The sequence below is a fragment of the Onychomys torridus genome, chromosome 6, assembly GCF_903995425.1.
Source record: "Onychomys torridus chromosome 6, mOncTor1.1, whole genome shotgun sequence".
NCBI lineage: Eukaryota > Metazoa > Chordata > Mammalia > Rodentia > Cricetidae > Onychomys > Onychomys torridus.
The window spans coordinates 110277436-110421614 of record NC_050448.1 but is presented as its reverse complement, the minus strand read 5'-3'; the positions used below and the strand labels follow the sequence as shown (position 1 = coordinate 110421614).

At 41.8% G+C, this 144179-nt stretch overlaps 2 protein-coding genes and 1 pseudogene across 3 annotated transcripts in view; all 3 read right to left on the bottom strand.

Annotated features, from left to right (window-relative positions):
- The window catches only part of Bdh2 (3-hydroxybutyrate dehydrogenase 2), a 27152-nt gene extending 6329 nt beyond the window's left edge, over positions 1-20823 (bottom strand). Inside the window, exons 1-7 of one of the 2 annotated variants that reach the window (XM_036191430.1) lie at positions 20679-20823; positions 16458-16537; positions 13470-13548; positions 12178-12274; positions 9775-9883; positions 2981-3041; positions 2205-2318 (exon numbers count right to left, since the gene is read on the bottom strand). In XM_036191430.1, the coding sequence (XP_036047323.1) occupies positions 2205-2318; positions 2981-3041; positions 9775-9883; positions 12178-12274; positions 13470-13548; positions 16458-16529 (532 nt within the window). In that variant the 5' untranslated portion in view covers positions 16530-16537; positions 20679-20823. Of the gene's footprint in view, positions 1-2204; positions 2319-2980; positions 3042-9774; positions 9884-12177; positions 12275-13469; positions 13549-16457; positions 16544-20678 lie in introns of both variants that reach the window. The other variant, XM_036191431.1, reaches the window with a different exon arrangement.
- A 13161-nt stretch (positions 20824-33984) lies between these two features.
- On the bottom strand, positions 33985-96907 carry Cenpe (centromere protein E). The gene is made up of 47 exons (XM_036191383.1): positions 96897-96907; positions 94844-94935; positions 93281-93370; positions 93033-93151; positions 92104-92223; positions 91334-91415; positions 91099-91166; positions 90951-91016; positions 88404-88455; positions 85795-85882; positions 84752-84881; positions 82890-83009; positions 81753-81911; positions 80190-80361; positions 79332-79420; positions 77542-77709; positions 76326-76400; positions 76002-76118; positions 75252-75374; positions 75014-75170; positions 74568-74722; positions 72260-72574; positions 71867-72139; positions 71598-71753; positions 70137-70340; positions 68928-69086; positions 66985-67260; positions 66716-66859; positions 65462-65734; positions 62974-63132; positions 62520-62804; positions 60067-60354; positions 59473-59631; positions 58992-59273; positions 57936-58094; positions 56451-56711; positions 53397-53483; positions 52010-52228; positions 50254-50451; positions 49513-49716; positions 47892-48119; positions 46506-46691; positions 43250-43362; positions 42075-42172; positions 36954-37134; positions 34928-35214; positions 33985-34278 (listed from the first exon to the last, which is right to left on the bottom strand). The coding sequence occupies exons 1-47, from the start codon at positions 96905-96907 to the stop codon at positions 34184-34186; spliced, it is 7542 nt and encodes a 2513-aa protein (XP_036047276.1). The 3' UTR covers positions 33985-34183.
- Positions 96908-99496: 2589 nt separating this feature from the next.
- Positions 99497-104168, bottom strand: LOC118586259 (annotated as a pseudogene).
- Between the last annotated feature and the right edge of the window lie 40011 nt (positions 104169-144179).

The following is a 144179-nucleotide window of genomic DNA, read 5'->3' as shown; positions in this document are numbered from 1 at the left end:
GACGTTCCACTTAACCAGTTTATAAAATCTCCCTCATTTTACTTGTCAATAGCCAACTTAAAAGACCAAATGTTTACCAGCCTATGTTCACCTTAAGCTATCCCTTACAGTCCTCAAAATCCTATAGCTGTAAGTGCTGGGTGGGTGTCATATTTTACACGTGACCATCACTGATAAATAGGAAAACTAGTACAAGCCCACGTCCTCAGATTAATCCACTTCACTAGTGTCTGCTGTGCCATGTCTACACCTGTGGCTGGAATGTGGTGACTCACAACCATCGGCACTATCCAAGGCACGTTTACTCCTCCTTTGCTTCTGGGATGACCTCCATGAATCACAGCTAGTTCCTTGTTCCAGAGTTTAATAACAGATTTTCCAAGTCCTATGAAAATTCTAGCTATGGAAACAATCATATTTTGAGATCTTTGTTATTTTTTCCTGATGGCCAGTGCCACCAAGATCAGGTGTAGTCTAGTATGAATGGCCAGAGTGCCCCATTTCTGTTATTTGTGGCTGTATTTCTACCCCACTCCCCACCCCTCAAGTGACACAGACCATCTAAATCTCTGCAGCTCAGACATGAAGGATATTTAATAGTTTCTCCTGTGTACAACTGTGGTTCCCAACCTGACAGTCGAATAGAATCTTCTCTGGGACTTCCCAAATGACACACAGATCTCCTATCAATACATCCCCTCAATTCCGGCATGCCCATCAGGTGGGGCACTGCAGCTCTGGCTGTGGACTACTGGACTATTGAAAACCTTAGTGTTGGACATTCAACGCTTCTTTTCAGAGTTTGCATTCCTTGGTTTCAAGACTTCTCTTATGGCAGTGACGGGAGGAGGCAGTTCTATGGAAAAGACCATTGCTGCATTTGATTTTTGAATAACCTCCTCTTCTTGCCCATCTGTGTTAGACACCAGGTGCTCTTCCAGCCTGCCTTCAGCAACTTGGCACCAGCAGCCGAATCATCACCAGTCACCAAATTCACACTTGTACCCTTGAAAAGGTCCCCGCCATCACAGACCACTCTCTTGCTCTGTCTCTGCCTCTCTTGTCCCCACATCAATACATCTCTTTCGTGAGATCTGTTGCATGGTGTGATCGCTGCAGCATCCCTTGGCTCTGATTCACCAAGGTCATACGAAGCAGCGATTTCTGCTTTGACAGATCGTCTGTTATCTAGTGCTTTTTAGTGCATGGTGCATGGTATATTGGTGCATGGTGCATCAAAACTGCTCCGCCCCCAATAGCTATGAGTCTGAGAAACCTGTTTATTTCAAGCTTTCAGAAGCCACTCTGTGAATGGTGGCCTGAGATGTCTTGGTTTCGGCTGGCACTGTTAGGTACCCTCTATTCATTTTGGGTTGGTGGAACCAGAAAGAAGTGTACCCACAGTTACCCAGAAACTGTGTCTCACCCACAGTTATTAAGACAAGTGGTTTTGCTGGGCATAATGATGTACAGCTCCAACCCCAGTAGTGAGGGGGCAGAAGCAGGCTGATACCTATGAGATACAGACCAGCCTGGCTCACATAGTAATTCCCAGGCAGCCAGAAATAAAACAAACAAATAAAAAGCAAAGCTGTTTCCTTGCTTCTTCATAGGAGGGCGGTCACATTATTTTCATAATGGTAGCAAATAGTTTTGCTTTGAGAGCCATGTGATCTGTTGCAACATCTCAACTCTACCTTGTAGCAAGAATGCATAAACCATCCAGGTGGGAATGTCTCCAGTAAGCTGTTCTTACAAAACAGGCCACAGCATCTTTTTGATTTAGAGGCCTTTCTGGTGTTGTTTGGGACTCTGGCAGATCCCTGTGTTCCACGAGGCTCCCTGACTTTCTCTCTGCTGTCCCACTGGCATGTACTACTGTTTGACTCTCCACTAATAACGTCACCATGGTCTGCTTTTAAAACAGCAGGTTCTGGCAAGTTTTGTGTCTCAGCCACTGGAGTCTCAACTGTCCCACACAAGCTGGATTTTAAATCCTTCACATCGAGGCTTCTTCCAAGTGACTTGGAGCCTCTGTCCATCCAAAGCTGTACTGTCCTCCTAACTAGGCCAAACCTTTAGTTTAAATGACTCTCAATGATGAGAAATTGAACACTTGATAAACAAGCTGATAAGAATGTTGCTTATGGTACCAAAGGGAACGTAAGAAAGGCCAAGTTCACAGGCCCCCCTACCCGACTCACCTGGGCACACACAGTTGCATCTGATGCCCTGCTGAATGAAGTCTGCAGCCACAGACTTTGTGAGGCCTATCACAGCTGCTTTGGTTGCACTGTACACACATCTGTTTTCCACTCCTGGGTGTGAAGAAATTAGAGACATAGTTTCCTTCAGACAGGAGCACAGTGAATTTTCCCCACTCAGCCATTTTCATATTCTATTCATTATTTATTTATTTATAATAAAAAATGAAATCAGCTTTCCCGTCTTCTCCTGTAGTGGGGATAGAGACAGTTTCTGAATGCAGAAAATGCGCCCGGTGTAGGCAGAACCTAACTTAGACTTTGGTGTTGAGTAGTTGTCACCTGCTGCTCACTGTCAGTACAGCTGTAGGAAACCCTCATCCCTCTCTAGATCTTCATAAGTGAAGAAACAAAAGCCTATCTCCCTTATATCCTGCTCACGTACATTTCATATATTTATGAGGGAAAGAATGCCATCTCTGCAGTGATTTCATTTTAAACTCCCAAATTCATCAATGCCAGGCTGGGACATTCTCTCCATTTAGTCCTAGCCCTTCACCTTGACTTCCCTTTCAGGGCCTGATGACATAAGCTACTTAGGATCATTTAAAAAAAAAAAAAAAAAAAAACTGTTCTGAATGTTCCTAGGTTTTATGAATTTGTCTATGCTTAGTTCTAAAATCTACAGCTCATGAAAGCACGTGTGTGCGTGTGTGTGTGTGTGTGTGTGTGTGTGTGTGTGTGTGTGAACTCAACCCCAAGGAAGACACTAGTACCTTTGATGCTCGAGGCCACAGAAGACATGTTGATAATGTTGCCACATTTCTGAGCAAGCATCTGCCAAGACAAAGCAAAAATGTCTGTCCTCTGGAGGTTGAAGCAGTAGTTCATTGACACATTTGCATTGACTCCTAGCCAACTAGGCCCTTTTCTTTATTTCTTTTTCATCTTCCTTTTGGAGACAGGCTCTTACACTATATCCTAGACTGGCCTTGAATTCAAGATCCTCATACTTCAGCCTCACAAGTGCTGGGGGACAGGAGTATACTACCAGGCTAGGCTCAATTATCTTATTAGCTATTAACTTTAAGCTCTACGAAACAGTCTTACATATGAACCCACAAACTTTGTCCATGCATTGGAGGGAGCTAGTGGCATATCTAAACATTCATTGGTATTCTAAGGGCACACTACCACCTCCTAAGGGTACAACGACATTATCATCAAGACCAAGAATGAACCCTTTTTTTTTTCTTTTTATGGACCTGTGTTGGCATGCCAAAATGTTGTTGGTTGTTTTTGCTCTTTTGCGGGGCCCACCACCCAGCTCCCAAATAAATCACACAGGGACGCTTATTTTTAATTATAAATGCCTGGCCTTAGCTTGGCTTGTTTCTTGCCAGCTTTTCTTAAATTATCCCATCTACCTTTTGCCTCTGGGCTTTTTTCCCTTTCTTACTTCTGTATATCTTAATTTCACTCTTACTCCATGGCTGGCTGTTTGGCTAGGTGGCTGGGTGGCTGGCCCCTGGTGTCTCCCTCTCCCTGTTCTCTTGCCTTTTCTTTCTTGCCTCCTGATCCTTCTTTTTCTCCTTCCATTTATTCTCTCTGCCTGCTAGCCTCACCTATCCTTTCTCCTGCCTTGCTATTGGTTGTTCAGCTTTTTATTAGGTGTTTTAGACAGGTACAGTAACATAGTTTCACAGAGTTAAACAAATACAACATATCTGCATCATTAAAGCAAATGTTCCACAGCATAAACAAATGTAACACATCTTAAAATATTCCCCAACAGAACCCTGAGCTAAAAGGACATGAACAAACACCAGTGTGTTCCTGATGTGGGCAGACATATTTTATTCAACATGAATGCATTGAAGAGCTTCTAAACTCAGGTTCTGTGTGACGCCCAGGAAACTGAAAGACCAAGGACACAGTCCCTGCCTACAGCAGACAACTAGAAAACAGCAATAGTGGAGACCTGCAGAGAGCCGAGGAGAGGATGAGATAGGAAGGGCCTCTCTGGGGAGGGGGGGGGGGGGGGCATTCCAGGGAGCTACCGAGAAGGAAAACAGCTAAAACTGTATTGTCAGTCACAGAACTAGAAGACAAAAAACCGAGGTGCTTCAGAGAGGTACTATAAGTATAAGGTCTCCACGAGGGGCCTGGGAGGAAGGGCTGGGTCTGGCTGGAACGGGGGCTTGGGAGCAGCAAGGCTGCAGAGTGGAACCTAGGCTGCCGTGGAGAGCTGGGTTTGACCCTGAAGGCACTCAGTACGATGAAGGATGTAAGGCAGAAAAGAAGAGGGACCTTCAATTTGGGGATTACAGAGATTACTCTGGTGCCAGGTGCAGATCAGGAGAAGCAGAGCAGTGGTTTGGGAGAGTGTGGGAAAAGCAGAGCTGCAGAAAGATCCAGGTGGAGAGTGGAGAGTGCATTCGTGCTCAGCACCCTGGAGTGTCACCACACCAAAGGGGAGGATTAGCAGCATGCTGACAGGGAGCACCAACACAGTAGGACAGCCATCCCCCATAAGATGTGGCACCATCACTAAAAGGGTCAGGTACCTAGAAAGGACACTCCAGTGATTTACTTGGTACAACTTTCAAGTGCAGATGGCAGGGCCCTGTCCCAGATCTGAAGTCATGTACAATGCTACTATGAATTTTAATTTAGATGTTATTGACCATTACTTAGATACATGTTTCCAGATAACAGACAAAGGTGTGGGCACCCACGGATGTCTCGGGAGAAGAAACTAGGAGTTGAGAGAACTTCCGGCATTGGGTACCAGTTTCTCGGTGAGGTCACTTGTCAGATGGAGGGCAAAGGCAATGGAGTGGGGAAGAGTGGCAGAGTTCAGACAGCTGCTGAGGACAGAGCACAAGCCAGAGAACAGGATGTCTGGCATGTCTGTGACATAATGAAGATCAATTAAACATGGTTCTTTCCGGCAACTGATCTGGACAGGCAGCGTAAAGGACTTAGAGAGAGAAAAATCTCTCCTCCTGGGGAAGTTTCTTTACCAGGGTTTAGAAGAAATGTAGGAAAGGAGTTTGTGACGGATGGATCAGAGCCAGGGTGGCCAAGATGATCTACTTCCTTGTGGTATTTTTCTTAGTTTCCATATTAATACTTGGGGCTAATTATACCCAAGATCAGAGTAGAGGACAAATTGCAAGGCATTGGGCTGCAGGGGCCAACAGCACACAAGTGAGGCTGAGGTGTGTCAAGGCACACAGCAGAGACGCAACCATTTTACTTAAATGTCTCTCTCTCTCTCTCTCTCTCTCTCTCTCTCTCTCTCTCTCTCTCTTTTTGAGACATGGTTTCTCTGCATAGCCCTGGCTGTCACTTTGTAGACAAGGTTGGCCTCAAACTCAGGAGATCCTCTGCCTTTTAGTGCTAGGACTAAAGATGTGTGCCACCATGCCAGGGTGCAGTAAGTCTTTGTACATGATAAAGGGGCTCATAAAGCCAGGTATAATGTCTCCTGACCTGCCCCCTTTTAATCCTAGCACTCAGAAGGCAGAGGAAAGTAGATCTTTGTGAGTTCAAGCCCAGCCTGGTCTACATGGCCAGTTCTAAGCCAGCCAAAGATATATAGTAAGACTCCATCTCAGAAAGAAAATAAGGGGCAAGGGGATAATAATCACATAGGGTGAGCAATGGTCATGACATATAATGATGCTAAAAGACAAAACAACAACAACAACAAAAATATCCCACAAATCCAAGCTTTCAAGTCGTTTTTTTTTTTCTTATCTGGTTTATGATTTTTTTTCTTATCTGACATAACCTACTTTTAATACTTAGATAATATACACAGCTCAGTTTAGTATGTAGACTGGTTATGATATAGGCTGTCTCCAGTCTTCTTAAATCCAGTAGTTTCCAGGACAAAAACTCAGGCCTCAGTCACCCCAGAGATGCAAGTCATATGCCTACTACTCACACCGCCCATTCAGCTCTGTCCGTTCCTTCCACCGCTCTGTGTTCCTTGTCTGTTTCCAGGCTGTCTCCCAGTGACGGCTCTGTGCCTGCTGTCACAGTGTGCTGTTCCTCCCGGCTCCATGTGCGACAGCACTTTTCTGGCGGGGCTGAGTGTAAAGTGATGGGTCTAGAACAACTCATCTCCAGGAAACTCAAGTGGAGGATCGCTCTAGTTGAACCTAGTTAGTCTACCTCAGACACAGCCCTTCTGTCCCCATTGCTAGAACTCAGCTTCTCATTTCGTGGTATTCTAAGTCAGCAGGTTCAGTGATTGGCCTCTCCCTGCCTGGACTGAAAGGTTTGATTTATTTAGTCAGTGTTTGCTAAATCCTTCTATGTGACCAACCCCGATAGGACACAGGAAGGGGGAAAGTAAACAAAATGTAGATCCAAAGACCAAAGACATCCCCAAAGTTTTGCCATGACGGATCTCTTCTTCTAGGGGACCTGGCATTCTGCAATTACTCTTCCTACACTGTTTTCAACCTGACCTCTGGCTCTTGACTGGCTTTGCAATCCAGGAATGGTTTGCTGCATATTTATCTGTGAACAAAAGTCTTCTCCAAGTATTCCTATGTTTTGACCAAATGACCTTTCAGATCTATGTGGGCTTTACATCCTGGAAATTTTTAACCTGGCAATTGTGTGTCATAGTTAATGAGACAGAAAATCCCTAGACAATGAGGGCTGGAAGTGATGTGAAATGTGTCATCCTCATTCTTAGATGGGAGAGACAATGAGAGGGGGCAAGTGCCATCTCCTAGGACATGCAGCCTAGCAGCTCAGAGTGTGTTTAGGGACAAGTGCCAATGTCCGAGGCCAGGAGTCAAGATGGTCAGTGTCATCTTTCCACAAAGACTAGGCTTTGCTGTGAAGTCCCACCTGGGCTTAAAGCTCCCAAGTGTTGAGATTACAGGTATGTGTCCCTGCTCACACCTGTGTAAAATCCACATCCCAGTCCCTGATGCTTTTTTCTAAAAACAAAACTGCATTTTAACATCATTAGGATCATGAACTTATGATCGTAGATGTCTTAAAAAGCTAACATCCCGGGTTGGGGATTTAGCTCAGTGGTAGAGCACTTGCCTAGCAAGGGCAAGGCCTTGGGCTCGGTCCTCAGCTGGGGGGGGGGGGCTAATATCTCCTTACAAACTTCTACCTGTGCTGTACCTCACACCCACTCCTCTCTCAGCCTCTGCCTCAGACCTGCAGCAGGCTGAGGTTACTAATCAGTGGGATAAGTGTAGTTGGCATTTTCTCTGTGCCGCCAACCATTCCAACCAGTTTGGAGACTTATTAATTATGAATGCTTGACCTTAGCTTAGGCTTGCCCCAGTACTTAATCTTTTAACTTAATTTAACTTGTTTCTGTTCATCTACATTTTGCCTCGGGGCTTTTCACCTTTCTTTCATTCTATGTGTCCTACTTTCCTGCTTCCTCCATGTCTGTCTGTCTGGCCCCTGGTGTCTTCCTGGCATCTCTTTTTCTTTCTTCCTTGAGCTGAAAATCCTCCTCCTATTTACTCTCCCTGCTCAGAAGTCCTGCCTATACCTCCTTCCTCACCATTGTCCATTCAGCTTTTTTTAAAAAATAATTTATTTTTATTTCGTGTTCATTGGTGTTTCACTTGCATGTAAGTCTGTGTGAGGTTGTCAGAAGGCCTGGAACTGGAGTTACAGACAGTTGTGAGTGGCCATGTGGATGCTGGGAATTGAACCCGGGTCCTCTGGAAGAGCAGTCAGTGCTCTTAACCACTGAGCCATCTCTCCAGCTCCCTCAGCTTTTTGTTAGACTACTCAGGGGCCTTAGGCAAGCAAGGTAAAACAGCAACACATCTTTATATAATTAAACAAATGTAACACATCTTTACATTGTTAAACACATGCAGCACATCTTTGTATAGTTAAACAAATATTCTACAGCAGATATGTGTGCTGCCTCTGAGACCTAGCTTTCTCCTTCATTTCCTCCCCCGATCCTATACTATTGGTCTTCAACAAATACATTTAGGTCCCAAACAACATTTGTAGACTTTAAAAAGGGAACAATTTTACTTACATGTATTTTTCTCATTTTAAAGGTTTACTTCATTTTTATTTAAGTGTACATGCACCTACATGTATATGTGTGTACATGTGTATGTGTACCTACATGTGCGTAGGTGCTCCAGAGGCCAGAAGAGGGTGCTGAATGCTGTGGGCTGCAGTTATTACAGGTAATTGTTCAGGGAACTGAACTCAGGTCCTCTGGAAAAGCACCAAGTTCTCTTAATCTCTGAGTCATTCTCCTGTCTGGAAACATACTTTTGAGGGACTAATGAGTCTAATATTATGTGGGCTGACCAAAGATCCTTTTAAGGCATTAATCAAGTATTCAAGCACACCTTCAAGCTGGGCGTAGTGGTGAATGCCATTAATCTCAGCATTTGGGAGGCAGAGGCACATGGATCTCGGTGAGTTCAAGGCCAGCCTGGGCTACATAGTGAGTTCCAGGACAGTTAGAGTTACAGAGTGAGACAGTATCTTAGGGGAAAAAAAGTATGCCTTCATTGTAGCTGAGCTGGCTCTGTCTTCTGTTAGCCCCATTCACTGCTACCACTGGTTTAAAAGCCCATGCCAGGTCAGGGTTACATACCTCCTACATTTACACCCTTGCAGAACACCCAGAAGAGTTCTTCGCTCTAAAAGGCATGTAATGATTTATTTGAAAAGTAAAATGTAGGTTGGGCATGGTGTCGCACACCTTTGATCCCAGCACCGGGGAGACAGAGACAAGCATATCTCTGTGAGTTTGAGGCCAGCCTGGTCTATATCCACCAGCCAGGGCTCCATAGTGAGACTGTATCTCACACAAAAGAAAGGGGCTGGAGAGATGGCTCAGTGGTTAGGAGCACTGGCTGCTCTGGTCTCCTGTATTTCCAGTCTCAGAGGATCTGATGTCATCCTCTGGCCTCTGGGAGTATACAAGTATACACATGTAGGTAAAACATCCCCCACACATAAAATATTAAAATAAAATAATTATAGAAACACACAACTCTTTGTGGTGGAAAAAGCCCTGGGGCGTAAGTACCTTGACAGGGTGTTCTCAGACCCGGAGGGGTGAGCTGCTGGGCTTCATAAACTGACTCTCCTCACTTCTAGATGCAGGGCCCAGGCTCCTTCCCTCCTGTTTCCCGTTTGCCCCACGTAGTCAGCTGATGGGATGAAACCTCACTCACCTCACAGGACTGCTCTGCTCCTGCAGCAAGAAGCCAGGCCATCTCTCTGGACACTCCCTCCCTTCATTTCGTTCTCTCTGAGAATCCCAACTTGCCAGTGAGGTCTAAGAGGGCCTCACTGTTACCCTAGCTCCTTTGTTTTCATGGTACTCATAACCACCCCAATTTATATTATAGGTCAATTGAGTTCCCACAGTGGGAACTCTCTTCAAGAAAGAACTCCATAAACTGCCTTGATGTCAACGTTCACGTGCATTAGTCAACGTGCTAGCTATGGTCACACTCAAGTACACATACATATCCTCTGTGCACCCAGTATGAAAGATGACGCCCTGCTTATACTGCCGGCCTCTTACTTTGGGAAGGAATGCCTTGATCATCAGGTACATGCTGCGGACGTTGAGATTCATTGAAAAGTCCCAGTCTTTTTCCTCACAATCCAGGATGGTCCCATGGTGGACAAAACTGAAAGAGTAATTTAACAGAGAAGAAAAAAACAGCGTGTTCAGGACTCACCAGGAAAGCACTTGTTAGCATGCCCTGTGCACAACCCCTAGGATTATAAGAACAAAACAACACACACACTCCTGCAATTAAAACCTTTCTTTAAACTGAGTGGTGGTGGCACACGCCTTTAGTCCCAGCACTCGGGAGGCAGAGGCAGGTGGATCTCTAAGTTTGAGGCCAGCCTGGTGTACAGAACAAGTTCCAGGACAGCCAGAGCTACCCAGAGAAACCCTGCCTTCAAACAAACAAACAAACAAAACCAACAAAACCCTCAACTTTTTCTAATCTATTTAATGGTTACTTTCATTGTCACTTGCAAGTTAGACCATTGTCCCTTTCCTTTTCAAGGCTTTAAACAATTCAAACATAGTATAATTTAACATATTATGTTAGTAAGAAAGAACACTTTTATATGGAAACATTGTTTTTCAAGGGCTGGTGAGATGGTCCAGTGGATAAAGATGCCAGTCATTAAACCTGACGACTTGAGCACCAGCTCTGATACCCACAAAGTAAAAGTAAACAACCAACTCCGGCTGGTTGTCTGACTTCCACATATGCAGACACACTCACAAAATACATACGTGTAATAAAAGAAAAAGAATTTGAACTGGGCATGGTGACACATACCTCTTCATCTCAGCACTCTGGAGGCAGAGGCAGGCAGATTTTGTGAATATGAGGCCAATTTGGTCCACAGAGTGAGTTCTAGGTCAGCCAGAGCTACATGGTGAGACTGTCTGAAAAAGGAGACAGGCCGGGGACAGCCTAATGACTTAAGTTCAATTCCCAGAACCTGCACAGTAGAAGAGAACTGACACCCGCAAGGTGTCTTCTGGTCTCCACATTCACGCCATAGAGCGCGCGCACACACACACACACACACACACACGCACACACACGCACACACACGCACACACACGCACACACACGCACACACACGCACACACACACACACACACGTTGAAAGAAAGAAGAAAAAATAAACCATCCTCTTGAAAGAGCAAAGCAGGAGCTGCTACACATAAGAATCTCAATACCCAGGGCTTTGGAAACGCCAGTGCTTTAAAAACAGAGACTGAACAAGGACAGCTGGTCCATTTGACTCCTGTTTCCAGGGCGACAGCGCCCTCAGGTGGCACAGGCTAAAATTGTATAGGGAAATCAAAACTACAAGGAAAATCAGTGTCTCGTGTATCAGCGGAAAGGAGTAATACTGTGGCTGTTTGCGACTAGCAGTGCACAAACCCCCACACATCAGTATGTGGGGATGTTTGCATCTGGCGCAGCACACAAAGGAGGAAGAGCAGACAAACTCCCAAACACCTTGCCCCCTTGCAAACCACTCTTCCTCAAGGAAACGTCCTGAACATGGCATCCCTACAGACTTGGTCCCCTGAATTGAGGCTACATCGTCAAATATAAGATGTAGTTTGGAATGGCTCCCATGTACTGTAGGGCTTCTGGTCAGTCACTTGGTTGGCTTCCTTAGCAAGAACCACACACTGTCTCCTGCATCTTCTGCAAAGCTGAAGACTGAACTGATGCTCCAAAGCCAATGGCTGTGTCTCCAGATGCAGCCTTGTAAAAGGACAAGCAGATTATTTTTCGTTTTGTTTTGTTTTTCAAAACAGGGTTTCTCTCTGTAGCTTTGCGCCTTTCCTGGAGCTTGCTTTGTAGCCCAGGCTGGCCTTGAACTCATAGAGATCCGCCTGGCTCTGCCTCCTGAGTGCTGGGATTAAAGGCGTGCGCCACCACCGCCCGGCTAGCTGATCATTTATAAGAGAAACGTCAGAAACAGCTGCTTTGCTTCATTTCCACATTGTAGATGAGTACCCACTCCCTTCCTTAGCTTTAACTACCTATGGGCCCCAAGTTCACATCAGATGACTTATCTGTCTCACCTCCTAAATTGTACAGTGAGTGATGTGTGACATCTAGCCTGACTTCCCAAGGAATATGCTATGTTTTGTCAATTAATCATTCTCTTATACTATCAATAGCCATTTAATAAAATCACAGAAAACTTTTTTAAGAGTGAAATAAAAAGTTTAAAATTGCCAGGCGGTGGTGGCACACACCTTTAATTCCAGGATTTGGGGGGCAGAGGCAGACAGATCTCTGTGAGTTCGAGGCCAGCCTGGGCTACAGAGTGAGTTCCAGGCCAGGCTCCAAAGCTACACAGAGAAACCCTGTCTCAAAACAAGAAAAAAAAAGAAACAAACAAACAAAAAACCAAAATTTTTAATTACCCAGCAACATTAAAGAGGACATCAATTCTCTCAACTTCTGAGGCAAACTGATCAATTTGCTTTTTCTTTGTGACATCAAGGACTCGAGTTTGAATACCTGAAGAATAAAGTAAAAGATAGTATTAAATAGAACGCATAAAGTAAGTCACCTTGAAGATTTGGCTGTTTTGTCGTGTGAAGTGTGAAGAATGCAGCATTTCCTTCCAGGCTGCAGATGACTCACAGCCATCACTGGTGTTTTAGCCATCTCAAGAGTGTCATTAAAATGCAAAAATCTTAGGCTGGAGACATGGCCCATTGGCTAAAAACACTTACTGCTCTATCAGCTGACTGGGGCTCACATACCAGCTGTCACATCAGGTGATTCAGGTCTGAGGGATCTGACATCTCCTTCTGGCCTCTGTGGGCACTCATACATACATATGCTCACACATATATAAATAAATAAGTAATAAAGTAGATCTTTAAAAAAAACTCTTCTAAAGATGTACAAATCTTAGAGTGTCATCTTGCACCCCCCAGTAAGATCTCTGTTAGTGTCTACACAGATAGTTCAGCAGTTAAGAGCACTGTCTGCTTTTCCAGACCATCTGGATTTGATTCTTGGTACCCCTGTGGTGGTTAACAACTGTCTGTAACTCCAGTTCCAGAGGCTCCATCATCCTCTTCTGGCCTCCATGGGTATTGCACTCACTTGGTGCAGGTAAACTAACCATACACATAAAATAAAAATTAAAAAATAGTAATAATAATCATCATCATCATTACCATCATCATCTGTTAAACAGCGGGTTCCATTTTTTCATGAAATATCTCCATTTCCCTCCAGTAAAATAAAAGTAATGATAAAATGCAGCAAACAAACAAACAAAAGACCAATAAACTTCCACCTGCCTTATAGCTTTTAATGGGGCTACAAACATTTTTGCAAGAACCCAAGAGGATCATATTGTGTGACTTAGGACAAGGCTGCTCCAGAGGAGTCATGGGCAGCAGTGAAGCCATCATTAATAGTTAACCTGACAGCTGTTAATTCTCACAGAACTTTGTAATTGGGAGCAAAATTCCTCAACATGTTGCACAATAGAAAACCTTAAGTATGTCCCTTCAGATTTCCCTCTCACACTTCTGCCTGTACAGAGTACTTTCTGTAGACCATGGAATACAGATTTTCTATGAAGGAGCTCGACTCTAAGAGACAGGTATCCACAGCAGTCAGTGCTTCCTTTCAACGCTCAGTGTCTTGTTTTCTAACACTGGGCTGATTCTGAACCTGTAGTCAAGGTGCTCACCTGGGTAATTTTCCAGTTCCTGGAGTTTGGACTCATTGATGTCTGTGGCTATGACTTTGGCTCCTTCTTTTGCAAAAGCCTGCCAGAAACAAAATACAGTCAGTCCTTTGCTTACTTGAACAAATAGCTCTCAAAAATGGAAACCATTTTTTCCTTTCATAATATTTTTATTGTTTTTCCTATAAAATATGTGGAATTTCCATCTCTCGTCTCATTCCCCCTTACCCCACCATAATTATTTTTATCAGTCATTAGAGTGGCATAGCATACATTGTATTTTCCATCTGACTTTGTCTTTTTATTATCAAACAATATAGTACTTTAAAAAATTCTAACTCAAGACTGGAGCGACGGCTCAGCAGTTAAAAGCTGGCTACACTTCCAGAGAACCTGGTTTGGTTCCCAGCACCCATATGGCAGCTCATAATTGTCTGTATCTCTAGGTCCAGGAGATCTAATACCTTCTCCTGGTCTCTGCAGGCACCAGGTATGAACTTGACATACATATATACACATAGGCAAAGCATTCATATACATAAAAATAAGTATAAATAAATAAATATTAGAAAAACCAAAAACTCTAACTCAGAGCTGTGTGTTGGCACATGTCTTTAATCCCAGCACTTGAGAAGCAGAGGCACGTGGATCTCTGTGAGTTTATAGAGAGTTCTAGGTCAGCTGGGACTACATAGTGAGACCCTGTTTCAACACACAATCCCCTATACCTGTTTCTAAAATAATGTTGCTATTCCATGATGAAACCCTATCTATGTTTTACTTCTTTATTTTTTACATTTATTTATTGCGTTTGTGTTTGTATGTGAGGGCATGTGCCATGGTAAGCATGTGGAGGTAAGAGGACACTTTGTGGAGTCATTTTCTCCTTCCTCTTTCCAGGGGTCAAACTTAGGTCTCAGGGCTTAGATGACAGTGCCTTTCTTTACCTTCTGAGCCAGCTCTGTGGCCTCCCTGTGCCATTTGTGAGCAGTGAGTAAAAAAATAAGAGGAAAACAGCAAGTTTCCCTCCAAGGACTACAGCAGCAATTTCAGAAATGCCAGATCACACTCTGCATGATGTTCCTAGTGCATTATTAGTCCGGTGGGGTGCAATGAGGCAGAAATGGAGCGAAAACTGAGCTGAGATCTCTACAACTCTGGGGTCTTCATCCTGAACTGACTAAGGTGCAGAGAGCTGCACCCTCTAGCACCTACAGTCCAGTCAGTTCCCTACGGTGCAGATACACGGGGGAGTGGGGGGTGGGTGCCAGAGAAGTACGATTCACAGAGTCCAAAGTTCTGTGCTGCCCCGTAAGTACATGGGATTCCGTCCTCCTCTGTCAGGAACTGTTCTTTTGAACTTAAGATACATGGGCTGGCCAGATGGCTCAGTGGATAAGGGCACTGGAAGAAATTCCCGCACAGTGGGGGTGCCCTCAAAGACCTGGATTAGGCACAAACCACACCCAAACACCTGTTTTCAATGAGAGATCCTTTGTTTTGTTTGTTTGTTTGTTTTTGTTTTTTTGAGACAGGGTTTCTCTGTGTAGCTTTGTGCCTTTCCTGGATCTCACTCTGTAGACCAGGCTGGCCTTGACAAACTCACGGAGGTCTGCCTGGCTCTGCCTCCTGAGTGCTGGGATTCAGGGTGTGCATCACCAATGTCCGGGGCTGGTGTCATTTTTCAAGAGGAGGAAAAGGGGAGGTCTGTGTTAGAATGGGCTTGGATGTGGTAGTATGTTTTGATTGGGCATGTTAGTTAGGTGAACCAAAGGGGGCCTTTCATTGCTGGACTTGGTGGTCAGCCTCAGGAGGAGGAAGTGGCCAAATAAGGAAATAGAGGGAGGTGATGGCTACCTTTAGGGAGGTAAGCTATGGTTTACAATGGGGAGGGAAGGGAAGAAGGGTAAAGCCTGACAGCTCCTGTTTGCCAAGCCCAGGCCTATTAGAGCCCTGAGTTCAATCCCTGGAATCCACATCAATGGGGAAGGAGAGAACCACCCAGAGCTGTCTTTGTTATGCCCAGATCATGGGGGCCCTGAAAGACCACCTCGGTCAAGAGCCTTTATTTCAAGCTCCGAGCTTGGTCTCTCTGTCTGTCCCACACAGTGGTGAGAGCAGAGAGCCCTGAGCCCAGGCAGGGCGGGGGTCTGTATCATAGCAGAGGTTGGGGTGAGGGGATTTCCAGGGTCCAGGACTGGTTGGCTGATGATTGTCTAGGAGTATCTGTAAAACAGAAATGGGTGTGTGCTAGACTCACTCTAATGGTTGGAATGTTTGGGGTGTCATGTACTTCCTCACCCCTGGGTAGATCCCTGGGGGGTATCAACTTAAGGCTTTTCCTGGATCTGAGTGCTGCCCACCAGTAAGCCTGTCACAGAAGCTGTGTCCAGGCCCCTAAGGCTGTCATGGCTGCTGTGTGGACAAGCTGTTTTGGGACTCCTTTTGTTTTTTCACATTTGCCTTGTGGAGCATGTGCTACACTGCTACACACACACCATACACATACACATTACACACACCATACACATACTCATCACACACACACAAACCATACACATCACACACACACACACACCATACACATACTCATCACACACCACATACATACACACATACACACACCACACACACACACCATACACACACTCATCACACACACCATACATACACACACACCATACACATACTCATCACACACCACATACATACACACATACACACACACACACACACACACACACACACACTAATAAACTGAAAAAGACAGAATTATGAAAGGTGAAAAACCGAAGTGAAAGGGTGAGAATATAGCTCAGTGGTTAGGAGTGTATGCTTAGCAAGCTTGAGGCCCTGGGTTTAATTCCAAGCTGCGAAAAGAAGGAAAAAAGGGAAAGAGGAATAGGAAATAGTAAATGAGAACGAATAACCTTGGTACCCATCTGCCCATCTCCAGACTGTGCAGGTCAAGCACAGCAGGTGTGAACTTACTAATGCAGAAGCCCGGCCGATCCCTTGAGCCGCAGCTGTCAGCACAATGACCTTCCCTTCCAGTCGGCCCATGGTGGAACCTGCGGCTCAACCCAAAAACACATGCCTTTAATGCCTCACGTTGTAGCAAGTCAACTGTGTGCCGCCCTGCCGATGGAGGGGAGTGCTGGAGGAAAGTGGTTACCTTTCTAGAGCTTTATTGGGAGAGAGAGGGGGAGAGAAAGGACCAGAGAAACAGAGAGACCAAGCGGAGGGAAGAGAACGGAAAGAGACGTAATTAAGGACAGAATCCTTACAGTGGGCAACATCTGGAATGAACACATCAGCTTGCTCTTTTAAGAACGTGGAGAAAGGGCCTCTGGACGACTATCCCACCACTGAGTGCTCGGGAGCGCTTCCTCTAGATGCCCGAGCACATAGATCCAAAGGGCACGGCACAGCCCACTCAAGTGATGACGGGTGGGGGACACCGGGTTGGAGTCCAGCTTTGCTTCCTTCTCATCCTCTAATGCTGAGACCAGAGAGGAGAGTCCTTCTCTGCCCCCACTGCCTGGCCCATGTTTTACGGCGGCGTCATTCCTGCCTGCCCTTGCTGTTTGGGGCTGTTTTTCAGGGTCTCTTCTGAAAACTGTTAACCACAGCCACGCCATTTTGAAAAGCTCCAGCAGTTTCCTGCAGCCTCAGCAACCAGTCATTTGTCTTCCTAGATCTTGCCACCCCTGCTTACCTTCCTATGCCCCCACAGACCCTCTGATGACCGCTGGCCATAGGATATGCTTAGCCACACATCACCCAACCCATCTCAGGCACAAACGAAAACACTTCAACCTCCTGCTCTTCCATTTATGATCCGAAATTGCCTCACAGAGGGTGGGCTCTGAAAATAAAAGCCTTCACTGTCTTAAGTCACCTGTTTCTTCGCCTGTAAACTTTTGCTGAGTCACGGAGGCAGACCCTTATGGTTTCTCCTTGTCCCCTGATAAGATTTCATAGTGGGCCTTAAGATTCACTAACCAGAAGGGCCGGAAAGTCAAACCAGAAAAAAGTCTTTTTGCAGAAGAGCATGAGAATCCCATCTGATTCCATTTTGAAGGCAGGCACTATTATGCTGTATTGTTCAAAACAAGTTTCTGTCCGGAACCTGACCTGGCCCAACCCACAATCTTGACTTGTTGTTTGGAAATACCCGAACCCTCCCGATTCACATGGTGACCACATGGTGACGGCCGCTGGGTTTTTGAGGTCATTCTGTACTTAATGCTCCATTGTCTTCTGTAAAGCTACTTTGCAGCTCTTTAACCAGATGTTGGAGGCAGTCACTGGCCAGCTCTCAGTGCACCCCCATCAAAACCACCCCACTCACTCTTCTAACACCGGCAGGAAGCCCCCAGCAAGGCCCACTTCCTTTACACTGACTGAGCACGGTGGCCAGGCCACAGAGAAGGGAAGAGTGATTTGAAAAGTCTGTGTGCTGCAACCACCACACAGCGGGGAGCAGTGTGGAGTCAGTCCCTCTGCTCATCCATCCTCCAAAAAGTGCCTGGGGGCCAGCCTTGAGGGCTCCTACTTTGTCCTTTATTATTTTTTTAATGTTTTAAACCGGCTTGTTTATTTCTATTCTGCAGGCATTGGTGTTCTGCCTGCATGCATATCTGCGTGAGGGTGTCAGATCCCCTGGAGCTGGGGCTACAGACAGTTGTGAGCTGCCATGTGGTTCCTGGGAGTTACACCCAGGTGCTTTGGAAGAGCAGCCAGTGCTCTTAACCACTTAGCCATCTCTCCAGGTCCCACTTTGTCCTTTCTTTTGACCTTACCTGTCCTCTTTGGCTAGGTAAAGATGCTAGGTGTTTTTGTTTCTGCTTTTGCCCCTCCTGTAGGGGTGTCCCCTGCCCCCACACACCCCACGTGCCCGGCTTCTCTCCTGTCCTCCACACTTGCTCCTAACTCCACAGGTAGAATCTGAGCTATTTACACTTGCCCACAACTGGCAAGGAGGCAAAAGCATCGGGGACTCTCAGATTTATATTTTAGGGTCTGTCCCTGACAGAACAGAGCTGGGCAGTGACTGTGAGGCTGCAGCATTAGGAAATGGCTGCAGTGTCTAGAAGTGCTAAAGTCAGACTGTTTTGACCAGTGTTCCAGAGCTACAGTCTCACTGCAATGACTTCCAAACACAGGTTCAAGAGAATGCTGCATAGTTTTCCCACTCAAGCAGGACGTAGGTGCCCATTGCCAAAAACCTTTCAGCCTCCAGTAACTGACCCCGGGACACCTTTGTTCTCCAATCCTATACTAGGGCAGTCCATGATGACCTTCTCCATAGTGTGAAGGCAATATGAAGGCCTAGACTTGACTTTACAGACTCCATCTTAGGGAAGGGCCACCATCTTAGACCACCGGTGACCAGGGGCTGTACTCAGTTCCAGGAAGAACCTCAGGAATGTGCCTAAACCTGTCAGCAAGTTGTGATTCCCTGCCAAAAGTCTAACCCAATAGTTTCAAATGTGGTTTCATGCCGAAAGTCTAGGCGAATAGTTTCAAAAAATCACCTTGCCCCATATCCCTTTTACCCAATCCCAAGACTCCATGGCATGTGATTCCCGGCTTGTGGTTTTTCCCTTTAAAAACTCCTACCCCTGAGCCTGCTGCTGCTGCTGCTGCTGCCGCCGCCGCCACATTTCCCTGCACTTGCCGGGCGTCGAACCTGACAATAATAAGACCCTTATGTGCTTGCATCGGAAACCGGCTTCTTGGTGGTCTCTGGGGGTTTCTGGACCCGGGTACAACAACAGCTCCCTTAGGCACCCCCCACCCCTCCCACCTTGCTGAAGTCACCCCCATGGTGCGGCACTCAGGGGCTTCCGCCCAGCTACACTTCCCCTTCTTCCTCTCTTGCTCTAGGCTCTGAAGCCTCTCCCATCCTCCCCTGGCTCCTTTAATTTTTCTCTCACAACAGTTTTCCCCTAATAAAATCCATGCCTGTGGGACCTATTAAAGCCTTCCTCTCAGAGATCCGGCCAGACACAGCCATAGTATAAGAGGGAGCTTCAGGGACCAACCAACAGCCCACCCATCAGGCGGTGTTCCAAACTCCTTCCCAGGTAGGCAACAACAGAGAAGCGGGTTTCACTGTGCCGCTCCTATTCTGATGCAGTATGCTTTCACTGACACGCAGAGAGAATCAATCCACTTTGAAAGTCCAGAGAAAGTCAACGTGTGCCTTTTGAAAGGGCTCCAGCAGTCCCTGTCTCTCCCTGGTCCTGAGTACAGCATACCTTTAATCCCAGCACTCGGGAGGCAGAGGCAGGCGGATCTTTGTGAGTTCCAGGCCAGCCTGGTCTACAAAGCGAGATCCAGGAAAGGGGCAAAGCTACATAGAGAAACCCTGTCTTGAAAAAAAAGAAAGAAAGGAAGGAAGGAAGGAAGGAAGGAAGGAAGGAAGGAAGGAAGGAAGGAAGGAAGAAAAAGAAACTCATTATCCTGTGCCTTCATGGTGATGCAGGGCCTTCACCTTCTGAAGCCGTGGGTCTCAACCTTCCTAATGCTGCGACCCGTTAATACAATTCCTCATGTTCTGGTGACCCCCAACCATAAAATTATCTCCTTGCTACTTCATAACTGTAAATTTGCGACTCTGATGAACCATAATGTGAATGTCTGATAGGCGACCCTTGTTGATAGGTGTCTCGACCCACTGATTGAGAACCAGTGACATGCTACAGGCTTCCTTTAGCATCTCTATGCGCCCAGCGGCGACCAGGGTACAAAGCTTCCTTTCCCTCCCTCCAGATGGCCTTTGACTGTTCCAGATGATTTAGGGATCAAAGCCCAAGTTAGGTAAGCATCACTCTCAAAGCAGCATGGATTTTAGAGGGACAATGAGTGGAAATGTGCAGAAATTGTCAAGAGAGCCCACTCCTAACCATGGCTGCTTTCCTACGCTAAGGACTGTAGTAAAAGCCTGGGGTTCTTTTTACTACGGAGAGGCTCAGAGCACTTTCAGGAATTCCAAATATTTTCATGAGGCAAAGTTTACTTAGGACACATACTGGAAAAGTTCTCTTTCTTTGGCTGTTCTCGAACTCTAATAAATATAGGAGAATTTTCAACTCCCTTAAGGAATTATTACATTCTAAAAGGCTATCTGGAGAACAGGGCAGTAAAAGTTACACCTCTCATTCCCCCCAAGTTTTATTATAAACTAGTAGAAAAAAATCTTACTTTAGAACCAGGGAGTCCACACAGTCTTCCAGATTTCTTCAGAAGACAGGCTTCAGATCTTTGTGCAGGAGAAGTCACATGCTGATTAAATGCATGCTGGGAGGTGGAGTTCAGGTTCCCTCTGAGGCCTTTGCTAATTCCGGTTTTGTGAGTTTTTAAAGGGCTTGCACCAGCCCTGCACTTTAGATGTGTCCATGTTGCCATCTAGTGGACAGAACGCAGAACTGCTAAAGCCAAGCAGGAAGCCCCTGTCTTTTGTTTGCACGTATTACTCAGCCAGTGAGATGGAAGGCCCAGGAAACTGCAGGTGCAGACTGCAGGACAGCATGCAAGGAGCCCAAGGCACTGAACCTTCCGGTCGTCCTAGCCCTGAACCCAGATGGGTTTGAGGGGGAAAGAAAACTTCCCTGTGGCTAAGGTCTAGTTCTGGCATTCATCTGCCACGTGTAGTCAGGTGTAACACAAATACACTTTCAGCTGCAGCACACTAGCATCTAGGCTACACTGGGCCTGGGTGTGGTGAGGTGCACCCAGCTTGAATGGAAGTCTTAAAAGGAGCAGAGTTAAACAACAGGAAATCCAGTTGGTTGAAATAAACACCTATGAAGCCACAAGGGAAGGACTAGATTTGGTGTGCTCTCTTGGTCGGCCAGAGACTTGTGGGTTAATCTGATTGGTGTGATTAGGCAGAGTGACTATGTAGGTCAAGTGTGAATGTCCTCCATAAATCAGGGTACTCAATACAGGTTTGGCACACTTTGCCATGGCCTCTTGCACTGTGAAGGCTACCAAACAAAACTATCCAATTCCCGGCCTCCTTTGTTGCCAGGGCTGGCCTGTCACACAGATCTATCTGGCCATGGAGATGCAGGCTGCACTTTCTGAGGGCTTCTTTCTTGAAGGTAAGGTGATGCCGCTCAGAAGGTTCTGGCTTCTGCTCCCCTTTCTGAGCAGCAGCTGTGGTGTGGGTTTGAGAGTCGGATGCACACAGGCAGAGCAGAGCATGACCAGGAGCTGCTCCTTCCAGACTGTTTTGTGGTGACTCCTCTGCGTTCTGTGGGGGCAGAAACTTCAGATCATTGCTGTCAGTGTTTCGTGCTTGTTTGCCTCTGGTATTACCTGGTTAAGAATAATAAAAACAAACACAACAACAGGGCTGGGTATGTTGCTTAGTGCTTATTTCACATGCCAACAAGCCCTGGCTCCAGTCTCTAGCACCTCATAAAGCCCCACATGGTGGCACATTGCCTGTGATCCAAGCACAAGCAAGAGCTGTAGGAGGATCACAAAGGTTGCCTAGTAACGTCAAGGCCAACCTGAACTACAGAAGATCATTATTCAGAACAGGAACCAACCTCCCTCAAAGGAAAAAAAAAAAAAAAAGCTCAATTTAAAAATAAAAAGACTGGCAAGTCCTATGTCTCCCTCAGTAGTTCAGGAAATAAAACCTGTAAACAGGCAAACTCTCCAGTGTTCTTATATGGAAAAGGAGAATAAAACAGGAGCTATACCAAGGATGTCTCGAGGAGCGGGGTGTGTGTTGGTTTTAAATGTGTTACTGTGCGAGAAAGGTCACTAGGCATGACAGAACCCAGTGTCAGAGCTTTATTAGGAGAGGGCAGGGACAGAGGAGAGTGGCCAGGCCTGTGAAGGACACATGCAGGTGCAGGGAGAGAGGGATGCAGGAGAAGGAGAGCAGAAGGGAGAGGAGGAGTCTGTGACCAGCTTTTTAAGGATTTCCCTGCACATATGCACATGGGCTTATGAAGCTACGCCACGCACGCGCAGATTGCGTGACCACACTGCACACTGATGACAGAAGATTAAGGCCCCTCACTTGGCTACTGAACTGCACATGTGTGGTCATGCAGCTGGAGAAGCGGCAGAATCCTAACAGTGTGGTGTGCAAGCGCAGTAACCCACCTGCAGCTTCAGCCTCTGTATGGATGCCACAGGCCACACACCTCAGGCCCAATCTGTGGCTGCACAGTCCGCAGCTGCCAGAGTCCTCCACCGCCTCCTTTCAGTCCTCCTGAGCTCCTTCCCCTTGCCCATCCATCACCTGGCCACACTCACTCCCATGTCAGCCCTGCCCACTCTGCAATGCCCAGTGGGGCCGGGCCTGGCAGGGAGGAGTCAATGCTTGCCCAGAGCACACCAACTTCTCCTACCCTCCCTAAACATCCGGTCACTCCCATGCCCACAGGAACTGCAGCTTCCTTAGGCTCATGCCCGGGCCACACGTTTTTCCCTAAGGTCTCTACAACACCTCTCCTCCTGGAAGTTCTGCAGGCTGTGTGGGTGTGTGGGGTACTATAACCCCACTGCTGTCTCTCTAAAATGCCGCCTCCTTAACTCCCAGCCCATGGGCAGCAGCCCACCTGCCAAGGTCACACTTGCTTCCAAGTAAGAGTCCTGTAACAGTCCTCTGCTGTTACATTGTTACAACAGCCTCCTCCCCGCTTCCGGGGAAGCCCAATTCTCCATTGTTGATAACCAAGTAAGCTACCCTTCACTCAGCCTCTTTCTCTAACCCTTTCCTGTCCTGCCAAACACTGCCTACAACTTAGTCATACAAAAGAAACAGTGATATTCTGAATATATGACACAAAAGTCTACTTCACTTATGGTTTACAGAAATAAGCTTTATTTAGCCCCCTGTATGTGTTTTCAAGGTTAAGCTTAAAATCAGGTATCCTTAATAGATACTTGGTTCTCAACCTCCTGATGTTAGGGTCGGCGTCCAAAACAGAGAGCTTCACTCTGATATCGGGTCACAAAAGAAGCTTTATTTAGCACGAGCTCGTGGGCCACCAGCGCGAGAAGTAACTGGTGACCCCGAGTCTAAGGCTCGAAGGCCTTTTATGAGGCGGTTCTATCAGGGCAGGGGAGTGGGGTCATCCAGAGTGCAGACATCTGGAGGCCAGATGTCTCCGCGGTCTTTCTCAGAGTCTGGGTGGGTAAACGAATTCCAAGCTTATCTAGCAAGGGGTTATTTGCAAGCATTCTTCTCAAGCAATTTATCTTGCAAGCACAACCGCAGGCAGTTATCCTGCAAGCATCCTGTTAGCACAGCATGATGGGCTAACTTTCTGGTACGGGGCGTGGGGGCAGAGTGCAGTATCTTCCACTGAATCTACAATTAGCAGAGCTAGTGGGGGGGGCCTTGTTTCCTTTACAATGGCCTTTCACTGAGAGAGCTGCTAAAAATATGTCATTTAAAATGTTCATTTAAAACTCTTCACAACAAACAGAGGCTCCCTCCTAACCAAAAAAAAAAAAAAAAAAAAAAACCAACCAACCTAACAAACAAACAAACAAAAACCAAAACCAAACCACCAAAACCCCAAAAAACCAATGACAACAAACCAACCAACCAACCAAACAAACAAACAAAACACCTCTCTCCAAAGAAAACAGAACATTGGGCTGTTGATTCCACCTGGACTGTGCTAACACTAACCACTGGCAAACTGCTCCATGCCTCACCTGCCACCAGGAACCTGCACAAACTGTGGACACTTTTGGATTGATTGATATACGTGCCTTGTCTTTCTGTACGCTGTGAATATATGTTGTTCCCTGTAGACGTAACCATCTTGTTAAATAAGAAACACAGCCAATTGCAGAGTTAAAAGCCACAAGGTCAGAGCAATAGCTGAGAGCTGAAAACCTTACCCTTCACTGCTGCTCTGTCTTTCCTCTCTGCAAGAGATATTTCTGTGTGTTTTTTCTTTTTTATAGACTTTCTGTTCTGCTTTCTCATTGGTTGTAAACCCAGCCACATGACCTCCTCGTCACTGCCTGTCTGTACAGACCTCCAGGTCTTCTATGGTTGGTATTGAGATTAAAGGCGTGTGTCTCCATGCTGGCTGTATCCTTGAACACACAGAGATCCACCTAGCTCTGCCTTCCAAGTGCTGGGATTAAAGGCATGCACCACCACTGCCCAGCTTCTGCTACGGCTTGCTCTGACCCCAAGGCAACTTTATTAACATACAAATAAAATCACATTTCAATACAAATAAAATATCACTATATTTCCACTTTTCTATTTTTATAAAAAGGAAAAAAAGTTATAACTAATATAAGAAAAACTATATACAAAAGTACAATAACTATATATACCTAAATACAAACAATAAATACCTAAACAATGTCTAGTCCATTTGCATTTGACAAATTCAGAGAAAATAATTCCATTATCTATCCTATTTTGGTAAGTCCAAAATGTACCTGATTCACTTTCTATCTTAACTTATATTACTAATGGAACTGTCTTATAATGTCTTTCAAATTTATACACTTACACCTCTAGTGAGTTTCTTTTCTGAAATTCTTAACAAGGAAAACTATAACTATAACTAACTGATCTTCAACTCCCTCAGAGACCCAAGAAGGAAATAATACTACCTAATAAAAAATAAAAACAGGAAGTGCATGCAAGCAGTTTCCAAAAAAAAAAGTGAGTTGACAGAAACAGCCAGCTGCCTGGACAGTCACCTGAGGTTTCTCTGCAGTGTTGGGGCATCATCTTCAGCCTATAGGCTTAGCGTATCTGACAGACTCATTTGTGAACTAGGATGTACACAAGGTCAACAATTCGACCTCACATTTGGTGAGAGCAGTCCATGTGCCAGAAACACCTGAATTCCATTAGTATCATGTCATGATTCAGGATTTTAAATTCTGGAAATTGTTGATGTTTTTTTAATTCAGCTGTCCATTCTTCTTGGCTCTCTGTGTGTGTGTGTGTGTGTGTGTGTGTGTGTGTGTGTTCATCTTGGCATCCCAGTTCCCATTGGTTAATAAATAAGCTGCTTTGGCCTATGGCAAGGCAGCTTAGAGGCAGGCGGGAAACCCAAGGAGAGAGACAGGAAGAAGAAAGGCAGAGGTAGGGGATACGCCAACCTGCTGCCCAAGGAACAACATGTCAGCAGACTGGTAAGCCATGGAACACATGGCAAAACATAGATTAATAGAAATGGATTAATTTAAGATATAAGAGCTAGTTTGCAAGAGGCCTGTCATAGGCCATACAGTTTGTAAATAATATTAAGCCTCTGAGTGATTATTTTATAAGGGGCTGTGGGTGAGAGGGGGCCCGGGCGGGACCTGAGAAACTTCTGACCAATCAATTTTCCCAAGTACTTCCTCTACAAGAAGAATTCCCAGACCTGGTCTGACCAGGTGAAGGCCTGCTACTCTGTGGGACAATGGAAGATTAAATGCTGCTCTTTCCTGACAGCTAAAGGCAGGCTGCTTCTTTGATGAACCACATAAGCCTGTCTAAGTAAGTCTCTGTCATTTTAGTTGCTACAGAAAACATTTAAGTTATACTTCCTACTCAAATGTATCCATCACAGATCTCTGAGGACACTGATGGTTAACTGTAGCTTTAACAACAGCAATCATAGCTTCCAGGTGAGTCTGTTTCATATGCACAGTTTACTTTGCTGACAGACTTCACACTAACCAAGATCTGCGTTTCTGAAGGTTACGAGAAACAGACAAATAAGTTATGTAGGTTAAGGAGAAATGAATGATACAAGGTATACAGGTCTAAGATAGGTCTAAAGTTATGAAAATTCGTGTTAAGGTCTAAAGGCATAAAAATTTAGGTAAGTCATGAAGGTTTGAGAAAGTGATTTATGGGTCTGAGAAAGTGATTTAAGGTCTATGAAAAGTTGTTTCAGATTTCTTTTCTCTTCTCTATGCTATCCCTTTTCCTTCACACGGTCAGAATACACAGCCAGTCCTCCAGACCCCTGCAGACCCCTCCAGACCCCTCCAGACCCTCCAGACCCCTGCAGACCCTCCAGACCCCTCCATACCTTCCAGACGCCTCCAGACCCCTCCTTTACTTGTTCTTTCAAACTTTTTTCTCCTCATTCTCTCATGTCCTTCTCCACCCTACAATACTCCCATCTGAAAAGTAAAAAAAAAAAACCAACAAACCAACAAAACCTTCCATCTAGTCCAGGACCTCCCCTCCATTAACTGTGGGCCCTTTATACCCTTAGGTCTCTAATCCTCAGGCTGCCCTCTCCGTTATCCTTGACAACACCCTTGCTTTTCAATCCGAAATCTTTTCTCACGACAAGGTTTCTCTGTGTAGCCCTGGCTGCCCTGAAATTCCCTGTAGACCAGGCTGGCCTCGAACTCACAGAGATCCACCTGCCTCTGCCTCCTGGATGCTGGAATTAAAGGCTTGGCCATTGCTGCCTTGCTCAGTCCTAAATTTTAAAGGCACTTTCTTCTCAATACTCCTAGCTGTCCACTCCCAAGACCTTTTTGCCTTTACATAGATGGATCCTGACACTTAATGATCCTGACAACTGACCTGGACTGTCCTTTCCCAGAGATTCAGAGACAGTCCCCACCATTTTGGCCAGGCACTCACTACAGACTTGCCCTGCCTTCTCTGCAATTGCTCCTGCCTACTTCAGCATGCAGATGACCTCCTTCCTCATAGTCTTTCTCTCCCTGGCAGCCAGTCTGACACCGCTCACTCTTCAATGTCCTCAGTTCTGAAAGTCACCTGCTCTCACCTTCCAAAGCTCAACTCTCCTCTCCCAAGTCAACTATCTTAAATTCTCTCTCATGCCAACCCATAGACACCTCACTTTAGACCACCTTTCCCATCTCCACTCCTTATCCCTGTCCTCCTGGTCCATCTCCTCCATTCCTGGGTCCCTGGGTACTCACTCCTGATACATTCCCTACACCAAGCTGCTCCTAGACATCCTCCTTCCTCTCATCCACAAACAACTCCTTAAACTTCAAACATTCTCCTTTATACTCTAGCCTTCCATCTCCCAGATCTATGCAAACCTTTCCATCCTTACTCTTCCCAAACACTTCCTAAGACTGACCTTTGCCCTGTCACTTACCTCTCCAAAATTCTAGATAACAACCTCCACAGTGACCTCCCTGGCTATGTGCTCTTGGGACAGCCTCTGCTCATCTCTAAATCGAATAAATTAACTCAGGGATTCCCCCTGACAACATATTGTTCCTTTCACAATCTATTCCCACCAGCATCTCCCTCAACTCCTAAGTCTCTTCCACTGTCTAGGATTCCATTCCTCCAAAGTTGTCTTATTGAAAACTCATCACTCAATTCCTTACCTGTCCTCCCTTAAATCCCTCCACATTTATCTCTTTCCCTGAACATTCCCCAGATCCTCTCTACTTCTGTTCCAGACTTTCAAGGACCTCCTCCCCCATCCCTTTCACACACAAGAGGGTCCTCTAGCTACTTCTGCTTACACTTTTTTCTTTTCTTTTTTTAAAAAATATATATTTATTAAATTTTTTTTCATTTTACATATCAACCCCAGTTCCCGCTCCCTCCCCTCCTCCCACCTCCTCACCTCCCTCCCACTTTACCCCCATCCACTCCTCAGAGTGGGTAAGGCCTTCCATGGTAGTCAATGAAGTCTGGCATACCAAGTTGAAGGAGAGCCTAGCCCCTCCCCATTGTATCAAGGCTGAGCAAGGTATCCCACCACAGGGCATGGGCTCCAAAAAGCCAGTTCATGCACCTGGGATAAGTCCTGGTCCTGCTGCCAGGGACCCCACAAACAGATCAAGCCACACAACTGTCACCCACATTCAGCGGGTCTAGTTCAGTCCCATGCAGGTTTCCAAGCTGTCAGTCCAGAGTCAGTGAGCTCCAACTAGTAATGTTCAGCTGTCTCTGTGGGTTTCCCCATCATGATCTTGACCCCTTCTTCTTCTTCTTCCTCTTCTTCTTCCTCTTCTTCTTCTTCTTCTTCTTCTTCCTCCTCCTCCTCTTCCTCTTCCTCTTCCTCTTCCTCTTCCTCTTCCTCTTCCTCTTCCTCTTCTTCTTCTTCTTCTTCTTCTTCTTCTTCTTCTTCTTCTTCTTTTTGAATGCCGAATGCCGTTTATTGAAGGAGGGAGGGAGGAGGTCTTAAATAAAGGCTTCCGCACAATGGGAGAACCCTGGAGACTTCTGCTTACACTTTTACACACTTGGTAGCTCCCTCCTGTCAGACAGCCATATCAGACTGACCCTTCCATTGTCAATATTCATCCTCAACCTCCTCCTGTATCCTCATGATCACTCATTCCACCCAAATCTCATCTCTCTTCTCACACTCCTACTTTTCCTCTACCCAAATGATCACCAAAAATCCACAGCCAACTGACTCCCTTAAATTCATTAACTGTCCAGACAGCCTCAGACATCAAACAATCTGGACAAATCCTATACTCCCAATTACGAGACATAACTAAACCCAAGCCATCTTCTTTGTGACACACACACACACTCTCATGGCCAAACCCTCACTTGGGCCAAGGTCATCCAACAAACTCTCTCCTAAACTTCACTGATATTTCCTTCAATGCGTCCCACTGCTTTCTTTGTGCCTTCTTCAAAGCCCTCCATTAATTGCAGTCTCTTTGCCGCTGATACCCCAGTTGCCAATGCCCCACCTCCACTACTGACTACTTGTTCCCTTGACCACCCAATTCCCCCTTTGGAAACTAGTGCCAAGTTTTCTCAACCTTTCCACACCAATCCCCAAATGTTAGGGACCAAGATGTTAGGAACCAAACATGAACCATGGAAAGTACTAGCTAGACCAAAGAACAAGTCATAAGCCCCTTCCCAGAGCAGTAACCAGAGGCCTCCCAAGACAAGGGAACATCCCACAGTCAGGTGCCATGACAACTGAACGTAAACAGCATTCCAGGGTCAGGCAGCCTAGCAACAGAATATACTGCCCCTGACCAGTGACCTTAGCCGACGTCTCGCAGTTGCACGATCTGCCTCACACGTCTTGCACCCCTTCCATGTTCTACATGCCCCTTTTCCCTTTCCCTCCTTCCTGCCCCTTCCCCCCTTATGCTATATGAGCCATGTGGAGAACAATAAAGATTGGCGGCTTGATCAGAATTCTGTCTTGCTGTCCGTCTCTTTGTGTCGCCCTGTCCTTCCATTCTCTCCCACAGGTGGGTGGCCCCGTTGACACCCCGCTGGCCGGGGCCCCCAAAACCTGTTACAGACTATTCCTCTCACCATTTGCCAAGAGCCTCTTCAATCATCCAAGTTCCTAAAACACTTCAATTTAAGAACCCACCTGCATACCCCCCAAAAGACTATTCTGATGTAACATAAGCCTCTTATATTCTATTCTCCTCAACACACATATATTCCCCCAATTAATCTTATATAGCCAGTCTAAATTATCCTGGCTCCTCTCAAAAACTCAGACTCCAGATAAGTACTGCCAACCAACAGCCTAATTTAAGTTCTCCTGCCTTTTGCCTATTCCTAAGGGTGGGATCTCTCCCCGCTTCCCTGAGATTTTCCCCCATTTCCCTGGCTCTCCCCATTCTCCCTGGTCTTAGGACTCATCTTCCCAACTTCAGGACCATGAACCTAAAAGTTTCAAATGTACATCAAGGAATATTTTTGTCTAAACTCCTTAACTTCACCTTTGTCCCTAGTCTATCTGTTCCAACACATTTCAAATCAACTACAGATTATTCCAGTAACTCCAGAGCCAGCCATAGTTGGTTCCTTGGAATGTACAGCCCCACAGACCACACTTCCCTAGCCTCAGATGGTCCCACAGAATCTGGACTATTGGGGAATATTTGTTTATGCTGTGTGTCTAGCTAAGTTGTGTTTCTGGCTAAGGCGTCTTCTGATTGGTTCAATAAGGAGCTAAGTGGCCAATTGCTAGGCAGGAGAGAATAGGCGGGACTTCCGGGGAAAGAGAGGAATGGAGAGGGAAAAAGAATCTAGTGCCAGAAGATGTCAGGGAGACTCTAAAGAGGTCAGAAATAGGGTACAGAGTAGGGGTAACTGAGCCATGTGATAGAACATAGATTAATACAAGCAGGTGAATTTAAGTTATAAGATCTAGTGGGACAAGCCCAAACTAGTGCCCAAGCTTTCATAATTAATAAGAAATCTCTGTATCGTTATTTGTGAGCTGGCGGCCCAAAGAAAAACCTGATGACATTGGACATTGATCGACACAGCCTGCCCTTCCTGGCCCTGACTGAAACCCAGCTTCCTTGGGTTCCCAAACAACAAGACTGCAATGTCAGCACCCACTTACTCAGCAGCACCTAGTGACCCAATAACAAAACAGAAAGGTGGGAATGAAGGGACTCTAGCCAGCCAGGGCCTGGCAAACATGTCTCCGGCAGGCCTTGCCTCTCTCTCGTGTTCCTTCTGCCTTGCTAAAAACCATTACCTTATAAACTACCATTTTCCTATGTGCCATGTCTGTCTCCTCTCTATCCAGAGGCTGTTCTTTGTCTCTACAGGACAAACACCCTGCCCCCCTTCTCTTGCTCCCTTCCCCTTCTCTCTTGTCCTCTGTCTCCTATCTTTTCTCTTATTCCCTGTTCTCTGTTCCTCTGGGACAATATAAAGGTACAAGGGGAAACCCTGTGTTAGGATGGGGTGTTTAATTTTAATTGAGCATGTTAATTAGGTGAGCCAATGGGGGCTTTTGTTTGCTGGACTTCAATACTTCGATAGCTGGACCTTGGTAGCGAGCCTCAGGAGGAGGAATTGGCCAAATAAGGGAATAGACCTTAGTGGCTAGCTTCAGGAATGTAATCTAATGGTTTTTAGCAAGGCAGAAGGAACATGAGAAAAGGCCAAGGCATTGGCTTTTCTTTTCTTTTCTTTTTTATTTTTGTTAGCTGTTGTATGATATCTCATTTGTATCCTGACAAATAAAGCTTGCCTGGAGATCAGAGAACAGAGCTAATCACTAACCGTAGAGGACAGGCAGTGGTGGCACACACCTTTAATCCAGCATTTGAGCTGAGGAAGCAGGAAGTTAAGGAGTTCAAGGCCACCCTGGGCTACAGTAGAGACTGAACCAGTCTAAAAGAGAAACAGAGCAAGGCGGTGGCAACACCTTTAATCCCAGCACTAGCGAGGTGGAGACAGGATCTCAGCCCCATTCTGTCTGAGGATTCATAGAGACAGGATCTCACCCATTCGGTCTGAGATTTCATAGAGGTAAGAAGTTTCTGGTGGCTGGCTGCTCTGCTTCTGATCTTTCATCTTTGATATCTGACTCCAGGTTTTTATTGATTAAGACTAATTAGGTTCGTGCTTCAGCCAGTTGTGTTTGGTTCTAGCCTAGGTCTCTGGGCTATCCATCCTCTGTGTCCTGGTGCTCCAGGTAGTATGAGGGGTGGGCTCAATCTTGTGGCATGGGTCTCAGGCTGGACCAGCCATTGGTTGGCCATTCCCACAATTTCTACACCACCCTTACTCCAGCACTGTGAAGGTCTAGACTTGACTTTACAGGCTCCATCTTAGGGAAAAGCCGCCATCTCAGTCCACCTGCTATACTCAGTTCCAGGAAGGACCTCAGGAATATGCCATGAGAATTCAAAAGGATACAGAGTAGTATCCTCCTGCAGACAATCGTCTTTGGTTTATGGCCCTTGAAGATAACTAGATAACCCTGCTGAGCAGTCCAGATAATCCTGTTCGTGTTGTGGTTCCCCACCAAAAGTCTAACCCAATGGTTTCAAATATGGTTTTGCACCCAAAGTCTAGACCCATAGTTTCAAAGTCACCTTGCCCCAAATCTCTTCTACCCAACCCCAAGTTGCCAATTCCCAGCCTGTGGTTTTTTTCTTACAAAAACTCTCTACACTTGGGCTCGTGGCCGCTGCTGCATTTCCCTCCTCCTGCGGTGGCCCAGGTTGAACCCAAATAAAAGGACCCTTATGTACTTGTATGGGAAATTGGCTGAGACTTACTGGAAGTCTCATCTGGTTATAGGAGATGGCCAGTTCAGGCTCTGTATCCCCCGTTCTTAGTGGTCTTAGCTAGGGTCACCCTTGTACATTCCTGGGAGTTTCCATTGCACTTAAGTTTCTAGCTCAGTCATCTCTTCCAGTACTCTCCTCCTCCACCCCACCTCTTGATCCTCCTGTATTGAGATCCCACAGAGCCATTGCATCCATGTGAATTCCTGAGTGCTAGCACCTAGGCTTTGACCTACCTTTTGTTTAAAGTCAGTGCTCTTTAGAAGGAATTCTAGAGCCTTTGCATAACTTAGTCTTGAGAGAACCTGGTAAACCAGGAGGTCTCAAGACTGAGAACCACTTAGGTAAATGGTTCCTTCAAACAACTCTGGATAAGAGGTTTTGGTATTCAGAGTCTGACTTGTTAGAGGTGTAATTTGTGTAACAATAAGAGGCTTCGACAAAGCCTCAGAGCAGTCAGGTCACCTGATGCTGGCGCCACTGCTGCTGTTGTTAAGCCTGAGTTACACTTTGGAGTGACCCTCTTTCTTTTGACTGACCCCGTAACACAGAGCACCGATACTTCCTGTTTCTATCCCCACCCTTGACATCTATTCTACTTCCTTTTCCCAGGGAGAGCCAAGCATCCCCTCTGAGCCCTCCTTGTTAACTGGTCTGTCTGGGTCTGTAAAGTCAAGTCATCCAAATTACAGCTAATATCTACTTATGAGTGAGTGAGTACATACCATGTTTGTCTTTCTGAGTTTTGCATTTCATGTCACTGTTTTGTAACAGCTGAGCAATACTTCATTGTGTAGATGTACCACATTTCTTTATCCATTCTTTAGTTGAGGGACATCTAGGTTGTTTCCAGTTTCTGGCTATCCATCAGGAAAATGCCAATCAAAGACTCAGATTCCATCTTACACCTCTTAAGATTGGCTAAGATCAAAACCACAAATGGCATCTCATGCTGGTGAGGATATGAAGCAAGGGCCCTCTAGGCCTCACAAACCATAACAGCTATTGCTATTGCTGTTGTATATGAAAACTAGACGGTAAGACCCTATTCCTGGAGACACTGCATGTGCATGCTATGACTGCAAGACAGGGAGAATCTCAGCTGGGACTGAACTGGAGACAGCTTTCACAGTGCCAGAGGGGGCCATGTAGGTTGCTGGTGAACTGTCATCAACATCCCTATGGACCGTGTGTGCTGAAATACCAACGTGCCAGGCACAGTGTATTTGCTTGTGCAGTAGTGGCTTGGCTGTCATGGGGAAGACCACCAGCCTCTGGTTAAGGCCTGCTCCACGAGATGGAGTTCATGGAGCACTGCGAGCCAGAAAGCAAACTTGTGGCCGGGGAGGGCACAGGTGTTTGTCATGGGCTCTCTCTATGGGGTGAACAGACTTGTGTGTTGCATCTTCCCAGGAAAAGTTCATCATACAATGAAGCTTCACATTAATTTATGTGCTATGGAAAGCCTGAAGATTTAAGAACTTTATTCTTTCAATATATAAAAATAAATAACACAGTCCAGTTTTGGGGAGTATCACAAATACAAGAAGAAGGTACTGCTATCATTACTCTAAATAACTGGAGTAAATTAGTTTCTTGTTCCTCCATCTTCTAATTATACCAGAAAGGGGAAATCCGGCTGATATTAGGTGGGACTGCAGCATCACTGTCACAAGAAGTAGACACATGAAGAAAGCCAAAGGACGCTGTGGGTGGGGCATCTACTGCATTTTGCACTCAGGCCCATCTCTTCCTGAGGAGGGCCGACAAAGGTCTGCCTTAGGATCCACATTCTCTACTTCTGCAGCTGGCTCCTCTGACAAAGAGAATAAAGACAGATTAACCATATTCAAATAACACAGAGGCAAGCAAAGCAGGAAGCAGAAAGAACACGGAAGCAGGCGCTTAAGGAAGGAAGGGTGATTGGCACATGTGTTTGGTGGAGAAGCTTGTATACAAGGAACTCTTATTTTACTTAATAGTCCGTGAAGAACACTATCGATGTTGGCAGTTTGAACATGCTAACGGGAAATGGGGAAAATTTCCTATAATCTGTATGCATACAAAAAACAACAAACCAACCAACCCCAGCAGTACATAGGATTATGCTGTCCAGGATTTCCACGTCCCCTGGAGGTCCTGGGATGGATCTCTCACAGACAAAGGTGAACTACAAGAATGTGCATTTCACAGCACACTAGCCGTCTCTGACTGAGCTGGGGACAGATTGAGTGGGTGAAGTCAGATGCGGTGCTTCTGTAACTGTGACAATGCCAGCAAGCAGCAAGGGAACAGAGTGAACCCAAGTCTGGAAAACACCATATAACCGTGGAACCAAGACAACAGCACCTGAGTTCTGACTTGCAGGCTCTGCAGATGAAGCCAGTACACCGGCCTGCTGAGCCAGACACACGAGTTCCATCTGCTATCCCCAGTGATACTCAGCAACCTGTGCATTTACCTACCTGGGCAAAGTCCTAAACTGGAGTTATCAAAATAGCGAATCGGATGGGGTGCTGGTAAAGACTTTGACCGGTTATCAAAAAACCAGGATTTTGGCGAATCTTTTGGCACAGGATCCTGGAACTTCCGTTCCCTGCACCGAGAAGGTGTGTGTTGTCTCCTTTTAGAATCTGTCCCAGTCACTTTGGGAGACTTTGGAGAATTCTCACGAGCTGCTTCTCTGTGAGTGTCTTTTTTAAGGCTTCCTTCCTTCCAGGCTTTAAACTCCTTGGAGAGCTGAGGGTTTTCACTTGAATGGAAGCAGAAAGAGCAGACAACTCAATTCTCAAATGTGGGTATGGAGAAAACTTAAAAAGAACCCCACCCCACTAAAACCTTGAACATGAAACTTACCATTTTATTACATTTGCATTTTAATTTCACCATAATGCTTTCTGTCTGGACTACTTCCATGGTTCAGAAGTGAAAAGGAACTATATAAATTGAAGAATTAAAGTACAATTTTGTTTGTTTGTTTTTTTGAGGCAGGGTTTCTCTGACTGTAGACCAGGCTGGCCTAGAACTCATAGAGATCTGTCTGTCTCTGCCTCCTGAGTGCTGGAATTAAAGGCATGTGCCACCAATGTCCAACACAAAGTAAAACCATTTTGATAGAAGTATATTTTCATCTATTCTAATTTCTCTTCACTTTTTAGTAGCTACTTCTTCACCTTCCTGAATCTATCTGTATATGATCAGATTCTTCCTTCAAAATGTAATTTAAGTTACCCAGACCCTGCTTATGGTTTTTGCTGGGACAGGGTCTCAGTAAGTTCTTAGGGCCTTGACCTCATGAGTTTCCTGTCTTTGCCTCCTGAGTTCTGGAATTACAGCCATACAATGTTTGGCCCTTTGTTTTTGCTTAATGTTACTCAATGTAAAAGATGTAGCTGTTAACTTCTTTGGCCAGGGATGTTTTATTCAGTGACTCATTTCTGCAGTGCTGGGGAATGGACGCTAGGGCTTGTGCATGCTAGGCAAGCATTCTGCCCTGAGTTCGACGACTAGCCCTTTCTATTTCCTTAATGTGCAGGTTTCTTCTATTGTACCATTAGTGTTTGGCACAAAAATTCTACTCTTCTATGGTAGGAGGAGCTGCAATGTTTTAAGTTTGTCTGTAAATAGAGCCTGTAAATAATGAACTCGGGGTTCTCTGTGGGGTACAGCTTCATTGACTGTGGAAGCTGTCTTCTCAATGATCTTCATTTCCTGGATCTTGACCTACTTAAAAATAGTTCAGAATAGCTGGGAAGATGGCTTAGCAGGTCAAGTACTTAAGCTTAATTCCTAGAATCCGAGTTAAAAGAAAAGCTGGGTGCACAGTATACGGCTGTATCCAGTGCTGGGGAGGTGGAGGCAGGAAGCTCTTTGGGGTTTGCTGGTCAGCCAGGATAGCTGAATCAGTGAGAGAGCTGGTCTCAAAACATGTCGGAGAAGTACCTGAGGAAGACACTCATACTGACCTCTGGCCCCCCATGTACAAGTGTGCACAGTTAATAAATAGCAAATGTGAAATGGAGCCAGTATATTCCCATTTGATTCTTTCTTTCTTGACAGGGTTTCTTTTAGTAGCCCTGGCTGTCTTGGAACTTGCTCTGCAGACCAGGCTGACTCAAATTCAGAGATCCGCCTGCCCCTGCCTCCTGAGTGCTGGGATTAAAGACATGGGGCATCACTGCCTGGTCATTCCCATTTCTTTTAAAATAAACATTTATTACACAATCTCTAAAAATTGCTTTCCCTCAAATTAGTGAAAGGTTGACAATTGCAGAAAATATATGCAAATAGGTCCAACACATGTAGCCATAAACAGGATATGTCATGCAAACAAAACTTGCCTTTTGTGTGTGTGTGTGTGTGTTTGAGACAGGTTCTCTCTATTTATTATGTAGCCCTGGCTGGCTTTGAACTCACGAAGATCTGCCTGCCTCTGCCTCCAGAGTGCTGGGATTAAAGGTATGTACCATCACACCTGGGCTTAGAACTTACCTGATTAGTTGATTCTTTTGCTTTATTAGCTGTTCATTTTGCTGCTTTAACTTAGAAATTTCATTTTCCATCCTTATATATTCACTTTTCAAAATAAGAGCTTTGGTGCTTTGTACAATACCACTACCACCTCCACAGGTTAAAGGTTTACGCAAAGGCTGAGAGTCACGTTCTGATATCACTGAAAGAGGCAAACATACACACTGGTTAATACTCTTCTGTTTCTGTGCTGCCCAGGCTGGCTTTGGACTGGTACTGATCTTCCTTCATTAGTCTCCTGAGTGCTGGAACTATAGACAATGTGCCACCATGTCCAGACAGGCAGATACTCTTAATTAGCTCTGATGCTCAAAAAAGAAGTATTAAAAACTGCAACTGGCCACCATGGAAACTATTTCCTGGAAGTCATCTCTGCTTTTCTGTTTCTCCTCAGTCTACTTGACCATCATTCTTCATTTCCCTACAATCTGCCTCCACTACTCACATTACCACATCTTCCATCCCATTATAGCAACAGCAGCCTTTTATAATCAGAGCTATCCTGAGTTGATCCATGCTCTAATCACCTGTGGGGCTTGTCACCTGCTACCTTCCTGCAGGCCGTGCAGAGACTGCCCCAAAGTCACCCAGTACATTGCAAGTGCTCAACATACACTCAACTAGACACACCTCCAGATGAGAATAAAACTGTCAGTATTGTGGACAAAACTGTATAAGAGTGGAGGTGTTACTTATCTAACAACCCATGTGGTCATCAGCAGTTTATTAAAGAGACAGAGAGGATATGTGAGGAGATTAGTGATGGACATTTTTATCATTCAGGTACAATACAGGCAGACATCTCTGAAAATCAGAACTGCTCCAGTGTCTCAGTGGATTAGAGATGAGCAACTCATTAGATGCAGAAAAGGCCCTTGACAAAATCCAACCTTCTTTCATGATGAAGTTCTGGAGAGACTAGGATAGGCGGACATATCTCAAAATAACAGAGCATCTACAGCACCCCACAGCCATATTCTTGATCGTTACCGAAATCAGGTACAAGACAAGGACTCCCATTCTCCCCTCCTGTTCAATACAGTGTTCCAGGTCTTTGTGAGAGGAACAGACAACTGAAGGAGATTAAGGGGATATAAATAGGAAAGGGAAAAGTCCAAGTATCCTTATTTGCAGATATGATTTTATATATAAGAGACCCTAAAGATTCCACTAGGAAACTTTTACAGCTAACAAACACTTTCAGCAAAGTAGCAGGATATAAAAATCAACATATAAAAATCAGTAAACTTCCTAAAAAAATCTTGGAATAATTCTAATCAAACAAGAAAAGACTTGTACAATAAAAACTTTAAGACATTAAAGAAAGAAATTGAAGATGACATCAGAAAATGGAAACATCTCTCATGCTCATGGATCAGTAAGATTAATGTTGTGAAAAAAGTCCATCCTACCAAAAGTGACCTATAGATCAGTGCAATCTCCATGAAAATTCCAACACAATTCTTCATAGAAATGGAAAAAAATAATTTAAATGTCATATGGAAACATAAAAAACCCAAGATAGCTAAACAATTCTGAATAATGAAAGAACTGCTGGAGTTATCACCATCCCAGATTTCAAATGATAACACAGAACTATCTATGTAGTAATAAAAACAGCATGGTATTGGTATAAAATCAGACATGATGACCAATGGATTAGAATTGAAGACCCAAATATAAGTCCACAAGCCTATGGACACATGAGTTTTGACAAAACCAAAACAACACACTGGAGTAGACAGTATCTTCAACAAACGTAGCTGGTCAAACTGGAGGGCTGCAGGCAGAAAGGGGAAATAGTTCCCCATCTGTCACCCTGCACAATCCTCAACCCAAATGGGTCAAGGACCTTAACACAAGGCCAGACACCCTGAACGTGACAGTAGAGAAAGCAGGGGCCAGGCCTGTACTGGAAACAGGACCCTGATAGCAGAAGCATTAAGACCAGCCATTAATAAATGAGTCCTTATGAAGCTAAAAGTCTGTGTACAGCAAAGGACAGCATCGCACTAGTAGAATGGCAGCTTGCAACCGGAAAAAAACTTTACCAATTGTCCATGTGACAGAAAGTTAGTTTCTAGAATATAAACAGAACTAAAAAAAACCCTGAACATTACGAGAATAAATAACCCAATAGGGATATATTTATCAAAGATGAAACACAAAAGACCAAGAAACAGAGCAGTGGTTCTCAACCTTCCTAACGCTGTGACCCTTTAATGCAGTTCCTCATGCTGTGATGACGCCAACCATAAAATTATTTCATTGCCACTTCATAACTGTAATTATGCTACTGTTAATGAATTGCAATTTAAGTATTTGATACGCAGGATATCTAATATGTGACCCCTGTGTGGGTCAGGACCCACAGGTGGGAAACTGCTGACTTAAAGAAATACTCAATTTCTTAGCTATCAGGGAAATACAAAGTAAAACTACTTTGAGATTCCATCTTATACCAGTCAGAATGGCCAAGATTAGTAAAACAAGTGACAGCACATGCTGGTGAGGATGTGCAGGAAAGGGGAACACTTACTCATTGCTGGTGGGAATGCAAACTGGTACAGCCACTATGGGATCCAGTGTGGAGATTGCTCAAAAGATTAAAATAGACCTACCACAAGACGCCGCTATAAGGCGCTTGGACATATACCCAAAGCATGCTACATCTTACTACAGAGGTACTTGCTCATCCATGTTCATTGCTGCTCTGTTCATAATAGAAACTGAAAACAACTTAGATATTATCAACTGATGAATGGATCATGGAAACATGGTACATTACACAATGGAGTGTTATTATTCAGGTGTTAAGAACAATGAAGTCATGACATTTGCAGGTAAGTAGATGGAGCTGGAAACAGTCATCTGAGTGAGGTGATCCTGAAAGACAGACACTGCGTGTTTTCTCTGATGTGTGGACGTAGGTTTAGGCTTAGATGTGTGCTTCATGCAGCACATGCGGAGTTTCGTCAGCTAGTAGGAAGCAGAGGGAAAGGGGAATCTTCAAGGAGGGGAAATAGAATATAGCTATAACGGGGCACTGGGAAATCAGAACAGGAGGGTTAAGTAGTGAGGGAACTGGAAGGCAAGGTAGAGAAGGGAATATGGGACTAACAATAAATGAATGGTCTTCTGAAAGAGCCACACTGAAGAAGCTTCCTAAACAAACACATATATCAAAGAAATTGGAATGGGAGTTACCAAATAATGGGGGAGACAATGCCCTAATAGATAGCATATGCTATCAAGTAATATTTCCTGTGCGGGTATTGGTTACTCTCTGCTTGGCCTAGCATGGGCTTTAGAAAAAGCTCACCCCCAGTGACACACTTCCTCTAACAAGGCCAAACCTTACTCCTTTTAATAGAGAATTTCCACTCCCTGGTGACTAAGCGTTCAAATACATGAGCCTATGGGGGCCATTATCATTCAAACCACCACAATATAATAGTAGTACAAATATTATGGGACTAACCAACCAATTCTTGATTGGATTTAAGGCCTGTTCCATGAGATAGAACCCATATTACCTAATATTATCAATGACATCAAGAATCTGAGACTAGATAGGTCATGGGACCAGAAGAAACTTAATACTATTATTCTGCTAAATGACTGTAGCAATACAGTGAATCCTAATAACATACTTCTATACCCTTTGAATCAGTGCACTGCTAAACCCACATCAGAAAAGCTGCTTCTTGCAATAGATGGTTAAATGAAGAGACCTACAGTTGGACAGTATCAGACAATGTGAGACTTGTGAGCAGTCAGCTCCAGTGGGATGTCTGTTGTAGAGACACAACGGGGCTGACGCATGGATGAACTCAGATACACATAAGACCTGCACAAGCTTAAGCCAGATGAAACCCCAGCATGGAGAAGAGAGTGGGCACAAGGTCCCACTCCTAACCAAGAGGCCATCTGCAATTGACAGCTGCTGGGAGAGGGAAAAATCAGTTTTCTTCAACAGAGTGACACTGTGTCCATCAACCAACCACACTTGTTGGCAGGCTCCATGCTCAGGAACAGCTGACCAACACAAAACAGGTGTTTGCTTTGTGGTTTTTAAGAGAAAGAAAAAACAAAGTTGGGTGTGTGTTGGGGGAGGATCTAGGAGTTGTGGGAGGGTAAAGGATATGATTAAAAAAGAGAGAACATATGTACTTATTATCTCGGCCCTTCTGTAACAAAGAAGCCTCACTTCTATCTTATCCTTTGAAGCTTTCCAGTCAGGAACCAAGATCACTGTTCAGCCACATTAGACACCAGACAACGTATTTAACATATTATTGTCATTTTCTATTACATTTAAAAAACTAATATAATTACATCACTTCCCTTCCACACCCCTACGATTCCCTCTCAAATCGATGGTTTCTTTCTTTGATATAAACATAAACATTCAACCTACTACGTCTGTTTAGTGTGGCTGCATACACGATTCCAGGGCTGACTATTTTGTATTCAGTGACAAGTTATCATTCCTCAGAGAGGTTAATTCCCCCCTTTGCATTTTCTTTTGAGAATAAGCATGACATATATATGCTATATTTTGTTGGGCATTTAGATTTCTCAAAGTGCTTTCCCACATCTGCTGGTTTGATGCTCGTGTGTATGAAGGTCAGCTTGTTTTCATGGTCACCGAGGGCACTCAGTCCAAAGACTTTCTTTCCCCAGTGTTTAGCTAACGCTTGTTCTAGTACATGAAGTTGCTCCAATCCCCAGTCAGCACTCTTCCTCTAACAAAGCACATGACAGAAAAGGAAAGAAAGAAAAGAAAAAAGCCGCTGCAAGGAATATACAGAAAGAAATTCGACCCTTCAATCCCCAAACTATGTCTGTGGCAAATTTCAGTTTTCATGTAATTATCAACGTAATAACAATTTATGAGCAGATTGGTTAATACTCATTCACTGTTCTTATGTAGCCATTGGCTCATTTCTGAAGGGAAATGGAGGAGGAGTGGATCTGGGGGAGAGGGAGGTGGGGGGAAACTCGGGGAAGTGGAGGGAGGGGAGACTGCAGTCTGGATGTACTGTATGAGAGGAAACAAATCTGTCTTCTTCAACTTACTTGAGGTATCCTGGGCTTGTTGATTTCTTCTAAGATTTTCTCTCAGCTGCCTTATCACTTCTTTTTGATGCTCAACAGTGGCTTTTACAGAACGAATTCTAACAAGAGTAAGATAATCAAAATCTGTAAATGTCCAAGTGATTTGAAGTGGAAGGTAAACAGAACAGTCGCAGAGGATTTTCTAAGTTGATGTGCCCCACTGATGTAACACCCCTATGCTGTATAGCACATCAGTCCCTGGAATATAGATAGCCCAGCTCTTTTGGATACACCCAAATGCAACTATTCTGTTTAGTTGTCCGAACAGTCCAGCTTTATTACTGAGAAGCTAATTCATTTAAAACTTCTAGAAATGTAATAGGCATTAGCTAACTACTGAACAAAATTATTTTTGGAGACACTATGAACTATTATTATCATGGGTGATATAAACAGAAAATCACCAGAGAATGAAAAGGAACAGAACAACCAAACCAAATCAAACCACTAATTTCCATACTATCAGGAAAGCAAATCCTCACTGAAGCTCTGATTGGGGCAAAGGACTCAAAAGTGAACTCACAAAGTGAGTTCTGGGACAGCCAGGGATACAGAAAATCCCTGTCTCAAAACACTAAAAACTATGACAATACATGCTGACTGTCTTTTATAGGTATTCTATTATGAGTAAGTTGGTAAAAAGAGGATATATTGCGGGGTCCCAAGTACCACCAATCTTTACACAAAAACACACTAGGGAGAAAAACAGGGAATTGATAGAACCAAGCCAAAATCTCAGTCAGTCAAGCACCTGTGCACACACGAAAAGCAAAGGCTCTCACTTAAGTCACCTTAAGTTTGGATTCAGATATTACTGAGGCAGAACCATTCAAAGACACCCTGCTAACTGATGAGAATCACGCTTATGTTTTTCAGCACTGGGGATCGAAAGCAGGGCTTTGGGCATGTTAGGCGAGCACCTGACCGCTAGCTGTACTGCAGCCAGAACTGTGCTCAATTTTTAAATGATTTCTAATGAACTTAAAACTTATGGGTGCTGACAAATTTTTTAAATGTGAAGAAATAGTTTTACAAGTTACTTTCTAAAACGCGAAAAAATACAAAGATATCTGTGGAGTTTATAATGCAATGCTATTGACTAAATCCATGTTCAACAAAGCCAAAGACAGACTTACTCTACTTCAAATTCCCTGGCATTTTCCTTCTTTTCTAGGTTAATCTTCACCAGCTGCATTTTGAGATCCTCAATTTCTTCTTTATAGGGCAGAGCTTCTAAGGCAACTTTGTTCTGTCATAGAAAAAAAAGTAAAGAAAAACAATGATTAGTTTTGATTTTGCTAGCTGTGAAGTGTTTGGTTGCCTTTGCTATAGCAGAAATGTCTGAAAACTGCTTACAACTCCTTACACAAGAAGATAGTAAAGGCATATTCCAAAATTTGATATGAAGTGTATTTGAAACTATATGCAAGCAAATACTGTTTCTTTAAGAAAATACTCTTTCCCAATGGAAAATGATACAATTTACCAGACGAACAGAACAGTGGAAATGATGAAATGTGGGCTGGCGCCAGGGCTCAGTGGTTAGGAGCACTGGCTGCTCCCGCAGACGACCTGGGACAGCTCACAACTCCAGCACCAGACACCCATGCAGGAAAAACACTCACACACGAGAGAGAGAGAAGAAACAAGTGAACAATGGAAAGGAGCGGCAGTGTGGGCACAGAGCAGACAGGCGCTCGGGCACAGAACCTCCTGGCTGTTCTGTAGCAGGACAGCTCTGTGAAACAAAGACGGCTATTTTGACTTAGGGAGTCCATAAAACCTTACATGTCTGCAAAGATATGTATCTTAAAAACGTCATGACTATATTTGAATATTCTCTACATTTACTTTTCTCGCAAAGTTAGCTCTCTCCCTTCACCGTGTGGGTTCTGGGGCACAGACTCAGGCCTGGTGGCAAGCATCCTTATCCACTGAGCCATTGCACAGGCTCTTGACGATTTGTGGAGTTTTATTTAGGATTACAGAAAAACAGAGTGCGGAAAACTCTCACACATGCCTTGACCCCTTTCTTTCTCCTAAAACTATGCGTCAGTGCAGTACATTTTCTACAAGTGAGCCAACATCAGCATCTTGTTTAGTTTTTGAGATAGTCTCACTGTGTAGGCCTGGCTGTCCCGGAACTTACTATTTAGACCAGTATGGCTTCACTGCAGAGATCCGCTTGACTCTGAGAACGGGCTTTAAAGGCATGCAACGCCACACCACACCTGTCCTAGGACTAATACTTTTACAGGAGGGATCTAGATTCCCTACAGTGTACTAACTCCTCTTTCTCTTCCTCCCCCTCCTGGCAAATGCTAATCATTTTACTGTCTTCCTAGTTTTGTCTGAAGTTCTTCTAGAAAATAAGGAGCTTTTCCAGATGGCTTTTACTTACAACTATGCTTTTTTTTTTTTTTTTTAAAAAAAAAAAGATTTATCTGTTATGTATACAGTACTCCGTTTGCATGCATCCCTGCAGGCCAGAAGAGGGCGCCAGATCTCATTACAGATGGTTGTGAGCCACCTATGTGTGCTGGGATTTGAACTCAGGACCTCTGGAAGAACAGCCAGTGTTCTTAACCTCTGAGCCATCTCTCCAGCCCCAGAGCTATGCTTTTAAGGGGCCTGTGTCTTTTCATGACTTGCTACGTCTCTCTGCACATCCCCAGTTTTTACAGACGGGATCTTTCATATTCCTGGTGAGCTTTATTCCCAGGTTTATTTGTGAATGGGGTTATGCAGGAAGGCAACTGATTTGTGCTAATTTTGTATCCCGCCACTCTATTGAAGGTGTCTATCTATCATAGTTCTGAGATTTTCTGTGGGGTCCTTGGGGTGTTTCGTGTATAGAACCACGTCATCGGCAAAGAGGGATACTTTATGACTGCTTTTCCTATTTGTATCCCCTTTATTTCCACCTCATGAGCTACTGTCTTACTACTTTAGCTTATATTTCAAGCACTGTAATGAATAGGAGTAGAGAGAAGATACTTGTTTCTGCTCTTCATGGCAATGACTGGAGCTTTTCTCCTTTCAGGATGATGAAGGACTCCTAGCTACTAAACAAGCTACTACTTGGTTAGCCCTTGAAGATTAGGTGGATTCTGTTAACGATTTTTTGTCCTGTTAACTATTCTTCCACTAAAAACATAGTCCTCCGTGCTTCTGATTTGAACCGTCCTAGATCTAGAAATTCATAATGGAAGGGGCTGGGAGATGGCTCAGCAGTTAAGGGCACACCTACTCTTCTAGAAAACCCATGTTTCTTCCCAGCACTCACTTCAGGTAGGTCACAGGCTCCTGTAACTCCTGCTCCCGGGGATCAAGGCCTCTGACCACCTCAGGCACCTGCATTAATCTCCTTCCCGCCCACCAGTTAAAAATACTAAACATCTAAAAAAGGAAAATGAATGAATGAATATGGGAAAGAAAATCCCTACAGGTTCTTTTCAGTTCTGATCTGGGACATGGCGAGTTTCTTATTTTACATCCCATTTTCTGATATAATTCTTTTTTCGTTTTTGTTTTTGTTTTTATTTTTTGAGACAGCATTTTTCTCTGTGTAGCCCTGACTGTCCTGGAACTCACTCTGGAGACCAGGCTGACCTCAAACTTAGAGATCCACCTGCCTCTGCCTCCACCACCACCGGACTTATGACTCATTCTTTTTACATGTTCTTATTTTGTTACGGTTCAAGCATTTACTTTAGTTTTTGTGGTCATTATAATCTCTGAAAAGGCAATTGTATAGGATGGTTATAAAGGTCTAGTATAGTTCAAATTTAAACAAATCCATTGCTATCTGATTTGAGCAATTTGTAATGTTATAAGAATAAATTTACCAAAATTTTATTAAAATTATGTTCTTTTTCAGTCAGTTAATACTCTATTATATTACATGGCTGTATGCAGAGGATAAAATTAATATCCTTGGGAGAAAATTTTGAAGTATGTACTTTTGGATACTACAGATTTAAAAATATGAATGACAGAAACAATTTTAAAAAGTCAAACTATGAAAAGAGTTTATGGGTCTCTCTTCAGGACAGAGCAAAGCCATATCCTGGTACATCATCCAGGCTCATTCTGCTAGCCTGCATATCCTGATGCCTGAGGCAGATGAAACTGAGTTTGACAAAATAAATGTGTTGCTTATTCCATTTTGAAATTCTTTTTTCTAGTATAATAAGAATAATCAGTATTTTACATGCAAATATACTCCATTTTCTTCAGACACTTCCTTTTGAAGTCTGAGAAATGAACTCGAGTCCTTACACAGGCCGGCGTTGTGGTAAGGCTGTGGTAAGAGGGGAACAGAGCATCCAATTATTTGCTAGATCCAACAGGCTAGACCACATGTTTACTTACAAAACCGGTCTGACTTACCTGAAGAGTTTGGATTGTTGCTCTTGTGTTCTCAAGGCACTTGTTTGATTCAAGCACTTTGCTCTGGAGTTCTGCTACCAAGTCCTTGGCTACTGCCAGTTCTTCCTGCACTGCTGCCATCTGGCCTTCCTTATGGAGGGCACTCTCTTTAGCTTCTCGTAAAGAGGCTTCCAGCTCCCGAATTTTCTGTTAGAGAAAGCACAGATCCAGAGGGCAAATCCACAGTATGTTAAATGAGACAAAAATGATCATCTGTAGCCAGTGGTTGAGTTTTCACAGACTCAATCAACAAACAATGAGGTTGAATATTGTCTAATTTATCCAAATACAAGTCATTTTACTTAGAAAATAAAAATTTTACATGTTAAAAGAATGCCAAAATTTCACATTACAGCCTGTCAGTTAATTCTCTAAGTCATGCAAGTGAGAACACATCAGTTACATGACACACTAGTTAGCAAAGTTGTAAGCACATTTAGTAGTCAGTCACCTTTTAAATAAAGGGCACTTGAACTTTCTAAAGTAATTTAAAGGTAAAAACATATGAAAAAAACCTTGAAACCATAATGAAGATAAAGTTTCCCCAGATCCTAACCAAGGACTAGGAAACCTTTTTGGGTATCGCCCCACCCCTAAAAATTTTCTGAGCAATAATAAGTATAAAACTTATGAAAATAGTCAACCATGCCCAACAAACATACAGTTATACTTGGGGGGGAAAAACCCAAATCGGTAATTTTCTAGTTTCTAATGGTAAATGTCAAGGTAATGGTTGATGTTTTATATTAAGTATTTATTTATTTTGAAAAAATGATAAATTATAATTGGCTTTTGATTTCCCACTAAGCCATACTGCATACTAACAAAACACAGTAGCATATTTGCTGTTGTGACAAATTCCCAAGTAAAGTAGTCTACCTGGGTTGTTCAAATGATACTGATTCTTACACATGTTAATTTGCCTAACAATTCTGCTATACTTGAGCCTCTTAGCTTTTTATGATGATAAAAGTCAATATTCAAGATAACAGCCAAAGATAAGCTAAATTGCTATTTTTCTCTAAAATAACTTGTTTTCCATGCACATTATAGTTTAGCTGAAATTCATGTTTTAAGAAACTTATAGGATACTGTAGATATATCATACATGGCAATAAACTACCCTGTATATAGTCTTTAAACTATGACTTCTGTTTCTTAACTCATAGGAAAGATCTTATATGATATCAAGTTTCATAATGGTAACTTCAGTACAACCATATGTAAAAATTCAAGTCATCACACATATGTACAATAGTGTATTCATATTTAGTGAATATATCCGACAGAGATGAAGGAGGTGCTATACATATATATATATGCTCTAAACTCCAGGAAGTTTCATACCTCTGATGTTAGTTGTTCACCTACTGCTGTGACATGAGGATTTTCACCATTCTGTACAGAGGAATGTGCAGCAGGATAAACCTGGGCAGCAGACGGGGAGACAGTCACAGTCTGGTAGTCTTTAGACAGTTGTTCAGTCTTTTCTTTCAGTGATTTCAGGTGATGTTCCAATTCTTTGGATCTGGCAGCACTTCCTTCTTCAAACTCAGTTGACTCATTTATCATGGCCTATGAACAGTAAGAGACATTACAGCTTTAAGATAACTGATGCATTAAAATTACATTAAGAAAAGCAGTAGAATTCTAGGACAGTACACATGCTGAAATTCATTATTTAGAATGTCTTAGGGCAGTGCTCAAGACAATGAATGCACATTTCTCTTTCAACATGTTGGATGTTAATAATGGTGTGAATAAGAAGAAGGGTTTGAGAAGATCCTACTGATCTGCAGGATCATTTCATGAGGTTTATAGTACCTCAGGAGAAGAAACTGAAGAACTGTGTGTGTTAAAGTCAGTAACAGCAGAGCTCACAGAGTAAACCTAACAATTATCTATTTTCTCCACTTCATTTCAGACCTCAGCCCACAGAGAAAATCATTTACTGATTTAAACCCCTCTGTTACGTGTTTGGGTGTTTTGCCTGTGTGTCTGCTTGTGCACCATATATGTGCTGGTGCCTATGGAGACCAGAAGAGGCCACCAGATCCCCTGGAACGGAGTGACAGACAGCTGTGAGCCAGCCACCATGTGGGTGCTGGGAATTGAACCCAGGTCATCTGGAGGACTAGCTAGTGCTCTGAACGGCTGAGCCATCTCTCCTGCCCCAAATTACTGATTTTTGCTAATTAACCGATAAATCTTATATTCCTGTATAGACAATAATAGTCAAAAGTCACTATTCTCTTTGACACTGGAGGCTGGCTGACGCTGGGATGATGGGAATATGTCATAATACATTAAGAAGCCAACAAGATGTTCAACACTAGGTGTGAGCTTGGAATTCATAACTGGGTCAGATGTGTTATTTTGGTACAAGATCTTGGTAATAGGAGAGACTGATTATCTGTAGGGATGAGAGTTCTCTGTACTGATGGGTTAATTTTTCCATAAACTTAACTAAAAATAAAATGTTGACACACATGCCATAAACAAAACAAGTGGAACCTACAGTTCTGATTAAAGCATGTGACAGACAGTGGAGCTACTGAGGCGAATGCACATAGGGTCCCCTCGACGCAGCCAGCCAGGGTTGCTTGTGGCTTTACCTCAGCTGCTGACCACAGCCCTAGCAGACTTACATCTCAGTTTCCCTGAGGCCACTGGGGCAAGACTCACTCCTCATGAGCACTGAGAGGAGAATGGGAAGAGAACAGTGAGGAGAGGCAAAATCTCCTAAGTGGGAACTCAGTATCACATGCAAACAGCCGGCTACCTTCCCAAGTACAAACTGGTTTAATTATCTTGAAGAAACATAATACAATAAGACAAAATTTTTATATAATCAAAACTTTCATAGAGCCTCCATATATAAATATTAGCCAGCATAACCCTTTTAGGAAAGAGTAAAAAAATAAAAGCAAAGCATAAAAGAGCCTGAATGACAAACAAGTATACTCACAGTTACTTTGCTATTGTAGAGGTTATTCACTTGGCAAATGCTTTTGTTTTCTTTTTGGATGCCACTTTTAAGTTTCTCTGTATCAAAAGGGGTATTCAGCCATTTTTCCAAAAACTGAGTCATTTCTTTGCTATTACTTAGTACTTGTTGGAATTCCGTTTTTATGGTGGGGAAGTCATTTTGTGAAAAATCTTTGAGAATTTCCTGTGTGAAAAATAGGTATCACACGATATGAACATTAGGGAAGATTTCACCCAAGTAACATATAAACTATAAAAATATCCTAACGGGGAAAAATACCTACCATACTCTACTCATTAGGACACTAAAGTAAATGAATTCTAATGTAATAGTTATTCCAATTACGTGCATAAGAGAATGCTGGTAATACATTCTACACGACAGAGGTAGTCTACCTATAGGTTCTGGTGGCTATTTTTCTATGTACACGGCAGGCCTCACATGTGTGCTGGGAACTGCAGCCAGCTTTACATTGTTGGGAGAGCAAGAAAGTCCTTGCAGAGTTGATAAAAGGGAAGAACGCCAGTCACGGGTGCAAGAAGGCCCTGGGAAACCTACAATTCTCTGAATCTCACTTGCTGATGTTCAATATACTTCCTGTCTATGCAGGCCTGGCAGTATCTAAACAGTCCTTCAGTCAGCTTTCATTCTGGGAGTTCCTAGTAATTTCAAACACATACAAAAGGCTTACAATCACATTAAAGGCATTAAAAGGTATACCCCAATGTGGCGGTCCATATCCTGGCTCAGCCTGAGGTTCTCTAAGTCTTTGGATGGAATATCATAAGCTCGTTGAAATCTCCCTATTTTCATCTGAAGTTTATTCTGCTTTTCCACCTCCTGGACGACAGCCATTTCAACATTACTGATGATCTCATGCTGCTCTTCCCTCAGCCGAGTAATGTAGGTCAACACGTACTGATGGAGGTAAATTGACAAACAAGACACTGTACTTAGGGGACGTCTGAGATGGTGAGGTCTCCTGCTTATTAGTTATACTACGACAGAGATGAAGGAGGAAGCAGCTACTCTTTATCCCCAACTTTCTCTTCTCAGCCCCTTGGGAAAGTAACCCTTTCAGATTGCTGCTTCCACGTTCAACTTCCTACGGGACGTCTCATACGGAGTGTTTTAAAATGTCACACAACACTTTCTATAAGCTCTCTTTTTCCTATTTTTATGTGTGAGAATAAACATGTGTGTCTGGTGTCCATGGTTCCCCTAGCACTTGAGCTCCAGATGGCTGAGTCACAATGTGGTGCTGAGAGTCAACTCAGGGTCCTCTGGAAGAGCAGCCAGGGGTCTTGCCACTGACACATCTCTCCACCCTTATTATAATAATTTTTTGTTAAACTGTCAATCACCTACTGTCAGACATTTGAGATTAAAAAAATTTCATTTTATATACAATTACATGTATACATGTGGGTATGTGCACATGAGTTCAGGTGTCCATGGGGCCTAGAAGAGACCTTCAGAACCCCTGGAGCCAGAGTTTCAGGTGGTGTGAGCTGCTTTGACCTGGGCATTAAGAGCTGAATTTGGGTTCTGTGTAGAAACAGTAAATGCTCTTAACTGCTGAGCCATCTCTCCAGCCCCATATTGGATTTTCAAAATATTCTCCTAACAATCTTGTCTGACTAACACCCCCCCCCCCAAATGCCACATGTTTCAAGATTTCTCTATGAAGCATATTTAGATGTTTGCCTTTAAGTTAATGATAATTTTAATGCTACAATGTTTCCCAACCTCATAAATTATGGGTATCTGACTATCACGATCTATGAGGGGATTATCAACTAAAGAAACCTATATGCCCTGGAAAATCTCAAGATTCCTAAGGAGCTTCCTCGGGGTTCTGGAAGCAGGAAGTACAGCTGGAGGAGGAGACTCTGGCCAGTAAGTTACTGAGGGGAGCTCAGATGACTGAGCTGCCTCCATGTTGTTCAGGAGGCCCTAGGGGTGCAGCTTTCCTGAGTTGGGGTGGGCTTGTGGCCAATGCAGCTGTCTGAGTCATCCCCGAGTCACTCCCCAAAAACTGTAACCCCAATTAATTCACCGGTTTACTAAGTTGAAGTTGAACTTCGGTGCAATTGTTATTTTGGTCTGTCATGGATTCCCTATCTGGGGTGTAGACACATGTCACATATCCCCAGGGAAAATCTGTCACATAACAAACCTGTCAATAGCTCTACAATTGCACATAATCAGGTGAGGTCACAAGCCTGCCTCACCAGTTTATGAGATCTTTGGGATGTAACTTATGTGGACTCTGAGTACCCTCACATGGTGTCTACCCATACAGGCAGAGCTCAGGTTTTGTTGAATGAATCCTATCTTTAGATGCATATTAATTTGTATATACATATTATATAGACAGTATATATGGTAACTCCCAAAGGACTTAAATACATTGAAATATACAACTGAAATTATAATTACATCAGTATAAGGCCAATACAAAAAAAGCTGGTACCTTAAGTTTCTTCAGGATTCTGTTGAATTCCATGGAACATCTCTGGTGTTCAGCAAGAAGCTTTTTAATCTCTTTGGTTTGCGAGTATGGAAGTGAGAGCTTTGCTTTTACAGTAACTGCCAGCTCCTTTTGGGTTTTAATTTCCTTCTCCAAGTCAAGAGAGAACTGATTCAAGCACTCATAATCATTACCCATTTCTGAGTACCTTTTCAGGAGCTCCTAAAGGACATTAGAATTCATTCCAATGAATACTAGAACACTGTAATACCTTCTCTTGGAAGAAAAGAAATCAAGACCTTTGTGTTTAGAAGACATAATTAGCCGGGCGGTGGTGGCCCACCCCTTTAATCCCAGCACTCAGGAGGCAGAGCCAGGCGGATCTCTGTGAGTTCGAGGCCAGCCTGGGCTACCAAGTGAGTCCCAGGAAGGCGCAAAGCTACACAGAGAAACCTTGTCTCAAAAAACCAAAAAAAAAAAAAAAAAAAAAAAAAAAAGGCATAATTAGTAATTTTTAGATTATAGAAGCAATATATAATGTTGTGAAAATTAACCAGAGGAAAATACGAAAACTAACTTTTCTTTTGGTCTTTTGAATAAATTTAGTGTGCACCATACACCAGACCTAGAGCTGGCTTGTACTCAGAAAAGCGGGTAGATCTATGACCCAAGACTCAACTGCCCCTCCCCAGCTTGCTGCAGTCACTCCACACATTCCATGATCTGTTTACACGATTACAATTCATCTTTCCAAAGGCTCTCTCACTGGCCAGCAGCTCTCGCCTGTAATCCCAGCACCAGGAGGCAGAGGCAGAGGCAGAGGCAGAGGCAGAGGCAGAGGCAGAGGCAGAGGCAGAGGCAGGTGGATCTGTGAGTTTGAGGACAGCCAGGGTACATACTTCAGTATTCACATCTTGCCTTTTCAAATGCAGGTCATGTTGTGTTTCTCACACTGGACAACTCTGCAAACCCGAGTCCTTTCGTGGCCTCACAGCCCACTCCAGCCCACTCCTCCCTGAGCTCGACTCTCCTTACTTTTCACTAGTTTTCTCTCCTAAACTCCTTGAACACGAGGCGGCCTTCTCCACAGCTTTGTACTCACAGTTCCCCTATCTACAACGTTCTTCCCCCAGAGTAAATCGAGCCCTTCACTGCTTTAGAGATTTGCTCAGGATCACTTTCCCACACGGGCCTTAAAAAACAAATCACAAACTCCCACTGTGTCATTTGTACATATACGTGTACAAGTCTATGCATGCATAACTGTTCTAGACAATACTGCTTGCGAAAGAAAACATTTGGTATGATCTTCCCGAATTCTCTTAGGCGGCGTGACAGGATGCCTTGGAACAGTAGCAACAATGCCACGTAGCTCCTACAGGGCTCTTACTTTTATCCGGAGGCACTTTTCGCGAAGGTGTTCTATACCATGCTGTTCTCCACCACACAGTAACCCCTTTGCATGGTTCTGACGGTCCTGGTACAAATACACAGCAATAACCATAGTCACATAACATGTCTAATCATACATGCTTACATCTTACATCATGTTTCAATAATAGAATTAAATATTTCATTGTAATATAAAAACAGCATTAAAATAGGCAAAAGAGGAAGTAATAATTACTGTCAAGCTACATGGTAAATAATTTCAACTCACTGAAGAAATACGTGTGAGAAGTACATGATATCTAGAAAAGGATTTCCTCCTCATTAGGTCTTAGATTTCTAGTTTGTAACCTCTCAAATGTCTACATTAGAATTACTGTCACCAAGGCTGGGCAAAGTGTCCCACCACAGGCACTAGGTTCCAAAAAGCCGGCACATGCACTAGGGACAGGTCCCGGTCCCACTGCCTGGGGGCCCCCCTAAACAGTTCAAGCTAAGCAACTGTCTCGCTTATCCAGAGGGCCTAGTCCAGTTCCATGGGGTTCTTCAACTGAATGTCCTAGGCTCTGCTGACTCCCCAGGGGAGACCTTGCCTGAGAGGAGGTGGGAATGGGGGTGTTGTTTGTGGGGAAAGGCTGGGAGGTGAGAGGAGAGAGGAATCCATGGTTGATATATAAAACAAATAGAAAAATCTCTTAGTAAAAAAGAAAAGAAAAAAAGAGAGAGAGAAAAAAAAGAATTACTGTCACCAACTAAATACACCAGACTAAATACACCAGACAACCCAAGCCTTGTACACTCTTCCACCTTGGGGTGGAAAGTCTAAATCTTGTTCCCGTTCCTTCTGCGTCTGATTAAAAAGCACAGAACAGACATAGCCTCCCTCATTAAACTAAGACATTAGTTTAACTTGGCCACTGTGATACCTAGGAGACTATCTGCCCGATACAAATTTGTCAAACAAATTATGTCTGTCAATTTAGACAGGCCCTACATGTACTGGACTCACAAGTGTTTAGTGTTCCTGAGAAGACTGCACATTAGGCTTTACCCTTCGAACATGAAAATAAAGTTACAGATTTTCTGCTACTTTTTAGAGGAATGAATTAAACTTTTAAAGATTATTCAGAAATAAAGTCAAGAAAAGTCCCTTTTAATCTCTACTTTTTTCTTTCTAACTTCAGCAATGAAAACCCACTTATTTCTAGAAGCCTATTAGTATAGGAAATGGAGGCATTTAATGTTTTGCAAATGTAGTCTTTGAAATATTTTTCTACTTAAAATAATGATAGTTTCTTTTTGTGTTGTTTCAGAAATTTAGAAGGATAATAGTATATCTAACAAATCTTTTCTTAAAGATGAAGGATTTAATTTTCTGAAAAGCATTGTGGCTTTAATACTTCCTTTTTGTGTTATAATTATTATACGTTTCCCATCACAGTTTAGTATTTACATAAGTTTAAAAAAAATCAGGAGGAAGAGGAAAAAACCCAAACCCACAACAGGCAAATCCAGACACCACACACTGTAACCACCCCTAATGCTTCAGCCTTAGAGCTCCGGGGCGGCGGAGGGCTCTGAACTCACGCTCATTTTCATGTGACTTATGGTGTCTTGGGATTGTTCTCTTTCCACCTTGAGTGACTCTTTTATCCTGGTTAGCTCACTGTTTTCCTTGGCTACAATTCTTATTGCTTCAAGGTTTTTGTGAATTTTCTTAATCAAGTCCAAGTTATTTTCACCCACACTTTGCACATACGAATTCTGGGCCTCAAACTGATTTTTCAACTGCTCAATTGCCTCCATTTTTTTATAAACTTTACTGACATCATCTTCTTCCTCTTTAAGAAGCTGAAGCTCTTTTTCCTGAAGTTCATGGATCTTGAGATAATTACAAAATAGAACAGAATAAAGAATCTCTTCATGGAAGGGCAATGTCTACTGTTGTATATGTTCATAGACATTATCAAAGTAACTTATGAAATCAATGTTTCAGATTTTACAGTGTTTGCAGTCTGGACTTTACTGTTTAAAAACCCCTGATCTGAAATCCTCCCAAATTCAAGATTTTTGAACTTCATACTGGTGCTCAAAACCTTTCTAAAATTGAGCATTTCAGATACTAGACCAGGAATCCTTAGTCTATGTTTATGTATTTTATTGTCACTTCTAAGTGACTAATTACTTTTAATACGCTCAAAGAAAAAAATGCATGCTCAGTTAGAAATGAGCTCTGCAATATGCTTGGGGTACAAGAGAGCCAAAGGAGCCAGGCTTTAATTCCAGCACTCAGGAGGCAGAAGCAGGGGATCTGAGTTTGAGGCCAGCCTGATCTATAGATATAGAGTGAGTTCTAGGACAGCCAAGGGTATAAAGAGAGATCCTGTCTTGAAAAACAAACAAAAACAAAACAAAACAAAGATCCAAAGGACCTAGTATACAAGTTCCGACCCTACCTTTCCCTTAGTGCTGCTACCCACTGAATTCCCTGACTTGTTTTCTGTCACCATCTTTTATGGTCAGAGCCACATAAATAATCTGAGACTTAGAATTCCATCATACAGATGAGCCCCAATCAGCCAGTGCCTTGCAGGTGGATACTTGGCTTACTTCTAGACTTTGGTTACCACAAATCACTTTACACAGAACAATGTATTTTGGCTAAATCAGTGAATATACTGGTTGGGTATTCCTAGAAGTGGTACTGCTGCACCAAATGTACTGTATGCACTGGGAAGTTTTCAAAGAGACAGTTTGGCTGGGAAGATGGCTGAAAAGAGCATTTGCTTTTTTTTTTTTTTTCAGTTCCAGGAGCTCCAACACCCTCTTCTAGCCATTACAGGTACCAGACACACATCCACACATCCGGGCACCACACACACATGCACAGAGGGAGAGAAAGGGGGTGAGGGAGGGAGGGAGGGAGAGAGAGAGAGAGAGAGAGAGAGAGAGAGAGAGAGAGAGAGAGAGAGAGAGAGAGACAGACAGACTCTATCTCTGGATCCTGCACTTTCAGGTAGAGTGGTGTCTCTAGACAGGAAGACAAACAACTCACCTTTCCCACGGTGTCCCGTAGGCTTTCCTTGAGCTGGTCTTTCTCCATCTTGAGCATTTCCTCAATTCTCTTTAGATTGTCTCTTTCTTTTATTACAGATTTCATTTCTTCAAGGTTTTCATGAAGTTTCTGAGCCAGGTTTAAATTCTCCATCTCTATCTTACTCAGAGTTAAACCCTGCTCCTTGAGTTGCTTCTGTGTTTTGCTGGCATCTCCTTTTAACTTAAGAAGCTGAAGTTCATTTGCCTTAAGTTCTTGAATCTGAAGACATGAAATCACATTAGGACACTGACTCTTTAAGAAAAGCTTTATTTTTAATTTTTTAGACTTAATTTTTTATTGTTGCTTTATTTTATGGTTAATGGTGTTTTGCCTATATGTATGTCTATGCACCATATGTATGCCTGGTGCCCATGGAAGTCGGAAGAGGGTGTCAGATCTCCTGGAACTGGAGGTAAAACACAGTTGTGAGCTGCCAGGTAGGCTGTGGATATCAAACCTGGGTCCTCTAGAAGAGAACTACTGAACCATCTCTCCAACTCAAGAAAGCTTATTCACTTTCATTATGTGAGTAAGGTGCTCATGAAGGTCAGAGATACAGGGGCCTCTGGAGCTGTAGGACCAGACTTTGAGCCACCTGACATGGATGCTGGAAACTGAACTCGGTCCTCAGCCTTTTAACTGCTGAGCTATTTCTCCAGGCCAGGATATAGACTATTTTAAAAGAAAGCTGAAGAATAGTTTTACTGGGAGTGGTCATTCATGCCTTAATCTCAGTACTCTTAGGTGGGGGGGAGAAAAGAACAATTTCTAAATTGACTAAGATAGTAATCTTGCCATGTTATTCTCATTAATGTTTTCTAAAGGCACCCAGCTTTTTTTTTGAGGTGTAACACATATAAAGCACACCAATCTTAAATGTACAGTTTGGTGGTTTTTTTTGAGGCAGGATATTCTATGTAGCCCTGACTGTCAGGGAACTCTTGCTGTAGATAAGGCTGGCCTCGAACTCATAGAGATCTGCCTGCCTTTGTCTCCTGAGTGCTAGGATTAAAGGCATCCACCACCACTGCCCGGTTCAGTTATTCTTGATATATGCATTCATATAAAATCACACCCCAGACCAAACTAGACAGCATTTGCAGTACCCAACATCTGTGTATCCTTTCCTTGAGGTTAGTATTAATCTGACCTTTAACATCCTGGATCAGTTTTGCTTCCTTTTGCACTGAAGATGACAATGGAGTCATCCATTTACTTGCTGATATTTAGGTTGTTTTCATTTTCCCGCTATTTTGAATAAAACTGCTATGAACATTCTTGTAGACTGTGTAGAAGAATGATCCTTGTCCTTTTCAGTACATACCCAAGGAAAGGAAACGCTACGCCTTACAGTGAATACTGCCAAACTGTTTCCCAGTACGGCTGAAACTTTATAACCCCCAAGGCTTTTAGGCATGAACAAATAGGATGCCCAATCAATACCTTTTCTTGTAATTTAATATTTGCATCTTCCAATTCCATTTTCATATTTGATACTTCATCTGTCTTCTTGGACACAATCCCTCTAAGTCTGTCAATGGTTTCTTGGTGCTCTTTCAGATCCATGTGAACAATTCTTAGTTTCTCTTCCTTTTCTAGATCCTTTTAAAACAGGAACATATCTCAACATTAAATAGTATTTTTAAAAGTGATATATTTTCTTAGCTTAAAAAAAATCATGTTTTTACTTCTTTTTTGTTGTGAACTTGGGAGTTGAACTCAAGACCTTGTACAAGCAATATTGAGTGGGACAGTCTGTTTTAACTCCTTTTTAAAAATTACCTTAATTATTATTATTATTACTATTGTATGTGAAAGCATCACATGAATTCAATGGCCAGCTCTGTGGTGTCTGTTTCCCCCCTCCTTCCTTTACACAGGTTCTGGGGAATAAACTCAGATCATCAGGCTGGTGCAGCAAATGCTTTACCCGATGACCCTTACCAGAGAGAGGAGGGGGCTGCTTTTACTACTTAATGTTCTTTATTGTTAGAAATCCATAGACCTTTCCTTCCCATTTCATTTTTCCATACTCTTACTTCAAGAGGCCAACATAATACACATTTTACTTAACAAACTGCTTCCCTCTTAATGTGCTTATGAGACATTGAGACCAACCAACTTGTACAGGATCTTGGCATATTGCTTGTATTTACCAGTTTCTTCCTAAGACACATTAAGGCGGTTTTCTATTTTTATCACAAACTGATATAACCAAGCAACTTTGTGATCTGTTTGTACATGTTTATGCATACACTCACTTGCATATATATATACACACACACACACACACACACACACACACACACACACACACACACACAATTCTTTAACAACCGAAATCAGTATATACCTAGGTTAAAATTCCATAGAGAAATGCTGAATTCAAGAAGTTCAGGAATACCAAACTGCCTGCCTTCCCTCTGCTGCCAGGATGGACTCCCACCCTCCCACTCCCCGGATGACTCGGAAACCTGCAAGGGCAGGATGGGAACTTACACTTGCTTCCAGTTGGTGAAGACTCTTCCTCAGTTCGTCTCGCTGTATTCTGAGGGCTTCATCCATAATTTTTAGGTCATCATTTTCCTTAGTAACAAGTCGTATTTCTTCAAGGTTTTCATAAACTTGTTGAGTCAATTTTAACTTCTCTATTTCTATGTTCTCCAGAGTTGAATTCTGGGCTTCTAGCTGCTTCTTCAATTGCTCCATTTGATCCATACTTTCCCTGAGCTCAGCTTTCACTTGAGAAAGTTGATGTGCTTTTTCCTGGAGTTCTTGGCTCTTAATACAACCATATAATAAGTTAGAGCATTGGCATTGAACATATTAACAACACCCCCCACCCCCAACAACAACAGTCTTAAAATTGAAGCAACAAATCTTGTGTTTTAAATTTAGACAGGTTCACAGCCTGTTTCCTGTTTCATTATACAGAAGATCTGTCTGACTCCATTTTCTAACTATTCAGATGAAAAAATACCTGTGTTTCTAGCGCAGCATGTGTATGTGCTAAATCCCCTTGAATACGTGATATTTCATCTGCCTTATCAGACACACTCTCTCTGAGCTTGCTGATAGTCTCCTGGTGCTCCTGCAGATGCTCATAGGCAACTCTCAGCTCCTCCTCTTTTTCCAGACCCTTAATTAGTAGGAAAAGAAAGGATTGAAGAAATACATTTCAAACATAAGCTATACAAAAGGAAGTAAAAGTCTTCTTGTGCTCTCAGGTCTCCTGGTCTTCACTCTCTTGAGCTGCTTTGGGGTGTGACCACATACTCTAGTTGAACCACGGTCAACTTATCTTTCCCCAGGATAGGACACTACAAATGGTGTCAGTCTACTTTGTTAGCTAAGGCACAGCATTCCATGATCCAAATACACTGTTTATTATACTAGTTAGTCCCTATTAATGGATGGTGTGAATGTGCTACAAATACCTTTGCAGGACTGTGCCTATGTGTAGAGTGTAAACAGTTACAAGTAGACTCTCAGGACCAATTTTATACTTTGCCCACCTCAAGCCCAGTGTCAACTGGACATTAAGCTGCATGACGGCATAAAGATGGCAACTCACTCTAGTTACTGTCTCTTTAAGGCTCTCCTTCAGCTGGTCTCTCTCTACTGTGAGATGCTCTTCCGCACTCCTAAACTCATCTCTTTCCTTTGCTACAGATCCCATTTCTTCAAGGGCTTCATGAAGTCTTTGAGTCAAGTTTACATTCTGCATTTCCACCCTTTCTAGAGTTGACTTTTGGTCCTCCAACTGCTTGCTCAGGCATTCCACTTCATATCTACATCCTTGAGTTTCATTAATAGTCTCCATTGCAAGACATTCATGCTCTTTGTCCTGAAGTTCTTGGAGCTGAGGAAATAAGTTAGGTCACAGGTACACAGAAGTGGGCTTTGTTAGTTTTCAAGAGAAAGGAAGATGTATTCCCACATTAAGGCAGAAACTTTTCCATTTAGTGATATAGAAATATAGAATATAGATGTGATAGGATAAAAGGGTAGACTATTGAATCTACTTTTAAAGAGCAACAACTTGTTTAAAATGTTTTATGTTGCTATGGATTTTAGTTTACTGATACAAATTTAAAGTTAAAATTAATTTTGTTATACTGTATGTATACTTCTACTCTTGTTTAAGGTATTATGTTTGTGCAGCTCATTAAAATTGTAACATATAATTAAGAAATACAAATTAATAGTCATCTACAATAGTCAAACTTATAGTCATGTTACTTAGGTTTTATAGATATGCGGAGATATATTTCAGTTAGGTAGGTAATCTTCAAACACTTCAAAGACCTACAGAATACGGCATTTAAAATGTTTTAAATTTAAAACTTAAGACTTTCTGGACAGTGAGACACATCTGCTCCTGGCAGCACCGATTTACTTCATGGAGAAAGATGGGCATCGAAGACACTCCATATGGAGAGTTTATCTTCTTGGCAAAAATAGCCATTTGGGCAAGAAACAGTTCTTGCCTGGACTGCTTGACAAAATGTTGTATCGACTAGACATGCAGGACCCATAGGAAGGTGACCACTGAACTTTTCAGGTTCCTGCTTCACAGAGGAGACTGCCAGATACTCTAATGGACACACAGAGAAGCAGTTAACTCAAGTCCTACTGGCTAAAGATGGATGTCCCAACATTGCAGATGAACTTTGGGTGACTGTCCAGGCAGCCAGCTGTCTCTGTCTTTCTAGATTTTTGGAAGTTGCTTACAATGCATTTCCTGTTTACTTAGGTAATAGTATATTACTATTTACTATATTATACTATATTACTATATTACTTCTGGTGTCTCTGGTATAGTTGAAGACTAAATAGTTATAGTTATAATTTTGCTAAGTTATGATAAAAGATAAATTAGAAACTTTAGACTCACAAATATAGGATAGAAAATTTTCTTTAATTGTACCAAATACAAATAGACTAGATATTGTATTGTAATTCTTGCTTGATAACTGTTTGTTATATGTAATTTTACTAGTTAAAACCTTCCTTTTTTTTTTTTTTTTAAGATTTATTTATTTATTATGTATACAGCTACAGTGTTCTGCCTGCATGTGTCCCTGCGGGCCAGAAGAGGGCGCCAGATCCCATTACAAGTGGTTGCTGGGAATTGAACTCAGGACCTCTGGAAGAGCAGTCAGTGCTCTTAACCACTGAGCCATCTCTCCAGCCCTAAAACCTTCCTTTTTAATTAAACAGAAAAGGGGGAAATGCTGAGATAATGCTTTTGTACACTGGTTTAATAAAATGCTGATTGGCCAGTAGCCAGGCAGGAAGTATAGGTGGGGCGAGCAGACTAAAGGAATGCTGGGAAGAGAAAGAGCAGAGTCAGGAGCCACCAGCCAGACACAGAGGAAGCAAGATGACAAAGCAGAACTGAGAAAAGGTACCAAGTCATGTGACTAAAAATAGGTAAGAATTTATAGGGTTGGGGATTTAGCTCAGTGGTAGAGCGGCCTGGGGTTCGATCCTCAGCTCCCCCCACCCACAAACAAACAAACAAACAAACAAAAAAAAAAAAAAAAAAAAAAGGAAAAAGAAAAAAGAATTTATGGGTTAATTTAAGTGTAAAGCTGGTCAGTAATGAGCCTGACTAATGGCCATACAGTTTATAATTAATACAAGCCTCTGTCTGAGGAGCTGCGGACTGGGAGGGACACAGGAGAACTTCCAGCTACAATTTAGTCTGTCGTGTGCTGTGCTTTCTTCGATGAGAGAGGGAAGGAAAGAATAACTAAGTACATGTGCTTCTCCACTTGACAAGGAAGGCCTCCTTCCTGTACCTCAGCATTTGACTTTCCTAAATGCCTCCCAGTACCTGCTGCTTGACCTGTCTTTCCTGAAACCTTCCTTGAGCCAGTAATTTCTATGTAGTCATTCAAATGAATGTGAACAGTTTTCAGCTCCCTTTAATCATTACAGAAAAATTAATAAAACTTAATAGGTGACATCACAATCATCTTAGTCCTATTTTTTTTGTGTCCTCCAAATTAGCAGACTTACCTTAGCACCAATTTCTTTAATGTTTTCTTTCTGTTGTTCGACTTCCACATGAAGAGCCTCTCGTGTTCTTCTCAGTTCATCTCTTTCCTTAATTAGAATTTTCACTTCCTCTCGACTGTCTTCTACTTGTTTGGTCAACTGGAGCCTGTCACTTTCCATCCTCTGCAGTGCTGAGTCCTTGGCTAGGAGAAGCGCCTTGACTTTGTCTAGTTCTTTCATTTTCTCTTGAGACTCACTAGTTTCTTTTATGTTAAGTTGTTCCTGTTTCTCATCAAGTTCTTGAACCTTCAAATGATGATGAAATAAATTATTAGCACAAATACCAAACTCTCTCTCTCTCTTCCTCCCAGGGGGGATATAAAACAGGTTCCAAAACAATTATTATGTAAATAGCAGTCTTCCAGTCAGCGATGTCCTTCAAGTTTCCTCCCATTGCTTTTCACCCTCAATTTACCTTTCTCTCTAGTGCATCAGTGGCCGACTCTAGCTGTAAACGAATACTTGACAGCTCCGTTTCCTTCTGGGAGAGGCTCACTCTTAGTGTGTCCATTTTTTCCTCTCGCTCTTTCAGGCAACAATGAGCAATGTTAAGTTCCTCTTCAGTCTCTAGATGCTTTAGTATTAGAGAAAATTCCAAGATGTTTATGGAAATATAACAATTATAGTATAACTCCTTTTTGAAAAGATTTAGCAATAAGGAAAAGCGTTGCTTATAAATTTTGAGAAATACAGAGCAAAGAGGAAACTATCTTAGTTGTAACAGCTCTGGGATGCTGTGTTTGGAGAGCCTGCTGCAGGCACAACAGTTCACCTTTCTCCTTTGACCAGTACAGTACAATGACCTGAGGGTGCAGGAGTGGCAAGCACGCACTGGCAGCAACCACAGCTCTCTAATTAGACTTAATTGCCCCTCAAAAAGAGGGAACTCACACCCGGTACTGGAAACCTGGCCAACTACTGATGGCTGGTGAAGTCATGGATCTTGGGAGGAGAACCTATAAACATCTTTTTACTAAGCCAGCATAATCCCTAGATACATTCTAAATATTTGTCCTTTTCCCAAGTCGAGCATTTCTATTTCTTCTCTCAGCGATGCTCGACGCCGCCTCTCTGCCTTTGCACCGCTCACCAACGGTTACACCTCACTCATCATTTCTGCCGTCTCCCTGCCCTTTCCTCCCACAGTGAAGAACTGCTCCTGTTCGTGGGGTGCTTCTTGCATCTTAAGGGGATTCCAAGACAATACCTTTGATAACTAAAGATAACTATAGAAGGAAAGAAATTAGTCATTTTCTTATGTGTTAAAGATAGGATCCAAGAGCTCATTCATTTACAGAGTAACTTTCTCCCATTCCCTAGGTAGTTAATATGTTTTATTTAAGGACTCACTGTTTTGTCATGTATCCCATTAGACAAAGGCTAGAGATAAAATGGTTAAGTTTTTTTTTTTTCCTTTCTTTCTGTGATTCTTTCTGCCAGAATCATACTTTATGGGGAAAAGACAGATACTATGCCAAATTTCACCAAATAGAAGAGATAGGCTACTTAGGGCATTAATGCCAAACATACTTATTATATCATGGGTGATTAGGAACGGCTTCCGAGAGGACAGAAAACTGAGAGGTGGGGGATGAAAACACTAGGTACACAAAGGTGTGTACGTACTGCAGGCGGAGAAATGATCGGAGCAGTAGAAATTCCTGAGAAGTACAGAAGAGCACAGGAAGTACAGAGAGCATCCCAGGAAGGGAGAGCTGTAGAAGGCTAGACACCGGCAGGCTCTACGGTCCCGGGCCTCACGGGCCATGCAGTGGGTTCTAGTTTTTAAAGAGTAACAGTAATATAGTGAACAAATTCAAGAAAGCATCACTTTGTCTCAGAATGAGAACTGTGTTAGACAAGTGTAAGAATGAATGTAAGGGGATGGGAGAGTTGGTTGGCTCAGTGGTTAAAAGAGTACTTGTTGAAAAGGACCTGGGTTCAATTCCCAGCACCCACACAGAAGTGCATCACTTCCTTGGGCACCAGGCATGCATGTGGTAAACAGATGTACAAGCAGGCAAAACACATATACACATAAATTAATAAAAATAAATCTAAAACAAAAAATATAGGAAGCTACAAAGAAATAATAGTAATACTGTATAAGGGTATTGGTAATGTGGATAGAAAAATGGGAGGGTTTTAATGCAGGTTGGGTGCATGTGCACACACCCCTCCAACAAGGTTTGGAAACTGTATTACAGAGTGAGTGAAGGGGAAGACAAAGTAAGAGCAGGATGATTTCCAGGTTTCTAACAGAAGCAATGAAGAAGACGGTAATACCGTATAAGAGAAAAGGTTTGTTGACAATTTAATACATCATCTTCCTTATTTGTCTCAGAATTCCAGACTGCTGAGATTACATACAGTTGCCGAGCACCATGGATAGCATGGAGAGAGAAAGAAAGTATTTCTTTCTGCTTTCCCTTTTTCTGTGACTAAAGCACTGGTTCTTCTAAGTCAATTCTGAATACTTAAGAACAAGGTGTTTGGACAGTTTCAATCATTTCTTTACATTCAGGAGCAATTTCTAATTACTCTGTTTGCTGACACTCCATGATTAATAAACATTTGCAGAAAGTTAGCAGTAAGGTTTTTTTATTATTATTATATTTGTGTTTTAATTTTATACATCAGCCATGGGTTCCCCTGTCCTCCCCCTCCCCCGCCCTAGTAGTGAAGTTTTTAAATGTGACACAAGCAACCCTTTTCTAAGAACTTAATTTTGATAAAAGACTAGTTAAGATGGAAGAAAGAAACTCATTTTATCTAAGCAGAGTGGTACATATGCCTGTATCCTAGAACTGGGGAAGGGGAGGCAGGAGAATGAGTTCAAGGCCAAGTCTGGTTTCGTGAGACTATCTCAAAACAAAACAAAACAAAACAAAACAAAGACTCACTTTAGCCAAAGCTTTCCTGGCATCTTCCCTCCACTGGGCACATTCGACATGAAGTGCTTCTAGTGCCATTTTTAGGCCGTCCCTCTCTTCAGTGAGACATCTGATCTCTTCCTGAAGTTTCTCACTCAGCGCAAGTCTTTCTATGTTCTCTGGTGGCTCTGAATCCAGTGTTCTGGAGTGTTCTTCCAACGGCTTCAGTTCATTCACTTTTTCTGGAACCTCTCCGACTTCTTTCACATTAGAAAGCAGCTCTTGTTCTTGCAGCTCTGGGATCTTGTGATATTCATAAAGCACAAAGTTACTATCTAGAGATTACATTTTTCCAATAGAAAAGGTCAGGAGATTTTATCCATCAATGAACGTGACCTTGAATCTTAGAGTCTCCCTTAGATCAGTAAGCCATTGAACACTCACTGTCAATCCCTTTGATTCTATGTGATGTCTACTTTCAGTCTGCATGCTTTCTTTCCATCTTAGACCCGAAGCTGAACCAATCTTTATATATTATCATCACACTATTAACTCAGTCAGTTACATACTGAATTTCTAGACTGGTACTCAAATTATAAGCAAAAAAGGAAATCGTCTTAGGTGTTTATGAACATTCCAATAAATGGATAGTCCCCATCTTTTGCTGAATTCAAATGATATCTCCCAAGTTTTCTGTTTGTGCACACTGATTCCCTATTCACTGTAATAACTAGTGGAATGTAACTTTGTATATCATATTTCTACAGGCACTACATTAGAATCGGAGAACTGTTTAAACACGTATATACATTGACAAAAAGATCTGTTTTATTATACAGTAGTTTCAATGCTTGGCAGAGAGCAGGTTGCCCAGTTATCCCAATGTCATCTTTTCCACAGAATTTATAATTCTTTGATGGTATCTTATTCATTTGATTGCTCATTATTCTACTACAGATCGAGAAGGATTTGTCCCTGTTATCACTGTTTTCCTTTAGTTTCTTTGGTAAGACAAGATCTTAAATAGATCAGACTATCCTTAAACTCTCTGTGGAGTCCAGGTTGGTCTTGAACTCCTGATTCTCCTGCTTCACCTCCCAAGTTCTGAGGTTATGGGTATGCACCAACATACCTGACTTTCCCCATTTTATCTGTAACCCAGACTATGTCTATCACAGCAGATAGTAAACAAATTCTTACACAATGAATATATCATTCATTAGTTATTTTCCTTCAAAGAGGAAGGAAGACGTGGCCAAGGACATGAGGAAAAAAATGACATACCTTTCCTTGCAGTTTGGCATTGAACTTTCCTGTGTCCTGAGTGCTTGCTAGTTCATCTTTCTCAGACACACTTCTTAGCTCGTTGATGATTTCTTGGTGCTCTTTCAGATGTGTGTGAGCAATGTTTAGTTCTGTTTGTAGGCCCTTAGTCAGTAAAGGAAATGTAAAGAATGTTTAGCCTTTGCTCAACACTGCCCTCCCTCTTGCCAGATGACTGGGTTTCTAAAGAAACATTTAATGGATAAAGAAAAGGCTACAGTATTACTTACTGTAGCATGTTCTTTAAGTTGTCTTTTTTCTATTTCAAATGATTCCTGCAATTCCTTCAGATCATTTCTTTCTTTGGTTATAGATCTCATCTTCTCACAATTATCATGAAGTTTCTGAGCCAACTCAAGTTTCTCTGTTTCCATGCGTTCCAATGCCAATCCTTGGTTCTTAAATTCATTCTTTAAGCTCTCCATTTCAGTCATCTTTTCCTGCATCCTATTCACATCTTCTTGTGTACTAAGAAGTAACTGCTGTTTTTCTTGGAGTTTCTGGTTCTTAGGAGGGACAATTTTTTTTTTTTTTATAATTATCATGTTGCAGATATTTTGTCAAATTTTTATGTAGTACCATTAACAGAACATTGTCTACATCAATGCAAACAGACAAGCAGCATTAAAAGTAAACTAGCCCTTAAACACCATGTTTATGGTGGGTTAAACAGGTCAGGACCATCTAGAAGCTGAGAATGTGAACTTGATTGGAAAGTGACTTTTACACATATAATTTTAAGTGTTGAGACTAGATTCTTTTGGATTACAGTGGTCCTTCAAATCATGACAGAGAAGGACACAGAGAAACCTGGAAAAACAGATTATGGAAAAATAGCATCAGAGACTAGAGTGCTGCAGCCCAAGGCAGCTGGGAGCTATCAGATACTACTTAGAAGCAAAGAAGGCCTCTTCACTCAGCCATCCAAAGGAACACTGACACTTCAACTTTTAAACCTAAGGACCAAGAACGGTGACAATGCAGCACAGAGAGCCCTGCACCTTCAATCTCAGCACTGAGGAGCCAGAGGCTGGTGGATCTCAGTGATTCAGGGCCAGCCTGGGCTACACAGTGAGTTCAAGGACAGCCAGAGCTACTTATCGAGACCCTGTCTCAACACAAACACACATCACCCCCCCCCCCCCCCCCCCCCCACACACACAAAGAAAGAAAGAAAGAACAGTGACAGAATGCATTTCTTATCTTGTAAGCTACTAACTTTATGGTAATTCTGGTATAACCTTGGAACTTACAGAGGTTGATCAAGGTTAAAAGACAAAATAAACTAAAAAGCCAAGACTAAAATATACCAATACAGAACCATAATTCCCTGTGATACAAATAAATAATATACACAATATCATTTGTTTATTTAGAGACAGTCTCATGCTGTGGCCCAGGCTGGCTTAGAACACACTATCAAGTCCAGGCTTGTGTCAAATTTACAGCGATCCCCTTTCTCAGCCTCCAAACTGGAGGGATTACAGATATGAGTGACCACGCCTAGCTTCCCATCATCTTTTACTTTTAACAGGATGGTTATGGAATGACCCAAATAAACTCAAGAGCATCAACTATTACCAGCTGTTGATTTCACTTCTTAGGAGTATGAAAAGACACAGCGGCACAAGGTATGGTGTGTCATCAAGCAGTGGCGCTGCCCTCATCCTGAACAGAAGGGACTTTGAGTGTATTTGAGTCACCGAGTCACCTGTCACAGTCTCAGGTCTCACAACAGCACTTCTCTTTACCAGTGAGTCAGAGACCTGTTAGCGTCCAAGATGGTGACAGTCAACAGTCTTACATTTCAAAGAAACTCCAACACAACTCCATATGGAGAGAACCTTTGTTGACTGATCTATCCCAAGTACTCAGCAGGGCGTCTAATCCATGGTAGTACTCAATAAATTTTGATGGATGACTATATTATATGATTAATTTGGATCATATAAGGCTGCCTGACTCTTACCTAAAGATGTTATAGTTATACAATCTTTGCAAGGAATGTGAATTAAGAATTCAATTCATATTGAAACATCAAACTGTTAACATTGATACTTCTCCTGTTTGGAGATATTCACTATTCCTGAATTTAAGAGTAGAAGAAAAAGAATTTAGAGTAAAGCGTGTGTGGTCGGGACGAACAGTCAGGAAGGCAGCACAGGAAGCTCACCTTTTCCTTTAACTCTCCCTCTACTTCTGCTAATCTCCCCCTCGCCCTGGAGAGCTCCTCGCTCTTTTTGGTGGCTTCCTCTTTTTCCTGGGCAGCTATCTCTTGCTGCCTTTTGAGTTCATCTCTAAGAAGTCTTAATTCCTCCTGGTTTTCAATAGTCTAGAGTTATAAAAAAAAAAGTCCTAGATTAGCATTTATAATATTTGTTTACCTTTATGAAATCAGGAAAACTCAAAAATTGCCTTTGACTCAAAATGAATAAATTGAAGTGATAATACATAGAAAAGAAACTGTAAAGTGAAGTCAGGCTGCTTTCAGTGGCCAAAAGACTAAAGTCACAATTTTTTCCTTATGCTTCATGACTTTGAATTCAAGCACTGTTAAATGACCAGTCAACTCAAAATGGTTCCCACTCTTTGCTGGCAGGATGTAGGCTACTTCATCATGAAGGCCACATAGCAACAGGCCTCTACATGAAGGCCACCAAAACATAACAAGTCTACAAAGAACACATTTTGTGTTTGCATGCTAATTTTCAGTTTGTTGATAAACCGGACAATTCTAAATACAGAAGATAGAAACAGCACAAAGTGTCAGGTTCTACTGGACCCACCGTGAATTCCTTAAATTATTAATGTCAACCCTACAGATTCTAGAGCCCTGTAACAGTTAAAAAAAACCAAAAACCAAAAAACAAAACAAAACCAAAAAACAAAACAAAAAAAAAAACAAGCCAGGGGTTACTGGCAAACATGAATGACTTAAAACAAAATTAAAAGTTATAATATTAAAGAGAAGCATTTAGGAAGCAATTTAAAAAATTATGTATAATGCCACATTAAGAGAATAAATCATTAATGTTCAGTATCTTTTTGTTAGGGAAAGGCAAAGTAAAATAGGTACATTAGCAAAAGAATGCCTAAAATTGAAAACAAAGTGTTGGTAAGGGGAAATATAGAGCCACCAGAATTGTATTTGTTGACGGGAATGTAAAATGGTAGAGCTGATTTGAAAATCAACCTGGCAAATTATTATCAAGTTAACACAACACCCAGTGGTTCTATTTAGGCAGAGACATTTGTCAAAAGTCATCCAACCTTACATTTCCATGACATATCTATTGCATATAGATTCTACCCGAATAAACTTAATAAAATCTAAAGTGAACAGATAGAAATGTACAGCCAACTGCAGAGAGCTAGATCCTACCATCTCGATATTTTCCTTTAGGTCCATCTTCAATTGTTCCTTTTCTGCAATAATACTTTCCAGTGTTTGCTGGAGTCCACTATTCTCCTGCAGTAGAGAATGTATTTTCCTCTGCTCCTCGGTGACCTCATTATCATTACCACCTGCAATCAATGTCGGGGTGTTTTCAGCAGGCAGACTCTGTTCTTCATCTGTGCCATCCACCTAAAATATGAACACATTAAAGAAGAATTTAAGTCATTAACAACTACTTTAATATTAATGAAGTATCTATCCCTTGTATTTTGTATCAAATACTAGTCTCTTATCAACACACTTAGTCTCCTTTACAACCTTAGGAGCTAGGCATTCTTCCTATCTCTATTTGGTAATTAGGGAACTTAAATTCATTTATGCATTATGCAGAGAGCATATAGCCAGCTTTGGATGCAAATGGTCTGGCTCTAAAACTGGTATTTTTAGATCTATTCATGGATAAGAGCTGCCTAGGAAGCTATATACATTGCAATTTTCATGTACAATAGGTTAACCTGACTCTGTGGACATTCATTTATTCAAACTGATTAGATAATCAAGACAGATGCCTTTCCAGTCTACACATCTTCTTTAAACATTTTCTAAGTTATACAATGGTAGTATTCTGGTTATTTTATTTTATTTTTTGCTACAAAAAGAGTACTGAGGACTTTGCTTCCGTGAGTGCTGATGGTTATAGTTGGAATAAGAAACAACAGACTTTGTATCAAAGTGGGAAACATGTGGGCAGTACATCAAGGGCTGGTCCTGGAGGAAGGGGGCTGAGCTACAGCATTCACCTCTCTTTGCTTCCTGGCTGGGAATAGGATGTGCCTAACCTCTCACTTCTGCTGCCGTAAGTTCCCTGTCATGGTGAATTAGACCTTTTTGTTTGTTTGTTTGTTTGTTCTTCCCTGAATTGCTTTTGTTAGGGATTTTGTCAGAGCAACAAGAAAGCATCGTATGTAAACATGGGTTTTGGTGAAAACATGATTCCTCAGGCAGGTAAGTCGGTGCCGGGAAAACAACACAATTTCGTTATGCTCTATGACTCAGGGAGGCGTAGGAGAATCTAGTGTTAAAAAACAGGCTTCTGTAAAAAGTCGAAACTTCCAGTATTTTTACCAGATGCTTCATGATCTTGTCCCTTTCAACTCATGTGTCACCTAGTCTCCAATTCTGTCTTCCTAGGCACTGAGAGGTTTTAAAAGTACTCTTACAGCTTGCCGTCACCTCAGGGCTGTACTATCAGCCATCCTCTGTCCTTGCATTATTTTGCTATCCTCATTCTCAGTCTTGACCCCCACTTCCACCCTGTGGTCGTGTACTTTCCTACTTACGTTTCTGGTGCTGTCACGGACCGCTATCACTGCAGGGAACCAAGGCAGTGTCTGCGTTAAAGAAAAGCTTGTAGAAGCATATGGAAAGTCAACCATCGTTCTTTACCTTCTGCTGAATTTCATCTCTACTTCCTCCCCTGTCCTTTATATGCAAATTCTCAGACATTTCCTCAGCAGCTTTCATTTTCAGCATGTTAATTGTTTCTTGGTGTTGTTTCAAAGACTCAAGAGCATTTAGTAACTGTTCTTGAGTATCTACATTCTTTGTAAGAGAGAAAGAAAACGATTTCCATTAGTATGCCGAGCACACTAACCTTATAGTTACTACTTGATCATACATAACATGACTTCTGCAGTTCTAGCAGTCGGCCATACCATGTTTACAGTGTCCTGAATGTCACTTCGGAGTTGGTCCCTCTCCATTTGCAGGCTTGCTTGGAGTTGCTTTAGGTCTTCCTTTTCTTCAGTTAAGGCTCTTACTTCTTCCAAGGTTTGTTGAAGCTTCTCAGCGAGCAGTGCCCTCTCCTTCTCTGCAGACTGCAGGCTGGAGTCTCTGCTGTCTAACCCCTCTCTCAGCTCCGCCATTTGACTTAACCATTCTTGACCCTCACTTGTTTTCTGCTGAAGCTCTTGAGTCTTGTGAGAAAGCTTTAAAGAGAAAGTGTGATATAGTAAAAGCAGAACGTTGTATCACACACAGACAGACACACGTGCATGCAGACGAGACTTTGAAAACAGAAGCCCATTTCTCTTGTTGACTGTACCAACCTCGGCCTTCAAGGAATCCAAACTTAAACCAAGGTTTTCTGCTTCTTTAGAGAGAGTTCCTATTTCCTGCTTCATCCTCTCCTTCTCCTCCAAGAGCACTTCATATTTTTGCTCAAGTTCCATGTGAAGGGTTTTCAATGTTTGGCAAGCTTCATCTCTGTTTTTGTAATTCAGCTGGGAAGCTGCAAGGTCATCTTTAGTGTTTCCAATTTCTTCAAGTAAACCTTGAATTCTACTGTCTCTATGAGCTACTTCAGAAAACAAGTTCTCTCTTTCTGCAGTTATTAAACAGAGCTCTTCAGATTTCTCATGCAGCTATGGAAAAGAAGTAAGATTTAGGGATGTTAGCAAAATAAGATAGATACCCTGAAGCAACTTTCTGAAAAAATTGTCAAGTTAGTAAAGATCTGACGGAGGATGGTGGTTATTTGATTTGCAGCGCTGAGGACGGAACGCAGAGCACAGTGCACACTGGAAAAGCGCAGCCATTCAGCTCTGTCTACAGCAGAACACAGTGCACACTGGAAAAGCGCAGTCATTCAGCTCTGTCTACAGCAGAGCACAGTGCACACTGTCTACATTAGAGGGCAATGTTCTTGTCATTAACTCTTCATTTAGCCACCTAAATCCATCTAAAATGCTTTTTGTCCATGATGTCTTTGGACTCCAGGTAAAGAATACATGGAGGAGTCAGTAGAAACAGCTAACTGAGACTTATCTATTTCCTTAGCTAGCATCTGAAAGTAGTCTGTAAAGTGACTGTGTGGCAGGCACTTCAGGTTTTCCTCAAAATTTGAAATCTCTGTCCCCCAACTAAAGTCATTTCTAAATATTTAATCTATGGATATACTATGCTTTTAAGAATTATGTATGAAGCATCATTTTAAATAACTAAATAACCCACAATATATTTATGGGTAGTTCGACCACTGTGAAAGGAAAAGTAGAGAGCTAAATAGCCCCCAAAAAGAAGGACAAAAGCAGAGTTAGCGACTGGCTTAGGGGCACATCCATTGTGGCTCAGCGACTAGCCTGACAACTATATTTGGGGGCCTGCTGGTCTTTTCATGCACTGAGTGGTAAAGGGACTTATTGTTTACAGGATAGATAAAATAAGTTTTCCAAGTTCTTTAGCAAGATGTGTGCCATAAAGTTTGCACTCAAATTCTTGGCCCTTTTATTTCTTTTTGAAAGATAGACAGAGAAGCTGATAGGTGCGTTTACAGATGCCTTTACTAGGGAAATTTATAGTAGCTGCAAAAACTATCAGTGTTAACCTTGCTGTATTTTATTTTGAAATTCATCTATTTTTACATGTTTGGGTGTTTTGCCTGTATGTATATCTGTGTACCATTTGAATGCAGTGTTGTTCATGGAGGTCACAACAAGGCTTCAGATTCCCTTGGAACTGGAGTTAACAGGATAAGTTGTAATTTGCAATGTGGGTTCTGGGATCAAACCTAGCTCCTTTGGGGGGATTAGTCAGTGTTCATAACCAGTGAGCTCTCTCTCTCCAACCCTTGCTATTTTTTGAATACAGAATTTTAAATTTAGTCTTTGAGGATTCCACACATACAAAAAATGTATTTAAATCACATTCAGCCCCCTACCAATTCCTCCTGGATTCCCTTAAATCCCTCTCCCAACATGTGTCCTCTTGTTTTGTAACTTTCTAAGTCCAACCAGTCACCTGGGCATATGCATGACTCTGCAGCCATCCACTAGACCATGGTAAACCTACTAGGGACCAACTCCTGAAGCAAACTTTCCCTCCCCTAGGGGTCATCAATTGCTGACAGCTTTTCAGGCAGCTATAGCTTGAGTATAAGGACACATGTCAAATCTGGAAGACACTGTTTTGCCCTAGCCCCCTCTAATCACTGGCCCTTACAATCATTCCATCCCTTTGTTCTTGAGGATCCCTGAGCCCTGGGAGGACATATAAAATACATGTCACAGACATTTGTTTTTGCATTAAAGAAATTTGTTTTTGAGTCATAGTCTAACATGGTAGCCCAGGATAGTCTGGAACGCCCAGTAAACCAATCTCAGCCTCTTGAATGCTGGGATCATAGGCATGAACTACCATCTCCAATACCTTCTCATTTTCTATTCTTTTTCTTCAACACAGTGATATGACTAGCACCAAGAAGTGGGGACAATTACTAAGGCAGGGGCTAAAAGTATGTAAACACATGTGAAGACCAAACACAGCCAGTGCATGGACTATGTTACTAAGCGCTGTGAGAGCATAAATTCTGTCTTCCCATCACTCGCTGAGTCAGATGTTTAGTGTCTCCTGTCTTACCTCTTTCCTCAGTGTTTCTATCTCAGAGGGTAACGATTTCAACTCTGAGAGCAAGCTAACTTCTTTTCGCAGAGTTTCTTTTTCTTCAACTTCCTTATTCAGTTCTCTTTGGAGATCAGTAATCCTTTTCTCCAGTTCCAAATTTGACAGCAAACCTAGAAGTTTTTGATAAATTAGCCCATGTTGACAAGAAAGTGATCTAATTTTTAATAGATTTTCAACCACCTCTCAAGTCATGTCCAGTGCACTTGAAAAATAACTTTAATTCTTTATTATTGTGCCCATAAAGGTATTTATGAACACGGACATTAAAGACATTTAAACTGAATAGTAAATTCTTTTTAAAAAAATAAGAGCTTAATAGGCACTTAATTTTGGGAATGTACTTAATCCCTTTAGGTGAGATCCCAGGGGCCAGTGTGCGGATATCTGAATTTGTATGGTACCTTTGCCTTCTACCAGGGCAGTGAGTTTTGATATTTCTTGAAAAGCAAACTGCAATTCCTTATCTAGATCAACTTGCATTTTCTTTTTTGCCTCCAGTTGGCGTTGATACACCTGAATGTCATTTTCCATTTGCTTACACGAATCTGAAAGTTCATTCTGTTGGAAAGACATTGAAATTTTGATGACACCATACCGATCACTACAACTATGACATCATAAATGCTGAAAATTTCTTACAATTTTCTCCTTCAGCTTCAGATTTTCACTTCTAAGGAAGGCCGACTCTCTCTTGGCATCAAGGGCCACAGTGTCCATATCAGACAACGTTTGCATCACATGTTTTAGGTCTTCAGTGGGTTCCTAAACAGAGGATAAAAAGGACTCAGGAGATCCAGTTTTGGCAGATTTGGAAGGACTCAGGAGATCCAGTTTTGGCAGATTTGGAAAATATGCTGGAGAACATACACATGTATGTCATTGCTAGCTGATCAAGAAGGATAAAAATTCTGGCCACACTTTTCTATATCAAAACAGCTGGGCTGGAATATAATTTAAGAAACTGGTTAGTGTTTAATAAAAAACTTAAACCAGGTATGGTGGCACCCACCTTTAAATCCCACAACTGGAGACAGAGGCAGGTGGATCTCTTGAGTTAAGAGGCCAACCTATCCAGCGTATCTAATTTCAAGTCAGCCAGAGCCACACAATGAAACTATTTCAAACCAATTCCCCCACACTGGCATAGAGAAAAAAACCCCCAAAAAAACAAAAACAACTAAAACTAGTGAAGCATTTATTTCAAGTCTCTATGGGTAAAATGCTGATTACACTAATAGCTCATTAATTTATGCTCACATTAAATATATGTAAATTGGCTTGACCAAGCCTGGTACATCGTTGGCTCAATATAACTATTTACTAGGGTGATTACGACGATATACTAGAAATGCCAAGTCAATCACACAACAAAAGAAAACCCAATTTTACCGACGAGTATGACAAGTCTGTTTTCTTTTCTGACTTCTGGGCATCTATGTATTTCTGCAGGTCCTTAATCTGATCCTCTTTTTCTTTAAGAAGCTCCACTTTTGAACTTAGTTCGTTCTAAATGAATCAAAGAACAGTGAAACTAAACTTAATAAACGATTTGAACTTAAAATGACAAAAGAACTTACATTTAAAAATTTAAATTGGTCAAAATTCACTAATATTAAAATATAATTCCTCTATTTTCTGTAATCATGTTTAATTATAGGACACACATTTTAAGTTGTAGTTACTTATCAAAGAAATACTAAGATAAATGTTTACCTCAAGATCTTGATTATATACTTCTGCATGTTTAACTAAATTCTTTAAGTTGGAAATTTCATGAATTAGTTGCATCTGTAAGAGCATGTGAACAGGAAACAGCAAACCAATTGTTAATAAAGCAAAAAAGAAAGAGAACCAAAAAAAGCATCTTTACTGCTTCAGAAATACCCATCTCAGAAGGGATTGAGAGACTAATTGTAATAGAGCGCCTCATAATCTAATAGTCTAAGACAAGGAGGGTGCAGAGTGGGCTCAGCAGTTCCGAGGACTGGCTCTCCCTCCAGAGGACGCAAGGTCGGTTCCCAGCATCCCTGTCAGGCATCTCAACCTTCTGAGATCGCAGCGCTATATAGGATCTGATGCCCCTGTGGGCACCTGCACTCACACATGTGCACACTCACACTTAAACACTGACGTAAGCGACTCCATGTAATAAATAAGATCTTAAAATCCAAGAAGCACTACCCAAACAAACTCAAACCCACAAATCAAACAAATGAGGAAAAGAATCACAGCACGTTTTCATAATTATTGTATAAGGCCACAACGACATCACTAGCAAATTAGCAAACTCTAATCACAATTTTAGGCTTTGAACAGACTGGATTTGTGTAATCTTAGTTTTTTTTCCTTCCAGTTAATTATCCACCTGGCTCTACAGTTACATACTTTGACATGATTTGAAGCTGGGTTGGTTTGGGTTAGGGCCACTTCATGTAGGAACTTTAAGCTATTTATTATTACTGCTGTTGAGAGCCTACATGGGTGTGGGATTATCAACTCTTTTTTCATCTATTTTCAGGAAAACACTGAAAATGATGTTACCGCTTTATGTTGCTCAACTACCTGAAAGTATAAAGGAGAAGCATTTGTCTTAATGTCATTTATCAAAGTGTGAGCACCTTTGAATTTTTGACTACCAGAAAATTTTATAGTAAGCCACAAGAACCAAAACCAGCCCAAACCGAACAGAACCACTTTATGGAAAGACAAAGCCACTAAACCTTTCAAGATATTTCCATTTGTTCTCCTGCACAAGTACAAAGGAAAACAAATATGGCTAAATTAATTACCTCTTGGTGAAATTTTCCAAGTTGTGTGCACGTATGAAAAACATCAATACCCCAATCTCAGAAATAAATGTCTTCACGAGAATGATACTGTTGTCGAATGTGTTGTTTTCATTTAAGGTCATTATTTCTGTTTCTCTTACCTCTTGATCTTTCTCTGCTTTTCTTTCTAGCGCCTCAAATTCCTCTAAGTCATTTTTCTCCTTTAGTTTCGACTTCAGCTCTTCATTTTCTCTTCTTAGCTGCTCATAGTCTAGTACTAGGTCATCATACTGAGCCTGAACAGAGCTCAACTCACTTTCTAAGTTTTCCTGTTATAAACAGAAATTAATTTTCCAATCAGAGAAAATTCAGATCCACTTAAATGTTTAGCTAACTAAAATGTAGATTAAATGAATGATCAATTCAACTCTGAATCAGTTGACGTAGGCCATTCTCTTCTTTAATGACATTTGCATAACCTTGCTAACTTGAAATAGAAATAGGTTATCTGAAGATCACAAAAATAAGTAATATGTCTGCCTGTCCCAGACAGGGAAACACCAGCTGTGAAAACAGAGAAAACACTGAAGCCCACTGACCGTGTGACACCACTGATCATTTAACTACTCCTCCGACTCTTTCCTAAGAGGGCTTGGAAAGGAAACAGAAGTGGATGGACTGACCGCTACGCTGCTAACGGTTCTCATGTTTTACCATATTATCCCAGGAGAAGCAAATTTCTATCTTCTATACTACTTTGGAAAAAGCTATGATGGAGGAAGAAAAAAAGCTTAACATAGGATTTTTAGTTATTTATTTTTGGGAGTCTTTAAAATTTAAATTAAAAGTGTTTGAGTGTTTTGCCAGCATGTTTATAAATTTTATGCTGCACACTGTCTGTGGAAGTCAGAGAGGGAGTTGGATCCCCTGGAACTGGTGTTACAGGCAGTTGTGAGTTGTCATGTGGTTGCTGGGAAATGAACCTGGGTCCTCTGGAAGAGCAGTCTATGCTCTTAACCACTGAGCCATCTCACCAGACTGCTACTTATTTTTAAATAACAAATTCTAGAATATGTGCAGAACACTTTGCCTTGATAGTCATCAATTTAATAGTGCCCAGAATTGCAGGGAGCACTGCAGATGTTTCCAAACTAAAAACAAAATCTTTCTTATTATACAGTTAGACAATTTTACTATATACCTGAGACTCTTGGTGTTTTTTTTTTTTTTTTTTTTTTTTTTTTTTTTTTTTTTGAGATAGGGTTTCCCTGTATAACAGTCCTGGCTGTCCTGGAGCTTGCTCTGTAGACCAGGCTGGCCTTCAGCTCACAGAGATCCACCTGCCTCTGCTTCCCAAGTGCTGAGACTAAAGGCGTGCACCACCACCGCCCAGCTCTTGTCATTTTTAAATACCCTCAAGGGATTTCTCAATCAAAATATAAAACTTAAAACTATCACAGATCCTCAATTTGTTAGTAAGAGCTGTAAGCAGGTTTCTATTACATTAGCACACACTTGCTTTGCAGACTATTTAGTCTATCTCTAGAAATCTCACAGCTATGTAGCAGAGATATAAAATGAGAACAGTCTTCCCTATAACAGGCTTGTCTCTGATATTAAGTCAGGCAGGGTTAACAATGTAGTGTAACAGCAAATCCAGCAAGAGAGGGCTCAGCAGTAAGAACACTTGCAAGGCTCCCAGTGACTCTGGTTCTGTTCCCAATACCCACAGGGCAGCTTCAAATCACCTGTAGTTCTGATTCCAGGGGATCTGATGTCCTCTGCTGACTCTGCCGGCACCAGACATGCAGTGGTGTACACACACGTACACACACACACACACACACACACACGTACACACACACACACACACACACACACACACACACACACACACACACACAAGAAAAACAAATCGTAAAGACAGGTGCTCTATTGAATACTTAGTCACCTCGCTTAGCAGCTTTGTTGCTGAGTTCCACTCTACCTCAGGCAATGGATCAAGAGTGTTGCTGAACACATCAGACTCAAAGGAGAGTGCTGTGAGAAAGAAAAGATGCTTGTTAGAAACATATTTAGTATAAGTTTTGCTAAAAATAAAAATGAGATGAATAGAGAATTCCGACTAGATGTAAGCTCAAATTAACTTATACTCAGGTATGACTGCCAAGAGCATGTCAACAATAGATATGGTCACTGATCATATTGTTGTATGAATTAAGAAAGCTGGCTGGAATTTGTGATAAAATAGAGATCTTTGAAACAATACAACAAATAAAAACAACAAATTCTGCATCTGAGATTTGATCAGTGTCAGTAGATTAAAATGTCCGATTATAATGCTGAAGATATAGTTTTGAAACACAGTCCTATAGAAATGATATAAATGACACACCCTGAATAGAATAGAATAAAACTAGAATAAGTTTAGTGGGATATTATGTGAAGACTGTACCATTTTAACCAAACATTAGAGCTAAAATAAATCACGCACCTGACTTATCTGCTCCAACTACACTATATTGTTCTGTTTGTGACAGGGTCTTACTATAACCCAGTCTAGCTCTGAATTCCTGGCAATCCTCCTGCCTTAGTATCTCGAGTGCTGGTATTATAAACACAAGCCACTGCACTTGACTTACATTTCATCTAAATCTTAAGAGATTTGGAATCGACAGAATTTCACAAATGTTCACTATTTGATCATATCTGAACTATACAACACTTTACTTAACCATATTCTCACGTTAGTGTCTATGGAGACACATTTATAATCCATCAACGGATCTCCATGTGGAGAAGTACTCACACTCATCATTCTCTCCCAATCTCATCAGAGAGTTTTCTCTCAAAAGAGTCACAGAAGTTTTGCGTGCTCTTGTTGTTACGTTTGTTGGGACTTGAAATTCACTGACATAGTTTGAATTCTTCATTTTGTTAATTTTGCCATAGCACCAAGTAACTCTTCGCTTCTTTTTAACCTTAAAAAACAAGAACAAAAGGAATCAAAATTATTCCATACAGACCCAAACTCAGACAAAATAAAACAAGGAAGCTACTTCTTACACCATGGTAGAAGTCTTAGGTCTGGTTTACTTTAGGACTTTGAGAAAACACACTGAGCTCTGTGGTAAGCACATGTTTACCCTGCACAAAGCCCTGGGTTAAATCCCAAGAACCAAGAGAGAAATGTAAGCACTTTTGTCAATTATAGGATCAAGTGCTGACTCTAGATCCCTCCTCTGTCCACCCAACAGTCGACCCTGACTCACTGTAAAGCAGTTTCGTCCTCACCACGTAACTAAAGACTGCTCTTGCAAATAAGTCAAGGCTTCACTGTCTCCATAGCCAAGGAACAAAACCCAAAACATCAAAGTCCTATTTAGTTTCTCTCTCAATTCCTCCCCAATTTGTCCAATTTGCTCCCTTTCCAGGGTCATAATTCCTCCAGAGATGCAACTTACCTGATGCAGACAGTAGCTACACCTTTCTGAACCTCAATGTTGATGTCACATACAAGGCTCTGCTGTCCTTAGCATAATGCCACACTCACATTCCTCAATGTGCTGCAATGTGCCCTGGCCACTGTGCATTTTAATTTCAAAGTATGTTTACCATGCATTTGCAAAACTCTCAAACTTTTGGTAAAGTAGGCTACTCTTGAAGCATCTTCATTGAGCTATTTCCTATTCATCGCTTACCTATTCATTAACCAATACTTCTTCAATGTCTGCACATCTGACTTACATAATATGCCTATAAGTCTTCTTATACTGAAGACTCACATTAGGATTTTCTGTGTAGAAAGGACTGTTGCACACATTCATGAGACTGGACATCAAGAATCCTTCAGGTAAAGTCAATAGTTAGTAACTGATGGAACTGAGATTAGAGTTCAATTGGTCTGGCTTTGAAGGATACCCTAACCAAAATACTCCAGCAGGTCTACTGTACAAACAGAAACCTATCCCAGAAAAACAAAAAGGACACCTGCTGGAAGGCAGGATTTTGATCCCTACACTGATTTATAATGTCAATAGGTTTTCCTGAGTTAACATTGCTATTAATTAAGTAGAAGATACTTTCATAAACCCTAGTGATCTTAGTTCCTAATCATCTTATAAATTTCATTAGACTTTACTAAGAATCATAGTTCAGACAGTCTTTACCAACACCCTAGACTTTCTGAATTAGTATCTCTTCATATGAGAACTGGGGAGAGGTAACTAACTCACTTCTTAGGTAGAGATGAGAAATTGCAAACACACAGGGTGTTCTAGACTTCTTAAAGACCCCGTATCAAAGGGTAACCAATATTAACCTTGAGCCCACAGGAAGGCCTATCCTGTCGCCTGCCGCCTTGCAGACCTACCTTCAGCTCCTGCTGCAATGCAAGTGAAGACGATGTCACCAGCATCCGCTTCAGGTTCTGGATCTTCTCATCCTGCACTTTCTGAAGCAAGTCTTTTTCATCCAGGAGCTGGGCCAGTTGATCCTTTTCCATTTCCTGGGCCCGAGTCTTTGTATTTACCTAAGAAATACTGGGTTATGTTAACTGTAAACCTAGCAAAACTGAGTCCTTGGAAGTAGCTTCAACAATAGAAAGTTACATTTGCATGCAATCTATGAGAACTTCAATTTTATTAAAGTAAGAGATTGTCTATACGCAGAAACCCAACATGTAGCTATTATAGCCAATAGTTACTTAAACGTAAAAGATTAAATACATGCATTTCTTCTTATTAGGACACTATATCTCATGTTAGGATAATGTTGTTAATTCTATTAATTGTCTATGAAGATATGAATAGGTAGGGAAGTTGTGGAATCTGAAATATGAACACTGACTGTAACACTAGAGATGTTCTTGACAGTTTATTTCATTTGACATTTTAGCTCATTAAAAAAACACTAAAATGAAAGGTTTTTACAAGCTATGGGAACATGATGATAAAAACAAATGAAGTAGAACAAAAGGCTGACTATTCTACGCTTAGAGGGCTAGCTGTTACCCTCAGGGTTGAGGGGCATTCAGGAGAATGTGAAAATATATAAGGTAGCTTTAGGTCACCATACAATCCACATACAAAGATACATGGTCTCTTAACATAGCTCAGTAATTTCAAGAAATTCCACTAATCTCAAGAAATGCCTTCTTTTGAACTTCTGGATTTTCCCAGCTCCTAGGTGCTAGTACTACAGACATCCAGCACCGGGCTTGGTTTTTCGAAGTGCTCTGTACACAGTAGACGATCATCCTATCAACTTAACAACATCTCCACCAGCCAGAAACAAGGTATTTCAGTTCATAGTAAATTTCTTTTGTTGTTGCTGAAGAAGGACCCAGGACCTTGTACATTTTTATGAATTGAATTACTTTAAGTTAAAAATCTGTTTTTTTAAAAATTAAGTTGTAGCAATTCAGGTATTCATAAATTTGGTCTCTCAGGCAGCTCTCCATCATTCTATATTGGCTGTTAGTTCTTACCCGAATAGAAATCATACATACCTCCTCTAATTGTTTTTTAAGATCCACTATTTCTTTTCTGTATCTTTTCAAGAGAGCTTCATCATTCGACACCTCATTAACATAGGGAGTGTTCTTCATATATTTAGCAGTGCTAGCAAACTGGGACAGAACATCAAAGTATAAGATACTCAATATTGAAAATAACTCCAATAAGAACACTTGTTTCTTGCAATCAACTTTAAAAAAAAAAATAAAATAAAAAACAACAACAAAAATGCACAGAACTTTTAGCTGAAAGTATTTGCCCTTCTTTTATCTTTTTCTATTTTTTTGGGGGCGAGGGGAGAGTGATGTGCATGTGATGTGTTCATATACGTGTGTGCGTATGGAGGACAGAGCTTAGAGTCTTCCTCGACTGTTCCACCTTCCTTACTGAGGCAGGGTTTCCCAGTGAACCTGCAGCTTGCGGATTTGGCTAGTGCAGGCACCTTGTCCTGGGGTCCCTTGTCTTTGTTTCCTGAGGGCAACAACTGCAGGAGGGTGCCATGCCTGCCCAGCCTGATGCTGGCATCTGAACTCTGGTCCTCACACTGGTGAAGAAAGCGCTTTGTCCAGTGAGCCGTCTCTTCAGTTCTCAAGACTCCATCAGCTAATCATGTTGGAAGCCGAGTCTCATCTACTTTATAAACGGTGTGACGCAGGCAGTACCTTGAGCCAGTATTCAACAGCTACAATGCTTTTGTTTTCTACACAGGATCTTGTTACATGGCTCAGACTGGCCTGAGACTTGATAGGTAACCAAGCTAGCCTCAAACTCAGAGGAACTATCTTGTTTCTGCTTCCCAGAAGCTAGAATTAGAGGCATACATCATTACATCTGGCTTAATTTGTTTTCCATTTTGGAGGGTTTTATGTTTCCCAGGCTGGTCCATCTGCTTCAATTTTCTAAACACTGGGATTTGAGGCATGTGTCACCATGTCCACCTTCGAAGTATTGAAGCATCCCCCCCACCTACCAAAGTGATCATTAACAAAATGGATCCCTCACCTAGAGAGCTATTTTAACTTGTTTTCCATTTTTCCTTCTCCTTTCCTTTCTTTTTAAATAGAAAATGTAGGCCTACAGCTTACATGCAGCCAATTATTAGTAGAAATTCACTAAATGTTTGGTCACACACACACACATATATATTTGGATTACTATTTGTGGTAAGTAGCACTAGTTTTTCATTTATGAACCTCACATAAAGCTTCTAGTTACCATGTATCAGTAGAAAAAAAAGAGAGTCAAAGAATTTCAGTTAAAAGTATTGGGTGTGTGCTGTGGGATGTTCTGTATGTCAAATGTGTTGCTCTGATTGGTTAAAATAAATAAAGTAGCCAGGCAGGAAGGACAGGGTAGGGGAGACAAGGAAGAGGAGAAGGCTGGGAACAGGAAGGAGAGACTGCCAGCCGCTGCCATGAGAAGCAACATGTAAAGACACCGGTAAGCCACAAGCCATGTGGCAAAGTATAGACTAACAGAAATGGGTTAATTTAAGATAGAAAAGGTAGATAACAAGCAGCCTGCCATGGCCATACAGTTTGTAAGCAATATAAGTTTCTGTGTGCTTTCTTGGTTGGGTCTGAGCGACTGTGGGACTGGCGGGTGAGAGAGATTTGTCCTGACTGTGGGCCAGGCAGGAAAACTCCAACTACAGGTGTGACCTAAACTACAGAGGTAGGATACAAATATTAAAGCCTGGGAAAATTAAATTAAGGAATGCTAACTGCTAGACTGTACATCCATTTTATAACAGGCATATGTCAATGGAAGAAAAATGACTCGTTATTTTGGTAGATAAAGTTTTCTGAAAGTTAAGTCATTCCCTACCATGCAGTCAGATGAAAATGAGACTTACCTGGAGAGTGGTTAGGGTTTCATCCAAGGATGCTGGGGTGATTGTGCAGATGATACGTGTTTTCGCATTTCCTCCCAAGGAGTTCTGAAGAATTCGTGTTAATTTGCTATCTCGGTAATTTATGAAACCACTTAACAGGAAACAAATGTGGGAAGAAAAAGGTTGAGAAGGTACTATAAATGTTTTCCTTTAAAAAATGAATAGTCATGATTTTATAAACTAAGTTTTTACAGTTTGTGTAAGGCAGATCAAACTGCTAATTAAAACTACTTAAGGTAGAAAATAAACTCAGTAGGTTAGAGTCATATGTATAAGAAGCTATGCTCATAAATTATGCATGTGTATTAAAATCCCACAATGAAGCACATTATTATATGTACTTAATAAATGCTAATAAAAAACAAAACAATTGAAAAAGGACTCTCCAGGCGGGTGAGATGGCTCAGTGGGTAGAGGCCCGTGTGCAATGTTCTGAAGACCTAAATCAGATTCTTGGATTCCACAAAGTGACAGGAGAGAAGTGATTCCTAAGAGCTGTCCTCTGACTATCTGTTGTGTTTGCAAAATCAAAAAATATAAAACAAAACTGTAAGAAAAAGGCTCTCTAAGCAAACAGCTCAGGTTAGGATCTTGACACAGTATAGCTGGCAGACCAATCCTGTATGTAGGCTCTAACCCAGGCAGTGTGCACACCATCAGCCATGGAAGGGCCTTGAGAAGGGAGTTAAGGGAGGAGCGGGCCAAACCACCTCGGGCTCCCACACGATTAGGAGCAGATAAAAATGCTAAGCTGCACAAAGGAACATCACAGATTCTTAAGTGAGGAAACATCTACTACCTTGCACGCCCCATGTACACTGAAATCTGTAAGTATGTCCAATTATCACACCTCAAAGAAACACACATGCTCAAAAAAAGCCAGCTCACAGAAACCCAAAATCTTTTAACAGTGCAGAAGAAATCAATACACTTGATTATGACTAAAGCATTATCGTTTTCCATATAATAAAAACCACAAGAAATAAGTATAAAATAAAACTTACCCAACTTGTCCATCACTAAGTTTCTTAATCACTTGTCCCAAAATAAATAAACTCCGATTTATATTACAGCCTTCCTTGAGTCGCACACCTGAGTTAAACAAATGTAAAAATTAACTTCTGTACTAAATAATGTGCTTGCTTGTAAGTTGTAAGACGTGAAAGGGTCAGATGCTAAAATCCATGCCGTGGTTCAACCTGAGCTCACTTTTAACACTAAGGTCTCTTTCTAGTCTGCCTACAGATGAAGTCAAACAGAAATGTCACCACTGAGAGAAAATAACATCAAGAAAACAGGACCAAGGGGAAAAATGCCTGTTTCCCAAGGTCCTCTGACTTCTCAGTTCAATCTTGTTTATAAACCTTTAAATAAAGGTGATCATGGACTTCCAACCAAATGTCAGTAATTTTTACTTTTAAACTGTTAATATGCAATATGCTTTCACGATTCAAAAAGTTAAAAGGAAAAAATGCAAACGTTGAAAAAGCACATGCCCACTTTCCCCATATTCAGACAGTTCCTGTTCCTCACTAGAAAACCAGTATTGCTCCCTTGTCTTTTCTTCCAGACTTAAAAACCACATCCATATATAGTCATCATCTTTTCCCTTTCTGTCCGGACTATATACACTACTTTGTTTTGCTGACAGGGCCTCTTTAGGTAGCCCTGGCTGTTCTGTAACTAACTCTGTTGACCAGGCTGGCCTCAAACTCAGAGATTTGTTTGTCTTTGTCTCCGAGTGCTGGGATTAAAGGTGTGCACCACCACCACTTGGCTTACATATTACTTTGTACTTTGCCTTTTCCCTTGAAAATGTATCTCTGAAAAAAATTCCCTATTGGTAAAGATTGGCCTTCTTCATTTTATATCATATTCCATTGTGTGTTTATCCCACTTTAATTGCCCTTTTGAAAGACACCCGTTTCCAATCTTCTGCTCCTATAAAAAAAGTGACAAATAATTTTGAACCAATGTTATTTCTGTTCCATTAGTTCCCAGCAAATAATGCTGCCCTACAAATCAGCTTAAGCAGCATCATGTCCCTCTTGCTCTCTCTCTCTCTCTCTCTCTCACACACACACACACACACACACACACACACACACACACACACACACACACTCCTGAGGGTGCACTGGTGTGGTACAGCAGCAGCATGTCTGTTGCTCACACACTTGAGGGTGCACTGGTGTGGTGTACACAGACCAGTCTGCTAGGTGGCTCCAATTAGGCTGTGGGGCGAGCTCTGCCTCTGCATTCTCATTCCTGAGTCAGAAGCTCTTCTTACAGTTAGTGCATTTGTTAGGAACGCCAGCACGAGTAATGCCCATTTATACCCATTTATACCTTTCCATCCGATTCTCTTGGTTACCAGCCTTGAACTTGTAGGCCCCCAGCTCAGCCTCCTGAGTCCTGGGGATTCCAGGCATGGACCTCTAGCTCCTGATTCCGCCCAAATAGGCTGACAATTCATTCAGTATTATGCAAGTTTTCTTTCTTTCTTTCTTTTTTTTCTTTCTGTAGCTTTTGGAGCCTATCCTGGAACTCGCTCTACAGACCAGGCTTGGCCTTGAACTCAGATCTGCCTGCCTCTACCTCCCGAGTGCTGGGATTAAAGGTGTGTGACGCCGATGCCGCTGCCACCCACCTTGTATTACCTAAGTTTAATTATGGTAGCTCAGGTTTGACTAGCCTGTGGGGCTGAATTTCCACTCACCGTCTTGTCTGTTTTTAATTTTCCATACACATGTTAAATCATTGTATCCAGTTTAAATGCAAAAATGTACTTTTGACTTTACTAGGAATGTTTTAAATCTAGACTATACATATACTTCACATCTTTATAATTTTGAATCTTCACATTTGAGTGTGCTTTTTTCATTAAGTCTTTACAACCTCTGAGTTTTAAGAACTTCAGTTTTATGCAACCTTTGAGTATCTTCCTAGAGAGCACATTTTATTGGTCTAGTCTTTTTTGTCCACTAAAATAGTCAAACTGGGTTGTTTTTTTTTTTTTTGCTTATGAGAGTTATTTTTATTGATTTATTTGAATGCTAGCTACTACCTTTTATTTGGCTTTTCTCATTTTTCCTCTCTCTTATAAGGAGAATGGGAAAAATCAAATGGTCAGTCTTGTCCTGAAAGACTAGAACTATCCAGAGACATCTGGCCTCGATGCTGCAATCCTCCCCGCAGGAGAGCTGCTCTGCAGTCAGACATTAGAAAGTCCTCTTGGGATGACTTCGGTCACTCCTCTTCTTCCCAGCACTGGTCATGGTCACTGTGTTTTCAATGGAGGGAAAGCTTTCTGAAGTACGGTGTCAAGGTAAGTGGTAAAGCACGGAACCAGTGCAGTTAGTACTAGAAGGATGCCTCCCACCGCCTTTGTTAATTTTCTAACTAATTAAGATAGCTTAGATGGTTTCCATAGTACATTCCTGGGCTGCCCAGCTACACAGCCCCATCAACTGCAAAACTGAATGTTTAAGTTGGTGCTGTAGTAGGTCAAAGGAATTAACTTTGACTTTTATAATAGAGGCTTTCATCTGGAAGTCATTCCGTTCTCAACACTTTGGACATACATGGTCAGACATTATCAAGTCCTCATTACCTTCAGCTCCTGTTTGAGCGGCTCGTTCACTACCCGCAAGATCAACCAAATTCTGTAAGACAGATGAAAATGTGTGTTTAGGAGGTGTAACTAGAAAGAATAAACTCTTCTTGGTGAAGAAATAGTTTAAAGACATGATGTATTGGAATATCCCTTTGAATCTTTGTCTCCTAGCTACTGTTTAGGCCTCTCCTTTTTTTTTACTGAGGATCACTGGACTCCATGCCTGGTTCCTTCTCTTTCCTCTCTCTCCATCTACTCCATGCTGTTGAGGATGTCCTACACAAAGTCCAGAACTTTACCAAGAAGAATATAATCTTTGCAACCCGGCCTCTGCTGTGGCTTTTGCTGCTCTTTCTTTCTTTTTATGTCTAACGTTTTAGTCCATCTTTACTCTGTATTCAAGAACCAAGACTAGCACTGTCTTCTCAGGGGAGCTTTGCCACCCTGACCCTTCTCGCACATCTAGGGTGAGTGCATCTGTAACTGCATTCACGCTTTTGGAGGTGAGGCTTATCCACACAGTACTAATTGTTGTGGGCTGGCCATATCCGTGCCATACTACACTGTAGCATTTTTGAAAGCACTGGCCTCTCTTTCATTTTATAAGTAACATGAGAAGAAAGTGAGTATCTATTACACTGTGGGCAGTGTATTAGGTGCTGGAGCAACAGCAGAGAGACACACAAATAACCTCTGCTCGTACAGACCTTACACTCCACACACAAGGTTTGTGAGAAGGAGGGGATGGGTAATCACAAGAGAAGAGTTGGCTAGCTGGAAAGAGAACAGGTGGCAGGGGAAGGCCACATGTGAATGACAGAGGAGAGGGAGGGAGTCAGCTATGAAGAGATGAACAGAAACAGTACTGTATACATAGAAGGTCAGCATACCAATTCACAAAGCAGCCCCCCTTAGAGTGTTCGCTAATAACCCAGAAAGGCTCTAGCCACTCATAAGTAACCCTAGAATCTGGGAAGTAAAGGCATGAGGACTGCCCTGAGTTCCAGGCCAGCCTAGACTATGCAGAGTCCTAGGCCAGCCTGTCCTAACAAGCCAAACCAAACATCCACCAAACCCGAGAAAGGACACTGCGGCACCACTGGTGAACTGAAATGAAAACATACGGTTGTAGGCAGGGCCAGATTATGTAGTGTCCTATAAACAAGACTGAAAACAGGGGACTTCTTAAATGCAAAGGGAGCTGCCTGAAAGCTTATGCAAGAGATACTACAGTGTGATTCAACTTCCTAAAGGAACAACTGTGAAAGAAAGCCCTCAAATGTGAAAAGCCACAGAACCCTCACGATTTCCACTGAAGGGTAAGAGAAAAGACAATACAGACAAGGCAGAGCTGAGGGAAGCTGGAGAATAACACCCCGAAAGGCCAGGAGACAACCAGCAATCAGCCACCCAAAGAGCCAGAAGATGACTCCAAAGGGAACACTTCTCTCCAGAGTTTTACAGGAGGTAGGCAGGCTGGCAGGCAGTATCCTAAGACACACACACGACAAATCAGCAAAGGAATGAATGAAAGAAACATGTTAAGGTAGTAAAACTCAGAGAAATGTTACAATTATTCTGAAATATCACAAGTCAGACCTGGAAAACAAAACACAGGTTAGGTAGAGGTTCTTGTTATTAAGATATTAAAATCTATTAAAACAAATCACACATTTTCAGCAAAATAAGAGAAGTTAGGACTAGATGTTAACACCTGCTTTATCAAAGCTTGGTAGTGCCTGCCTAGGGTGAAGCAGAGAATTATGATTTTAAGGCCCTCCTGGGCTTCATGGTGATATCTGATAATAAAAAAGGAAATAAATTGGAGGATTACTTATGTGGTCACAGCAATGTTTGCCTAATGCTCATATTCAATGAATGTGTAATAAGTACAGACCGTGAAACATGTACTAAAAGACATCCCTCTTCTGTTTAAGATACTTATAGTCTAAAATACTGTTCATGGGCCAGAAGGTGGGGATGGTGGAGGTGTTCAGCGGTAAAACATTGCTGAGCATGCACAGGGCCCTAAGGCTGATCACTAGAGTAAAACAAAACATAAAAGTCCCACTATTTATAAACATGTTTTCTCACTGTTACAAAAAAAAAAATTGTTTTAACCATTCTACCTAGTTTTTTGGTGGTAGTGTTTTGTTTTATCATATACTTCTAAGATACACTGGCTAGGATTAAAAAAAAAAATACAAACTTAAAAACACATCCAAATTCCAAGATTCATCTCTCAAGCAAGAGAAACAAAGCCCTGGCTTTGTTGGTGGTTAGAAAGACTCCACTCCTGCAGTTCTGCAGGCATCACACACAGGAACAAAGATGCCCTAACCATTACACTAACATCTCAGCTGGTACCTGAGGCTAACCCTTGCACTAACATTTCGGCTAGTACCCGAAGCTACTCCGACGATCACTTATGCTGCCAACTACCGACCCTTTATTCCTACTTAGTAAACAGTTCTTATTCAAGTAGCCACCCAATAGCCCGTGTTCTTGGGCCCATATGGAAAGTTATGGTTTAAAAATACTCACTAAATGCGACACCTTGATAGACCCGTCACAATTAGAAGATTCACCATTTTCTCTGCTTTCCAAAATCTATATAGAAAAGGCAACTTGTCAAAATGAGTAAATTCTTCTTTGGCAGGTCCACATGTAGGGGAGAAAGAGAATTACCTACCATCCTGAAAATCGTGTGAGAGCGACTGCTTCTCTGGTTCATTTTGGTTATTCCATAATGCCTGTTCTCTGTAAAAATGAGTTACAAGTCAACTGTGTATTAACTTAAGCCCAAGGCAGACGTCAGGCTTCGAGTTAGCTCATTGGGACAAGTCTAAAGGGAGCCTGTCTTATTTTAGTTCAACAACAAATATGACGCGGTAGTTCTGCTGTGCATTCAAGGTGCACTGTCTTACTCTCGCCTGTCGTGATCCACTTCAAAGCCATTTCTGCTGTGTAGACCACTTCTTCTGTAAGATCAGCAACATAGACATTCCTCTGAAAACAGTTAAATTGTGAAAAGATTAGAGACAAAGTTAGCTTTCAAAGTTATGATCTACAATAGGATTTGAGAAAGTTTAAAAAAAGAACAATTATTCTGTAGAAAAAAAAGCAACTTATTCACAATTTACTGTGTACACTGAACACACAAAATTCTTTTATTTTATAATCTTCATTATTAAAAAAACCTTGCAAATATAAAAACATTACACACCAAAATTATCCAGACCCAAAATATGTACAACTCAGTGAACTTTCATATACTTAGAACAGGCAATTGGGACAGAACCTATTTTAAAGTATAAACCTTCTGTATCAAATACATTTTATGCCCTGAGTTTTAAATAAACTTATACTATTGTCATTTCATACATATAACTAGATTACTCTTCCACCTTTTCTTATCCCCCTACATCTCTATCATCCCCCAGCACTGGTCCCAGTGCCGTTCCCAACAGGATTTTTAGTTTGGTGACTCTACTTCATCAGGGACATCTATGTGCCTACTGAATGCAAACTGGATCTACTTGAGTGAGGTTCACAAGAAGGGCAATGACTCCTCTCCCTGTAGCAGACAGTTCAGCAGTGTGGTAGGGCCTCCTGAATGCCACCTCCCTCCCTGACTGACCACTAATAGGCTCATTCTTGGGCTGACACAGTGACGTCATCTGGTTCTTTTACTCACGTTGATGTCTTCCCGAATTATCAAAGGTTTCATTTTCTGAGCATTACAGAGTAAGTCTGTAATGGTTTCATTGTAGATCTCCATGTAGGACACCCGTAGGAGAAATTCTCTCTCAGGAAACTTGGAGAAAAACAAAATATGTGAAGCATCAGAAAGTTCCCAGTTATAAACTAGCATTATTTATACATTCACACACCGAGTAAAGAGTCCCAGAAAAAGTTATCTATGAAGCCGACAGAATCCACAGCTAAGGACCGAACCCAGCGCTCTACCACTGAGCTAAATCCCCAACCCCTTTTTTTTCCCCCGGTGGTGGCGCACTTCCTTTAATCCCAGCACTCGGGAGGCAGAGCCAGGTGGATCTCTGTGAGTTCGAGGCCAACGTGGTCTACCAAGTGAGTTCCAGAAAAGGTGCAAAGCTAAACAGAGAAACCCTGTCTCGGGGAAAAAAAAAAAAGAAACACAAAAGCAATATTTCAGAAATAATGAATTGTCTAGGCTCAAAAAAAAAAAGCCCTGACAATAGACGCTTTTACTTTCATGCAAATGCTCATTTTAAACCAACCTAAAACAATGATCAGCACGTATACACTGCCCGCTGCCTTCCTTCTCTTCTACCCACAGCTACTTCTTATTGCTCCTTAAGCACCATTCGTAACTACACAAAGCTAACATGGAACCATCCACTCTGACAGGGTCTCCTACTTAGTCTACTTGTTGGGAATACTGTTCCAGGACTCAACGGGAAAATTAATCTGAGAACTTCTAGGAAGTGTGTGAATCGATGCTATGCTTTTCTTCTTTTCCCAGGAAAATCAGGAAATAAGTGTGAATCTCTTTTTCTTTTTCACTGTTTCAAGAGGAAAACACCAATGCCACTCAGTTACCACTACTTTTTCTATGTGTGCTAGGAAGTGTGAAGTCTTTACCTTCTTAATCCTCTGGAAAATGTCATGAATGGCTCTGGGTATAACTCCCAAACAGTCTTCTGAACCCATCATAGTATGTGTTTTCCCTGATGCAGTTTGCCCGTAAGCAAATATAGTACCTGTAAAAACAAGCAAAATAAATGGCTAAATAAATCAATGTGAAGACTTAAACTTATAGTGAATAAAACTATTAATACTTAATGGAATAGACACTGAAGATGTTTCAGCAACACAAAGTGAATACAAACCATTGTAGCCTTGTATAGCAGAATTGATGATTGGTACTGCAATTTCTTCATACACATTTTTAGTGGTTTCATTACTATGAAAGACACGATCTAAAAAGAACAACACAGAAATTCAATCAAACGTATCAACTGCATTTTTCAAAGAATCAGTAAATACCCAAAGAAATAAACTATCAGGATCTAAAATGGTGACAGAACTAGGATGTCATTTAATTTTTTATTCTTTTCAGAAAACACCCCTCTCAAAGGGAAAATGATGATCTCAGAAAAAAACATACACACAACAACCGTATGTACTTTCAAAGGCAGCAGAGCACAGTGCCTCAGATGGGTGTAGAGTCTGTTAGGTACAATCCTGATTAGATCCTCCCAATGCTGGTTCCTGGCCTCTAATTTACAAGACAGGCACACTATCGTCTTTATAGAATTACTGCAAACATAATAGTACTTAGGAAATGTGAGCAGTCATTCATTTTTGAGAAATTTTGTTTTACAAAAATGTTACATGAAACAATTGTCTGTCTTCTAAATTTAGGCATTTGTACTGATAAATTTGCCACTCTAGGATCTGAATCTTGGCTTTTGTTAGAAAACTAAAAAAAAAAGTAAAAAAAGTGACACTTTCCACGGTGAAAAAGTTCACAGGGAACAGATTTCTAAAACATGGAAATGTGTTGGCAACAAGAAGCTCAGCAATCACTGTGCTTCTAACAGTTATCCCTTGGGCAGAAGAAATGGGAAATCAAGCACCACAGAGAGGCTGTTGAAGTCAGGATTTCAGGCGAAGGGGAATTGGAAGACGTTTGTATTTTAATACCATCAACCTCAGGCAGTTGTTGAGATCCAGTCTTCTATATGTCATAGGGCCATAGTAACATGAATCTTAAAAGGTCTTATAATAAAAAACTCAGAGCCAGGTATCAGGGTGAAAGCTGAAAGATCAGAGAAGCAGAACAGCCAGCCACTAGCTTACTTCTACGAAATCCTCAGCCATAAGAGAGTGAGTTCCTGTTTCCTCACGTCTTATATACTTTTCTGTGTCCTGCCATATTACTTCCTGGGATTAAAGGGTGTGTCACCACTGCCTGGCTCTGTTTCTATCATGTAGTCCAGTGTGGCCTTGAATTGAAAGTGTGCCCCCACTCCTGACCTCTATGTCTAATTTAGTGACTGGCTCTGTCCTCTGATCCCCAGGCAAGCTTTATTGGGGTATACAATGTATCACCATAGGCCACCAAAGCCTAAAGTACCAGAGCCTGAATTCTTGGGGACCTGTAATCTTGGTTTTATAACTTCTTCAACATACAGTTTTATCTTTAAAAACTCTATTATAAAATTGCTCTTTACCAGGAATCATTTTATTTCCTATACTTCTCTGATCAAAATGTTGTCATCTTAGTTTTAACAATGAGATGACAACCTAGGGTCTGGGAAAACGGCTCTGTTTACTGCACTTAAAAACTTTGTAGTTCAGGTTGGCCTCAAACTCTTTATCCTCCCCCTTCAGAGTGCAGGGAATAGAGGCTACTGTACCCAGCGTATGAAAACTTTTGGTAAACTTACCAAAATTGAAGGATTTCCCCCCATCACTCTGATAAATAGCATTATTGTCAGTTTTCCAGTACACATGGGCGGCTTCTCCAAGTTCTTCTTCTCTGGAAGAACAGAAAACCACACTTTAGAACAGTGTGAGTGATCACAGAGGTCACAGCACAGGAGGGATCATTTCCCATTCTGAAGAATACTCTAGAAGTCAGTAAGAACAAAAAGTCTACCTTGGGAGGAGGGTCAGGACTCAGCTCTCTTCAAAGAAGCTTAGTGATCTGCTTCTCATTAATTCCCTAGTCAAGCCCCTCACTCCAATACCATCACGGAAGGAGAGCAGTACGGAGTGCTACTCTGGTTGTTTGTTTGTCTCTCTCTCCTTCCTTCCTTCCTTCCTTCCTTCCTTCCTTCCTTCCTTCCTTCCTTCCTTCCTTCCTTCCTTCCTTCCTTTTGGTTTTTTGAGACAAAGTTTCTCTGTGTAGCTTTGGAGCCTATTCTGGAACTCACTCTGTAGCCCAGGCAGGCCTCAAACTCAGAGATCTGCCTGCCTCTGCCTCCTGAGTGCTGGGATTAAAGGTATGAGCCATCACTGCCCGGCCTGCTTATGATGTTGTATATCAGGTGTGGGTGTAGTTTCACGAGGGTCCATGGAATCAAGGCACCCCAAGGATGATCTAGCCTTTTCCAGTTGTAGCAAAGGGCCCTTTTGTTGTTCTCTAAATTACACCTTTCAGTAAGTTAATCTTTGTCCCCAACAACTCTCACCTAAGCTTCCCAAAGAGACAATGCCAAATGCAAATTCTCAGTTAAGGAACATCATGGTTTTCTTTTCCGGATTGTTCCTCAGCCAGGTCTGCATAGGCTTTGCACCTTTAGAGACTCTCAGACAAGATTTGTACAGAGGGTAACAAGAGAAACAAAGGGTGGGTTATGGCTAGGTGCTAGCCCTCCGGAGTCAGACCAGGGGTAGCTCTGTGGGAATTCTCCCACCTTTGCTAGGAGTGTCTGACTTTTCACATGTGATATGTTACAAAAGAAAAACAAAACAAGACAAACACCACCACCACCACCACCAACAACAAAAAACTCTTGCAAAATAAAGTTTTTATAGTTTCAAGTACGATTATGATTTTATGTTGAGCTACAGTCATGGTTATTTTTGGCTGCATGGGGGGGGGGTCTACTGCCTGTATGAACTCCTTAAAAAAGAAAAAAACCAAAAACCCTCTGGTTGGTGGCGGCCACACTTTTAATCCCAGCACTTGGGAGGCAGAGGCAGGTGAATCTCTGTCTTGAGTTCCAGGACAGCCATCACTGTTACACAGAGAAACCCTGTCTCAGGAAAACAAACAAACAAAAACCTTTGGAAACTTCTGGAAAACTTAACATGCCATAAATCACCTGGATCATGTCACTAATCTCTCTCTCTGGAGACCAGTGTCTCACTATGCAGCCCTGATTGGCCTGGAACTCACTAGGTAGCCTAGGCTGGTCTACAACTCAGATACCCTGCCTATGCCTCCAGAATGCTGGGATTAAAGCCACGAGCTACCACAGGGCCCACTCTCTTCAATGCCATTTCCCTCTAAATTCCTATACATACCAAGCTCCACATCAATTAACCATGAATCTGTGACCCACCCATCAAGTAACCACCTACCCTTTCATTCACAGAAAGTGTCTGGATTTTCCTGATACCAGGTGCTCCAAGCAATCTGTCATCTCTGAAGGGCCAATGTCTGTCTGTCCCAACATTCTCCTTGCTCACTTTTCACAGTGTATTGTAAGGGCTTGTTGGTACAAATGCTGTTCTAGTTTGATTAATGTTGCTGTGATAAAATAATCTTTTTTTTGTTTGTTTTTGTTTTTTGAGACAGGGATTCTCTGTGTAGCTTTGGATCCTGTCCTGGAACTCACTCTGTAGCCCAGGCTGGCCTTGAACTCACAGAGATCCGCCTGGCTCTGTCTCTGAGTGCTCGGATTAAAGGCGTGTGCCACCACTGCCCGGTGATAATAACATAGTCTTATAAAAGCAACTTGGAGAGGAAAAGAAAGGTTTATTCCAGCTTACACTTCCAGCATTGAGGTAAGTTGGGGCAGGGTCTCAAGCAGGAGCAGAGGCAGAGTGGAAGAACACTGTTTACTGTCTAGCTCTCTCTGGCTTCTGCTCAGCTAGCTGTTTTATACAGCCATGGGTCCCACGAATAAGGATGGTATCATCCACCTTGGCCTAAGCCCTCCTGTATCAAGTTAGTTACCAAGAAAACACGCCACAAGGACATGCACACAGGCCAATGTCATCGAGGTAACCCTCCAATTGAAACTCCCTCAAATAAAGTTGGGCTGTTAAGCTGACAGCTAAAGCTAGCTAGGAGACAACGTTGCCCAGACTAGGGAAGGAACTTCTGAAGTACAAGAAACTCCCAATTTTGAGAATCCAACCCGTTCAATATCAATTTCGCGAACACCAAAAAGCTTTAGCATCTCTAGCTGAACGTCAGAAGCTTAGCAAACCCAGGAGACTGCATGTCCCACTTCCTGCCTTTTCTTTCTAGCATTTCTGACCCTCCTCCACTACTTCACATTTTCTGTCCCGGTCCATCAGACGACGACCGCAGTGTCGCCGGCTGCAAAGCCGCAGTCTGAACTTGTTGTCTTCGGCTGCAAACAGGGAGTCCTGCTCCGGGGTGTCAGTGTGACCCGGGGCAGCACGGGCCGGGGCGCAGGTCCCCAGCCGGGAGGGCAGCGCCGGGGCGCAGGTCCCCAGCCGGGAGGGCAGCGCTCGCCCGCCGCCCCACGCCGCCCCACGCCGCCCCGCGCCGCCTACCTGCTGTTGAGCGGCCGCACCCGCACGCACACCGCCACCGCCGCCTCCTCCGCCATCCCGCCCGCTGCAGCCCAGGGAAACGCAGAAGCCCAATGGCGCCCACCAAGCTCCAGGGCCCGCCCCGCCTTCAAGTTTAAAATGTCCAAGACGTCGCAGCTGATTGGGCTGCGCCGCGTCGTGACGTCACGGGCCAGTCCACGTGCCGCGCGGTGCGGGGGCGGGGGCGGGGCTGGGGGCGGGGCTGGAGGCGGGGCGGGGGAGGACCCGGGATCACGGAATTGAGATGACCGACGGAGCTGGAGAGTGGTCTTGAAATGTCGATCGTTAGTCAGAAGCCACCAAACACCAGCCTCCTCTCTACCCCACCCTCAGAGAGCTGGCAGTTTGCAGAACAAAAGAATTCTAATATTAAAAAATAAATAAATCAGAACAAACCAACTTTTGTTTTGTTTTGAAGCCTCCAATGGGAAGAGTTGGAACTCACTGTCCTGTCGGAACCGCATTGAAGCGTTTTCCGTTTTCTTACTTTAACTTTCATTTCCCTTGACTGTGACTTAGGGAAGAGAATCGCTGAAAACGGGAAACATTTTGTGGGAAGCTGACCAAGTCCGCACTAGAACCATAGACTATTGAACAAAACCCACAGGACTAGGCATGAGAAACCTCATTTCATGTTGTTGGTCTGGGTAGTCTAAGAGACTCCCAAAATAATAACGCTAGACCTCAGGGAAGCGGTTTCCAGGTCAGAACCAGCTCGGGGCTTCCAAGTCCTGACAAGGACTTGAGCCTCAGGGAGGCAACCAAGGACGAGAGCAGGAAAACTTGGGAAATCAGTTCTCCCTTCTGCCCTGTGGATCCCAGGGATCCAATCCAGGTGGTCAGGGGTGGCAGCAAGTGGCTTTACTCACTGAGCCATCTTCTCTGCCCTGATTTAAGTTTTTAAAAGAGTGGACGAATATGACATATATTCAGCTGCAGGGAATGCGCCTATGAAGGGGAAGAAGGGTTATGTACTTTCAGGCTCAGAAGTGAGGAAGGCGTTTTGAGGGCAGAAGTATTGAACTGTCACAGTCGTGCTTACAGAGGTTGTCATACTGGTTTTGCTATCGTTATATAGCAGGCAGCATTTCTTGAAGATTGACTATATTCCATTATATGCTCTGTACCCTTGGGTTATCTCATTTATCAGAGCTGTCCATCAAGAGATGCTGTTAATATTCTGATCCTGCCCTTTGGTGCCACTCTATGTCCTGACATAAAAGCCTATTCTTAAGGGAAAACTCCGCCCATTTTCTCTCTCTCCTCTTCTGCTTTCCTCCCATGAGGTACGAGGTGCGCACCTCTCGATCCCTCTTCCCCAACCCCTTTCCTTCCCTCTTCCTCTTTCTGTCTTTCTGCCTCTTCACCTCTATTAAAACATTTCCACGCAGATGCATTGTCTAGGTTGTGTATCTCCACTCACCACCCTGTTGCCATGCCCACATAGACTTGGCCGCCCACCAGCCCACCACTGCATCTGGGGGTCCCCTAGATAATCTGGCTGTTCTCAAAGATCAGGACTACAACTACAGGGCCTGAAAAATGGTAATAGATTCAGATACCACTACCAACAGCTTAAAGAATGTCTCTCCTCACTCAAGGTCTATTAAGGCTTAAGAAAGTTAGCTCCCCTACCCTTGCTAACTTTATTAAGCTGTAACTAACTGGGAAACCTGTATATTCAGATTTATGCTCTCAAAATTATAAATACATGTAGCAGATTTTGTTCTCCCAGTCCTCAAACACCTGTAGAGATCTAAGAATATGGCATTTAATATAAAAGCTTTTTGTGGCAAACAGATATGTTAGCTCCTGGCAGCAGCATCTTGTAACTTGTCCAAGAAGACAGATGGCCTCAGAACTTTCACCTGGAAACTTATGGCAAGGCCCTCCACACAGTGACATGTTGGGATCCTGTCCAGACTGTGAATAGGTGTAACAGTGGAGGACCGATTGCCCCATACTGCAAAGTCAAGGTGGGACAGTCTCCCCAAATTTCTACTCCACAGAAAAAAATCTGTCAGATCTTCTGGGCCTATTATCTGAACAAGTGCTGTCTTTTGGGCTTCTGTACAAGATGCCAACGACCACAGAGAGACTTGGGATTGCTGCTCAGGTAGCTGTCTCACTTTTTAAATTTATCCTTCTCAGGTCTGACAATGTTTGATGATTAGAGTATATCAATTTGACAGCCCCAATCCCAAGATTACTGACAGTCCATTAATAAATTTCCACATAAAGCTATGCCTTGCTGCAGATGTTCTATATGCTGTGAATGTGTTGCTCTGATAGGTTGATAAATAAAAAGCCGTTTGGCCAGTAGCCAGGCAGGAAATGTAGGCAGGGTAAACAGACAAGGAAAATTCTGGGGACAGGAAGGCTGAGTAAGTAGACACCAGCCTGCCATTAAGGGAGCAGCATGTAACAGCACACAGGTAAAGTCACAGAACATGTGACAACATATAGATTAACAGAAATGGCCTGAGTTTAAATGTAAAAGCTAGTCAGTGGTAGGCCTGAGCTAATGGCTGATCAGTTTTAATTAATATAAGCTTCTGAGTGATTATTTTTATAAGTGGCTGTGGGGTCTGTGGGGCTGGGCAGGACCAGAAAAATCTTCAGCTATAATGCCTCATTCACAGATTTCATAGTACAGGATAGACCGATTTCAGATATAACTCCAGAGGTTCAAACTTTTAATACTTATAAATGCAGCTTTCATAAACTACATAGAACATTGACTACAAACAGTTTTTAAGACTCTTAAATTTCAACCCTTTTTGCTTTGATGTAAACCTATTCCAGCTGTCGTACAGATACCTACAGGTCCTTGGAAAAGTTCTACTGCATCAAAAATCTAGTCTGATAAAAATTAATCGTTTCCAGAGCCCATTTTAATCTCATCCACTTTAGAGAACATTTTGCAGTTTTCCTTCCATACATGGGCCAAGGGGCTCTCCAGATAGGCCAACCCCCAACCAAGGACACCAACTGAGATGGATGCACCCCCACTTCCAGAGAAATGGCAGATGTGATGGCTCCTACACTCCTGAAGAACACATTCCTCAGTTCACTGCTGTAACCTGCCCCCTCAGCTCACTCAAGGAACAGACACATGAGATCTCCACGATGAGAGCTAACTGGATGCTTCTCCACTCATGCCCCTGCCTCGCATGACTCCTGGGTTCCCCTTTCCACTTTGCCCCTCATCAGCTTGAAGTAGCCTTGAGAATTCAGCACCCTTGTTCCCCTACTGGCTCCCATAACTCACCTCCTTTTTATATAACTGAAAATGGAGAAATGTTAATATTCTGATCCCACCCTTTGGTGCCACCCTATGCCCTAATGTAGAAGCCTATTCTTAAGGGAAAACTGCCTATTTCTCTCTCTTCTCTCTCTCTCTTCCATTTTCCTCACTAGGTGCAAACCTCTCGAACCCCTCACCCCCGTATATCCCTCTCTTTCCCCCTCTCTTCCTCCCCCCCCTCTGTCTGTCTCCCTCTTTCTGTCTTTCTGCATTTTCATTTCTCTATTATAATAAACCATTTCCATGTGGATGCAGTGTCTGGGTTATGTATCTCTACCTACCACCCGCTGCCATGCCTACATGGACTGGGCCGCCTGCCAGCCTGCCACTGCATCTGGGAGTCCTGCCGCATATAATTCCTAATATTATTCATTAGAGGGAAAAGATGGGGACTGAGAAGGTAAGAGGAGTTGAATTTGATAAAAGGATATAATATGCAGGTATAAAAATGTCATAAAAAATGAATTGTTTTGTACAATTAATATACACTAATGAAAAAGATGTTGTCTGATGGTATAGGCTCATTACCCCAGGTACTCAACAATCTGAGGCAGCAGGATGGCTGTGGGGTCCCCAAACAGCTTGACCATACAGCTGCCATGACAGGCTTGGAGGCCCAGACACAGCTTCTGTGACAGGCTTACTGGCAGCAAACAGACCCAGAAAAAGCAATAAGCTGACCCCACCCAAGAAGGGCCTACAGCTAAGGGGAAGTACCTGACATCCCAAACATTTCAACCATTAGATAAGGTTAAATAAGGTGGCCAGATGTCCCTGAGTCTAGCACACACCTATTTCTGTTTTACAGATATCCCTAGACAAATGCCAGCCAATCAGGGTCCTGAACCCTGGAAATCCCCTCACCCCAACCTCTGCTATGATACAAACCCCACCCAACCTGAGCTCAGGGCTCTCTGCTCTCACCACTGTGTCAGACAGACAGAGAGACTGAGCTCAGAGCTTGAAAATAAAGGCTCTTTGCTTTTACATATAGGATTCAGTCTCTGTGGTGGTCTTTTGGAGGTCCCTGAAATCTGGGCATAACAATGGCCACATTCAAAACCTGTCTGGGTGTTGGACTGAGTTCAAGGCCTCAAGGGCAGTTTAGTAAGTCTCAAAATAAAAAATAAAAAGGGGGCTGGGGTCAAGGATTCTGCCTCATTATGTTTAATCTCTAGCAGTGCAAAAAAAAAAAATCCATTGAGAAACTACTTTATGTTGGATATTTTTCTAGGCTTAGAAAACATAAGAATGACTAGATTAGACCTAGTGCATGTGGTCTGAGGGATATTATTCTCTTAGGAGAGGTAGTAATGAGCACAAATATCTGCTGTGGGATGTTCTGTATGCTGTGAATGTGTTGCTTTGATTGGTTGATAAATAAAATGCTGATTGGCCAGTAGCCAGGCAGGAAGTATAGGTGGGATAAACAGACAAGGAGAATTGTGGGAAGTGGAAGGCTGAGTTAGGAGACTCTGCCAGCTGCCGCCAGAAGAAGCAACATGTAAAGATACTGGTAAGCCACAAATCACTTGGCAAGGTATAGATTAACAGAAATGGGTTAATTTAAGATATAAGAGCTAGATAGCAAGAAACCTGCCACGCCCATGCAGTTTATAAGTAATATAAGTCTCTGTGTGTTTACTTGGGTCTGAGAGGGCCTAGGCGGGACTGGAGATCAACTCCAGCTACAAATATCTGTTTCTCCCAGGGTACAGAGTTCAAAAATAAAGCTAGAGAGAAAGAACAAGAGAAGTTAGTAAGTGTTCAAGCTTCTCATGAAATGCATTCTTGTGGAAGAGGCAGGAAGTACATACTAAGTAGTAAAATAGCCCAGCCTGCTCTATAGGGCAAATTCCAAGACAGTCATGGCTACACAAAGAAACCCTGTCTCAGAAAAACCCAAACCCAAACCCAAACCCGCCAACCAACCAACCAACCAACCAACCAACCAACAAAAGAATATCTTACCAGGCGGTGGTGGCACATTCTTTTAATATCGATGCTTGGGAGGCAGAGGCAGGCAGGTCTCTGTGATTTTGAGGCTAGGCTGGTCTACAGAGTAAGTTCTAGGACAGCCAGAGGTACAGAGAAACTCTTTCTCAGAAAAAAATTCATTAAAGAAAACATCCAGGGCTTGCATTAATCTATATTTTTGCAATTTTAAATAACATTTACAATTTTCATTTAACCTTTTTTTAAAAATTACAACATAGCCATTTCTTTTTAAAGTTCACTTTGTGTGCCAGTGTGGTGGCTTGAAAATGGCCCCCCAAAGAAGTGGCACTATTAGGAGATGTGGCCTTGTTAGAGGAAGTGTGTCACTGTGGGGGGGGCAGCTTTGAGGTCCTTTTCTCAAGCTTCCCTCAGTGTGACAGTCAGTCAACTTCCTGTTGTCTGCAAGATGCAGCACTCTCGGCTCCAGCACCATGTCTGCCTGCACGCTGCCATGCTCCCCTTCATGATCATAATGGACTGAACCTCTGAAACTGTAAGCAAGCCACCCCCAATTAAATGTTTTCTTTGTGAGAGTTGCCATGGCCATGGTGTCTCTTCCCAGCAATGAAAACCCTAGCTAAGGCAGCCAGTAAATAGATCATCATTATTCTCCTCCACATACTCCAAACTCTATGAACTGCTTGTGAAGCTGTCTGATTGCTTTCAGTCTTTGGTTCTGACCAGTTTTTGGTGGCTGAAAACTCTTGTTGAATGAGATCAGGTAGTTTTCCTTCCCATTCTTCACATTTCTGCATGCCCAGGTCCCACTGCTGCAGCTCACTCATGAACTGCTGAGAATAGACTATTCATCATTGTTAAGCTTCTGTGTTTGCTCTTCTAGTGTCTTCCAAATTTGCTCAATTTTCTGATTACTGGCTTTGAAGGAAGCTCTTGTATACACATCTGTTCTTTTTCTCTTGGCATGAAGAGCTTTGCTAATGCCTGCTCTCCCTGACCCCCAGCATATTCTATACTTGACCTCCTGTATCTCCAATTATTCTTGCAGAAGGTCTTTTCTTTCCATGTTTATCAATTACCGGAGTCTTGTCTTCATCAACACCCTCTTTTTCAAAGTCAGAACCTTCCTTAGGCTGATCCTCCAAGGAAGGCTTCCCAGATTTCCCAGAATGCCTTCTTCCACCAGACACAATCTTTAGATGTTTCCACTCCATCTCTGTCACCTCTGCTGCTCAGGTGAGAAATCATCTTCCTTGCAGCCATAAAGCCTCTGCTAAGATTCTCAACCTCTGGGTCGTGGCCCCTTTGGTAACCCTGTATCTCCAAAAATATTTATATTACAATTCACAGCAGCAGCAAAATCACAGTTGTGAAGTCACAATGAAATAATGTTATGGTTCGGGGTCACCATAACATGGGGAACTGTATTAAAGTGTGGCAGCATTAGGAAGGTTGGGAACCACTGCTCTGGGGTTGGGGAGTGAATTTCAGATTGCAGTTTAGGAAAGATTAAGAGAGGCTGCTTGGGACTGTACACTGTATAAGAACTAATCAGATGTGGGAGGGAAAAGGACAGAGGTTTCCAGTTAGACAGATAAGTAGTCAAAGAATCCAGGGATTGCTAGAGTTTGTTATGTGCCTCTACCACCCTTGGGACTTAGTAATTTTGGGTAATGGAGAAAGAAGGAGGGGCAAGGTCTTATGGGTCTTCTAGTCTATAATAAAACATAAGGATCTTCTCATGTTGAGGGAAAGCCTACAGAAGTTTATATGTGAGAGAGTAAGAGTAAAATGACTCATGTATTTCTTTAAGACTTTCTGTACCATTTCACTAGGAACATAGAAGCTTGTGGAGGAGGCTTTGTACTAGTTCCTGACACTGTCTACTCATCTGCTTGTCTTGTACCCACATGCCTTTTTCCTAGGCTGTGAGTAGATGGCAACCACTCACTCTGGAAACCTCTCCTGAGGACCCCCTAGAGGTCTGACAGCAAAAGTATCTCAGACCACAGTGGGAAATGGCTAGAGATTGAAGCTTGTTTATGCTGGTTGGAAAGGGAAAACTCATCAATCAAAGCAGCTGGTGTTGTGCGAAGCCATTCGGTGGCCAGGCAAATGGAAAAATGGGCAATTGTAGATAGAGTAAACCTGGGTACAGGATCCCAGATTTAGAGTGCTGGGAAGGCCTGCTTTGTCTCAGCATCAATGTTATTTATTAAGTGGCACGGTTTGCCATATTAGAAAAGCCACGAGGTACAACAAAGCCCACTATGAGAGTTTATTAAGGGAAGGGAACAGAAGGGGGTTCTTAGGCCTATGGGAAAGATCATGCAGGAAGAGGGGGAAGGGTTATGTGGGACCTGCTTTTATAGATTCCCCCACACATGCGCATATGGGCTTATGTAGCTATGCCATGCATGCACATAGATTACATGGTCACTCTGCATGCAAATTATGTGATCATGCAGCGCGTGGATTACATTGGACGTAAGGCCCTGGGATGACTAAGCATCTTGCCAGCACATACATGGTCATGGGGTAGTGGCTAGGAATTCTATCATTCTAGACTCTTTGTTTAGTATGAAAATGGTGGGTGAACGGGAATAGGGGTGCCATGTCTCCCAAAACTGCTTCCAGCTGACTCAGGGGGTGTCTGTTAATTTTTGGGAGTAGGGAAAGGAGCTTTTGGAGTAGCAGGATGTCCTGAGGTAGTGAATTGTCCTCAGCTTCTTTGGGAATCATCTATCACCTTCTACTGCTTAGGGCTCTGTGGCTGTTTGGGTCTGACAAGGTGCTGGTGAGGCAGAAGAGGAAGTTTAGAAAAAATTTTACCTTGGGGTTTCCCCAAAGGGTCCCATGGTGAGGGAGGGGGGTCCCAGGACCAGGAAAGTTGAGTTATACTTATCTGGAGTGGATCTGACCTATACAGGTTATACTTATCTGGAGTGGATCTGACCTGTACAGGTGGATTCAAGCTGGCTCTGGAGCTTGGGAGAACTTTTAAACATACTAAGGAAAAGACACAGGGAATTTAAAATCTTGAGCTAGTAGCCATGATGTTATAATTTTTAGTACTTTGCTATCAGAATTTTATTTGTTAGTGTTTTAAAGAGAGAGAGAGAGAGAGAGAGAGAGAGAGAGAGAGAGAATGAATCCTGGAACATGCTTTTAATTTTCACCTGAGATAAACCTTACCTGAGACAAACTTCAAGGCACCTGTTTTCTTTATTAGTTTGGCATCCAGGAGACATAGGTGATCAATTGCTGAGGGTATTTAACAGTAATAGATTGTTATATTGAAGTCTGTTTTTTGCAGAGTCCAGACCCTTTTGAGTCTGGCGGTGTAAATATCTCTGGGCTGCTACTGTTCCTTACCACCTGGGTATACTTGATGGTCCTTGGCCTCTGTCTCTATGGTGGTCCTGTAACAATTAGCTGAGTAGCAACTGGTTAATAATAGGGGGACAGTGCCTACCAATAGAAGGGTTTGGGTGTCTCAGACTTTGGGGTCCACCTGAGAGGCTGGCAAGGGGAAGGAAATGCCAGAGCTAGTAGGCTGGGTGACTAGGAGGAGGAGAAGAGGAGCTGCTGACGAGTCTGGAGTAAGGCACATTGGGGAGCAAATGAAATAAAAGCTCCTACCTTAGCTAGAAAATCTCTTTCCATTAAAGGCACAGAGCAGGTTGGCACAACTAAAAATGTGTGGGTGAGAGAGATACCCCTGATAATACAATTAAGTAGTGGGGTCTGATAAGGTAGGTAAGGCTGTCCCCCTACCTTGACAATAGGAAAATGAGGAGAGGTGGGACCCCAAAACTCCTTCAGGCAGAAGTTAGATAATTCCTGTAAAATGTTGGGGTTCAAGGAGCCATTAGGTGGTAATTTTTTATTGTTATCTAAGGGATATTTGGGCCATTTCTCAGAGGAGAAGTGGGACTAACAGGAGGAAGCCTTATTTCCCATGACCGTGGCAGAGAGAAAAATAAAAAATAAAAGAACAAATGTGATCCAAGACCACAATCTCAGACGTCTCCAAGATCAAGTAAGGATCAGTGATTGGCACAAGTCACCCAACGCTTCATCAAGTTAGAAGGGTGAGGACCAGGGCGTACATAAGCATGAGGACCCCGGGGGAGCCCGACAGCATTCAATCCTTCATCAAGCAAGAGAAGGAGGCTGGGGTGTACACAGTCTGAGCTCTTTGCAGAGATTCTGCCTCCCCGTTGCTCCTTTCTGTATTGTCTTCTTCTGCTCTCATAATCAGTGTCTCACCTGCAGATGATTCCTCACGGTCTCCAACCAACCCCAGCTATCCAGTAAGCATTGCAAACTTACAATATTTAGTACTGAATTCACAATTGCTTTTGGTGTTTTTTTCTTTACTTTTCTTCTACTGCCTTTATTCGATATGAAATAATGTGGCTTGACCACATCTATGACCACATCTAATGTGGGAAATTAACAAGACAACTCCACATAGTTAAAAAGGGGGTTTATTTTGGGGTCACTTACGGCTAGTAAAGGGGTTGGTTACAGAGTCTGGGAGAGGTGAGGTTCAGCCAGCGAGGTTCTCTGGAGAACTCTGACTCTGTCTGCCATCCGGCATCCAGGATCATGAGGAACCAAGAGCCTGGCACATCTGGATCTCGGGTCTTAAGGGCTCCCACCTTGGCCTCATCCCAAGGGCGGGTCATAGGCAGGTGTGGCAGTTACCAGAAGCCTCACTGGGGTAGCACTTCCAGGTCAAAGCTGGAACAGCTACCCACTACACGCATCTACCTCTGAACTGCAATCAGTTGCTAAACCAGTCCCAGACTCAGCTTCCTTGTCAGTATCAGGGCACAGTGCTCCACACAGGTGTCTCTGTAGGGTTCCTTCTTAAGAATCTTGCAGGTCCCTCACCCTTTGGACCTTTGAGAGGTGCCTGGCAATCTCAGGAGGGTGTCAGGTATGATCTCCAGAGGCAGGTGGAGGTAATCTCAGAGATCTTGCTTGGTTTGTAAGGAAGCAGTGGAAACCTCCCCAGGCAAACTGTTCTTTCATCTAGCTTGAGGCTGAAGAACTGCATGGCCTTCATAACAAGATGACTTGGCTCATCCTTGTCTGCTAACTTTTGATGTTTGGACACACGGACACCCTTCTTAGATACCATCAATTCCGCTTAAAAAGAAGTTCAAGAGGACAACCTGATTCTTTTTGGGCACCAACATCACAGTGGCTGTGGGGTCCAAGCCTGAGGGGGGAAAGCTTAGTTTCTTTCATGTTGCTTTGAAAGAACAGCTGACAGCGACAGCTTCTGGGAAGGATTTATTTTGGCTCACACGTCCAGAGTGGCTTACTCCACTGGGTGGGACAAGCATAGCGGAGTTCTTGAGGAGGGAGAACGTGGCAGGGGCTCCTCACATCATGACAGACCACATAGCAAAGAACGAGGCTAGACACAGGGGTGGGGATAGCCATTAGGGGCTCCATTCAGAGCACTTACTTCTGACATTTAGGACAAACCTCCTCCAGGTTACACAGCTTCCCCAAACAGTGCCTCCAGCCAGATTCCAAGTAGTCAAACCATGAGCTTGTGGGGGACAGTTTAGATTCAAACCACAGAACAATTTTTCTCTTTCAAACCTGCTTGCCCAGTTGATGGCAAGCCCATCCTTCCAGTCATCCAGGTGGAAACTATGGTGTAGGCTGACCACCCTCTCCTCTGCTCTCCAAGTCTATGATCAACATGCCTGGATGTTCTTTTAGGGCTGCTTCGAGTATTGCAGAACATAGCCATTTCTGACGACTTCTGATGACGGTCTAGTCCTCCTACTTCTCTGTGTATTGACTCTTATCCAGCCCCTCTGTCGGTCTACCCTCAATGGAACAACCTCAGAGGTTAGGGAAGGCATAGAGATTAACTAATGCATGTGAAGTTATGAAACTTCTAGAGAGAGACCTTTTTTAATATATATATAAATATGAATACATATACATACATTAAATTTATATTATATACAGTACACACGAGGTTTTATTTTTTCACTTTCATTAAAAATTGATTTTTCTTCTCATACAATATATCCTGATTACACTTTCCCCTCCTTCTACTCCTCCCAGTTCCTCCCCACCTCCCATCCTCTCCAGATCTACTCCCTTTCTGGAGGGAGACCCTTAAAGTGTGCACACATGGTATTTTCTTAATAGGTAATTGTTATTATTTTTTTGCCATAAGATTAATGCATGTATATAGTTAAAATTCAAATAATGAAAGAATCAAAGTGAAAAATATTCTTCAATTTGATTCCTAAAGGTAGTGACTCACCTACCATAGGTAACTGTGCCGTTTTTTCAAAATAATCTATAGTTATTTGCATACATGTATTTAATGGCTCATTTGGTTTTTATATGAATAGGTATCATCTATGATTCTATGATTAACTCTGCTTAAAATGTGGGATCTTATATAGATATTTTCAGCTCATCTAAGAAGAGAAAGTGAATTTCTGAGACACATTGATGTTCTAATTAATTTATTTTCCTCTACAGACTGTTTTCTTTTGCTGAAACTGCAGAGGGCACTGCAGTCCTTCCCTGTACCTGTGGGCAATGAAGATCTTGTGTGGCACAAATGTAAGGACTCGGAGAAGCTCATTATATCAAGATATGTATCAATTTAAATTATTTGTGCTCATACATTTTATACATTTTATATAACCAGAGGACAACCATTGTTATGATCACAGGCATGAGATCGCTTTCTTTTGGGGCATGATTAAACATGTCTCTGTGACTAGAGTTAGCTCAACTGACTTTGTTCGTTTTACAAGCTGGAAAATCCTTGATCTCTGCCAGTCCTTGTTCTGTTCATCAACAAGATGGGGAGGGGTTGGATGATGTGACAGACATGTCCATGTTGTTTTTTGGGAGGACTGTGGAAGGCTTTTGGAACTTTGGGATAGAAAAACCATTGGGTGTTGAGAGCTCAGTGGGCTGTTCTGTAAGAGCCTGGAAAATAAGAAAGCAAAGAGAAAGACCTTGGAGCACGTAGCTCTAAACAAGATGTCTCCATCAATCCCTCCTCTTAGAGCTCAGGAAAGAGGAGGGAGAAGGTGTAGGGCAGACAGAAGGGATGAAGGACATCAGGAGAACAAGGCCCTCTAAAACAACTAAGCAAAGCTCATATGAATTCATACAGACTGAAACAGCAATCATAGGGCCTACATGGGTCTGTTCCAGGTCACCAGTGCATGTACTACACCTTTCAGTGAATGTGTGTATAAGTGGGTCTCTGATTCTTGTGCCTGCTTTTGTGTTTTTTTTTTTTAAATTTTTCTGTTGACTTGTGTCCAACTTTGAGGTGATTTCCATTTTATCTTATTGTATTTTATTTTGTTATGTTTTGTTGTTTAAAAAAATAAGTTGAGAGCAGTGCAGATGATGGAGGCCTGGCTTGTGAAGTTTCAGTGGGAAGTAAAGACTCTACCGGGCAATTTGTGTGAAGAGTCTGTGGTGTCTGCTCAACTGGAGCTGAAGAATAGGTTGTGATGAACAAGAGACCAGAACCACTAAAGTAGATGCTTTGCTTTGCTGAGACCATGGATGCTGGTCATCTGGGGATGAAGGATCAGCTGTGATTGAGAAGAGACCAGCATCAATGAGGTGAAGTCTTCTGGGAAGTGTTTTCTCAGGGTCAGCACACAGAAGCTGTGGTCCAGAGGCAGCCAAGGTGTACCTCCTGTTGTCAGCCAAACCTGGTAGTGTAAGAGTCACCCAGGTGGTACTAGCTTTGAAGGTTGAAGGGGCCATGGAGAACAACTAAGGCTTGGCCCTGTGTGGCAGTTCTGGAGGCCCCAGAGAGAGCCCAGGAGAGGTGATTGGTGAAAGTGCAGTTCAGTTGCAGCAAGAAACCCCAGCATTTTAGATATACCAGTACCATGGGATGACCACCAAGGACAGCAGCAGCAGTGGAGTGGAGCCAGCTGGAACCTAAAAGTCAAGCTGTGTGATGCTGCAGAGGGTGGAGCTGGAGAAGTAACCCAGACATTGGACATTGAGTTGTTTACACAGTTGGAGTTTGGTTTTGCTTTGAATTGATTGTGAGACTGCCCTGGTTCTTCCTTCTTGAATTAAGAAAGTATTTATTTTTGATGTTTTAGGAGCCCATAGTTGAGAGACTTTCAATTTCAAAAGAGACTTGTATTCTAAAAGAGGTTTTGGATTTCTTAGACTTTTTAAAGTGTTTAAATTTGTAAGACAGTGGGACTTTTAAAGTTTGTATAATGTTTTATATTCTGATGTTTATATTAATGTGTAACATTGGAATGAAAAACAAAGGAAAGGTTTTGACTTTAACAGTGATGTGTTTGTGTGTCAAATTGACAAGGGCTCAGTGTGTGGCAAGTTTTATGTCAACTTGACACAAGCTAGAGTCATCAGAGAGGAGGGAGCCTCAAGTGAGGAAATGCCTCTTTAAGCTTGGGCTGTAGGCAAGCCTGTAGGGCATTTTCTTAATCAGTGATTGATGGGGGAGGGCCCAGCATTTTGTGGGTGGTGCCATCCCTGGGTTGGTAGTCCTGGAGTCTATAAGAAAGCAGGCTGAGTAAGTCAAAGGGAGCAAGTCAGTAAGCAACACCCCCACATAGCCTCTGCATCAGCTCCTGCCTCCATGTTTCCCAACCTTACTGCTTTTGATGATGAACTGTTATATGGAACTATGAGTGAAATAAACCCTTTCCTTCTCAAGTTGCTTTTGGTCATGGTGTTTCATCATAGAAATAGTAACCCTAACTAAGACAGATGAGAAAGATTCCAAGGCCCCTTTCAGCTTCAGTGAGCTGACATGGTCTTCACTGCAATTGGAAGGGGACTTGCAGGGGACTTGTGGGCATTGCTAATATTTTAGTCCTTGATGGTGTTGGAGTTACAGCAGCTTGCTCACCTTGTGAATGCCCATTAAGCTGTATGCATGTGCTCTGTATATTGTCTATGTTATGCTTCAGTGAGACTGTTTATTTTTAAGAAGATGGGTCATGTCTGAATCTTTACTTTAGAGTTAAGCAAACTGAACTTAGAAGGTATTTGCTGTAGAGTCAGCTTTGGAGCATGAATCAAGGGCTGGTCCCACTACCACTGCTTTCAAATGGAAATATTTAGCATCTGTTTGATGGTTAAACTGCTTTTTAAAAGAAATACTTATTATGTATACAGTATTCTGACTGCATGTATGCCTACATGCCAGAAGAGGGCACCAGATCTCATTATAGATGGTTGTGAGCCACCATGTGGTTGCTGGGAATTTGGGACCTCTAGAAGAGCAGCCAGTGCTCTTAGCCTCCCAGTTCTGACTAAACGGTTTTGACACTCTTTACATTTACTTCTTTAAAAGATCATATAGTAACTGGTTTGGGTTTCCATTTTTAATTGGTTATTTATTAACTTAGTTTAGTTTTTGAGGCTGAGTCTTGCTTTGTAATAGAGCCCAGTTTGCCATCAGACTCTTGATCTTGCTGCCTCATCTTCCCAAGAGCTGGGATACACGCATATGGACTTGCAGCATGTGGTCATAATCTAGGATTGGTGAGCCATGTGGTCTTTTTTGCAGTAATACCAGGCTGCTCTTAAAGTACAGAAAGAGCTATAGACAAATGAATAGTCTTGGCACTGTCCCAATAAAACTTCAGTAAAACAAGACTTAAATTGTGTACGATCCAGGAGTCCAATTGGGGAGAAAGAGGAGGGATTGTATGAGTGAGAATTGTTGAGGCCAAGATTAGAAAAAGCACAGGGACAAATAGCCAAACTAGTGGAAACACATGAACACTAAAAGCTGAGGAGCCCCCATGGAACTGGACCGGGCCCTCTGGATAGGTGAGACAGTTGAATAGCTTGAACTGTTTGGGAGGCACCCAGGCAGTGGGGCCCGGACCTGTCTTTAGGGCATGAGCTGGCTGTTTGGAACCTTGGGCTTATGCAGGGACACTTTGCTCAGCCTGGGAGGAGGGGACTGGACCTGCCTGTACTGAATCTACCAGGTTGAGCTGAATCCCCAAGGGAGTCTTTGCCCTGGAGGAGATGGGAATGGAGGGGAGGGGCTGGGGAGAAGGGGGAAGGTAGGGGTGGGAGAGGGGAGGACAGGGGAACCCATGGCTGATATGTAAAATTAAATTAAATTATAAAATTAAAAAAGTTTAAAAAATTGTGTACTGTTTTTACATATGGACAATATTACTGTCCTTTTGCTTTCTTTTGAAACATTCAACAATGTAAACAACATTTACCAGTTTCTGGACCATTTAAGAATCAGTGGCAGACTGGATTTGGCCCATAGATCTTCATTTGCCAAGCAATTCAGAAAGTCCATTTACAGTTTATGTCAATAATTTGTATATTTCTACCCTACCTCCATCTTGCCAAGCTCTTTAAATACTAGAATTCCAAGCACACTTCTGAACACATTGCTGGTTTCATGACAAAGGCTAGAAAGACCTTTGAGGAACAATTTTATGTGGTGTTTTTCTTCTATATTTTCTCTTGTCCTTTTTCTTTGCATTTAATAAGAATACACAAATGGTCTGGAGTAAGGACAGATGATTCATTAAATGTCAACAGCTGTTGAGACACCTGTTATTGAAAAAAGGTTTAATTAGCACCCCAAGACAATCAAGCCTTTGTAGCTGTGGGTGTGTAAGTGGAAGAAGAAATAAAAGGCAGAACTGATTGGTAGGTATCACTGTTGACGAGACAGCATTCTTCTGTAACAGGCTGCAGGTAACAATAACAACAATAAAGCAGAAGTTTAAGTAAGGATCCTGGGTAATTATGCTGCTCAAGAGCATCTATGTTCACTTGGTAAAGTTACTAAAGGAAGTCATTGCATGTGAAAACGAAGAGGTAGGAGACACCTGCAAGCATACAAAACCCAAACCCAACAGTGTGCATGCCATTGATTCTCAGTTGGTTTCCTGGCTTATGCATCCTGTGAATCTCTTACCTGCAGCTGAAGTTTTTCTCTCCAGGTCAACTGCTGATAATACAAGTACTGTCCTTCTGGACAAGCAGGGCACAAGGAAAAGTGACTTCTGAACTCTGCCAAGACAGGTTAAGATGGTCTTTCAGAATTCCTGCTTCTGAAAATGGTCTGTCAGATACTCCAGGCCTGTAGCCAATTTGAATGCACCAACAATGCTGAGACACTTTAGGTGACTGTCCAGGCTGCCAGCTGTCTCTGTCTACTCTTACAAGATTCCCGAAAGTTGCTTGCATCCATCTTCCATTTCTCAGGTACCATTATATTCCTTCTCAGGTCTTTGATGAGATTGAAGACTATCAGTTATAGTTACAACTTAATATATATATATATATATATATATATATATATATATATATATATATAATCTTAGATAGAACATATTAAGTATTAGATTCAGGTTCTTTAGGATAGGACACCTTTTGGAATGATCTTTGTAACATGCCATTTACAAATTTTCTAGACTTCTCTGGATTTTAGAATGTGTTTCTTGCTTGATATTGTTCTTATTGATTGTAGTTCCAACTTATCTAGGTCATTCTCCCTCATTACTCCTTGACAATATTTGATAACCATTCCTTTATATATAGTCTTGTATTAGGTTAGAACCTTCTTATTCAGACAAAAGGGGGAGATGTAGTGGGTCGCCATTCCAGCTTTGATCTGGAAGTTCCAATCCCCATTGAGGCTTCAGTAACTGTCACGCCTACAAGGCAGGGCTGAGAGAGGACCCTGAAGACCTGAGATCTGGATGCACCAGCTCTCTTGGTTCCTGGACCCTGGACACTGGAGGTAGATCAAGCAGAGTTCTCCAGAGAACACTGCCGGACTGTGCCACACCTTTCCCAGACCCTGTTACCTATCCCTTCACTTTTAAGTTACCCCATAAAATAAACCTTCCTTTTAACTACGTGGAGTGGCCTTAATTATTTCACCAATATTTACCAACATGGTAAATAAGAGATTTGGAGCACTGAGTTTTGGCCACAACTGGGAAGTGAAACTTTTTTTGGAGATGTCTGGCACACAGATTCTGTGGTGTCATAGCATGTGGTATAGTCAAACACATCTAAAGAAAGGTAGAGGTGGTATGGGAAACACACATGGTCAAGAGTAGGATACTGCAAGGAACACATGAGAGGTAACAAGTCTCAGTAAACTGTAGCTAAAGAAATGCTTCTGTTTATTGGAGCAGATAAGAACTTGGGCTGATGAGTTCATGAGTTGGAGTCAAGACAGTAAAAGCACAAACAGAAAACTAATGCTGAGGGCTATGTAAGGGAACACTGGAGTAACATGTAGCTATAATTACATTTCTTTGAATGTGCAAATATTCCAGTATTTGAAATGTGCCATGAGCACACCCCTGGTCTCAATGAGAATGCAACACATTCTCTACACAGGTGTTGGGCAGGATAATATTTTGTTACAGGTATAGCTTTATATGTTGGTGGATGTATGTCATCTGTGATGCCACCCCTGAGCTTTGCCTAATGTTTGGCTGTAGGTCTCTGCATCTGTTCCTATAATTTGCTGGATGGGACCTCTCTGATGATGAGGTTTTAGTCTATGAGTATAGCAGAATACCATTAGGAATTATTTCATTGACTTTTCTTTCTTTCTTTTTTTTTTTTTTTTTTTTTTTTTTTGGTCAGTCATGTTTGGTTCTATTCTAGGCCTGCTTTTTTCTGAAGAGACATGGAGGAGGAGTGGATCTGTGGGAGAAGGAAGGTGGGGGGAGGGGTTGGGAGAAGAGGAGGGAGGGAGGGGAAACTGTGGTCAGAATGTAATGTATGAGGGAAGAATAAATAAATTAAAAAGAAGTTAATAAGAGTAATAAAGAAATTCTATTTCCTCTAATAAAGTAAAAAAAAAAGATGTCCAATCTTATAGATAAGAGAAATTTAAATTACAACTATGTAGACATAATTTTCTCAGATAGCAGGGTGGCAATAAACCAAAATTTTAACAATATATTAAATTGTTAGACCAGAATGTACAAATTTGCATTGCTCCATGGAGGGTGATCAGAGGCACTTAGCAAAGTTATATTAATACTTACAGAAATTCACCTTAAGTATGTGGATTTTGTAAAACTACAAAAAGATGTATGTGCCAAAATTTTCACTGTAGAATTATTTTCCACAGAGGAAAGGACAAAAAAGACATATCTACAAGAAAGAAAGAGTTCAATGTATTATCATCCATCTGTACAATGAAGTGTTGTCTTCCTGTAGAAAGCATTGATGTATATATCTGTCTACTGCTTTGAAACGCTCCTAGATACTGGGTAGAATAATGGAGGAGCAAATTGTGTACATTATAGTTTCTTTTTGTTTGAAGGACTTTTTTGTTGCTATTAAGATAAATGAAGGGGAACCCAAATCTAAGAGAAAAAGGCTTACTTACATGGCAGTGTGTGGTGATATATTGTGTACCCTAATAAACTTACCTGAGAATCAGAGGACAGAGCCAGCTACTAGATTAGACATAGAAGTCAAGCAGTGGTGGCACACACCCTTAATCCTATCACCTGGGAGGCAGAGATCTCTGGATCTCTGTGAGTTCAAGGCCACACTGGAAACAGAGCCAGGCATCGGTGACACAACACCTTTAATCCCAGAACTTAAGATCTCATACCTTTGCTTGGGAAGTACACATGCCTTTAATCCCAGGAAGGGACAGCAGGGTGGAGAAAGATACGTAAGGCGTGAGGAAACAGGAACAAAAGCAGTTCAGCTGAGAGGACTTAGAGAATTTCAGTCAGAATTCTTGGAGTTGGTGAGGTAATAGGTGGTGGCTGTGGCTTGCTCTGCTTCTCTGATCTTTCAGCTTTCACCCCAATATCTGGCTCTGGGTTTTCTATTAATAAGGCCATCTATGATTCGAACAACAGCAGTGCTTCTCAGTAGCTGTCAGGATTGGATGGTTCTTTGTTAGAGCAGACGGCATGGGAAGGACAGCAGCATCTCAGACCTCCCTGAATAGTTAGTATCTATTGTGCAGACCAGCCATCGCCAAATGTCCTCTAGAGGGCACAGTCGTCTACCTTTGAAAATTACTATAGGCAGCAAAGGGAGGAAGTGAAAACTGAATTTCTATATGTTATCTTTATTATTTTTCGGTGTACTGATTTGGAACTTTGTAAACATTTTACATATTGTATAATAAATTACCCCTCCCGCAAAGTTTCTAAAAAACACACCAAAACTAACTGAGTAAGCTAACTGCACACAGAATTTATATTCCAAACGGCTTTAAAAATAAGTTTACTGTATGTCTTTGGTGAATATGTCCTAAGTAGGAAAGTAACAAAAACAGTCTTTCATTTATCAGTGTTTTAAAAATAATATTGATGTTATTTTAGGAAATAAAGCCAATCAATAATTATGCTGTTGTTAGGAACCTGTATTTTTTGCATAAGAGACATATAAAAATAAAACAAAAATTAAGTGAAAATTCAGTGTAAATTGGGATGGAAATATTATCATGAATTCATGCCATACTTTTCTTTAGTTTTTTTTTTTTTAATTGCATGTGTGTGTGTGTGTGTGTGTGTGTGTGTGTGTGTGTGCTCTCAGAAGCCAGAAAAGGGCTCCAGATCTGTCTCTGAGCCTATATTATTCCAATAGCCTACCGAATTCTGTCTTCTTTCCAAATGATTCTCTTCATCAGTGCTGGTAGCCACTTTTTGGGATGCAGAGCTAATCATCATTCCTGAGAGGGATGGGAGGGTATTAGCAATCTAATGACCTTACTTTTGGTGTGCAAAAATTCACCTTATTTTCCCCCATTAAGAATAAGAACAAATTAAGGAAGTATCCAGTGAGGCTTGTTTTTGTAAACTATTTCCTACATTTTTAGAAGCCAGAGAGTCTGCTAAATTTGCTAAGTGTGTTTTCTGAACCTGTGGAGATACTCACACCATTTCCACTCCCCTACTTCGAGGTATTAACAGATTTTGTAATGCAAAATAATTTTTGCATTCCTGTAATAAAACTCCCCTGGTCTTCATGTCTTTCCTTTACATGTTCTACTAGATGCTCTTTGTCCATATGTATTTAGTGTGTTGCACTGGTAATCACAAGTGAGATTAATTTGTGTTTTTTTTCCTTCCCATGTAATCTTTCTGAATTTAGGTCTCACTGTTTTTCCTGTGTCTTGAAACTGAATTAGTCTATTCTCCTTCTATATATGCCCTGAAAAAGTTGAATTAACATTGGAATTATGTGATTAAAAGAGTTTTGTAGAAATCTCTCCCTCACACACCCAAATATTTGTGTCCTGGGCTCTTTATAGCATAGATATTTTACCACTTTATTCTATTGCTGCAGTGAATATTAGTCTTCAGAATTTCACAGTTCTTCTTTTGGCAGTTGTATTATAATAATAGGAATAATAGAATAAATTTCATTTCACAAAATTTAAAATTTATTCTTTGTAGTTATGCAAAGCAGTCTTTTAAGATTAAAAGTTTGAATTAAAGTTGGGAGGTGGCTCAGTGGTTAAAACAGCTGCTTTGCAATGGTGAGGCCGTGAGTGTGGATCCCTGGAACCCGTCCTCTGCCACACAAAGTTGACATAGCAGTGGGTGTCTGTAATCCCAGTGTTCTTGGGATGAGATGGGAGACAGAGGTAGAAGAATCCACAGAAGACTGTGGGCCAGCGAGTCTGGCATGTACAGTGGCAAATGTCAGAGTCCTTGTCCCAAGCAAGGTGGAAAGCAATGACTAGCACTCAAGATGATACTATGACCGCACATGCACACTGGCTCATGTACCTCTACTCTCACACACAAACATTCACACATACATGTCATAAAGTAATTGATATGGTGTTTGAGCATTTTTATTGCTTTATTTGTGTTTCTACCATTATTTATTGGTTATTATTTAGTATTAACAACATTTTGTCCAAGTGCCAACATTTTATTTATATATTGGTTCTGCTATTTTTCTGTTTTTTACTTCATCAGTTTGAATTAATACTTAAGACTGTGTATTTGATGATTCTAAGTACATAAGTATAACATTTGTGACTCATGGTAGTAACATTTTTTTTTCTGAAAATATATTATGCCTTTAAAGAGACTGAACTTCTGCCAGACCTTCCAACCAAGCTAATAATATGTCTTGAGATCATTTAAGATTATGCACTTAACCTACTGTCCTACTGTGTACTCAGCCTGTTAAGTTTAACCTGCCTTTAGGAAAGCAATGTAACCAACCTTACTATGATTTGGATTGCCCATGTAATCAGCTTTTACAACCTAACTATAGCTGTAGTCTTAAGTTATAGATCTTCCACCCTTCTGACCTAGAAGGATATATGAATACTGGGGTAAGCATTTTCTGAAAGTAGCCACCTTAAATGAATCAAATATTTCATAAATGTTGGAGATAACATGTGGACATAGGTTGACAAGATCAGTTTTTTTTTTTTTTTTTTTTTTGAGTGTCATTCTGGGTCAGTTGAGGTCAGTAAAGTATTTTCTTTGTAAAACTCTGTTAAAGCCTTCTGTAAAAAGGTGTCCTTCATTTTCTTTTTCTATACAGAGTTTTCTGTGCTGTTCCATACATATAGAACAATGGCAGTTGTTAGGGAAAGACACAACACCTCAGGCAGGCCTACCACACATATCAGGTACAGCAGGTAAACAACAGGACTGACAGATCTGATGGACCAACAACCATAGACCACAGATAGCTGAAGGCAAAGGGATCTGATGGGCCAACAACCACAGACTATAGATAGCTGAAGGCAAAGAGAGGGAAAGAGAGATGGTTCAGCGGGTAAGAGCACTGACTGATGTTCCAGAGGATCCAGGTTCAATTCCTGTGATCATGCTAGGATTAAAAAAAAAGAAGGCCAACTTGGTATGCCAGACTTCGTTGACTACCATGGGAGGCCTTACCCACTCTGAGGAGTGGATGGGGGTAGAGTGGGAGGGAAGTGAGGAGGTGGGAGAAGGGGAGAGAGGGGGAATGGGGTTGGTATGTAAAATGAAAAAAATTTTAATAAATAAATATATTTAATAAAAAAAGAAGGCATAGGGAAAGAAGTGGAGAATTCAGATCTGGGTTCTTGGTCAAACTACTTGAGAGGAAGTTTCTGTTTTCTTTCCTTAATGTGACATTGATACATTCTTGTGCCTCTTGATTAACACATTAATTAATTCAGTGACATAACACATAAAAGGAAGACAGTCAATAAAATATTACTTAAAGAATTATTTCTTAATTTTGGAGAACATTTGAATAATACTTTATATGTGCAAAGAACATAGAATTTCTGTATTTTATTAGACTTGTATTTTTTATTGTGTACTTTATCTATTCCTATCATTTTCATCCAAATACATCAGAGAAAATTTCATGGGGTTGAGATTTTCTAACCAGTAGGAATGGGGACAAAAAGTGTAACAGGTGAGACATATGTAAGCTGTAATGGTAACTACATTGAAAAGAAAGGAGCTTTGATATGAGACAGGGATAGGTAGATAGATAGATATTTTATTATTGAGATAAAGAATTCAAGATAATATGATTAGTGACTGAGGATAGTGTTGGCTTCCTCCTAGACATTTTCATCTTTGGTATGATGTAGGAAGTGCCACTTCAAAATAATATAATGGCTCACATGGCTTATAGCAGATATGCCACTATTTCTTAGAAGTGATTCTGAGAATGAGAAATATGGTACACTAATCTAGATGTGTATACTGATGTTTCAAGAGGTATATAGTGATACAGCATAGCTCACAAGAAGGGTGTCTAATAATCTAATAAGATTTTAGGGCTGGGGAGACAGCTCAGTGGGTGAACTGCTCACCATGTAAGCATGAAGGATTGAGTTTGATCTCTAGAACCCATGTAAATGTCTGTAGGATGAAGTGCTAAATGGTCTTATTAATTAAAAACCTGGAGCCAGATATTGGGGGTAAAAAGCTGAGAGATCAGAAAAGCAGAAAAAAGATAGCCACATTCTTACCACTTGGAGATCCTCTGCCAAAAAGACCTACTTCCTGTATACCCACACCTATATGCTTTTCTGTTCTGCATTTCACTTCCTCTTCCTGCCCAGCTCTGTCTCTTCCTGTCTGTCTGTACAGACCTCCAGACCTTTATGGCTAACTAATGTTGGACATCAAGGCATGTGTTACCATGCCTGGCTCTGTTCCCTGTGTGGCCTTGAACTCACAGAGATCCAGACAGTTCCCTGCCTCCTGAGTGATAGGATTAAAGGGGTTTGCTATCATTGCCTGAACTCTGTGTTTAAAATAGTGGCTGTTTTATCCTCTGATCCTCAGATAAACTTTATTAGGGTGCACAATAGTTTGGAGGATACAATACATCACCAGAAATGTCAGTGCAGCAGGTATGAGGCTGTAATCCCAATTCTGCAGGGCCAGAGACATGGGGAATCTCTGGGGCTCATTGGCTAGCTAGACTAAACAAGCTTCAGGTGAGCTCCAGGTTTGGTGAGAGACCCTGTGTCAAAAAAAAATAAAGTGGATAGTGACATAAGAAGACACTTGGGGCTGGGGAGATGGTTTATCTATTAAAATTTGTACTACTTTTCCAGAGGACCTGAGTTTGGTTCCCGGTGCCTGCAGGGGTGGTGTGTCTGCATGCATATGCACATCAATGTATAACATACACATAAACAAAATTTTTGAGATGCTTATTTCATGTCATATTTGATATGATTTTCCTCCAATTTCAGTGGAACAAGCAAAGTACCCTAAACATAAAATTTAAATTAGATGATGGCATGGCTTAAATTCCACCTTGCTTTTTATAGGAATAAAGTCAAGAACTAGGCCTGTAGCCTGGACTCTTCTGAGAGCTGGCTCTATGAATGTATAAAAATTATTTGGCTATGTGAGCTATGGTGGTTCCAATTAATTCCTGATACACACTTTGTTTTATGTATCATAGATTTGTGTTTACAATAATTTACAAAACCAATGGAAGTGTTGAGGTTATAGTCATTTAAATAGCTAATTAGCTCAGAATGATTGATGCCTAATAAGTTAAATGTAGATTATAGAGATATAGGAGAGGGAAAGAGAATATAAATTAAGCAAATTTGAAAAGTATGACTATTTGTGTATTATTAAAATTAAATTAAATTAAAACCATGCAATAGTCTAGTTTGTATTTTGTCTGGGTTATTTTGCTTGTTTTACTGAAATTGGAAAAAAAATCATATCTAGCCTAGCATGAGATAAGCATCTCTGAGAATTTGTATTAGGTTAACTTTTTATTGGGTTCAAAGTAGTTTAGATAGAGTGAGATGGGAAGAGGGTATGGAAAACCACAGGAAGAAAACTGATGCTATAGAGACCAGAAGCAACATACTTACTTATTAGTTCAACTCAATAAAAATATCTGGAACAATACCTAGACTGTAATGCGTCCCCAATAATTATCTGCAATATTTAATGAGTCCCCAATAATTATCTGTAGTATTTGTAAGACTGAATTTTAGTGGCCAGAGGCAGCAAAAAGAAAATATCCTCCACTATATTAATATGAAATCTATTTAGTTAGATCTCTTTCTATCCTTTGCAGTACAAATGACTTACATTTATGCCTGGAGTTTGCTATTTCTTGCTCACTGGGTCTAATAATCTGATTAGTGCAAAGGGCCAACGTGATTTCTTGTGCAAAAGAAGGGCAACCCAATGAATACAGGACTGGAGGCTGATATGCCCAGAAGTAGGTATGAAGGCAGATTGTTTTTGGTGATCTTGGCTAATAACTATCAAGACAACATCTTTCCTGTCTGAGGGAGTTAGCTCTACACTGTCTGAGGAAACAGTAATGACTACCACGGAGGCAGTTGTCAAGCAAGACAGTGATGTCTGTTCTCAGGACGGTTCCCAAAAGGCTGGGAGGGCTGTTCCCACTGGGCATGAGAACTGCCTTTTGCTGCCAGACAGGACTCGTCAGATTTAGGGGCTCATTGTTTTCACATACATTCCCTCCTCAATTTAGAGGATCTCATTCTTTTCCAGCATCAGTCCCCTCATGGGTTGGGAGTTCAACTTGGGCTGCAGTTCAGCCTGTTATTGGAGACCTGTGCTGTGGATATCGCTCTGTGTAAATAAAGTTCTGATTGGCCAGTGGCCAGGCAGGAAGTATAGGCGGGACAAGAAAGAAGAGAATTCTGGGAAGTAGAAGGCTGGAGAGACACCGCCAGCCGCCGCCATGAAAAGCAACATGTAAAGACACTGGTAAGCCACAAGCCATGTGGCAAAGTATAGACTAACAGAAATGGGTTAATTTAAGATAGAAGAAGTAGATAACAAGAAGCCTGCCACGGCCATACAGTTTCTAAACAATGTAAGTTTCTGTGTGCTTTCTTGGTTGGGTCTGAGCGACTGTGGGACTGGCGGGTAAGAGATATTTGTCCTGACTGGGCCAGGCAGGAAAACTCTAACTACAAATGGCGTCCAACGTGTTGGCAAGAATTTCCACCTAAAACCTGAGAAAAAAGATTCTAAAACGGAGCTAAAAACAGCTTCCTAGTTGTCTCTCTCAAGTTAGCGGCAGCCTGCCAGTTTGAGCTACTGTGGCTGGTTTCTGGCGTGTGCGTCTGACCTGCAGTGCGGCAGGAATGAGGAGTCTACAAGCAGCACTTTACTCTGCTACGTGGTAGATTTAGCCTTTGCTAGTTTAAAAAAAAAAATTCTGGATTATGCACTGCTTTGATAGAACTGCTTCTGATAGTTGATGGTACACATGGCTCTAGACCCAGAGCTGGTGGTAAACTGTACCACCGCCATGTTGGGAAGCTGAGGTGGGCAGAGCCAGCAGCCACAGCGGCATTTCAGTCTTACAAAGATGGATATTACACAGAGAATCTGGTTTATGTTGTCTTTGGGATTTTTAACTACAGAAAAAGATTTGATCATAAAAGCTGTTGAGTTAAACAAATATGTAAATTTTAAAGATAGCTTGACTTCAAAATTTGGATATAAGGATATGTTGCTTTGGAAAAGAGTCTCTGCTTTTGTTTCCACAGAAAGCCAGAGGCAATGGGTTTGTTCCAGATTAAGATACATCAGGTTTGATCAGCCAAGACCACCTGAAAGGTCTCCAATGACACCATGGCCCAGATGATCTGACATCCAGAATGGTTTCAAGGCAACTGGCTCAGAGGTTCACCCTAATGGACTACTCTATAATCCTAAAATTTTCTTTGTATCCCCATAAGATACAGCGCCCCCCTCCAGCAGGAAGTAGTAAGAGAAACTACACCCACATTCCCAAAATTATCAAGCTGGCTTTGGAGATGGAATTGGCTCACTCCTTCTCTAAACCCAGACATATTGCTAAAAGAAAAGGTTAAGAGATTCTTGTGTCCCAAATCAGAAGAGCCCTCTGGTGTGGGACAGAGAAAAACCAATATTTTTCTTTAAAACAGGTTGATTATAGATGAGATCTGTTTCTAAAGAAGAAAAGGGGATATGACACAGGTATAATAGGATGAAAGGGTAGATTAAGGAATTTACTTCTAAAGAGCAACAACTTGTTTAAAATGTTTTACATTGGTATAGATTTTAGTTTATTGATACAAACTTAGTTAATTTTGTTATATTGTGTGTATATTTCTACTCTTGTTTAAGGTATTATGTTCATATAGTTCATTTATAATTGTAATGGATAATTAAAAATAGATTAATAACTGATCATCTATGATAATCATACTCATAGCCATGTTAAGTCTTCTAGGTATACATAGAGATATTTCAGATAGATAGGTAATCTTCAAATACTTCAACGACCTTCAGAATATGGCATTTAAAATATTTTTAAAATTTAGACTTTCTGGACAGTGAGACATGTCTGCTCCTGGCAACACCGATTTACTTCAGAGATGAGGATGGGCATTGAAGACACTTCATATCTTATCTTCTTCACCTTGGCAAAAATAGCCATTTGGGCAAGAAACTGTTCTTGCCTGGACTGCTTGATCAACTGGACATACAGGACCCATAGAAAGGTAACCACTAAACTTTGCTTGAAAAAATGGTCCTTCAGGTTCTTGCTTCGTAGAGGAAACTGTCAGACATTCTACAGGACACTAAAAAAAGTGACCAAGAGACTCTAGCCCTGTGGGCTGAAGACAAATGCCCCAACTTTACAAAGGAACATTAGGTGACTGTCCAGGCTGCCAGCTGTCTCTGTCTACTCTTGCAAGAGTCCCAAAAAATGCTTACATCCTTCTCCCGGTTCTCAGGTAATATTATATCCTTCTGAGGTCTTTGATGTGGTTGAAGACTAGATAGTTATAATTTCCTCAGTTATGATAAAAGACAAGTTAGATATAAAAACCTTAGACTCACAAATATAAGATAGATAGGATATCTTCTTTAATATTGTAACTGTAATTCTTGCTAGATAATTGTTTTGTTATATGTAATTGTACTATGTAAAAGTTAAAGCCTTCCTTAAAAAAAAAAAAAAAAAGAAAAGGGGAAGTGCTGTGGATATCGCTCTGTGTAAATAAAGTTCTGATTGGCCAGTGGCCAGGCAGGAAGTATAGGCGGGACAAGAGAGAAGAGAATTCTGGGAAGTAGAAGGCTGGAGAGACACCACCAGCCGCCACCACGAAAAGCAACATGTAAAGACACTGGTAAGCCACAAGCCATGTGGCAAAGTATAGACTAACAGAAATGGCTTAATTTCAGATAGAAGAAGCAGATAGCAAGAAGCCTGCCAGGGCCATACAGTTTCTAAACAATGTAAGTTTCTGTGTGCTTTCCTGGTTGGGACTGAGCGACTGTGGGACTGGCGGGTAAGAGAGATTTGTCCTGACTGGGCCAGGCAGGAAAACTCTAACTATAGACCTGTACCCACTTTAAACGAGCGCAGCTCTCAGATGCAGGATAGAGGGAATCACAGAGATTTTTGGTTATTTATAGTGCACTTAAGGTGGGATTTGAATCCATGAGCTTATCTTTTTCTTTTACCACTTTGCCCAGCACTAGTAGAAGCAACCATCTAACCTTTTTAAAAGCCAAGTTTTGTACCAGTGTCCTGCAAGTGCACAAAGTCCATAGAATGTATGTCCGGTCTTAAGAGGGATTTATTAGGTTGACTTACATACCCATAGGTTGGTTAGTCTCATAATAGGTACCTGCAGTCTGGTGAAAGGAGAAAACAATATTTTCTCAGTCTAAGCTGGAATAAGAAGGACAAGTTATACAACCCCACTCTGAGGTTGAAGACCCAAAAGTCCCTTGGAGAGTCACTGGTGGTATGAGTTCATGTTCAAAGGCTTAGGAATCGGAATTTGATAACTGGAAGATGACAGCAGCAACATCTGTACCTGCTCAGGAAGGGCTCAGCTTGTGCACACATGGGAGCTTTGCCTTCTGGTTTTCATTCTAACAGGGCTCTCAGCCTATTGGTGCTGTCACCCATATTCAGGGTAAGTCTTCCTCTTTAGTTCACTGAGGTCAACATAATTGTCCTGTGTAGTATGAATCTTAAAGCGTCTTATTAATGAAACTCAAACCTGAGGCCAGTTATTGGGGTGATTGCTGGAAGATCAGAGACACAGAACAAGCCACAGCTATCTCACCTTGCTAGTTCCTCAGGTGATCCTGTTTCCTCAGGCTGGAAGCTTCTGAGTCCTCCTCCACGTGAATCTCAGCTGAACTGTGTTGCTCCAAAGCTTAACTAACCACATGCTTTTTTCCCCTTTTTAGTTCCTGGTCCTCATGCCTTATATACCTTTTTCTTTCTGCCGCCACTCCCTGGGATTAAAGGCGTGGGTCACCATGCTTAGCTGTTTCTAAAGTGGCCTTGAACCCAGAGATCTGGCTAGCTCTGCCTCCCAAGTGCTAGGATTAAAGGTGTGTACCACCACCACCCAACTTCTGCTATGGCTTACTCTTCCCATTTTCTAGCCACCATTTCTGGCTCTGTTCTAGTGGCTGTCTGTTCTCTGACCCCAGATATGTTTATTTCGGGGAACACACAATATTTCAGGGAATACAATACCCACCACATTTCCCCTGTTTTTGTCTAAAATTAAAAAAAGGTTATAACTAATACAAGAAAAATCATATCCAATAAGTATATACAATATACACAGTCAAGATTATATTAATGATGTCTAGTCCATTAACATTTGACAGATTCAGGTGAAAAACTCCATTATCTATAATAATGTCCAGTCCAGTAACATTTGATAAAACTCAGACAAAAATTTTTCATTACTTATCCTATCTTTTCTTTTCATAATAGATTCAGTAGTCTACCTTTTGTCATTTTTATATCTTCTCCTTTTTCTTTTTAGAGTAGATTCAGTGATCTACCCATTTATCCTATTATTTCTTCATCTTTTTTTCTCAGAGTAGATTCAGTGATCTACCTCATATCTATATTTTCTTTTTCCTTTTCTTTTTTTAACAAAACCTCTGAATCTAATCTTCATGTTCAGCTTTTTCCCTGACCATTAACAGTTAACAACTTGTAACCAGTCATCATAAACCATGACAATATCCAAACTCATTAAATGACCGAAAACTTACCATCCCACCTTTTGGGGATGTGGGCATCATTTTCTTAAAATTACTTCCATCTTTAGGAGATCCTGAAAAGAAAATTTTTGGGTTAATTGTCAAGTCCTGTATCATTTGTCCCGCCGCTGCATAGTGAGAAAGTGCAGGGCTTGTTTCAAGTCCTTGTTCAGGTAGTCTGTCAGGCTGGATCATCTCAGCTAGCCATCTCAAAATTGTCCTAAACAGTTTGTAATCCAAAGTTGATCTTTCCATGGCACTAATGGCTTTACCATAGTCCATGTAGCATCATTGTTATGGAGTCCCATCATCCTTTTGAAGATTTCAAAGTCACTGTTAGGCATGATCATGGTTCCCTTTTATTTTATTTATTTATTTATTTTTTTGTGCCTCCTCTGTGGTTTGGAGCAATCACAGTCTGATAAATGTCTGTCTCTTGGGACCATGAACGTTCTTCCCTAGAAGAGAAAATCTTCACAGCAATTTCTCCCCAGCATTTCTCTTGCCGACCTTTTCCAAACTGACCTTTGCCGATGCTTTCTTGTAACATGCTGGTCCTGGCAATTCTTCTCTGAACAAGCAGCAGTAAATTCTTTGTTCCAGGTTGCAGCATCACCGCAGTCACCAACACGATGAGAAGCAGCCGGCAACTCGAAGCAGCAGCCACTGCCTCCATAGTCCCACTGACACTGTTTGTGTCTCTGCCTGGGCCGTAGCTTCTCCTAGGCTGGCCTCAACTCGGGATCCTCCTGCCTCTGCCTTCTTCAGTAAATCCTACCGGCATGTGCCACCACAGCCGGCTGAGTGTACCTCGGGCCTGAGCTGGGCCCGCAAGGCCACAGGCAAGAGGCTATTTCATGAATTCGTACCACGAACGTTGGGCGCCAGATGTAGTAGGAATCTTAAAGAGTCTTGTTAATAAAACTCAAACCCAAGGCCAGTTATTGGGGTGAATGCTGGAAGATCAGAGACACAGAACAAGCCACAGTTTCCTCACCTTGCCAGTCCCTCAGCTGGTTTTGTTTCGTCAGACTGGATCTGTCAGATACTCTAGGCCTGTAGCCAATTTGAATGCACCAACGATGCTGAGAAACATTAGGTGACTGGCCAGGCTGCCAGCTGTCTCTCTCTACTCTTGCAAGACTCCTGAAAGTTGCTTGTGTCCTTCTCCCATTTCTCAGGTATTATTATATTCCTTCTCAGGTCTTTGATGAGGTTGAAGATTAACAGTTATAGTTACAACTTAGTATATACACATATATAGTATCTTAGATAGAATATATTAAGTATTAGACTCAGGTTCTTTAGGATAGGACACCTTTTAGAATGATCTTTGTAACATGCCACCTACCCATGCTCTAGACTTCCCTGGATTTCACTATGTGTTTTTTGCTTGATATTGTTTGCTCTACAATGTAATTCCAACTTATCTAGGTCATTCTCCCTCATTACTCCTGGACAATATTTGATAACCATCTCTTTGTATATAGTCTTGTATTAGGTTAGAACTTTCTTATTTAGACAAAAGGGGGAGATGTAGTGGATAGCCATCCCAGCATTGGCCTGGAAGTTCCAACCCCCACTGAGGCTTCGGTAATGGTCACGCCCACAAGGCAGGGCGGAGGAGGAAATGGAAGACCAAGGATCGGGAAGAGGTCACTCTCTTGGTTCCCGGACTCTGGACGCTGGAGGTAGATGGAGCAGAGTCTCCAGAGAACACGGCTGGACTGCACTATACCCTTGCCAGACCCTGTAACCTACCCCCTCATTTGTAAGTACCCCACAAAATAAACCTCCCTTTTAACTACGTGGAGCGGCCTTAATAATTTCACCAATAGTCCTGATCTAAAGGAACTTACCCATCTCCAGCAGGAGCCTCATGGCACTGGCATGTTCCTTCTTCAGTGCCTGCTAGATAGATGGCACCTTCCATAGGCAGGTAGGAGCAGAAAATTGTCTTGTACTTGACAATAGAATTGTACCCCTTTCAGTGTGTCCACCAAGATCCATATGGCCTTGGGGTGCTGTGATGAGGTGCAGTCTACCAGTTTCAGTCTGATAAGGACTCTGCAGAAAGAACTCCAGCAGGTTCAGGCAGGACTTCAGGAAATGGTAGATACAGCCTTGCAGAAGCAGAGCATTGTTTGTGCATCCAAACCTATGATCAGTTGTCATCTATAAAAAGGATGAAAGCCTGAAGCCATTCCATACACCAGCCTACAGTCACAGTCCACAGCAGACTCTCAGCATACTGTTTCATTGGCTTCACCAGCTATAGTTGGTTTTATTTACTCTTTTAAGGCCCACTACCCAGCTCTCAAATAAATACCTGGAGACTTATTCTTACTTATGAATGTCTGGCCTTAGGTTGGCTTGTTTCTAGCCAGGTTTTCTAGCTTAAATTATCCCATTTCTCCTTAACCATGTTTTGTGTCTGGGCTTTTTTTTTTAAACCTTTCTTTTCTATATATTTTTCTTTCCTTCTTATTCCATAGTTGGTTTTGTGGCTGTGTGGCTGGCCTCTAGTGTCCTCCTCTCCTCCTTTTCTCGCTCCTCTTCTTCTCTTCTATCAGGCCTAGATTTCTCCTCCTATTTATTCTCTCTGCCTGACAGCCCTGTCTATTTTTCTCTCCTGCCTAGTTATTGGCCATTCAGTTCTTTATTAGACCAATCAGGTGTTTTAGACAGGCAAAGTAACACAGATTTACAGAGTTAAATAAATGCAACATGAAAGAATGCAACACATCTTTGTATCATTAAACAACTATTCCATAACAACCAGCTCCCAGATGTTCAATTGTACTGGCCTCTTATGGTACTGTACACTAGAACCTTTACTGACTTCTTCAATCCAGAATTCCTCACTTTGAGCAGGGTAATAGCATCTCCCATTTCTGGGTATTGTAACTCATCTTTAATCAGCACCTTGACCATCTAGGAAAAGCGATGGATGAAACCCTGAATTTCATGGGTCCAAACATCCAAATTCTAGTTTCTAGTTTCCATTCATTCAGAGAGAGGAGTAAAATGTACTGTTCCTGGATGTAGGTTTGAAAGAAGAGACACTGAATGGCTTTTAGAGATGCCATCTCAAGGATGGAATAGGAAACACATTTGGGGCATTCTAGGGACAGATACCTGCACTACTTGTTATACAACAAACCCAAGACTTTTTGACATCTGAAAGAATGGCTGAATTTGATATGGAATGACCTGGATAGTAAGAGATGTTTGGAGGCTGAGGAAGACACATAGACAAGTAGGCATAATGGGTTCTATGTACAGTTGTAAAATCAAAGGAATATGACTTGCCTCCTCATCATATGAGGTGGTTCATTTATGGTACACTGAGGAGATCTTAGTGTCTGTCTTGAAGATTTTCTCTGGGCAGAGTTTGCAGACTTAGGATAACATAAATGGATAATGATAATCCTGAATCTAAATACAGGAGACACAATTTCCTCAGGGACTCTGGAAATTAAATGGGCAACTCAATCTCAGCCTGAAGTGCCATTAGAAGAGCTGGGACGTTCTCTAAACATTTTTTAAATGCCTTGTGTCAGGCTCATCACCTTTATGTTCCTAAAACACGAACTTGAAAGAAAGAGAGAAAGAATAAATGAATGAACTGTTCCCAAAGTTTGGGTTCAGAGGAGAGGCTAAAATCTTTACAAGTGTTAGTAGAGACTTTCTTAAAACACCCCTGGGGTTACTAAGGAGAAAGTATAAATGCATACATATTAACTGTATACAAAATATGTTCTTAATTCCTCCACTGAATAGAAGAAGTTCAAGTGGATACACTTGAACTAAAAATACATAGACTTATATACTGAGCTAAAGTAATTAGCCTGTCAAAGAAGGAAGGAAATTGTTCAAATGTTACAACCCTAAGAACATTTTGTCTAAAACAAGGCATCTGCTTTTCATTTGTCTTCTGTTTGTAATTGGCAGCAAATGGGTATTCATTTAGAAAATTATCCTCAAGGAATCTTAGGGCATCCTTCCTTCTCTTTTGTGTTTCCACTTATTTCTGTAAGAAAATACTTTAAAATTTCTATTTTCATCTGTGTGTATTTTGCCTAGTTGTCAGCAGGTAAAAGTGATTCAGGGCTAAGAACATACTTAAGAAAGTATGCAGAAATAAGCATAAAGAGCATGTATTTGGTTGTATGTGGGCACAGATATCCCTCTCTTACTATCTTTCTGTCTGTCTGGAAGGTATACTTGGTTTCTGAGAGGGCCAGGCAAATATTATGACAGCCTGCCCTAATAATTCAGTTAGGACTAGGCTTTTTGGAGCCAAGCAAGCAGTTTTTGAGGAGGAGCCATGAACAAAGAACAATCAATCTCTAATACCCCTGACAGCAAAGATAAAGAGGCTTGGTGGCCTAAGCCATAAACAGCACAAGATGATAACCAAATAAGGACAACACCTTGGACTTGTCCAGGCCTGCCACCAAATGAAAAACTGTAGCCCTGACCAGCCCCTGACTAGACCTAGCCAATTAGAACACACTAATATGATTGCCAATTGCTTGATCCAGTCATATCTAAGGTGATCTAACTGCCTTAGGACCTCCCTTTGGCTATGCTTAAAAGGAGCTCACACATCTCTCTCAGGGTCTTCGTCATCTTGCCTTTGTGTGGGATGGCAGGCCCCAGCATGCTGGAATAAAAATGCTCATGCTGAGCTGGGCAGTGGTGGCGCACGCCTTTAATCCCAGCACTCGGGAGGCAGAGGCAGGCAGATCTCTGTGAGTTCGAGGCCAGCCTGGTTTACAGAGTGAGTTCCAGGAAAGGCACAAAGCTACACAGAGAAACCCTGTCTTGAAAAACCAAAAAAAAAAAAAAAAAAAAAAAAAGCTCCTGCTGATTGCATAAGTGGATGGTGGTCTTTTATGGGACTTCTCCAGGACCCTAACAATTTCTCACAAACATTATCCTCACAATGTATATCAATAGCTACTTGATGTACAGCAGCATGGTTTAATTCATTTCTTGTTTGTTCTTTTGTTTTTGAAGTCCTGAGTGGCTGATATTCTCTATGTAGCACAGGCTGGCTGATCAAATTTCATCTGCACACAGGAAGCAGAGATTGAATAGGAAATAGGGTGAGGCTATAAGTCATCAAATCCTGCCCCCAGTAATATACTTCCTTTAGAAAGGCTGTACCTCCTCAGGTCCCCAAGCAGCATCACGCCGAGGGGACCAAATGTTCAAATACGTGGGGGACATTTCTCATTAAACCACATACACTCTCTTTCCCGTTCATCTTTCTTCCTCAGCCATAGGAAATGGCCAGCCAATACATCCCTCTCTTCTCTTTTATCCAAGTTACTTGTCAAAACAGAGGCTGATATGGAGGCTGCTTCTTGTTCCTTTCTCATTGCAATTTCTCTCTGAACAGCTATTTTAGCCACAGTCCCACATCTTATTATAAATAACACTGACCACATAACTGCCATGACAGATTGCTAGTAGAATTATCCAGTGTTTACTCCTCCCAGGTGTTAGGGAGGACCACAAAAGACCACCATTCATGTATGCAATCAACAAGAACATTTATTATCTCAAAAATAAGAGTGCCAGCATGCTGGGGCTACACATCTGACACAAAGGCAAAATGGTGACCCCGAGAGATCCTTGCAGGCTCCTTTTAAGCACAGCTAATGGGAGTATCAGGTACAGTTAGGTCATTCTATCTATGATTGGTTTACGCGACTGACAATCATATTAGTACATTTTAGTTGGCTAGGGCTAGCATGGGCTGGTTAAGGCTACAATTTTTCCAAGTTTGGGCAAGTCTGGACAAGTCCCAGGATCTGTCTATTGGTTACCTTGAGCTACTGTGGAGGCTGATTCAGGCCTGGTACATGCTATCTCCCTCATCCCCGATGACAGGGGCATTGAAAATTGATTGTCCATGGTCTGTGGCTTCCTCAGGAACTGCCTGTTCAGTTTCAAGAGGCAGGAACTGAGGCCTAGTTCTGAGTTATCAGGACCCTGCCATGGTACTTGCCTGGCCTTCTCACCAGGGCCTTCTCTAGACCTTTAATCATTTCAAGTTGTCCCCATATTCATTCATGAATCTCCCACTCATCAAGGAAGCATGCCACTTGTCTTAGTGTCTTTTTCTGTTGCTGTGATAAAATACTAAGACAGAAACAATGTAAGGGAGCAAAGGTTTATTTTATCTCATAGTTTAAGGTGCAGTCCATGATGGCAGCAAAGTCAAGGTGCAGTTTCTTGAAGTGACTGGACATTACATCTGCACTCAGATGAATCAATCAGTGAAAGCATGCATACCAGCATTCAGCTTGTGCCTTCATTTTATGCAATCTAAGATTATAGACAGGGAGTAGTGTCACCCACAGTGGGTAGGTTTTCCTACTTCACTTAACTCAATCAAGATCATCTCCCACAAGCTGCTAGAGACCCATTTCCAGGTGATTCTATAATCTACCAAATAAATGCCAACTATTATACCACTCCATACTACAAAGAGAAAGATGCCCACTTTGGGATACTCTCTATGGAAGTTTCATTATCAGACAGTATAGCCTTGGTTACATGTCCTATCATCCATCTCAGGGAATATGTAACCACAAGTACAGCAAGTAGGTCCACCATCCCATACCACATAGGAAAGGTATCCATATTGGAATTCCTCCCATAGATACTTTCCCCTCACACAGATCAGTCCAAGATCCCTGGATGCCCTTTGCAGGGACCTGAAACCACTTCTACCCAGCTATTCCTTGGTTCTGTTGTTCCTTGTTTGGGTGCCAAATGTATTATGTGACTTTCCTGGAGAAACATGAATAAATGTCTGTTTTATGAAGAATGGACTGCAATTGTGATAGACTAAAGAAATAATATATATAAATAATAAATATCAGTTTAGTGAACTAGTAAGTTAATTAGGGTTACTTACAGGAGTAAAAATGAGCTATTACAGAAGCATAGTGAATCAAAGACAGCTACCTCCCTGAAAAGCTCATGTCATCATGGCTGACAACTCAGGAAAGCTGAGTACCTAGAGCTCTTGCATGATTTAGGCAACTTTGTTGATTAGTGAGTAACTCTTCTTTCCTCAGCATTTGTTACTGCTTATTACAACCTTGGGTAGGACCCTTGTGAATCATGTTTCAGGAATTTCCTGAGACTTGTGAGTTGTTTACTTCTTAAACCTTGTGAATTTTGCTTATTTCCTGAGACTTAATGAGTCTTCTCCTAGGATGGAATGTTTCAATTTGGAAATTTGGAGGCAACTGCTACACAACAGCTATATTGAACTATTCAGAACAGACAGAAATGAAGACAATTTTTTTTTTTTTTTTTTTGTATAGCCTCTCTATACTTGTCTTTGTTCCTCCTCGTAATTTTATTTTCTTCCCAAAGACTGGCTACTTTGAATAGGATTGTTCATCATTTACTTTGAAATTTATGCCATCTTTTGAGTGAATTGAACTTAAACAATGGCCAAAAATTATAGGTGAAGGACTCATTAAATGTTATTTATTTATATGCTTATGTACTAATCCTCTGTGGATTCTAGGGATGTGGTCTCTGTATGAAAGTATTTATGGGTAATTAATGTATTTGCAGAGTACTTAAGTAATGGTTCTAAAGATACTTGTGTGACTATGGAGAAAGTTCTTAGAAAAAAGTTGCTGAGATTGTTTTTAATGTGGTGCTTTTACTCTGCAAGGAAAGGTCACGGGGTATGACAAAACCCATTATCAGAGCAGAGTTTTATTAGAAGGGAGGGACAGAAGAGAGCATGACCAGGTCTGTGGAAGACATGAGGAGAAAGAGAGAGAGACACAGAGAGAGAGAGACAGAGAGAGAGAGAGACAGAGAGACAGAGAGAGATTGAGAAGAGGAGAAGGAAAAATAAGAGGGAGGGGTCTGTATCCTGCTTCTTATGGATTCCCCTGCACATGAGCATATGGGCTTATGGAGGTATGCCAAGCATGTGCAGATTGCATGATCACACTGCATGCAAATTACGTGATCATGCAGTGTATGGATTATGTAGAACATAAGGCCCCTTGCTTGGCTACTGAACTTCACATGTGTGGTCATGCAGCTGGGGGTGTGGACAGGAATCCCAACAGAGATAATACATTAGATATCTATTGTAGGTGCAGGTATTAAAATAGGAGTTATGATTAGCTTACAATAACATGGTGATAGCTGCAACTCCCTTTAAAAAGCTGCAGGCAAGAGTATGGTTCTGGGAGATGATTTTACGAAACATAATGTTCATCAATGTTCAACCTTGCATCTGGAAAAAATCAGGTATTTTGTTTTTGACATACAATTTGTGCATACTTTGGTGGTACCCTATGATGTTTCACTCCTGCAGCATGAATCCTAAAAAGGTCTTATTAATAAAAATGAACCTGGAGCCAGGTATTGGGGTGAATGCTGAAAGATCAGAGAGACAGAACAGGCCACAGCTAACCTCACCTTGTCAACTAACTTTTCAGTCAATCCTGTTTCCTCAAACTAACCCTAATGTGAATGGATCTCAGCTGAACTGCTGCTCAAAAGCCTAAAAACTTAACAGATTCTAGTTCCTGGTTTTCACACCTTGTATATCTTTTCTGTTTTCTGCCATCACTTCCTGGGATTAAAGGCTTGTGTCACCATGCCTAGCTGTTTCCAGTGTGGCTTTGAACTCACAGAGATCTGGATGGATCTCTGCCTCCAGAATGCTAGGATTAAAGGTGTGTGTGTGCCACCATTTTCTGGTCTCTATGTCTATCTAGCGGCTGTTCTGTTCTCTGACCCTAGATAAGTTTATTAAGTTGCAAAATACAGTGGGGGACACAATATCACCACGCACTCCATATATTCATTGTGGAATGTTCAAATCAGGGAAGTTATATCTCTTACTTCAAACATTTATCATTTCTTTGTTTTGAAAACCTTCAATATCCTCTCTTATGGCTTTAAAAATACATAATTGAGACCAGATATGGTGGTGCATACCTTTAGTCCCAGCACCTTATCTTTCTCTTATCTACCCACAGCTGCTGAACACCTTCAACCTGCTTTTTAAATTTTATTAAAAAAAATTTTAATTGCACATACATATTCATTGCACTTATTAGTAGGTTATATAAAAACATTTTCACGTGAGTATATATTGTACATTGAGCATGCTCCCTCTATTTCTGCTTCTAACCCCATGCCCCATTTGCCATTTAAAAAATCTTGCTCTTCCATCTGATTGCTACAGTTTATATACTGCTTAGGTACATGTAATCAGAGCACACACAGGTAACCCTCCACTTATAATGTCCAATTTGGAACACTGGTTGTTTACCCTCACAATGTAGAGGCTCACAGGGAGCCTGGACTTACTGTCTGTCACTGTCCAGCATGATGAGAGTGTTATACTGATGAAAAAGTAGTTAAAGAAGTATATTCCTGGAAACGTTCAAACCCCCAAATCTGAGTTATAATACCTACTGACTGCCTACCACCTTTGTACCACTGTAATAATTTGAATCATTATACTCTGAAGACTACCCGTGCAATAATAAATAAAAACTGGATGAATACAATGTTCCTAACTTTCAGATAAGATATTCAAAGTTTAGGTCACAATCAATTCTGAGTTAAGTCATCATGTCTGAAGACACATTAAAAAACGTTAGTTTACTACATGTGTCAATATGAAAGCTAATTGTGATTATCACCCCAGTTTTATTAATTTATTTTCTCTCTCTCTCTCTCTCTCTCTCTCTGTATGTGTGTGTGTGTACATTTGCGCACATGTGAAGGCACATGTTCCTTCTTCAATGACTTCTCTACTTTCTTTTCTGAGACAGGGACTCTTACTGAACCTGGAGCTCATCGATTAGTCTAGATTGGCTGCCAGCAAGTTCTGGGGATCTGCTTGTCTCTGCTCTTGTTCCAGTGCTGGGTTACAGACAGACACCTCTGTAACCCAGATGTTTGTTCTGGGGATCCAAACTTAGGTCCTCATGTTTGTATGGAAAGTACTTCCTGCACTAAGCTATCTCTCTAGACACACAGTCCAGATTTTAATAATCCATTCATATATAAAATTTGTGGATTTTATGAAATCTGACTGTAGTGATAGAGGAAACAAATGCTTTTTTTCTAATGGCACCAATGAAATGACATTTTCTTGACCCAAGACTAGGTTTCTGTTAGCAGACCTGTTGCTATTTTAGATCTATAAACTATTGGATGTCTTTATACAAAATTTGTTTAAAAATGAACAAACTGAACATTAGCAAGTTTTATCAGTCAAGAAACATACAATTACTCTCAAAAGTAATCATAGAAGTGGAAATGAAAATGAAGGCTATCTTTCATGAATTTAGGTGAGTAAATATAGAAAATTATGAAGCAATTAGTGTGAGTATAAATTGGCATAGCAAATTTAGAGAGTAATATGGTAACAGCTACTGAATTGAAATGTACATTCTTCAATAATTGCCAATTTGATTGCTAGGTGTGTTAGAGAAAGTTTTAATACACAGGAGTGTGGACAAGGATGCTCATTATATCATTGCTTATAATTTAAAAAATTGCAAAAATAACTTAAAACTTGAGTAGGGAGATGAATTATTATATCATACTCTCTGTGTATCTGTCTCTCTCTCTGGTTCTCCCTCCTGAGTGCAGGGATTAAAGGCATGTGTCATCATGCTTGGCTGAGAAGGATAGCATTAACACCCCTATAAGAGAGACACAGAGATATGCCCTTTCCTCCTCTGCTATGTGAGGACAAAGAAAGGAAGTGCTGTCTTGGAGGAGGTGAGTCCCAACAAACACCAAATGTGTAGGTACCTTCATTTCAGAACTAAAGGAAATCAATATCTGATTTTTATGGTAGTTTGTTACAGAAGCTTGAACAGATGAAGACATCACACCCAGTTCTTAAGAGCAAAGATATTGGAACTAGACCACAAGGGAGAAGATCCTGGCTATGCATCTCTTTTATTAAAATAGGGGCCAGAGACATTGTATTGTTCCCATATAAACCTGGCAATCAACATGTTCTATTTTTTTCATTAAAACAAAGCAAACAAGCAAACAAAAATACTCCCACAAATTATTGCATTATTTTAGTAAGTATTTTCAAAATTAACTTTTCTTTTTTGAAGTGCAGATGCTGCAGATAGTATTCCAACAGAATTCCAATTTTGTGATTCATAGGTACGGTAACTAAAACCCACAGTTAAGCATCCATATGGAAGAAAAACAGGAATACTGAGCCCCTGATGGTAATAGTTACCCTTTATATAAGCCCCAAGTCACCTAATCACTGGACCACTTAATGTGAGATAAAAATTCATCTACAATTTGAGTATTACATTAAAAAGATAAAAAGAAAGAAATTCCCATTTTCCTGGGAATTTCTACAGCCTTGGTAACTAGGATCTATATTCAAGGGGCATAGTAAAGAGAGCACTGGAATGACTGTTCCATGGTATGGTTAAGGGAAAGGCTTCTATTGTGAATAAACTAGAGAAAATACTCAGAGGCATCTGGAAGAGTGCAGAGTAGAGAGAGAGAGAAGCAGACTGGACATGGCCAGGGCTGTCTATAAGAGAAGGGAGAGAAGAGAGAGAGAGAGAGAGAGAGAGAGAGAGAGAGAGAGAGAGAGAGAGAGAGAGAAGTGTGTGTACTATAAAGATGGTGGAGGTCTGAGGTTAGAAGTGCCAGGCTTTGAAATGTTTAACAGGTACTGGATGATATTGAGAGAGGGAGATGTGAGGCCAGCATAGGCTTTGATATGCAACCACAGGTAGCCATGTGTCCCTTTTGCCAGAGGGAAGGGAACTGACTGCTTTTGGCAGATGGGAACCGGTTTTACAAGTTCCTGAGGCATGCTGGCTTTTAACTAACCACGAGAATCCTTTTGTAGTTCAGCTTGAGCCCATTTCTGGAGACCTGGACTGCCTGATGCCTAACAGTAACGACGTGAAACTATTTAAAAACCTGTTCATTCTACAAACAGGAATGCAAGAAACAGAACTGGTTTTAAAGTCTTTTAGTTGATCGATGGAATTTACCTCACTGTAAACTTTTGTGAAAGCCAAATCAATTGGTGAAGATTTCCTTCCCAAGATCGGCAGGAGTGGATTGAGTCCACCATAACTCATTTGGCAACATTCCACTGGATGTTAGCCAATAGCCATTGGCCTCATCTAAGCAATCCACCTTCTAGAGTTAGCATCAACTTAATTCTGTTCATAGATTTTGTAATCCCACCCATCTCCAAATCCATATCACAAAAGAACCCCATATGAGATCATTTCTCCAATCTGCTTAAAAACTGTGCTGTATCAGTCTAGTTGTTCCTTACTTAGGACAGTGAGAAATTCAACTTAAATTTTTTCTTCAGTATGAAGTGGTGTTTTTTATCTTTTGGCAAGCTAGGGTTAATTCAGGTCTTTAACAATTAGTGTAGGTTACAGATGTTTTGAAGCATAAAGCCTGATGAAAATTTACAACTTCAGCCTCTTGGTGACTTCTGGGAAACTGAGACTGCTTAGTAGCTTCAAGTATGTTTGTAATGACAGGGGAACAACTTTAATGTGTGCTAAACGGAACCTGTGTCATACGGCTGAACATTGAGTTATTCCTAATAATTTTCATATAGATGAAGTATTTTGCAGCTAAAATTTAATTTCAAACTGCATCGTTCAACTCTGAGATGAATCGAAAGGAAAAGAGCTTTGGAGTCAGGGTTTAACTCTTAGTTTGGCACTTACCAGTTCTGTGACCTTGGGCAAATCACTAAAGCTCTGTAAATTAATTTCCAATTTATAAAACTCTTTAATGGAGCTCAGAGAATTATGGAACAGTCCTTGCATAGAGCGTAGATACTGAATGAATTCTATTTTCTTGCTTCCTGTATTCCATCAAGCTATTGCTTTTGGGATGATATTGAAAAGTTAATTGATAACTCCTTTTGAACACATTACACAGTGTGACTCTGTGTTAGTCTTTGATATCAAAAAGAAGCTCTTCCTTGACCCACTATGGATGGTTTCTACATGTCTTTGGCTCTCAGATTTTCCCATGAACAACTAAATAGTATGATTATTTGAAAGTCAGCCTTTAAACATGCAGTAAAGTCACAGAATTTTGAACTGAGAAGATTCATGGGATTAACCAGTCCATTTATAGATTCATGAATTTAGGACATTTTACCCTGTAGAAATTTTATATTCCATTTACTTGAACTGTGATAGGTCCAATATATTATCTTAGAGTAGAAACTTAGCTGTTTTGAGACATTTGAAGGCAATGGATGCCAACAATGTATCAAACTCTTCTAAAGACTATATTAGCATTAAAGAGAGCAATTGAAAGACACCAAGGGCAGTAGGCTTAGCCTACTGTGGGTAATACCACCTCTGGACTGGTTAGGCCTGGGCTCTATAAGAAAAGCACTTGACTAAGCCATTGGCACAAGCTAGTAAGCAACATTTCTTCATGGTCTCTGCTTCAGTTCCTACCTCCTACTTCCTGTCTTGAGTTCCTGCTCTGGTTTTCTTCCAGGAAAAAGTGTAACTTATAAGTCAAATAAATCCTTTACTCCCTGAAGTTGCTTATGGTCATAGTGTTTATCAGAGCAACAGAAAGAAAATTAGATCAGGGTACAAGACCATTACCAAATTGACGTACCTGGATGATTTTCAGTGCATTCTTGGGAGCTATTTTTTAGAAGAATTTTCTAGTTGTCTGAGTAAATTGAGGCTTTTATACTAAATCGCCATCCACTGGGCATTAAAAGAAGTAGAAATATGTTTCCATTAGTTCTGGAAGCACATGCCTGAGATCAGAATCTCTGCAGGGCAAGGTTCAAATTGAGGGCTCCTTCTGCTAAGGTGACTGTCAGCTTCCCATTATGTGCTCACAGCCTCACAGGTGTGTCCAGAGGTGTGCCTCTGTCTTTTTGGGGATTATAAATCTAGTTCAGTTGACAGTTAAGATTAGCAATCAAAACCAAATAGTGTCCTAGTTACTATTCATGTTTTATAATATCTCCTACAGTTTTTTTCAGTTTTGGTTATTATGTGGTTTATGCAAAACATCTTAGAGTTACACATTCCCACTTATCCTGAAAACAGTTTAACTTCAAATACAAAAACAGGTAATCTTTCTTCTCCTCTTTGTATGTCAGATTACTGATACTGTAATTTATATATTTTTATATCATGTGTTCATTACCCAAGCATTAGAATTATGGATATTTATAATACATTTGTTTTTAAACTTCTTACTAGAGTTAAACTTGTTTTTAATTCAAATATTACATTATTAGAGAATTTTGAATTTGATCGTATTGTGATGTTTTATGTGTTAATGATTATCCATTCATTTAATTTCAAAATACGTCCTCCAACCAGCCTGCCTTCCTTCCTTCCTTCCTTCCTTCCTTCCTTCCTTCCTTCCTTCCTTTCTTCCTTCCTTCCTTCATTCATTCATTTGTTCCTTCCTTTTTTTTCTTGTTTGAGACAGGGTCTCACTATGTAGCCTTGGTTGAGCTAGAGCACACCATGTAGACCAGGTTGGCCTCAAGCAAGGAGTAATCTTCTTGCTTCAGCCTCCTGGGTTCTGGTATTAAAGGCATACATCACCATACTTGGCCTTTCAGCATTTTTTAAATAAAGCAGACCCAATGGTGTTTTTGTGTAACAGTTGGTGCTAGCTGCTTCCTTTACCTGTCCTTTTGCTTCCTGTCCACCAGGAAGTGAGCTTTGCTGTACCACTCACCACCAGCCACCATGCAGGGCCTGGCCATTGGCTAAGAGCAATGGGTTCACATGACTTTGGGTTGAAACTACTGAAACTGTGAGCCAAAATGTTATCTTTTTAGTTGTTGGCCTCAGGTGTTTTGCCACAGGAATGAAATCATTGTACTGGTTTCTGTGGGTCCTGAGCCTGATTTTGTTTTGGTCTGATTCCAGGGAATATATGTCTGCTGATTTTTCTAGTGTTCCCTGTTAGGTAAGGCATAGAAGGGTCTCCTAGAAAGTTCCAAGGAATGCTGTGGCATCTGGACACATTCATCTTGTTCTCCTCTCTCCACCAGAGAAGCTATATCCTGAGGGATTCTCTTGGTGTAGTTTTGTGCCAGACCAGGAAAGAGGGTCCAGTCAAAGTCCAGTGGCTCCTCTTATTCATAAACTATCTTTCTTGGTTTCAGCCAGTGTGGTAGTTTCAATTAGGTTCCAAGACTAGCACAAAAGCAGTCTGATGCTGTGGGTACTTGCTGGCAGTAAGGGAGCCTGATGTGGGAATTTATGTTTCATCATCTTGCCGACCTCACCCATCTTTTCATTCCTCTTTTTTTTTAGTGGTAAAACTGATACTGTGTTACTAGTCATCACATTGTTCTACTGCCATGGTGCTACACTACATTGGCTGGGTATAAAGAAAAAATAGAGTAATTTTATTCATAGTTTTTAATGCTGAAAGTTTAAGACTGAGTGGTGGTCCTGATCGATTGGCCACTGAAGCTGCAGGATGGGAGCCACCCATGCCTTTGGAATTTGCCCCACATGAGCGCCAGATATTGGTGAAATGATTAAGGCCACTCCATGTAGTTAAAAGGGAGGTTTATTTTGTGGGGTAACTTACAAGTAAAGGGATAGGTTGCAGGGTCTGGGAAAGGTATGGCAAAGTCTGGCGGTGCTCTCTGGAGAACTCTGCTTGGTCTACCTCCAGAGTCCAGGGTCCAGGAACCAAGAGAGCTCCCCCATCCAGATCTCTGGTCTTCAGGGGTCCTCTCTCAGCTCCGCCTTGTAGGCGTGATAGTTACCAAAGCCTCAAAGGGGGTGGTATTTCCAGGTCAAAGCCAGAACGGCTACCCACTACAGGCCTCAGGTAAGGGTGTCATGAAGGGTAATATCATGGTGGGACATCATGTGTGAGAAATTTCATAGAGCATGGGAGAGAAATGTTTGAAGATAGGTAAATAGATAGACGGGCAGAGAGATGATAGACTAGTAGGTAGATGGATGGGCGAATAGATTTAGAGACATGGTGAGAGGGTGAGGTGAGGAGGGACGAGTATTCCTGTTTCTTAAGTTTTCTCTTTCAGAACCCATGGTCCCTGGACAGTGATGCTGCCCTCCACTGGGACACTGTCCCCAGTGGCCTCACTACACTTTCCTAGGCTCTATTTCTCACTGTTTCTACCACTTCCTAGCATTGATGCATGAGGACAAAGCTTCCAAGACACGAACCTCTGGCAGACATACTTAAATCCTACCAGTCAGTGACATTAAATTTATACTTAAATATGTTTGAGTGAAACAGCAATTCAACTGATTTAAGACAGAAATAAAAAAACTACTTGGGGTATTCAAGCTCTCTGTGACTCAGCTCTTCCACGGTTTTCTATGTTCTTTCATTCAAACTGTTACTGCCTTTGCAGGTCGCTATGCTCCCTGTGAGTCTCCCCTGCAACTTGCAGTTTTCCCATGTGCACCCTACCCTTACCTGTCCGTCTGATCTTCTGCCCTTCCAGGTCTCTGTACCTATATGCTCTTTCATAGAGTGTCCTGCCTGCTCTCCAGAACTCGATGCAATGTTTCATGGAGTCTGAACCACGAAGAGTATGGTGGTCTCTCTCCCTGTGACAATGGACAACATGAAATGCCA

Excerpts from the sequence above, each read along its gene's own strand:
- Cenpe (XM_036191383.1), bottom strand. Across the intron at positions 75,171-75,251 it reads TGAAGCTGAAGGAGAAAATT|AATGAACTTTCAGATTCGTG; the intron begins GTAAGAAATTTT and ends TCTTTCCAACAG. Across the intron at positions 58,095-58,991 it reads TTCACCAACTGGAAGCAAGT|GATCTAGAAAAGGAAGAGAA; the intron begins GTAAGTTCCCAT and ends CTGTTTTAAAAG.